The sequence below is a fragment of the Rhinoraja longicauda genome, chromosome 1 (genome assembly GCF_053455715.1).
Source record: "Rhinoraja longicauda isolate Sanriku21f chromosome 1, sRhiLon1.1, whole genome shotgun sequence".
NCBI lineage: Eukaryota > Metazoa > Chordata > Chondrichthyes > Rajiformes > Arhynchobatidae > Rhinoraja > Rhinoraja longicauda.
The window spans coordinates 68,599,552-68,737,093 of NC_135953.1; the positions used below are offsets into that span (position 1 = coordinate 68,599,552).

Genomic DNA, 137,542 nt, shown 5'->3' on the forward strand with positions numbered 1-137,542 from the left:
CATTCCATTGGCTTTCTTCACTGCCTGCTGTACCTGCATGCTTCCTTTCATTGACTGATGCACTAGGACACCCAGATCTCGTTGAACTCCCCCTCCTCCTAACTTGACACCATTCAGATAATAATCTGCCTTTCTATTCTTACTTCCAAAGTGAATAACCTCACACTTATCTACATTAAACTGCATCTGCCATGTATCCGCCCACTCACACAACCTGTCCAAGTCACCCTGCAGCCTTATTGCATCTTCCTCACAATTCACACTACCCCCCAACTTAGTATCATCTGCAAATTTGCTAATGGTACTTTTAATCCCTTCGTCTAAGTCATTAATGTATATCGTAAATAGCTGGGGTCCCAGCACCGAACCTTGCGGTACCCCACTGGTCACTGCCTGCCATTCCGAAAGGGACCCATTTATTCCCACTCTTTGCTTTCTGTCTGTCAACCAATTTTCTATCCATGTCAGTACCCTACCCCCAATACCATGTGCCCTAATTTTGCCCACTAATCTCCTATGTGGGACCTTGTCGAAGGCTTTCTGAAAGTCGAGGTACACCACATCCACTGACTCTCCCTTGTCAATTTTCCTAGTTACATCCTCAAAAAAATCCAGTAGATTTGTCAAGCATGATTTCCCCTTCGTAAATCCATGCTGACTCGGAATGATCCCGTTACTGCTATCCAAATGCTCAGCAATTTCGTCTTTTATAATTGACTCCAGCATCTTCCCCACCACTGATGTCAGACTAACTGGTCTAATCCCTTTGCGATTAGTGAGCTCATCAGTGCTCTCTTTCTTCTTAATGATGTTCCAAACAGTTGATTTTGGTAAGCCTAAGGTTTGGCTGATGTCTCTAACAGTTTTATTCTTGTTTCTCACTCTCATAATGGCTTCTTTGACTTTCATTGGCACAACCTTGGTCCTCATGTTGATAAACAACAATAAAAGTTTCCAATGGTGATGGAAAGACTGGAGGAAAGACGAGGTGCTGAGAGCTCTCTTGTACCTGCATTAAGGAGGCAATTAACACACTTGAGCAATTACAGACGCCTGTGAAGCCATGTGTCCCAAACATTACGGAGCCCTGAAATGGGGGGGGTTATGTATAAATACAGCTGTAATTTCTACATGATGAAACCAAAATGTACAAGAATGGCCTTTAATAAAATCTGACACTGTGATGTTTTAGACAATAGACAATAGACAATAGGTGCAGGAGTAGGCCATTCAGATCATGGCTGGTCACTCTCAATCAGTACCCCGTTCCTGCCTTCTCCCCATACCCCCTCACTCCGCTATCCTTAAGAGCTCTATCCAGCTCTCTCTTGAAAGCATCCAACGAACTGGCCTCCACTGCCTTCTGAGGCAGAGAATTCCACACCTTCACCACCCTCTGACTGAAAAAGTTCTTCCTCATCTCCGTTCTAAATGGCCTACCCCTTATTCTTAAACTGTGGCCCCTTGTTCTGGACTCCCCCAACATTGGGAACATGTTATCTGCCTCTAATGTGTCCAATCCCCTAATTATCTTATATGTTTCAATAAGATCCCCCCTCATCCTTCTAAATTCCAGTGTATACAAGCCCAATCCCTCCAGCCTTTCAACATACGACAGTCCCGCCATTCCGGGAATTAACCTAGTGAACCTACGCTGCACGCCCTCCATAGCAAGAATATCCTTCCTCAAATTTGGAGACCAAAACTGCACACAGTACTCCAGGTGCGGTCTCACCAGGGCCCGGTACAACTGTAGAAGGATCTCTTTGCTCCTATACTCAACTCCTCTTGTTATGAAGGCCAACATTCCATTGGCTTTCTTCACTGCCTGCTGTACCTGCATGCTTCCTTTCATTGACTGATGCACTAGGACACCCAGATCTCGTTGAACTCCCCCTCCTCCTAACTTGACACCATTCAGATAATAATCTGCCTTTCTATTCTTACTTCCAAAGTGAATAACCTCACACTTATCTACATTAAACTGCATCTGCCATGTATCCGCCCACTCACTATTTCTATTACACACGTGATTTTTGTGATATAACCACATGTGTTTTTTTCTATTACAAATATCAAATTGTGGAGGACAGAGGCAAATAAATAAATGATGGGTCGTTGTCCCACACATTATGGAGGGCACTGTACTTGCGATTGGTCCACCAAGGCCTGAGAAAAGTAATTTTACTTTCATTACAACCCAATGGTATGAACACTGAATTCTCAAATACCAAATGTTATGGCACCGCTCCTGTTTCTTTTCCATGTGCTCCCCTGCGCACACACATTTCTCCCACCGTCTCCCATCCCACCCCAAACACCTTACTCTTCCCCGTCCTCCCTACACTCATCTTCCACCCCTATCCCCCCCCTCCCCCTTTTCCCCAACCTCTTCCACTATATAATCTCCCCGGCTCAAGATACCACCCTTCATCTTCTTGCCTTATTTGACACCCTTTTGTCTCATTTTCCAGCCTTTGTCACTTATTCCGCACATCTGCCAATTACCCCCCCTCACCTATATATAGTTCATCTGTCCCTCCCGTCCCCTCCTCCTTCCCAGATCTCCCTCTATCTTCCTGTCTCCACCTATATCCTTCCTTTGTCCCGCCCCCCTGACATCAGTCTGAAGAAGGGTCTCGACCCGAAACGTCACCCATTCCTTCTCTCCTGAGATGCTGCCTGACCTGCCAAGTTACTCCAGCATTTTGTGAATAAATACCTTCGATTTGTACCAGCATCTGCAGTTATCTTCTTATACTATATATATATCGGCTATATCCACATCATTTGCCAGAATGAACTGCGGATGCTAGAATCTTGAGTAACCCAGCGGGTTAGGCAGCATCACTGCCACTGGAGGACAAGCAGAGGCAACGTTTCGGGTCGGGGCCCTTCAGACTGCCAGAATCATTGTAGTGAGGCTTTGCCCCACTCCCTGTCCTTCTTCTCCAGCTTCCTCTCCTCCACTTCTTCAGTTCTGAAGAAGGGTCTCGACCCGAAATGTCGCCTGTCCATTCCTCACACAGATGCCGCCTGACCCATTGAGTTACTCCAGCAGTTAGTGTTTTGCGACTCCCAGTGAGTCCACGTCTGCTGTGAGTTTGGTAGATGGCCCGTCAGGGGGATGGGCTGCGCTTCACTGCCCGTCACCTCATTATTATTCATTGCATGTTTTAGGTCAAAAGTCGACCATGCGCTTTGAGACACGGAAGAAGCATTCAAACTTTGAAAAGGGCAGCAACTCGGAAACTTGACAGAAGGTAAATCTTTGGTTGGTCGGAAGTGGGACGTGCGCTCTCGGTGCGGGGATGCCGGCCGGCCGGCGCGGGGCAGTCTTGGGTCTTGAGCAAAGGATACAAAGAGAACAAAGACATCTTTGGTCTTGAGTGAGTGAGTGAAGGTGAGTGAAGGTGAGTGAAGGTGAGTGAAGGTGAGTGAAGGTGAGTGAAGGTGAGTGAAGGTGAGTGAGTGAGTGGCCGAGGGTGAAGCAGCTCCCCAGCTCCACGTCTCCGCTGTTCCCACACGGGGAAACCAAGTCCCGTTGTTTCTCTGTGACTGAGCGCCCACGTTTCCGATGCGGACCTCTTTTAAAGGCAGGTCGATCCTTTTTAAGACAGCTTGTTCGTCAGTTTATTTCAAGAGTAGGAGTTTAACAAAAGTCACCCGTTGCGATTAAGTGTCTTGTTGGTTTTGGGTGCAGCGTGGCCAGATGTCTGAATTGCACCGGGAAGTTTACTCCGCACAGCAGGCCGGAGCAGTTTGGTTCCGTCCTGTTAAAACTTGCATTTTATCTTTGGCAAGTTCTTAGAATATCTGACTCCTCCACGTTTAGAAGCAAGGCTTTCCAGGGGAGGAAATGAATGGAATTCACATTAGTCAGGAAATGATGTTGGGTAAACTGTTGGGACTGAAGGCAGATAAATTCCCAGGGCCTGATGGTCTACATCCCAGAGTACTCAAGGAGGTGGCCCTATAAATCGTGGATGCATGGGTGATCATTTTCCAATGTTTTCTCGACTCTGGATCAGTTCCTATGGATTGGAGGGTAGCCAATGTAACCGCACTTTTTAAGAAAGGAGGGAGAGAGAAAACAGGGAATTATAGACCAGTTAGCCTTACATCGGTAGTGGGAAAGATGCTTGAGTCGATTAATAAAGATGTAATAGCAGCGCATTTGGAAAGTAGTGACAGGATCGGTCAAATCAGTCTGAAGAAGGGTCTCGACCCGAAACGTCACCCATTCCTTCTCTCCTGAGATGCTGCCTGACCTGCCGAGTTACTCCAGCATTTTGTAATACAGGATCGGTCAAAGTCAGCATGGATTTATGAAGGGGAAATTATGTTTGACTAATCTTCTGGAATTCTTTGAGGATGTAACAAGTAGAATGGATAAGGGAGAGCCAGTGGATGTGGTGTATCTGAACTTTCAAAAAACCTTTGTCAAGGCCCCGCACAAGAGATTAGTGTGCAAAATTAGAGCACATGGTATTGGGGGGAGGGTATTGACATGGATAGGGAACTGGTTGGCAGACAGGAAGCAAAGAGTAGGAATTAACAGGTTCTTTTCAGAATGGGAGGCAGTGACTGGTGGGGTGCCGCAAGGCTCAGTGCTGGGATCCCAGTTATTTACAATATATAAATGATTTAGAGGAGGGAATAAAATGTAACGTCTCCAAGATTGAGGATGACACAAAGCTGGGTGGTAGAATGAGCTGCGAGGAGGATGCTGAGGCTGAGGGTGACTTGGATAGGTTGGGTGAGTGGGCGGATGCATGGCAGATGCAGTATAATGTGGATAAATATGAGGTTAACCACTTTGGTGGCAAGAACATGAAGGCAGATTATTATCTGAATGGTGTCAGATTAGGAAAAAGGGAGGTGCATCGAGACTTGAGTGTCCTTATACATCACTCACTGAAAGTAAGCATGCAGGTAGAGCAGGCAGTGAAGAAAGCTAATGGCATGTTGGCCTTCATTGCGAGAGGATTTGAGTTTAGGAGCAAGGAGGTCTTACTGCAGTTGTACAGGGCCCTGTTGAGACCACACCCGGAGTATTGTGTGCAGTTTTCCTAATTTGAGGAAGGATGTTATTGCTATTGAAGGAGTACAGCATAGGTTCACCAGGTTATTTCCCGGGATGGCAGGACTGACATATGAGGAAAGAATGGGTCGACTAGGCTTGTAATCACTGGAATTTAAAAGGATGAAAGGGGATCTTATAGAAACGTATAAAATTCTTAAGGGATTGGACAGGTTAGATGTAGGAAAAATGTTCCCCATTTTGGGGGAGTGCAGATCCAGGGATCACAGTTTAAGAATAAGGGGTAAGCCATTTAGGACTGAGATGAGGAAAAACTTTTTCAACCAGAGAGTTGTGAATCTGTGGAATTCTCTGCTACAGAAGGTAGTGGAGGCCAATTAACTGGATGTTTTGAAGAGAGAGTTAGATTTAGTTCTTAGGGCTAAAGGAATCAAGGGATATGGGAAAAAAGCAGGAACAGGGTACTGATTTTCGATGATCAGCCATGATTATTTCGAATGGCAGTGCTGGCTCGACGGGCCAAATGGCCTACTCCAGCTCCTGTTTTCTATGTTTCTACGTTTTAATACAGAGAAATGTGAGATGTTGCATTTTGGGAGCACTAACATGAGCACTTTTGTGCTCATGTTAGTGCTCCCAAAATGCAACACCTCACATTTCTCTGTTGGGCTCTGGGCGGTTGGGCTCTGGGCAGTATTGTAGAACAGAGGAATATAGTAGGAGTACAGGTACATAGTTCATTGAAAGTGGCATCAATGGGTAGATAGGGTGGTCAAAAAGGCTTTTGGCACATTGGCCTTGATCAGTCAGAGCATTGCATATAGATGTTGGGAGGTCATGTTGCAGTTGTGTGACATTGGTGAGGCTGCTTTTAGAGTATTGTGCCCAGTTTTGGGCATCTTATTACAGAAAAGATGTCAAGCTGGAAAGGGTGCAGAGAAGATTTACAAGGATGTTGCCAGGACTCGAAGGCCTGCAGTATAGGTTGAGATTGAGCAGGCTAGCACTCTATTCCTTGGAGCGCAGGAGGGTGAGGGGTGATTTTATCGAGGTGTACAAAATCATGAGAAGAATAGATTGGGTAGATGCACAGAATCTTTTGCCCAGAGTGGGGGAATCGAGAACCAGGGGACATAGGTTTAAGGTGAGAGAAGAAAGATTTAATAAGAATCTGAGGGGTAATTTTTTCACACAAAGGGTGGAAAGTGTATGGAATGAGCTGCCAGAGGAGGTAGATCGGGCAGATACTATCGCAACATTTAAGAAACATTTAGATAGGTACATAGATGGGGCAGGTTTAGAGGGATATGGGCCAAACACAAGCAGGTGGGATTAGTGTAGATGGGACATGCCAGTGTGGGCAACTTGGGCCAAAGTGCCTGTTTCCATGCTGTAAAACTCTGACTCTAGGTTAAGATACCTCTTAAAAACGTCATCCATGGTAAACCTCCTCAATAAAGTTTCCAAGGAAATCAACCTACCTAAAATGTGGTGGCCAGAATTGTATACAATGTTGCTCTAGATGCCTACACAGAGATTTGCAAAGGTTAAGCTACACTTTCTAGAGGTCCGGAAGAGTACGGGTAGCCCAACCACAGTCAGCTCCCAAACTCCGGACATGGGCCCACTGACCCCACTCCAGGAGGGATACTCAATAAAAAAGGGAGTCAGGGAAGAACAAATAGGGCTGATGGCAGATGGTGGTAAAGAAAAAGCCATTGAAGACGGGCTGGGTAGAACAATGGCATTGGCAAAAAAAAGTGCTGCCATTGACTGGCGCCAGCAACCTCTCCTCGTCAAAGGGTGTATCCAAATAAAAAAGCCAATGATGCAGGCAGAGGAACCAGAAACATTACAGAGCTCAGCAAGGAAAAAGCCAGCCAACCAATAGGCACGTACAAGGGGAGAAATGTGCCTGTCACACGCCAGCTCCGGGAGAATAAGATATACGAATCTCCCAGCACATCCAAACTCCAAGAGACTGGGAGCAGTGAACTGCCCAATACACCCCAGCTTCAGGAGACCGGGAGGAGTAAAGCACTCAGCTCAGGGAGCCTGGGAACAGTAAAGTGCACAGCGCACCCCAGCTCTGGTAGACCGGGTATAGCAAAGTGCTCAGTTCCTCGAGACCTGAAGCAGTGAACTGCCCAACGGACCCCAGCTCGGGGAGATGGAGGGTGCAGAAAGGATCAAGGAGGGATCTCCACCAAGCAACACCACCAGTGTTGCCAGAGAACATTAATGACTTGGATGAAGGGATTAAAAGTAACATTAGCAAATTTGCAGATGATACAAAGCTGGGTGGTAGGGTGAACTGTGAGGAAGATGCTATGAGGTTGCAGGGTGACTTGGACAGGCTGTGTGGGTGGGCAGATGTATGGCAAATACAGTTTAATGTGGATAAGTGTGAGGTTATCCACTTTGGTTGTAAGAATAGGAAGGCAGAGTATTATCTGAATGGTGTCAAGTTAGGAACAGGGGACGTACAACGAGATCTGGGTGTCCTAGTGCATCAGTCACTAAAAGGAAGCATGCACGTACAGCAGGCAGTGAAGAAAGCCAATGGAATGTTGGCCTTCATAACAAGAGGAGTTGAGTATAGGAGCAAAGAGGTCCTTCTGCAGTTGTACAGGACCCAAGTGAGACCGCACCTGGAGTACCGTGTGCAGGTTTGGTCTCCAAATTTGAGGAAGGATATTATTTCTATTGAGGGCGTGCAGCGTAGGTTTACTAGGTTAATTCCCGGAATGGCGGGACTGTCATATGTTGAAAGACTGGAGCGACTAGGCTTGTATACACTGGAATTTAGAAGGATGAGAGAAGATCTTATCGAAACGTATAAGATTATTAAGGGGTTGAACATGTTAGAGGCAGGAAACATGTTCCCAATGTTGGGGGAGTCCAGAACAAGTGGCCACAGTTTAAGAATAAGGGGTAGGCCATTTAGAACTGAGATGAGGAAAAACTTTTTCAGTCAGAGAGTTGTGAATTTGTGGAATTCTCTGCCTCAGAGGGCAGTGGAGGCCAATTCTCTAAATGCATTCAAGAGAGAGCTAGATACTCTTAAGGATAGCGGAGTCAGGGGGTATGGGGAGAAGACAGGAACGGGGTACTGATTGAGAATGATCAGCCATGATCACATTGAATGGCGGTGCTGGCTCGAAGGGCCGAATGGCCTCCTCCTGCACCTATTGTCTATTGAGATGACTCCCTTGAGGAAGATGCTTAAGTTCACTAATGCTGTGGGCATGAAGGCTCAGGACAGTGAACTCCCAAGATTATAACGGAGGTAAAATTGGCATTTCTAAATGTATGCAGTGTAAAGAGCATTGTGAATTGTGTCAATGCTTTGCAATAGCTTGCCAACGTCAAGGCAAATGTGTGGCAGTCACACCTCCAAAGCTATTGAAGGTGGTGACAATGGTAGTAGCCCCATGACTGTCGTTATGTCAGGGGCAGGGCAATGACTGTCACGCCGCCAGCCAGGGATCCTGTTGCAGGGAGGCAACCTCGCGTCTCCTCATGGTGGATGCAGTGTACTGTATGTAACTCTGCTCTGGCTGATTGATGTGTACATCTCGCCCGTGCAGAGCGAGCGGCTGGCCGCTCTCCAGCAGCACCCATGGCTCAGGCGGTCGTTCCAGTCAATGACTTCTACTGCATCATCGATGCAGCTGCATGATCTGGTGATACTGAGAGCAGACTGGGCGGGGGCTCCTTGCTCCTGATGTACACGGTCAAAGATGCAAAGTCGTGCGATGCCCCCAGCAACCCTGCAGGCGGATCTCAGCCGCAATTCACCTGGTCAAGACTTGGCGACTCATCTCGGTCCTGGACAGACTTCCTCTTCACGTTGAAGACAGTCATGGTCAGACTGTCATGACATGGTGTTCCTCTGTGACCACTGACTCCTTTGGGCTTTTTGTTTGGTATATTTTTTCATTCTGAATAAAGTTTTTTTTGGAAAAAATGATGACCTACAATGTCAAATATCCTTATGTTTTCTGAACCTTCCATTTGAGTCTTCAATATAATTTCATTACACATTGTCTTGTCTAGACCCTCTACTCAACGCGAGGTAAGATAGACAAGAAAGCTGCTAGTCTGGACTTTAAAACTGAAATTTACTGGGAAATATTTTTTGTTACATTGGAAGTTAGACTGTAACAAAGTAGAAACAAGGAACTGCAGATGCTGGTTACTGCACAAAATGATACAAAGTGTTGGAGTAACTCAGCATCTCTGGAGAACGTCGATAGGTGAAGTTTTGGGTAGAGACTTGGTTGACTGTCAGTGAATAGTGGAGTTCCGCAGGGGTCGTTGCTGGGGCCACTACTCTTCACGTTGTATATTTTGATTTGGACGAGGGGATTGAAGGCTTTGTGGCAAAGTTTGCGGATGATACAAAAATAGATTGAACGGCAGGTAGTGTAGAGAAAGCAGGGACTCTGCAGAAGGACTTGGACAGGTTGGGAGAGTGGGCAGAGAAGTGGCAGATGGAATATAGAGTTGCAAAGTGTGGAGTCATGCATTTTGGTAGTAGGAATAAAGGCGTAGACTATTTTCTAAATGAGGAGAGTATCCGGAAATTGGAGGTGCAAAGGGACTTGGGAGTGCTGGTGCAGAATTCCCAAAAAGTTAATCTGCAAGTCGAATCAGTAGTAAAGAAAGCAAATTCAATGCTAGCATTTATTTCAAGAGGGCTTGAGTACAAAAACAGGGATGTAATGTTGAGGCTCTATAAAGCGCTGGTAAGGCCACATTTGGAATATTGTGTGCAATTGTGGGCACCTTATCTGAGGAAGGCTGGCTCTGGAGACGGTCCGGTGGAGGTTTACAAGAATTATCCCAGAAATGAGTAGGTTAACATATGATGAGTGTTTGACACCACTGGGCCTGTACATGCTGGAGTTTGGAAGAATGAGGGGGGACCTAATTGAAACATACAGAATATTGAAAGGCTTGGATAGAGTGGATGTGGAGAGGATGCTTCTATTAGTGGGAGAATCTAGAACTAGAGGTCATAGCCTCAGAATTAAAGGACTGTGGCGGTACTCGGGGATTAGGCCACTCCCTGGACCATCCCCCTCGGCACGGGTTGGACAGGGCTGGGGAAGGGACTAGTGCTATGGGGTTTGCCTGAAGGGGCTAGAGAGATAACTCGTGCTTGAGACTGAAGAGAGTGTGGATGTTCTGTTGCTGGATTAAATTACTGTTAATACTTACCTGGCAACTTGCCTGATTCCTACCGCGTCCAGACCCACTACACTGGTGACCCTCGACAGTTCCTTGCAAGTCGAGATGGACCCGAACGTTCCTCAACACGCACTACCCTGTCCTGCCGGTCAGCCGCCTTTGGACCCTGCCGGACCCCACCCCGTGGACCCTGCCGACCGCGCCGCTCTCCACACCGTAGCGTTGAAGCTGCCTCCCCTTTGGACCGATGACCCTGATTTCTGGTTTGGTCAGGCCGAGGCGCAGTTTGGTGACCGCCGATGCAACCAAGTACTTTTACGTTATCGGCGCCCTCGACCAGGCCACCGCGCGATGGGTCAGTCCTTTCCTCCGCGCCCCCCCCTCCCCGGGCGAGTGATAAGTATGAGGGCCTCAAGGCCTTTTTCCTATGGACGTTCAGTCTCAGTGAGGCCGAGCGGGCGACCCAAATCCTACAGATGACTGGCCTGGGTGACCGCCGCCTGTCGGTACTGCTGGGTGATATGTTGGCCCTGCTGGGCGACCACGAGCCCTGCTTTTTATTTAATCACGCTTACCTGCAGCAGCTGCCGTCGGATCCCCACCAGCAGCTCATCAACGACCCATTTACCGACATGTAGGCGGTGGGCGAGCGCGCTGATGAACTCTAGATGGCCCGTCAGCTGGCCCGGGACGCGCTGGACATTCCTCCGATGTCCGACGACGATCCGCAGGTCAGGACCTCGATCGCGAGCGTCTCCACTGCTCCTCGACGTCCTTCGCGGCGGGACCTGGCTGCCACGGCACACCAGGCCGCCAGTGCGTCTTTCCCGCACAGCCTGCCGTCCGTTCCTCCGCATGCCACCAGAGGTCGTTGGTGGTCAGATCAGCCCGCAGAGCCGCCCGTTTACACAGATGCCAGCAGAAGCGGCTGGTGCTACTTTCACCGGTGCTGGGGGTTCAGCCCATCAATGCCGGCAGCCCTGCTCGTTCCCGGGAAACGCAGGTGCCCGCCGTCAGTGATTGCTTCGGCGGCCGGCCAGATTCATCGCGTGTTTGCGTGGGGCTCGTTTTCTTCTGGACACAGGGGCTGAGGTGAACATTCTTCCCCCTTCAAATGATGACATCCGCTTTGGTAAATGCGGCCCCCTCCTCGCCGCCGCAAACGGGACACCAATCCGCTCATACGGGGTGCACACGATCTCCCTCAACTTCGGCAATGGCCGCTTCTCCTGGCCATTCGTCATTGCGGATGTGTCCCAGCCATTGCTGGGCGTGACTTTCTACGGGCACATTCCCTGCTCGTGGACGTTAAGCGGCAGCGTTTGGTGCACTCCGTCACCTTGCAGCCTGTTTCCCTCCGTGTGGGTGACCCGGTCGTGCTGCCTGATGGGCCCCTGTCGTCCGTGGACGTTACGTTCTCGCGCATTCTGGCCGAGTTCCCCGAAATCGTCGATCCCCAGTTCCGCTCCTCCACCCCGAAAGCACGGGGTGGAGCATCACATTCCCACCACTGGCCCACCCCTGCACGCCCGGGTGCGGCGCCTTCCACCGGACAAGCTTCGTCTCACTCGGGAGGTGTTCCGCCTTATGGAGTCACTGGGTATTGTGCGCCGCTCAGGCAGCCCGTGGGCGTCCCCGCTCCATATGGTCCCCAAGGCAGACGGTGGCTGGCTCCCTTGCGGTGACTACCATCGGATTAACGATGCTACCATCGCTGACCGGTACCCGGTCCCCCACATTCAGGACTTTAACGCACACCTGGCTGGGGCCACAGTGTTTTCCAAGGTTGATCTGGTACGTGGCTACAATCAAATTCCCGTCCACCCAGACGACGTCCCCAAGACGGCCATCGTGACACAATTTGGCCTTTTCGAATTCCTCCGTATGCCGTTTGGACTTAAGAACGCTGCGCAAGCTTTTCAGCGGCTTATGGGCTGTGTGTGCCGTGGCCTGGACTTTGTGTTCGTGTACCTCAATGACATTTTGGTGGCAAGCCGCTCGAGACAGGAACATGCTGCCCATCTCCGCCAGCTATGGCAGCGCCTTAGCGATCATGGGCTGGCCATCAACATCACCAAATGCCGTTTCGGGGTGTTGTCCATCAATTTCCTGGGCCACCACGTGACCCCGCACAGGGCGCTGCCGCTCCTGGACAAGGTGGACGCGGTGCGCGTTTCCACGCCCTACCGCCGTGAGGGGCCTCCAGGAGTTCGTTGGGATGGTGGCCTTTTACCACCGATTTGTGCCATCTGCGGCCAGGATCATGCACCCGCTGTTCCACCTCATGGCGGGCAAGCGCAAGGAGTTCGAATGGACTGACGATGCGGTGGCGGTGTTCCAACACGCCAAGGACGCCCTGGCTATGGCCACGATGCTCGTGCACCCACGGGCGGATGCACCAACCAGCCTGACGGTCGGCGCTTCATATGTGGCGGTTGGGGCGGTGCTAAAACAGCGGATTGATGGGTGTTGGAAGCCTCGCTTTCTTCAGCAGGCACGTCAGCGGTGCACAGCGGCACTACAGTGCCTTTGACCGCGAGCTCCTCACCTTTGCTTTCGCCAAGGTGTCCGACCCATGGTCAGCTCGCCAGCAGCGGCAGTTGGCTTTCGTCTTGGAGTGGCCGACGCCTTGTCTCGACCTGCGGTCCACGCCGTCCTGCAAGTGGCTACTCAGCCCTGGCGGCGGCCCAGCTGACGGACATTGAGATATCCGCCTATCGTACCGCCGTTTCGGGCCTGCCGTTGGAGGACGTTCCCTGTGGCACTGGGGGCGCAACGCTGCTGTGCGATGTATCCACCGGGCAGCCACGCCCCATCGTTCCCGTTGCCTGGCGGTGCAGAGTGTTCGAGGTGCTCCACGGGCTGGCCCACCCTTCCATTTGGGCGACGACGACCCTCGTGGCTTCCCGTTTCGTGTGACAAGGGTTACGTAAACAGGTTGGGCATTGGGCACGCACCTGTATCCCGTGCCAAACTGCCAAAGTACAGTGGCATGTGCGAACGCCGCTCCAGGAGTTCATCGTCCCTCGACAGCGAATTCGACCAGATCCACGTGGACATCGTGGGGCCGCTGTGGTCGACCGTTTCACGCGGTGGCCGGAAGCAGTTCCACTAGCGGACACATCTTCCGCTACTTGTGCCCGTACCTTGGCAGCACACTGGATTGCCAGGTTTGGGGTGCCGCTCGACATCACGTCCGACTGGGGGCCGCAATTCACCTCCGAACTGTGGTCGGCCACGGCTCAACTACTGGGGGTTAACCTGCACCGCACCACGGCGTACCATCCGCAGGCGAACGGCCTGGTGGAGCGCTTCCGCCACCAGCTCAAGGCTGCCCTGAAGGCCCGGCTCATTGACCTGGACTGGGTCGACGCGTTGCCGTGGTTGCTAGGCGTCCGCACCGCGCCCAAAGAGGACTTGGCCTCCTCCTCGGCCGAGTTGGTGTACGGGGCCCCGCTGACAGTGCCCGGTGAGTTTATTCCATCAGCCCAGGGTCAGGAGGAACAACCATCGGCCGCCCTGCAATGCCTTCGGGAGACGGTGGGCAAGCTTGCACCGGTGCCGACGTCTCGCCACTGTTCGGTTCAGTCGCATGTCCCTTCTGCTCTGCAGGACTGTCCATTTGTTTTCCTGCGCCGGAATGCACACCGGACGCCCCTTCAGCGTCCGTATGAAGGGCCATTCAAGGTGCTCGAGCGTGGCTCTGCCACCTTCGTTTTGGACTTGGGGGGTCGTCCTGAGACGGTCTCTATTGCGCGGTTGAAGCCGGCGCACGTGGACATTAGCCAGCCGGATCTACTGGTGCGGCCTCGCCCTCGGTGTTGTCCTTCGTCCCGGCCCTTACCCCCAGCGTCCCTGCGACCTTCTTCGCCTGGCAGTGTGGTTCCGGTTCCTGCGACCGCCGTGGTGTGCACACGGGCTGGTCGTCTCATATGTCCCCCTGTCCGTTTCGTGCCTCCAGGTTCTTGGGGGGGTCCTGTGGCCGTACCCGGGGATTAGGCCACTCCCTGGATCATCCCCCTCAGCACGGGTTGGACAGGGCTGGGGAAGGGACCAGTGCTACGGGGTTTGCCTGAAGGGGCTAGAGAGATAACTCATGCTTGAGACTGAAGAGAGTATGGATGTTCTGTTGCTGGATTAAATTACTGTTAATACTTGTTCGTTTAGGAAGGAGACGAGGAGAAATTTCTTTAGTCAGAGGGAGGTGAATCTGTGGAATTCTTTGCCACAGAAGGCTGGAGAGGTAGTCAGTGGATATTTTTAAGGCAGAGATGAATGTATAATCATTGTAGATAGATAGATAGATAGATTCTTGATTAGTACAGGTGTCAGAAGTTCTGGGGAGAAGGCAGGAGAATGGGGTTAGGAGGGAGAGATAGATCAGCCATGATTGAATGGCGGAGTAGACCTGATGGGCTGAATGGCCTAATTCTACTATTCCTTATGACCTGATGAAACACAAGACACAAGACAAAGTAGTTAAACTAATTGCAGCAAATTAACCCCATGGTGTAAAAGAGGCTCGTGTGGAACATAACATGGATGCGATTGATTGGATCAAATGGCCGACCTTTATGCCATGCGTCCTTTGTAAATTATATATTTATATGCTGACAAGTTGTACTGTCCAATCATAATCTTTGTTCAGAACACAGTTCAGGCAGTTTCTCTGGAGGACATGGTTAGGTGATATTTTGGGTTGGGACCTTCTTCAGACTGAATGTATAATCATTGTATCATTGTCCTTCAGTTTCATTGATAACCTAATGTAAAACAACAGAAGAATTTGTGATTACAACGGATTCGTAACTTCCCTCATATTACTAACTCTATTCTAGGTTTGCTTTCATAAAGACTGAAGGGCACAGATTAAAAGTGCAAATTTTGGTCACGTGGCCATATTACCTTGCAATCCTGGATTTGGCTATACTGTAGTATTTGATACCTTAATTAAAGATGTTCAGAATGATTGTGGGAGTGATGCACTGTGCTCAAGAGAAAATATAAGACCAGAACCTCATTTATAATAAAATATTCATGGTAATGGTGCTATCCTAAGGTGGGTCAAGAATTTCCTTGTCTATTTAATTAAAGGGCCTGTCCCACTTTAGGCGATTTTAAGGTGACTGCCGGCGACTAGTCTGTCGCCGACAGTTCGCCGGGTGTCGCGGGCATGATCGTGAGGAGTCTTCCAAGAATCGTAGTGGATCTCAGCGCCTCGCTGAGAAATCATCTGGAGTGAAATTTCTCGGCGACAGCTGGCTTGTCGCAAGGTACTGTTGCTTATTGCGGGCACTGTCGCCTGCGGTCCCCAGGTTTGCTAGGTTCTCTTAGATGCATTTAGAAGCACATTATATTAAAATAAGTAAAGTCATTTCAAAATACCATAAAATGCTTGTGTTTAACCAATTTATTTACCGTCAGGACATTTGACAGGTAGATTGGAGGTGAAGGTTTGACGGTCAGGTAAGCGTGGGAATTTTGCGATGTTTATGGCCATCAGCCATTACATTTAAAGTGGGCTCCCAACCCAGATATGCAACCCAGAAACCAGATATGCATCTCCTGTACATTTTCAAAGAATGCCCACACACCTTTCACAAAAATCCTCTTTTAAATTTTTTTTTTTAATGCTGCTATTAGTAAACTGGAAGTAAATCCAGTTTATGCCTTGTTACAGTGATGCTTGGTTTTTAAGTAACCCATACAAGATGTTATAGTTCAAAACTCTCGTACTTACCGACTTGTCAGTGATTTCAGCGAAAATTAGGACACTGGAGAAACATTGACAGCATGGGAATTTCGTGATGTTTCCGAAGACGCTGTAATCTCGACCTGACTCGGCATTGTCGTGGTCATTGTCGTCGGGTCAGTCTTTGACAGTCGCCGGCAGTCGCCTTAAAATCACTTAAAGTGGGACAGGCCTTTTAGTAGCTCACCACATACATTGGTTGAAACATAAGGTGTAAAACCTGGGAGGATAGGATATTTTCTGTCGAGTGTGGAGGGTTAATTGTGTGCCGTGTTAAAGCTGCAGTTATGAAAATTCCTCATCTCTGTGGACAAGCCAATAGTAAAAGAAATGTAAGGCACAACTGTGGGGTAAGTCAACTTATTTTTAAAAATTCTTTTGACAAGAAGAGTTACTTCGAAAGAATTCCATTATTTTAAAACTGTGGTACATGGATAGCTTGCACAATTCAGGAAGGCAATTAACATTTTCCAGGCAGATTATATAAAAGAACTAAAGTTTTCCCCATAGAAAACATAAATGAAAGTCAGCAGCTAAATTAGTCTAGATGTCTTCAGGTATACTGTAAAAGGTCCAAGAGGAGTTTATTTTCCATCCTTTATGATAGCAATGATGTGTGGTACAAGATCCTAACGAGGAAGTAGATGGTCAAAGGAGGAGGGCAAATGCCTTTGTGCATTTTAAACCTCTCTGTATTGGAAAACCACAGTTTGTTCACAGCATATTTTATGTGGTAAATGCATCCTGGTATCTACACAAAATATGGGAGGGTGGGGGGGGGGGGGGGAATTGCTTACCGTGACTTCTCAGGTGTTCACGAGACTGCCATTGGAACTCTGCTCCTTGACTTGCGTCTTGTTCCCCAATACTGAGACCTTGCTGGAGAATCAGCAAAATGATGGGGTCAAGGAAATAGCGTTGACGTCATGCCCGTTTCCACCAATCTTTCCACCACTACGCACAAGAAGAGCAAGACGCCATTGTATGCAGATGCCGAGAAGTGTGTTCAGCTCTGGCTGGACAATTTCTAATCTAGTGATGTGGACTCGATAAGAACAAAGCAAGATGACAGTGATGATGAATTTCTGATGACAGAATTTAAAAATGATCTATTTTTCATGCTGACTTTATTTTTCTGCAGCTATGTTTGAAATTAAGAAGATCTGTTGCATCGGTGCTGGATACGTCGGTGGTCCAACATGCAGTGTTATTGCGCAGATGTGTCCCGAAATTCGCATTACAGTTGTGGACGTTAACCAGGCAAGAATAGAGGCCTGGAACTCAAATACACTTCCAATTTATGAGGTGCGCCATTGAAATATGAATCCAGTGTGTTGCTTCATAACCTTTTTACTGATTGCCATTCTGATAGTATAAAATGTTACTTGCTGTTTTCTTTTTTTCCCAGCCTGGTTTGAAGGAAGTGGTAGAATTGTGCAGAGGAAAGAACCTTTTCTTCTCGACTGACATCGACAAAGCCATTCAAGAATCCGACCTCATATTTATTTCGGTAATTTTTTATCAACAGCAGCATACGTATGGCACTTTCAAAGTAGCAAAATACTCCATGCATTTCACAGGAGACTTTATCATACCATATCTTACGCCAAGGCACGCAAGGTCATAATAGAACAAACAACCTGAATCTTGGCCAAAGTGCTGGGTTTAATGTAATGTCTTATAAGAATGGGAAGAGGCAGAGATTTCAAAAGCAATTTCCAGTGCTTGGAAAATGAGGATACACTTGACAATCAGAGATTAACCTTTTTAGTTTATCATATCATATCATATCATATCATATATCTACAGCCGGAAACAGGCCTTTTCGGCCCTCCAAGTCCATGCCGCCCAGTGATCCCCGTACATTAACACTATCCTACACCCACTAGGGACAATTTTTACATTTACCCAGCCAATTAACCTACATACCTGTACGTCTTTGGAGTGTGGGAGGAAACCGAAGATCTCGGAGAAAACCCACGCAGGTCACGGGGAGAACGTACAAACTCCTTACAGTGCAGCACCCGTAGTCAGGATCGAACCTGTGTCTCCGGCGCTGCATTCGCTGTAAAGCAGCAACTCTACCGCTGCGCTACCGTGCCGCCCACGGACAGGTGTAGATATCTTGGTGAGACAAAAGGCTGCAGGAGACTGCAGAGATGGGGAGAGAGGCCATCGTGTGTAAATGTAGAAATTGCGTAAATAGGAGGCAATGCAATTCAGTAAGCACAGGGTAATATCCAAATAAACTAGGGCAAATGTTTCAATATTTAGAATGGCAAATTTACAGAGGTAGTTTGGGGAAAGCTAGCCAAGGCAAGGCAGCAGATATCAGGCTGGACTGGAACTAAGTAATGTTAAAGAGATGAAAATAGTTACACAGTTACGTGGTCAGGAACTCATCTCAGTATCACATATCACAGCAAAGTTGGGAAGGCACCGGTTTAACTTCACTGATGCGAGTGAGAGCGTTGGAATCTTACTTGCAATATCTTTGGTCTTCCTCAAATTTAAGAGGAGTAAATTTCTTCCCATCTAGTATTGAGTGTTGAACAGGTAATCAGTAAATTGAGAGACAGTGGAGTAGTCAAGAAGAGTTGGTGGAATTGGCAGTTGGATGTGTGGAAAGTGATCCAGTGCTTTTTGATGATGAGAATGTAATGCAAAATGGGAAAAGCCAAGGTGAGATGCTTGGGGAACCCCAGGGGAAACAGAAAGTGGGGAAAAACGTCATTGCAGACACTCCCATAGAGCAGAACAGAACCAGACAAGTGGACTTCCACCCAACTGAAGAGACAATGGAGGAGGTTGGTATAGTGAACTAAATTCCCACCTCTTTTCCTTTAAAGGCACTGATCCTTGCAGGTGAACGGGTAACCAGGTGATGTATACATCCATCCAGCAGGCTAGAAAGGGAATACAACTCAATCAAGTCCTACTTAAACCCAACTGTCACCACGCATGAGCTTTCTGGCTGGAGTCACAAGACAGTAATCCAGAACTGAAGCCCCAGATGGATTTTTGTTTCTTTCTCATAGTGACTTTGGGCAGTGATAATCCAGTGGAATGTATAGGGGTTGGTGGAGTGACCTTAGCCTTGGAAGAAGTTCAATATAGAAGTGCATTTGACATACAATTATATCTGATGTATCAAGTCACTGTTCTGTTTGATTTTATTATGAACTTCAGAAAAAATAATGGTGTTAGTATATGAGATGCAAATGTCGTGTCACAAAATGCTGGAGTAACTCAGCAGGTCAGGCAGCATCTTGGAGAGAAGGAATGGGTGACGTTTCGGGTCGAGACCCTGCTTCAGACTGATGCTGTGTGTACTTCGGTGACGTGTGAAGTTCTGATGATTTTCATCTCCTGGGAGATATTTCTGACTACTTGAACAATCGGATCTGGAGAGATGATTCCAGCTGGTACCCACTTAACAACCAAACTTGAGGAAGGGAACAAGGCAACTGTTGGACTGAAGAGTAAACAGGGGATTGTGCAGAAGTCCTCTATGACTGTTCAATGTTAAACTGTTGCTTGTGAACTGTGTCATGATAATGACAGCAACTGGAAAAGGTACAGTATGACCAATATCATGGCACTAGGGACAAATAATTGTCAGTGGTGGAGAACATGTATTGGATTTTAAAGCCAAGAGAGGAATAGGTGGTCACATTTCATGTTGGAAGCAATAGCTTGGAAGTGAATGGAACTGAGATCTTGCAAAGGAGCACTTGGGGAATTCAGAGATAAAGATAACAATAGACCAATACCAACACAAAATAACGAGATGTTGGAAATCTCTAATAGTACAGAACATGGTGGAAATATTGAGGTGGTCAGACAGTATTTGCAGAGGGAGAAACAAATTGGGCATTTCAGATTAATATCTCCATTAGAACTGGAAAAATAATTGAGCTTTGTAATGGATTTTAAGAGAGCAGCAAAATCAAGAGGGCGTAGCATCTGGGTGTGGGGAAGGAAACAGGTTTGTGATTAGCGAGAAGACTGAGTTTTTTTGAAGAAGTAACCAAAAAGGTTAATAAGGGCAAAGCTGTAGACGTTGTCTGTATGGCCTTCAGCAAGGCATTTGATAAGGTTCTGCATGGTAGGCTACTCTGGAAGGTTAGGTCGCATGCAATCCAGGGAGAGTTTACCGATTGGATAGAGAATTGGCTTCATGGAAGGAAGCAGAGGGTGATGGTGGAAGGTTGTTTTTTAGACTGAAAGCCTATGACTAGTGCCTCAGAAATCCATGCTAGACACATTGCTGTTTGTGCTTTATATCAATGATTTGCATGGGCGAGGCATGGTTAGTAAGTTTGCATACTAGTTGGAAGATTATTATCAAGAATTACAGCAGGATCTTGATCAGTTGGGCAAGTGGGCAGAGGAAAGGTTGATGGAGTTTGATACAGATAAATGCGAGGTGTGCATTTTGGGAAGTCAAACCAGGGCAGGAATGGCAGGGCAGGAATGCCACAGTGAATGGCTTAGCACAGAGTGTTGCAGAGCAGAGGGATCCAGCGTGCAGATACGTGGTTCCTGAAAATGGCATCATGGGTAGAAAGGGTAGTCAAGAAGGGTTTTGGTATATTGGTCAATAAGCATATTGAATATAGAAGTTTGGATGTAATGTTACAGTTGTACCAGACATTGGTGAGGTCCCACTTGGAGTATTGCGTTCAGTTATGGTCATCCTATTATAGGAAAGATATTGTTAAGCTGGAAAGAGTGCAGAGAGGATTTACGAGGATGGTGCCAGGACTTGTAGGCCTGAGCTGTAGGGAGAGGTTGGGCAGGCTAGGACTTTGTTCCTTGGAGCGCTGGAGGCTGGGATGTCATTAAAGGATTATGGAGCAATAAAACAACAGGTGTATCTGTAGGAGATGAAAATGACAAAGGCAGATTCATTGCCGGCAACATAAGTGTGAGCAATGGTTATGAGTTGAAATTGCTGTTATATAAAAGCCATATTGAAAAATATAATCATGCAGATGTTGACTTGCATTCATTATGGGACAAGTCTTAACTGAAACGTTAACATAAATGTTATCTTAAATGTTCTGCTGACTTTGTAATAGGTGAATACACCCACAAAGGTTTATGGAATGGGTAAAGGTCGCGCTGCAGACCTGAAGCATATCGAATCCTGTGCTCGAAGAATCGTGGCCGTGTCAAATGGGTACAAAATAGTCACTGAGAAAAGCACTGTGCCAGTGAGAGCTGCTGAGAGCATTCGGAGGATATTCCAGTCAAACATAAAGCCAGACCTCAATCTCCAGGTGAGACCAGGCATTGTACAGCCGGGTAATGTGCAGGTCAAAGATATGCTCGTCTGCATTGGAAAAAACCTCTAATTCATTGGAGAAAGTAATCTCCCTGCATTAGGCATAGCAACAGTGCAGATGTTAGCAAATTGCGGGTTAACAATATTACTGAATATATTAGAAAATAAAGTTTACCTCAAGAATTGAAAAGGATAGAAACGCAAGGAATTGCAGATGCTCAAATATGGAGTAAGTACAAAGTGCTGGAGGAAACTCAGCAGAATAGGTTGCATCTATGGAGAGAATGGACGGGTAACATTTTGGGTCAGGACTCTTAGACAATAGACAATAGGTGCAGGAGTAGGCCATTCGGCCCTTCTAGCCAGCACCGCCATTCAATGTGATCATGGCTGATCATTCTCAATCAGTACCCCGTTCCTGCCTTCTCCCCATACCCCCTGACTCCGCTATCCTTAAGAGCTCTATCTAGCTCTCTCTTGAATGCATTCAGAGAATTGGCCTCCACTGCCTTCTAAGGCAGAGAATTCCACAGATTCACAACTCTTTGACTAAAAAAGGTTTTTCCTCATCTCAGTTCTAAATGGCCTACCCCTTATTCTTAAACTGTGGCCCCTAGTACTGAACTACCCCAACATTGGGAACATGTTTCCTGCCTCTAACGTGTCCAACCCCTTAATAATCTTATACGTTTCGATAAGATCCCCTCTCATCCTTCTAAATTCCAGTGTATACAAGCCTAGTCGCTCCAGTCTTTCAACATATGACAGTCCCGCCATTCCGGGAATTAACCTAGTAAACCTACGCTGCATGCCCTCAATAGCAATAATATCCTTCCTCAAATTTGGAGACCAAAACTGCACACAGTACTCCAGGTGCGGTCTCACTAGGGCCCTGTACAACTGCAGAAGGACCTCTTTGCTCCTATAATCAACTCCTCTTGTTATGAAGGCCAACATTCCATTGGCTTTCTTCACTGCCTGCTGTACCTGCATGCTTCCTTTCAGTGACTGATGCACTAAGACACCCAGATCTCGTTGTATGTCCCCTGTTCCTAACTTGACACCATTCAGATAACAATCTGCCTTCCTATTCTTACCACCGAAGTGGATAACCTCACACTTATCCACATTAAACTGCATCTGCCATGCATCCGTCCACTCACACAACCTGTCTAAGTCACCCTGCAACCTCATAGCATCTTCCTCACAGCTCACACTGCCACCCAGCTTTGTATCATCTGCAAATTTGCTAATGGTACTTTTAATCCCTTCATCCAAGTCATTGATCAATATTGTAAATAGCTGCGGTCCCAGCACCGAGCCTTGCGGTACCCCACTAGTCACTGCCTGCCATTCTGAAAGGGACCCATTTATCCCCACTCTTTGCTTTCTGTCTGTCAACCAATTTTCTATCCATGTCAGTACCCTACCTCCAATACCATGCGCTCTAATTTTGCCCACCAATCTCCTATGTGGGACCTTGTCGAAGGCTTTCTGAAAGTCAAGGTACACCTCATCCACCGGCTCTCCCCTGTCAATTTTCCTAGTTACATCCTCAAAAAATTCCAGAAGATTAGTCAAGCATGATTTCCCCTACGTAAATCCATGCTGACTCGGAACGATCCTGTTACTGCTATCCAAATGCTCCGTAATTTCATCTTTCATCTCTCCAGCATCTTCCCCACCACTGATGTCAGACTAACTGGTCTATATTTTCCCGTTTTCTCTCCCCCTCCTTTCTTAAAAAGTGGGATAACATTAGCTACCGTCCAATCCACAGGAACTGACCTTGAATCTATAGAACATTGGAAAATGATCACCAATGCATCCACAATTTCTAGAGCCACCTCCTTAAGTACCCTGGGATGCAGACCATCAGGCCCTAGGGATTTATCAGCCTTCAGTCCCATCAGACTACCCAAAACTTTTTCCTGCCTTATGTGGATTTCCTCCAGTTCCTCCATCACCCTAGGATCTCTGGCCACTATAACATCTGGGAGATTGTTTGTATCTTCCTTAGTGAAGACAGATCCAAAGTACCGGTTCTACTCGTCTGCCATTTCCTTGTTCTCCATAATAAATTCCCCTGCTTCTGTCTTCAAGGGACCCACATTTGCCTTGACTATTTTTTTCCTCTTCACATACCTAAAAAAGCTTTTATTATCCTCCTTTATATTACATTAGCATTACATTTGCGACTGGATACACTGGAATTTAGAGGGATGAGAGGGGATCTTATCGAAACGTATAAGATTATTAGAGGCAGGAAACATGAGACATGTTAGAGGCAGGAAACATGTTCCCAATGTTGGGGGAGTCCAGAACCAGGGGCCACAGTTTAAGAATAAGGGGTAGGCCATTTAGAACAGAGATGAGGAAAAACTTTTTTAGTCAGAGAGTTGTGAATCTGTGGAATTCTCTGCCTCAGAGGGCAGTGGAGGCCAATTATCTGAATACATTCAAGAGAGAGCTAGATAGAGCTCTTAAGGATAGCGGAGTCAGGGGGTATGGGGAGAAAGCAGGAATGGGGTACTGATTGCGAATGATCAGCCATGATCACATTGAATGGCGGTGCTGGCTCGAAGGGCCGAATGGCCTACTCCTGCACCTATTGCCTATTGTCTATTGACATGCCAATTTTATTCTTCTTCAAAAAAGGGTAGCCAGCCCTTGTTCTGGGATCTGGCTTGCAATTGGTTGCCACACACAACTCCCACGCACTCTAACCAGGAGCCTCTGTATCGTGCAGGTACTCTCAAACCCAGAATTTCTGGCAGAAGGGACAGCTGTTAATGATCTGAAGAACCCAGACCGTGTGCTGATTGGTGGTGATGATACACCGGAAGGTCTGGAGGCGATCCAGGCACTTTGTGCCATGTATGAACATTGGGTACCAAAAAACAAAATCATCACGACTAACACATGGTCCTCGGAGCTTTCCAAGTTGGTATGCTCACTTTTATCTTTGGCGCAATTCATCATCAAATTGTGTTGGTAACATGCCTTCCTTTGAAGCAAACTTTAAAAATGCCTGATAAATCCCAAGTGTTATTTTGCTAAAATCCAATTTTCTCTGATTCCTATATAATCATATTTTGGTTTAAACTGCCATATAATCCATTTAACTGCTTATTTAATGTGGCAATTTATATACAAGAGCCTGCTGTAAATCCAAGAAATTAATTTGTCATTAATTAAATATTTCTACTCAGTTTTCAGCCGATTTTGCAATTGCCTAAAGCTAGAATGTGGTGTTGGACTTTATGAAGATCTTTAAAATTTGCTATTTTGTAGCAGTCATTTAAGTTGTATGAACTTTTCTCGCAGCTCAAAAGTGTTTGATTGCCTCTGATACATCCTGTGGCGTGCAGCGTAGGTTCACTAGGTTAATTCCCGGAATGGCGGGACTGTCGTATGTTGAAAGGCTGGAGCAATTAGGCTTGTATACACTGGAATTTAGAAGGATGAGGGGGGATCTTATTGAAACATATAAGATAATTAGGGGATTGGACACATTAGAGGCAGGAAACATGTTCCCAATGTTGGGGGAGTCCAGAACAAGGGGCCACAGTTTAAGAATAAGGGGTAGGCCATTTAGAACGGAGATGAGGAAGAACTTTTTCAGTCAGAGAGTGGTGAAGGTGTGGAATTCTCTGCCTCAGAAGGCAGTGGAGGCCAGTTCGTTGGATGCTTTCAAGAGAGAGCTGGATAGAGCTCTTAAGGATAGCGGAGTCAGGGGGTATGGGGAGAAGGCAGGAACGGGGTACTGATTGAGAATGATCAGCCATGATCGCATTGAATGGCGGTGCTGGCTCGAAGGGCTGAATGGCCTACTCCTGCACCTATTGTCTATTGTCTATTGTCTTAATTTATTTTTTAAATTATGTTTTCTTTTGATAATGAATAACCTATCCTAATCAAGTTTTTCTACATCATTCTATCTCTTAACATTGAGAATCAGTATTAGGTTCCGCATCATATTTGGCACCTGGATAACCTCCCTTTATTCCAGTAAATAGAATACTACACAGCCTTTCCGAATCACTGGACAGTTTTGCCATGTCCACTGCAACGTGACTGAATGCATGCACATAGATACTAACAAGATCAATAACTTGAATGGTATAGTGTCGATTGAAAAACATTTTAACTTGCTTCATGGGAGGGTTGTCAAACAAAAGTTGACATAAACCACTTAAGGCGATGTTAGGACAAAAAGTTAGTCAAATAGGTAGACTTTTAAAAATATCAGTGAAAGAATGGGAGGTGGCCAGAGCATAGAGAAGGAGTTCCAGAGCATTAAGACCATGGAAGCCATTGATGCAGAAACGGTACGGTAGCGGAATGGTAGAGCTACTGCCTCGCAGCTCCAGAGACCCAGGTTTGATCCTGACTATGGGTGTTTGTCTGTAGGGAGTTTGTACGTTCTCCCTGTGACCGCTTGGGTTTTCTCCGAGATCTTCGGTTTCCTCCCACACTCCAAAGATGTACAGGTTTGTAGGTTGATTGGCTTGGTATAAATGTAAAATTGACCCTAGTGTGTGTAGGGTAGTGTTAATGTGCGGGGATCGCTGATCGGCGCAGACTCGGTGGGCCGAAGGGCCTGTTTCCGTACTGTATCTCTAAACTAAAACTAAATTAAATGACATTCAAGAATGGTCCAGAATTTGAGTAATGGAGATGTTTCAGAAAATTGTAGGGATGGAGAATAGAGATAAAGAGGGAGAGAAAATCAAAACGCTGTTAAAAATTTGAATTAAAAATTTGAAATGCAGGAAGCACTCAGCAGGTCAGGTGGTATCAATGGATAGATAAAGAGTTAGATCAAAGATCCCTCATCATTTTCTCTTTCAACAGATGCTGCCTGATCTGCTGGGTGTTTCTAGTATTTTCTGCTTTCATATAGAGTGGGAAAGTTTCAAAATCAAGGTGTTGCTTACCTGGAGATCAATGTACGTCAACACCCACCCAGGAGATCGGTGAATGGACAGTGCATTTTCGGACATAGGCCGCAGAACGTTGGATCTCTTTCTGATTATTCAGAGTTAACTGAAGGAAGATAAACACAGACAAACAAGCAAGTGTGGAGGGGATAATGGTACATGTGAGATTCTTGCCAGATGGTGAGCTGAGAGATGATGCTTCAGTCAAATTTATTTTGTTTCCTTATCATTAGGCATCCAATGCATTTCTTGCTCAGCGAATAAGCAGTATTAACTCAATCAGTGCTCTGTGTGAGGCAACTGGTGCTGATGTTGAAGAGGTTGCTTGTGCTGTAGGCATGGATCACAGAATTGGAAGCAAATTTCTTAAAGCCAGTGTTGGTTAGTAATTTGTTTTTGTGATATCAAGATCCAAATCTTTTATCCCATGTGTGGTTGGGATTTGCAGATGATTTTTAATATCCAGGGCATTTGATCTATTTCAGGATTTGGAGGGAGTTGTTTCCAGAAAGATGTACTGAACCTTGTATACTTGTGTGAAGCATTAAACCTACCCGAAGTGGCTCAATATTGGCAGCAGGTAAACTGATGAAGTGTGTCAGAGAATCCTATAATCGTGATAATGAATCGTTGCTAAGCAATTTTTTCCTTTGGTATGCTTAACAATTACTGTTTAAAATTGTCTATTTAGAGCTCTTAAAGATAGCGGAGTCAGAGGGTATGGGGAGAAAGCAGGAACGGGGTACTGATTGAGAATGATCAGCCATGATCACATTGAATGGCGGTGCTGGCTCGAAGGGCCGAATGGCCTACTCCTGCACCTATTGTCTATTGTCTAAAATATGACAAATAATTAATTTATTAACAATTTTTTTGTTGGGAATTCAGCTATCAGAATAACTTTTATTCAGCATTTTGTGAGTAAAAATCAATCTTGAGACATGAAAATAATAATTTCTGACTCCACTCTGAATATTTAACTGATTATTAGCGGAGTGGCCTGTCCATTTCTTGGTGTCTGGAATACACATGCACATGCAGTTATTCCATATGTAACACTCCTATTGGAACCTTAGGTCTATTTCAAAATTTAAAGATAGCTGTTTCCAAAACAATTCTCGAATCGAAGAGTATGAGTAAACTTGAACATTAAGCACTAAGCCTACTAAACCATGCAGTGGCAACTCAAAAGACTGCAGATGCTGGAATCTTGAGCAAAACACAAACTGCTGGAGGAACACAGTGAGTCAGGCAGCATCTATGGAGGGAAATGGACAGATAACGTTTCTTCGGACTGATAGAGTAGAGGGGAGATAACTGTGGGAAAGTGGTGAGAGGAAGGGTGGAGCAAGAACTGGCAGGTAATGGGTGGATCCAGGTGAGCAGCAGTTGATTGAAAGATGAGTCAGATGGTGGAGAGAAAGGTGGAGATTGCAACTCAGGCTGGAGGTGATGAGAGGAGAAAAGGGTGCAGATGGTAGAATCTGCTAAGAAAAGTGGGGAGTGAAATGTAGAACCAAAGGGAGGGATGTTGAAATGGTGGGGAGTAGGATGGGAGGGGGAAAGAGTAACCTAGAGTGGTGAAGGGAAGGAGACAAGTGGATGAAGGAGGGGAAGGGAAGGGAACTGGGTGATGGGGCATGAGGGAGTTGAGAGAAAGATATGCACAAGTGGAAGAGTAGGGAAAGCTGCATAGATAAGGAGGGGGAGGTTAAAATGAAATTTGAGAGTTCATGCCATTGGGTTGTTGGCTGCCCAAGTAGAATATGAGGTGCTGCTCTTGTGCAATGTCTGGCCTCTGATGCCGATGACCTGATGGGTTATGGATTTGTTGGAGCTCTACCTCTGCACCAGTCTAGTAACTTAATGAGTGGTCTTGAAGTTGTAGATTATTATTCTGGATCTTGATTTCCTTATTTAGTCAGAGGGTGGTGAATCTGTGGAATTCATTGCCACAGATGGCTGTGGAGACCAAGTCTTTTTAAGGCCAAGATAGATAGATTCTTGATTAGTATGGTGTCAGAGGTTATGGGGAGAAGGCAGGAGAACGTGGTTAAGAGGGAAAGATAGATCAGCCATGATTGAATGGCGGAGATGATTTGATGGTTCAAGTGGCCTAATTTTGCTCCTATTACATGAACATTTATGTCATGGAGTAAATATATCGAAGTAATGCAAACAATATTTGCATACGTTTCCATGTCCCTTGGCCTGTAGTTAAATTTGTGTAATATGAGGCAGCTGAACGATGGTTTTATCTGTCCAGTTTTTTCCCCATTTGCCTTTCCAAGGGTTTTAATGATATACAAAGTCGTTTACGAAAATACAACATTCAAGTAATAGTGGATACATATTTCATTATAAATTTGGTATCTTTTAGGTGATTGACATGAATGATTACCAACGGAGAAGATTTGCTTCCCGAATTATCGACTGTCTCTTCAACACTGCAACAGACAAAAAGATTGCTCTTTTAGGCTTTGCTTTCAAAAAGGACACTGGGGATACTCGGTAATAATGTTGCTTTCATATCCTTCAAAATTTCCTTGCTGAATTGTAGCCACAGTCTATTTTGCTGTAACATTACGAGAGGATCATGGGAAAATATTTTTGATAACAGCATGTACTGTAAATATAGTTCATTGAGATATTCATGTGGTTGCAATTTATACGTCAATTTTTGTTTTAATAGAAATAAATAAATCAAACACTGATGAAAGAAGCACATTTCTCTGCAACAGCCAGAGTAAACCATGAAATTAAAATAGTCCATCAGCTGCCGGTGGCTTTTGCAACAAATCATTATAATTTATCCAGTAGTTAATTGTCGCTGATTTACTCATAATTAAGAGAAGCAATGTGTGTTGTTCACAAAGCTGCTTTGTATCCAGCGTTACTGAGAATCTCATCTCAGAAACAGCCCTTCTGAACAAGGAATGATTTGCATTGAAGATTTAAATACTCTACCTCGATGTAGTGAGACTCTTTGTGAGTGAATTCAAAAGTTTTAGTTTCATTCTGCAGAAACTAAAATTGACTCGCATCTTGTAACTTTCTTTTACCTTAGGGAAAGTTCCAGTATCTACATCAGCAAATATCTACTGGATGAAGGTGCAAATCTTCACATCTTTGACCCTAAAGTTCGGAAAGAACAGATCATTTGTGACCTGTCACATCCCAACATATCTCAGGATATTTCTGGCCAAGGTTTGATATGACAGAACATTTCTTCTTCACCTATCATGGGAATGTAGCAGCGTTAAAAACAGATAGTAGTGTTCCTAATACCTTTAAGTTTAATCTTCTATTGGACTGAAGTACAGATGGCACTGGCTCTCTGTGTATTACATTTGCATTCTTTCTCCACTCTGAACAATGCCCTTTTACATTAAAGGACACAAAGTGCTGGAGTAACCCAACAAGTCAAGCAGCATCTCTGGAGAACATGGAGAGGTGATATTTCAGTATGAAGAAGGGTCTTGACCCGAAATGTCACCTATCCATATTCTCCAGAGATGCTGCTTGACTTGCTGAGTTACTCAAGCACTTGGTATCCTTTAGTGTATTAACCAGCATCTGCAGTTCCAACAGATTATCTTCCTATCCAAATGTTGCAATTCCTCCTAAGAATTGTGTCTGTTTTTTTTCCGAATTAACATTTATCTAATACTGTTCATATATCCGGGTACAATACTGGCCTGAATTTTTGCAAAGTTTCAGCACTTCTTGGGAAAAAAAATTTCCCCATCAACCCATCCCACTTAATTTAAAACATAACGTGTTGAAATCTGCCAGTGACAGTAACTAAAATAAGATGTAATTGTGGATTAATTCCTTAAACTTTTGAATGATACAGGAGATTGAGGTGGAACATTTAAGACAAATAGAGTTTTTATTGCATTGAAATAGATTATTCCTAAATTTGCTGTGATAGGCACATTGCATTTGAATAATATGAGAAATTCAGTTCTGTTGAACATTGTATAAAAAACCCTACATTTACTGATTTAATGATTTTTTAAAATGATAGTCAGAAAATGTAGAACAGTACAGGGAACTTTGTCCCACAATGTTTGTGTAAACACGAAATGCCAAATTAAACAGATCTCATCAGCCTGTACCTGATCTATATCCCTTAATTCCCCTGTATCTCCTGACAACATTCCTCATTGTCTGCAAAAATCCCAGTTCTTGAAGCAAAAATTAAAAAAGATCTGAACCAAAAACAGAAATTTGCTGAACCAAAAACAGAAATTTGCTGAACCACTCAGCAGGAGGAGAGAGACAAGCAGAGTCATTATCAGTGACCTCTCATATTTTGTAGCCCTGAAAATTTGTATCACGTTTTAGGTACAAATTTGTTTTCTATTTTTCTGTGTCAGTCGTTCACTGTTTTCTAGGAGAGCTCAGTCATTTCAATTTTGGAAAATTGTGACATTCCCAGATCATTGGAATTAACACATAACTATACTCACTAAATTAGCCTTTAAATTCATTAAATTGTTAAATATATTGAACAGTAAATTTTAAAACAAGCCATTTTACCAGTAATTAGAAATGCTTACAATGCACAGAAATGCATGTTTATATCTATTTCAATTAACCAAACGAAAACTTTCCCTTGTATACAGCGTCTCGCTTGGTTACGATCTGCAATGATGCATATGAAGCCTGTGACAGAGCTCACGCCATTGTCATCTGTACCGAGTGGGATGAGTTCAAGGTAAAGGATAAAGTCTCTCCTAATCAAATCCTACTCCGAGCATTTCAAATGATCTTTTACAGGAAACATTTAAGAAACACTGGAAATCACAGAAGAGCATCAGGAACAGACGAGATACAGTTCAGAAGAATGAGATGATGGTGAAAAAAGGCTATTAAAATAGTTAATTGTTGAAAGTTAGTTCTTGTTTGTGAGTTTTCTAAATTCTTCTGAATTCACACAGCGAAGGAGGGTGGGATAGATTAGCTGTTGTTTCAGAGTTGGGATCTCTGAAAGATATGGGATATTATTTCATAAGGTGAATTAGAGAGGATTATAAACCAATGCTTTCTTCCATCTATATATGTTTAAATCCCAGACCTGGGAATAAATTCAATGGCATTGCTTTAGCCCATGAATTCCAAGTGCGAAGAGGAGCAAAGATTAGACATGGAACAAAGTGAAGTGGGAAGCTGGAAAATCTTAATTTAAATGGATGAGAATTTTTGGGCAGGAGGTCCAAATTTTTCAGAAGTGGCAAATGGCAGCACAAACTTGGAAGTTGCCTTCAGAATTGTTCACCTGATGTGTATGTATCTTCTTTGTTAACAGCTGCTGGATTATGAACTCATTCATAAGAACATGTTGAAACCAGCTTTTATTTTTGATGGCAGGCGAGTTCTGGATGAACTCCATCCAAAACTTCAGAAGTTGGGATTCCAGGTATAAAGAGCTTGAATTTCTCATACTAACAGGAAGGCAGTTTTTTTTCTTCTGATTTTAAAGATTTGTTTACAGAGCTGTATTTGAAGTTTTCTCAAATTGATTTCAGATCATCTTGAATTTCATATTTTGATTAAATGTTCTTTGAACCTGTTGCTTCCAGGTTGAGACCATTGGCAAAAAGATCACTGTTCAGAGGATTCCTTTCACACCCACAGCTGAAGTTCCTAAGTTCAGTCTTCAGGAACCTCCTCTGAAGAAAATCAAGTTGTAAATATGGATAACTAATCATTGTGTTTTTACTGTGCAATTACACTTGGATGAAAAAAAACATATTTTTAAAATGTATTTTTTAAATGAATAACCTAATTAGTTTGTAAAGACAATTGTTCTTTAGTAGTTTTACACTGATAGTAATGATATTTTCTTTCCTCTTAAGCTTTTCTTCTTCGTCCCTGAAGTTGCTAATTTGCAGCTGCTGCCTATTTTATCTGTATGCCTAGGCAGAAATGGCAAACTGATTGGATGACCTTAGAGGGCAATTTTATCTGACTTCCATACATGTGCATTTTTCAGCATCCTTGAGGTTTCTCAACTTCCTTAAAATTGAAGATAAAACTGAAAATGCTGGAAATACACAGTAGATCAGCCAGCATCAAGGGAGAGAAAACCCAAGTTAACATCCTGAAAAGAAATGCAGTGAATTAAGCAGTAATCAAAAAATAGTTGCTGGAATTGAATTTAGAACTAATAGTCGGCAGACCAAACAGCATCTCCATAGATGCTGAGCTTTCTGCTTTTATTTCAGATTCAGCTTCTGTCATTTCTTCAAGATTGCCACCTTGACTGAAATTAAATGGGTCTTCACAGACAAGGAGCCAAATGTGAGAACTTTCCAGACTAAACATAACAAGTACCAAATGAACCTATCATTTGGACATGGTGTAAAATGCAGTAATTTTTTTGACAAATACTTTATTAAATTTTGAATTTAAATGTATTTAAAAGTTGCCACCTTATCCACAGTATAAATAGAACTGGTCATATGGCTCAGAAATGCGCCCTTCTACCCAACTTGCCTAAGCTGACCAATATGCCCCATCCACACTAATGCCACCTGCCCTTTTGTTGGCTCATATCCCTCTAAATCTTTGCCATTCATGTACCTGTCCAAATGATGTCATAGTACCTGCTTCACCTGCCTCCTCTGGCTGGCTCATACCATGCACCCATCACCATCTATGTGAAAGTGATTTCCCCTCTCACTTTAAACCTATGTCTGGTTCTTGATTTCCCTACTTTGGGTAAAAGACTCTGCATTCACCCAATCTATTCTCCTCATGATCTTTACACCTCTGTCCGATCACCCCTCGGCCTCCTGTGCTCCAAGGCATATAGTCCTCGTCTAACCTCTCCCTATAGCTCAGCCCCTCAAGTGCTGGCAACATTCTCGTAAATCTTCTTTGCACTCTTTCCAGCTTAATAACATCCTCTTAATGATACTTCACGCTACCTTGGGAAAGCAGCCAATGTAATCAAAGACTATTCACACCCTGTCATTCTCTTCATTTTCCTGATAGGGAGAAGATATAAAATCCTGAAATGTATTCCACCAGATTCAAGAACAGTTGCTTCCCAATTGTTGCAAAACTCTTGAATGTATTTATTGCATGCTAGGGATGAATTACCTAGTATTTCAATCAAACTCATTGCAGCCCTTGCACTTTTGTTTTTGCACTCTAACTGTAGCATTATATTCTGCAGTTTATTTTCTCTTTTGCACTACCTGGCATACTCATATTTGGTATGGTTTGCCTGTATAAGACATCAAACAAAGTTTTTCACTGTATCTCAGTATGTGACAATAAATCAATACAAATAACACCAAGTGGAGAACCACTACTGGGTCTGGATTATTTGAGTTATAAGGAGATGTAGTGATGAAGGGAGGTAGGGGGAGGAATAGTCAACATTTTAGTTCGCACCTGGAATCTGGACCGAACAGCATGTTTTGCTCTGCTTACCTGTCTTTATTCCACAGTACTGTTTCCAGAGGGTGTGGTATCTACCAGATGAAACATTGGAGGGACCATTGGTATGCAAAGAGGTTATTCCCAATACTGCAAAGAATTCCTCCTCACAACAACTTGAGTTAGAAGTCAAACATTTCTATTAAAAATAATAGCCATTTCTCAGAAAGGGAGTAGATGATGGAACAGGGAGTTCCAAAATATAGAGTACGCCCTTGAGGACTGAAATTAGAAATTACTTCATACAAAGGACGGTGAATCTTTAGAATTCCTTACAATAGGTAGGGAGACGATGTGAAGGCTAGGTCATTGATTGCTTTAAAACTGAATGACAAATTTTGGGATATTAAGGGAATTGAGTGGTTTGGGAGATGAGGAAATTACTGTTGAGGTAGATAATCAGTCACAATCTTGTTGAGTGGCAGACTAGGCACAAGAGGCAGAACAGACTAGTTTAGCTATCTACAATCTAAGAGTTTTGAGTAAGACACCATTTTTACAAGGGTATAACATTTTTGAAATTACAGATATTCCATCCAAGAATTAATCACAGTTCAATTTTAAAATAAAGTTGTAACACTGGTCAGTGGAATGTGTCTAATGAGATATTGTTCAATGTTACGAAATGTTGTTCTCCACCATGGCAAACGTTTGGAATTTGTTGGGTCCTTTCATTCATTTTAAGTTCAAGATCTCAAGCTGATAAAGTTTTGTGAAACCATGCTACAGGGAACCTTAACATCCAAGATAGTGCTATGAAAATGATAATTGAATGTTTGACTCCTGTTCTTGGTAGGCCAGCTTCTACACTTTAGCAACTGAATTCGTAAAATCTGGTGAAATCCTAAAATATTGAATCAATGAAGCGCTGCTGTATTATAGAAATTTCAGATATAACCCATTCAGACATTAGAGAAGAGAGAACAAATATATTTAATTAATGCAGAAATGTAAGTGAATGAAGCCAGTGAAACTGTTCATCCAGGTGAAATGGGTCATATTTCCAAAAATATATTGATTCTTTTCCATGCAGCATTTTTAAGTTCAAAATGTTGTATTCAAAACAAAATTATAAATGTATGGGTCACTGAATGTAAAATCTGATCTTTGCACCATGTAGATTATTCTTGTTTTGACTTCTCAAACTGTAAACCTAATCAATTATTAAGATTATGCTGTTTGAATATTGGAACCAGCACAGAAATTAGATCTTAAAAAAAACTAATCATGAAGAGAGCATGTTAGCTTGCACATCAGTAAAATGCAAGAGTTTTCATACTTTATTCACTATGTTTAGAATTCTGCATTCACTCAAATGATTACCTTCTGAGAAGTACACCTGGCGTCTTATTCAAAAATTCAAGAATAATTGTTAGAAATAGCTTGAGAAATAATTTACTTTAATATTTTGTTTTCCACACAAAAATGAATACATGTCTGCAAACTAATTTCTGGCCATTTATTAGTTGCAATTCAAAAGTAAGTTGGACAGGTAAAAATTGAATTACTTGTGTTGTAGTTTATCATCTGCCTCACTGTCTTTTACATTTGCTGAAAAAGTACAATATGATAAAACATTGCATTACTGTACACAACAATGCATTGTTTTTATTCATAGGCATCATCAAATGTTGCACACACCCAACATATCGTGATACTCGTGCACATCTCATGACTCGGCATATATAAATCGCACTTCTGTTAATCCATTTTACGGAGGAATTTATTTCAACCTTCAGTTAAATAGTGGCAAAAGGGTTCAATCTGGTAGCATAGCTAGAAGTGAATCAAATTTAGAATAGGCTGGATACTTTAGGTAGGAACACATTTTTAATTATAGCGTTTTGAATGTCCCTAAAATCATAAAGATCAACACTTTAGACCAATGAGGCAGGAAAATAAGTCAAATTCTTATATGATTGTTCTCTTGAATGATGTACTGAATTACTAAATTGCTCAAGAAATTAATAATCATTATTGCCCAGGACACAGAAACATAGCTGTTTTGTATTCGCATTGCAAACTTTTGTGCAATGACCATCTGTGTAAAAACATCAGAAAATCAATCGATTTGTTTTGTTCAGACACGGTTGACATGTATAAAGGTGTTTTTTGTGGAATGCGCCAACATAATTACAGCCAAATTTAAATGGATTCTTGTTAAGAAAAAAAATCTAGAAGAAACTGAAATGAGATCCAGCTGGAATAAGGGTCAATAACTGATGTCAATATCAGCATTGACCACCAACACAGGTGGTTCAGGACCATCTGTCAGTTCTTCTCTGAGTAACTCTGCATAGATAACACAGTTCAAACTTGCCCATTGCCCATTAATAAATCCAAAAGCATTAAATTAGGCATGCTCGGAAGTAGAAGAAACTGTTTAACAAATAATTAATTAGACGATTGTCAGTGTCATCTAACTTGGCTCAGCCATTCGTTTATTAAGGAGCTTCTTCATGAAATATTCACCTGAATGAAAATAGAATAAGGAAAAATGTTATAAAAGATCCTATTAGCAATTTTTCAATTATTCTTTTCATTGCTTCCTACCAGCTGAGGGGTCTTGTATTTTTTATCATCTAAAATCTATCAATCCCAGACTTGAACATACTCAACAATGTGCATCCGCAGGTAAAGAGTTACAAATATTTGTAAACCCTCAGTCTGAAAAATTTTGTTTTCATCTCAGTTCTAAGTGGCCGTTCTCTCACCATATGGGGTAGACAGTCAGAACCCTTTTCACAGGTGCAAATGTCAAAGACTAGAGGGCATAGCAGTAAGGTGAGAAGGGCAAAGTTTAAAGGAAATGGGCAAGGGAAATTTAATTGTACAGAGTGGTGAATGCTTTGAATGTGCTGCCTCAGGTGGAGGGGCTGGATACGATAGTGGCATTTAAGAGACTTTTAGATATGTACATGGATATACAAGAGATGGAGGGATATGGATCCTGTGCAGACAGAGGAGATTAGTTTAACCTGGCATCATGTTCAGCACAAACATGGACTTCAGAGCCTGTTTATGCGCTGTACTGCTCTATGTTCTATGTTCACCCTTAGACAGTGCTCCCCATTTCTCAATCCCTCGTTGAACAGTGTTTATTGCATTAAAACTACTTTAATTCTTATAAACTCCAAGTACATATCAATCCAACTGCACCACTCTAATGTAAATTAGATCTTTTCTCAGCTAAGAACAACAAAATCCACACAGTTTTCTTAACGCAGTCTCACCAAATGCCTGTAACAATTCCAATAAGACTGCATTATTTTCATAACTCAACCCTCATTCAATAAAGGTTAAAAAAAACATTTGTTTTTGAGATTGCTTGCTGTGACTGAACATCAATTTTATGAGTTCAAAAACCAACATGCAAGATCTATCTGTGCATCAATATTTAATGATTTTCCACCATTTAAAAGATCTTTTCTATTCTTAAAGTAAATAATTTCACTCTTTCTCAAATGAAAGCCCACGATCAACTTTGTTAACAGTGGTTTTTATGGTTGGTATCCATTTGCATCCTCACATTTCACTTTCCTATCTAACTTGGTATCATCAGCAACCATGTGGACAGCACGGTGGCAAAATAGGTGATGTTGTTGTCCCACAGCTCCAGTAACCAATGTTTGACCCTGATGCTGTCTGTGAAGAGTTTCCATGTTCTTCTCCCTGTGAGCAGGCAAGTTTTCCATGGCTGCTCTGGTTTCTTCCCAAATCCCCAAAGACACAGTGGTTGTGGGTTAATTGTCTACTGTAAATTGCCACTTGTTTTGGTAGCTTGAAGAATCAGGATGGAGATGATGGACACGTGAGAAAGAATAGGTTATAAAGAAATAAGTGGAGGAGTGGGCCTGATCGTAAAGACTAGATGGGCCTTCAACATTACAAGCATAGAAAACGTTAGGTCCTCACCTGCTTTGTACGAAGAGCGCACCAAGGGTCCACTGGCAGTGAAAAGGAATCCAAGCTCATTACCCGCATTTTCCCAGTATTTAAACTTCTCTGGAGTTATGTACTCATCCACCTATGGAAAGTGAAACGGTTATTGATGGGAATGAATCATCAAGCGCAGAAAGACAAATATTTAATCAGTGTTAATGAACATGTATTGGCATATTAATGTCAATGAAAGTGTATTGTTAATAATGAACGTGAAACGTACAGGCTCACTGCTGGAATCAATTCCTGGAACTGCAGTAAATATAGCAGTAGAAATCTTAAATGCCTTAAAAACTAGATTTTTAGTTTCACTGAATATTCAAGCTTGTTTTCAAACCATTCACTTTAAAATCATTAGAAAATGCTGAAGGCTGTGAAAAATGTGATCTTTTTCAAAAGGAGTGTGAATGAAATCTAAGTTTGAGTACCTAAAAGAACAATTCACAACCAACAGATCAAAGGTTTTAGATATCCGATGCACAATTGTTTAATGAACAGAAATGATCACGCACACATCTGTTTGGGAGGAGTACAAGAACTCATTTAGACTTCTGCCAGCTCCTTAACTACTTGATATGAAGACTGCACCAGAGTCTGCTATGTTTGTCCAGCTAATAGAAATGGAACTACCCTCTAAGAGCTGGTCTTCTGTAGGATTTAACAAAATTGGAGATGATGTGGAGGAACATATGGAGGAAAATGAAAAATGGAACATTCAGGTCGAAATATGTTCATTGACAACTGATAAAACCACAGCAGTTCCTTATTCCTGAACAAATCTAAGAAGAATTTCAAAATTATGTAAAAGTAAACATACAAGAGTGGAATGTTATCGAAACATTTAGCCTGTAATATTAAAAACTGCTTATTGCACAGAAAGAAAGAATCCAAGCTTCTATTCAGAAATTCTTTGGTTCACAAAGTAAATCTGTAAGCTTTGTAAGCACTTGTATTTCGCAGGAAAGAGTCACTACAATTTGAAAATATAAACCAACAACAAACATTTATAAACATTATTCTTTCCTTCTCAATTGTTCAGTGCCCTCCATAATGTTTGGGACAAAGACCCACCATTTATTTGCCTCTGTTCTCCACAATTTGAGATTTGTAATAGAAAAAAATCACATGTGGTTAAAGTGCACATTGTCAGATTTTAATAAAGGCCATTTTTATACATTTTGGTTTCACCATGTAGAAATTACAGCAGTGTTTATACATAGTCCCCCCATTTCAGGGCACCACAATGTTTGGGACACAGCAATGTCATGTAAATGAAAGTAGTCATGTTTAGTATTTTGTTGCATATCCTTTGCATGCAATGACTGCTGGAAGTCTGCGATTCATGGACATCACCAGTTGCTGGGTGTCTTCTCTGGTGATGCTCTGCCAGGCCTGTATTGCAGCCATCTTTAGCTGATGCTTGTTTTGGGGACTAGTCCCCTTCAGTTTTCTCTTCAGCATATAAAAGGCATGCTCAATTGGGTTCAGATCAGGTGATTGACTTGGCCATTGAAGAATTGACAATTTTTTAGCTTTGTAAAACTCCTTTGTGCTTTAGCAGTATGCTTGGGATCATTGTCTTGCTGTAGAATGAACCACCGGCCAATGAGTTTTGAGGCATTTGTTTGAACTTGAGCAGATAGGATGTGTCTATACACTTCAGAATTCATTATGCTACTACCGGAAGTGGCGGCGCCTAACGGCAGCGGCTCACTAGCAGTCTGTTCGTCTTTTTTCCTTTTTTTTTTTGTTGTGTGTCGGTGTTGGGATGGTTTTTATATATTTTTTTGGTTGTGCGGCTCGGCTGCGGGGCCTAACATCGCCCGGTGCGGCTTGGCCGCTGGACTTTACATCGCCCGGTGCGGCTTGGCCGCTGGACTTAACAGTGCCCGGTGCAGCTCGGCCGCTGGACTTAACATCGCCCGGTGCGGCTCGGCTGCGGGACTTAACAGTGCCCGGTGCGGCTCGGCTGCGGGACTTAACATCGCCCGGTGCGGCTCGGCCGCGGGACTTTACATCGCTGGTGCGGCTCGACTGCGGGACTTAACATCGCCCGGTGCAGCTCGGCTGCGGGACTTAACATCGCCCGGTGCGGCTCGGCTGCGGGTCTTTTCATCGCTGGTGCGGCTCGACTGCGGGACTTAACATCGCCCGGTGCGGCTCGACCACGGGACTTAACATCGCCCGGTGCGGCTCGGCCACGGGACTTAACATCGCTGGTGCGGCTCGACCACGGGACTTTACATCGCCCGGTGCGGCTCGGCCACTGGACTTAGCTGCGCAAGGCTTGGTCGCGGGCCTTTCATCGCCCGGTTCGGCCGCGGGACGTTTCAGCGCCCGGTGCGGGGACTGTGCGGGTCGGTCGGGGACGAGCTGTCTGTCCGTGGGCGTGGGGAAGAGAGTGGAAGTTTTGTTGCCTCCATCACAGTGAGGGGGTGTTTGGAGTCCAAACACCCCCTCACTGTGATGGACGTTTGTGTTGGGGTTATGTGTCTTGTGTTCTTTTTTTTTCTATGACTGCTATGTAGTTTCGTTCGGTACTTCGGTGCCGAACGACAAATAAAGCTCTGTTATACCTGTTATACCATCAGTAGTTGTATCATCCTATTTTTGCGTCTAACCAGTGATTTGCATCTTGCAGTGCAGCCTCTGTATTTCTGTTCATGAAGTCTTCTGCGGACAGTGGTCAATGACAAATCCACACCCGACTCCTGAAGAGTGTTTCTGATCTGTCGGACAGGTGTTTGGGGATTTTTCTTTATTATAGAGAGAATTCTTCTGTCATCAGCTGTGGAGGTCTTCCTTGGCCTGCCAGTTCCTTTGCGATTAGTAAGCTCACCAGTGCTCTCTTTCTTCTTAATGATGATCCAAACAGTTGATTTTGGTAAGCCTAAGGTTTGGCTGATGCCTCTAACAGTTTTATTCTTGTTTCTCGGTCTCATAATGGCTTCTTTGACTTTCATTGGTACAACTTTGGTCCTCATGTTACCAAACAGCAATAAAAGTTTCCAAAGTGAATGGAAAGGCTGGAGGAAAGACTAGGTGCTGAGAGCTCTCTTGTACCTGCATTAAGGAGGCAATTAAACATACCTGAGCAATTAGAAGCACCTATGAAGCCATGTGTCCCAAACATTATGGCGCCCTGAAATGGGGGACTATGTATAAACGCAGCTGTAATTTCTACATGGTGAAACCAAAATGAATAAAAAATACCCTTTAATAAAATCTGACAATGTGCACTTTAACCACATGATTTTTTCTATTACAAATCTCAAATTGTGGAGTATAGAGGCAAATAAATAAATGATGGGTCTTTGTCCCAAACATTATGGGGGGCACTGAACACCATAATACAATTTACAAATAATGTGTTTTTTTTATTCCAGTAACCTGGTGAATGATTCAAATCTAGACTGAAGAGATGAAATATCTATCATCTAGTTGCTTGCCGTCAACCAACGATCGTTAGATTAAGAATCATGAATGTTTAATTGTTATATGCACTGGAACAATTAAATTCCAGGAAAATATCCCAAATTTGTCAATAATTAGGGATTCTGTATGCTTATGTGAAGCAAGCAATCCAGAGTATTGGTGGTTGAGTTAAGGCAGGTTTAACTCTACATCCAGTCAATAAACATGAGTTTTGATACGAATAGCAGTAAAATATAATTACTCCAAAGCACTGACATCGATCACACTGTTCATCGATCACACTGTTCAATATGTGTACTTGTACAGAAAAATGTGTTCTGGGTTGACAAGGGAAATGAACAGAGTGCCTGTGCCAGCTAACCAAAATAGTCTTGCATTATAGACAATAGGTGCAGGAGTAGGCCATTTGGCCCTTCGAGCCAGCACCCCCATTCAATGTGATCATGGCTGATCATCCACAATCAGTACCCCGTTCCTGCCCTCTCCCCATACCCCCTGACTCCGCTATCATTATGAGTTCTATCTAACTCTCTCTTGAAAGCATCCAGAGAATGGGCCTCCACTGCCTTCTGAGGCAGAGAATTCCACAGATTTACAACTCACTGAGTGAAAAAGTTTTTCCTCATCTCCGTTCTAAATGGCCTACCCCTTATTCTTAAACTGTGGCCCCTGGTTCTGGACTCCCCCAACATTGGGAACATGTTTTCTGCCTCTAATGTGTCCAATCCCTTAATAATCATATATGTTTCAATAAGATCCCCTCACATCCTTCTAAATTCCAGTGTATACAAGCCCAGTCGCTCCAGTCTTTCAACATACGACAGTCCCGCCATTCCGGGAATTAACCTAGTGAACCTACATTGCACTCCCTCAATAGCAAGAATGTCCTTCTTCAAATTTGGAGACCAAAACTGCACACAGTACTCCAGGTGCGGTCTCACTAGGGCCCCGTACAACTGAAGAAGGACCTCTTTGCTTCGTGAAGTACGTGAAGAGGAAAAAAATAGTCAAGGCAAATGTGGGTCCCTTGAAGACAGAAACAGGGGAATTTATTATGGGGAACAAAGAAATGGCAGACGAGTTAAACCGTTACTTTGGATCTGTCTTCACTGAGGAAGATACACACAATCTCCCAAATGTTCTAGGGGCCGGAGAACCTAGGGTGATGGAGGAACTGAAGGAAATCCACATTAGGCAGGAAATGGTTTTGGGTAGACTGATGGGACTGAAGGCTGATAAATCCCCAGGGCCTGATGGTCTGCATCCCAGGGTACTTAAGGAGGTGGCTCTAGAAATAGTGGAAGCATTGGAGATCATTTTTCAATGTTCTATAGATTCAGGATCAGTTCCGGTGGATTGGAGGATAGCAAATGTTACCCCACTTTTTAAGAAAGGAGGGAGAGAGAAAACGGGTAATTATAGACCAGTTAGTCTGACATCAGTGGTGGGGAAGATGCTTGAGTCAATTATAAAAGACGAAATTGCTGAGCATTTGGATAGCAGTAACGGGATCATTCCGAGTCAGCATGGATTTACGAAGGGGAAATCATGCTTGACAAATCTACTGGAATTTTTTGAGGATGTAACTAGGAAGATTGACAGGGGAGAGTCAGTGGATGTGGTGTACCTCGACTTTCAGAAAGCCTTCGACAAGGTCCCACACAGGAGATTAGTGGGCAAAATTAGGGCACATGGTATTGGGGGTAGGGTATTGACATGGATAGAAAATTGGTTGACAGACAGAAAGCAAAGAGTGGGGATAAATGGGTCCCTTTCGGAATGGGAGGCAGTGACCAGTGGGGTACCGCAAGGTTCGGTGCTGGGACCCCAGCTATTTACGATATACATTAATGAAGGGATTAAAAGTACCATTAGCAAATTTGCAGATGATACTAAGCTGGGGGGTAGTGTGAATTGTGAGGAAGATGCAATAAGGCTGCAGGGTGACTTGGACAGGTTGTGTGAGTGGGCGGATACATGGCAGATGCAGTTTAATGTAGATAAGTGTGAGGTTATTCACTTTGGAAGTAAGAATAGAAAGGCAGATTATTATCTGAATGGTGTCAAGTTAGGAGGAGGGGGAGTTCAACGAGATCTGGGTGTCCTAGTGCATCAGTCAATGAAAGGAAGCATGCAGGTACAGCAGGCAGTGAAGAAAGCCAATGGAATGTTGGCCTTCGTAACAAGAGGAGTTGAGTATAGGAGCAAAGAGGTCCTTCTACAGTTGTACCGGGCCCTGGTGAGACCGCACCTGGAGTACTGTGTGCAGTTTTGGCCTCCAAATTTGCGGAAGGATATTCTTGCTATGGAGGGCGTGCAGCGTAGGTTCACTAGGTTAATTCCCGGAATGGCGGGACTGTCGTATGTTGAAAGGCTGGAGCGATTGGGCTTGTATACACTGGAATTTAGAAGGATGAGGGGGGATCTTATTGAAACATATAAGATAATTAGGGGATTGGACACATTAGAGGCAGGAAACATGTTCCCAATGTTGGGGGAGTCCAGAACAAGGGGCCACAGTTTAAGAATAAGGGGTAGGCCATTTAGAACGGAGATGAGGAAGAACTTTTTCAGTCAGAGAGTGGTGAAGGTGTGGAATTCTCTGCCTCAGAAGGCAGTGGAGGCCAGTTCGTTGGATGCTTTCAAGAGAGAGCTGGATAGAGCTCTTAAGGATAGCGGAGTGAGGGGGTATGGGGAGAAGGCAGGAACGGGGTACTGATGGAGAGTGATCAGCCATGATCGCATTGAATGGCGGTGCTGGCTCGAAGGGCTGAATGGCCTACTCCTGCACCTATTGTCTATTGTCTATACTCAACTCCTTTTGTCATGAAGGCCAACATGCCATTAGTTTTCTTCACTGTCTGCTGTACCTGCATGCTTACTTTCAGTGACTGATGAACAAGGACACCCAGATCTCTTTGCACTTCCCCTTTTCCTAACTTGACACCATTCAGATAATAATCTGCCTTCCTGTTCTTACCACCAAAGTGGATAACCTCACACTTATCCACATTAAACTGCATCTGCCATGCATCTGCCCACTCACACAACCTGTCCAAGTCACCCTGCATCCTCCTCACAGTTCACACTGCCACCCAGCTTTGTATCATCTGCAAATTTGCTAATGTTACTTTTAATCCCTTCACCTACGTCATTAATGGATATTGTAAATAGCTGCGGTCCCAGCACCAAGCCTTGCGGTACCCCACTAGTCACTGCCTGCCATTCTGAATGGGGCCCGTTAATCCCTACCCTTTGTTTCCTGTCTGCCAACCAATTTTCTATCCCTGTTAGTACCCTACCCCCATTAACAGAACATTATTCAAATTGGACACAGGGGCATCACTACAAGAACCTTTTCCATGTGTGCAAAGATTACCTTTAGATGTCGTTTTGTGGGCTGCATGTACTGTCCTAATGTTACGCAGTCCACACCAGACTCTCGTAGTTCTATGAGATAACAAAATATAAACAGTGCATTCATTATCAGAGACAAAGGTTTTGTAGCTCGAGTGTCCCTCACCATCCACTCATTCCTCAGAGTTAACCTGAGGTGCAGGCAGAAAATAGATGGATGACCACCAGGAAGGATAAAGGGAGTTGGCAGCGTGGAGGAATCCCGTGGCCATTCCTTTGAAAACATTTATACCTTTTGCATACAGTTGGGGGACGGGGAGGGGGGAGATGACTGTTCAGTGAAATCTCCCACTAGCAGCAGCCAGGTCTGTGGCACCAAGTATGGGTCTGAGACACAGCAGGGTAGGGTGAAAACAAACAGGGCTATAGGGAGAGGACTCGCTATAGTTAGGGCGATAAGACAGGAGATTCTGTGGCCACAAACAGGACTCCAGGATGGTGTGTCGCATCCCTGTTGCCAGGGTCCAGGATTCTCAGACAGTGTGGCTGCAGAACATTCTAAAGGGGGTTGGGAGGGGGAGGATGAGCAGCCAGAGGGCATTGTAAATATCAACATGAGTGGGAAAAGGTATGGGGTCCTACGGAGTAAATGTAGAGGGTTAGGAAAGAGGTTAAAAAGCAGGACCTCGAGATTGGTAATCTCTGGATTTCTCCCCAGTGCCAAGTGAGGGAAGGAATAGAAGGGTGAGTACGAGGTTGAAAAGTCAGTGCAAGGGTTCAGGTTTGTGGATCATTGGTATCTCTACAAGAGGGACGGGTTGCACCTGAACTGGAGGGGAACCAATATAGCCTAATTCTGCTCCTATCACTTATGATCTTATGATAACAGAAACATGGCTGAGAGAAGGGCAGGTTTGGGAGCTCAATGTTCCAGGGTACAGATGCTGCAGGCGTCCTAGAGATGCAGGTAAGAAAAGGGGGGGGGGGGATGTTGCCTTTCAGATCAAGGAAAATAACTACAGTGCTTACAAAGGATATTCTTGGGGGATCGTCCAGTGAGGTTATAAGAGTAGAACTTACAAATAGGAAATGAATGATTGCTTTGATGGCATTGTAGGCCTCCCAATAGTTAGTGAATTGGAGGAGAAGGTGTGGAGGGCTATTGCAGATGCTGTAAAAATAATAGGGTAGTATTGATGGGAGATTTCAACTTCCCTGATATTGACCGGGTTACTCATAGTGCTAAGGCGTGGACAGGTGGAATTTGTTTAATCAACAGAGGGGAGAGGGTGCAACACTGGACCTCCTCTTTGGGAGCAAGGTAGATCATGTGACTGAAGTGTCTGTGGTGAAGCACTCTGGAACCAGTGATCATAATTCTATTAGTGTTAAAAAGGCTGTGGAGTAGAATAGGACTAGCCCACAAGGTCCTAAATTGGGGTAAGGCTAATTTTGGAGGTGATAACTTGCAGAGGTCAACTGGAAGAGTCTGTTTGCAGATAAGTGGGAAGTTTTCAAAAGTGAGATAACAAGTGTATATGGGCAACATGTTTCTGATTGGGGGAAGGGCAAAGATGGCATGTTTAGGGAACTCTGGTTGACGATCTGGTTCAATGGTGACAATAAAGAACCATTGAATTTAGATATTTCGTAGTTTTCATGAGGAAGAGAGGCATTTGTTAGATTTAGGCAGTCAAGTGAATCGCTCTGCAAGTATAACAAGTGTGGAAGTAGGATTAAGGTAATCAAGAAGATAATAAGAGGACATGAAATGGAGCAGGTAGGCATGGTAAAGGAAAATCTCAAGAGATTCTAGAGGTAAAGATTGTCTTTATATAGAACCACAAGAGATGAGGGAGAAATTAAATGAATACTTCTCATCCATTTGTACTGAGGAGATCATGGAGGCTAAGGAATTGATGCAAAGGAGTTGCAATGCCATAGAATTACGAACTACCACAAAGGAGGTACTGCGGTTTTAAACTGCAGTATGGTGGATAAATCCCCAGCACCTGAACCAGCACATCCTCAGATCTCATGGGAAGCTAGGAGAAATTTCTGGAGGCCCTTGCAGAGATGTTTGCATCATTTTTGGTTGCAGGTGAAATTCTAGAAACGGGAGGGTGGCTTATGTTGTATCATTATTTGAGAAGGGCAAAGAATTATCTGACATTGGTGTTGGAAAATTTATGGGAGGAGATTCTTAGGAACAGTATGGAATAGCATTTGGATAGACACGGATTGATTAGGGATAGCTTTTGCATGGAGAATAGTGTCTCACAAATCTGATCAAATTTTTTTTTGAGGTATGGCCAACCGTTTCTTGATCTCACCATCTCCATCACAAGAGATAGACTATCGACTGACATCTATTATCAACCAACTGACTCTCCCAGCTATCTAGTCCACACTTCTTCCCAACCTGCCTCCTGCAATGTCTCTATCTTCTACTCCCAATTCCTCCGTCAATGCTGCATGTGCACCCATGTTCCCAATGTTGGGGGAGTCCAGAACAAGGGGCCACAGTTTAAGAATAAGGGATAGGCCATTTAGAACTGAGATGAGGAAAAACTTTTTCAGTCAGAGAGTTGTGAATCTGTGGAATTCTCTGCCTCAGAAGGCAGTGGAGGCCAATTATCTGAATACATTCAAGAGAGAGCTAGATAGAGCTCTTAAGGATAGCGGAGTCAGGGGGGTATGGGGAGAAGGCAGGAACGGGGTACTGATTGAGAATGATCAGCCATGATCACATTGAATGGCGGTTTATTCACAAAATGCTGGAGTAACTCAGCAGGTCAGGCAGCACCTCGGGAGAGAAGGAATGGGTGACGTTTCAGGTCGAGACCCTTCTTCAGACTGATGTTATGGGGAGAAGGCAGGAGAATGGGGTTGGGAAGGAGAGATAGATCAGCCATGATTGAATGGCAGAGTAGACTTGATGGACCTGATGAACTGATGAACTGTGCTTCGATCGATTATGATCATATCTGTATCTCCTTTTCCCTGACTCTCAGTCTGAAAAAGGGTCTCGACCCAAAACATCACCCATTTCTTCTATCCAGAGTTGCTGCCTGAGCCACAGAGTTACTCCAGCATTGTGTGTCTATCTTTGGGGTAGCTTTTACTTGGTTCCTAATAGCACAAATTATTTAAGACAAATATCTAAAAGAAACTATTCATGAAGTTCAAAATACTGCAGATGCTGAAAATCTGAAAACAAAATGCTGGAAACACTCAACAGGATCTGACAAAGGGTGTACAACCCGAGGCAATAACTCTATTTTACTTTTCACAGATGGTGCCTAAACTGCCATGTATTCCAGCATTTTACCGTTTTGAGAAAGAATGGTCCTGCAATCATTAAAAATGAATCTGTTGCTGAATAATTATTTTTCATGATGCTGATAATGATACCACTCTTGAAATAATCTGGTTACAAAATAAAGTAGCTGATATGTACTAAAATGAAAATAGAACAGCTCTCACTTTCTTTAAATAGTTTTCTATTCTGTTCTCACCTTTCAATGTTGCATACACTTGTTCATCCGTCTCACCAAGACCCAACATTATGGATGTTTTTGAAAGGAGCCCAGGTTTTACTTTCTTTGCATGTTTTAACACATTCAGCGATTGGTCAAAATTTGCTCGAGGATCTCGAACAGACCTATGGTGATAAATGGAACAGTGATCACAACCATCTAATAATCAAAAACTTGAGATCATCTGATACCTCAGTATCTAACTCACATGCCCTCATCACTCCACATGCTCATTGACCTGTAATGGTACTTGATTAAAATTTAGAATTCTCGTCCTTGTTTTTGACTAGCTTGGCTCTTCCATCTCAGTAATCGCCCACAGCCTCATTAAAGACCACAATTCCAGCTTCTTCAGCAGATGGATTTAATAATTTAAACGCTGCTAGGGATGGGGGTGCACAAGTGATGGTTCAGCCCAGAGTTCCAAAATTCTCCACCAAAACCCCTCTCTCTTTTCCATCTTAAGACACTCCTTTACTGCTTTGATCATGCTTCCATTCATCAGCCTTAATATCTTTTATATGCTTTGGTATCATGTGAGCAATTTGCTTTTTTTTTTAACGTTTCCTATAAAGGAAGCAGATATCATTGGCAATAGTGGTTAACAGCATCCACAATATTCTGGCTGAGATGTGTGAACAAGAGGTCACTGAATCAATGAGTTGGCCATTCATAAGATCATAAGTAATAGGAGCAGAATTAGGCAATTCGGCCCATCGTCTACTATACCATTCAATCATGACTGATCTATCTCTCCCTCCAAACCCCATTCTCCTGCCTTCTCCCCATATCACCTGACACTGCCCACCGAGGAGATTTTTCTTCATGCAAATTCTTTGGAATACTCTAAGAGGAATGTGAAAACTCAGTTGCACAGCATCAAGACAGAGACAGATTTTCTCCCTCATTAGTTATGATTACAGCAGTCAGCATACATGGCACATTTCAACTTTAATTAATACTGTAAAAATGTAAATGCATCACTGAAGAGTGATTATTTGAAGCATCTAATATCACAGCTGCCATGTAGATTCCTCAGATTTCCTTTTTTTTTTTAAACACAAATTGTGAAATATTTTAATGAAATAAAGAACCCAATGGGTTAATTAGAAAATGTGGTCGGGGAAAAGATCAGAAATAATTTTGCATTTGAAATGAGCAAGCGTTTCAAATTATATCCCATTTTGTTGGGTGAATGTTCTTTAACTAAAAGTTTTCTTAGGTTGATTATGAAATTGCATTAAAAAATTATTTATTTGCCATAAAAGTAGCAATTACATTTCCTACTGCCATTAACCTGCTGCAGGAAATCAATAAATGTAAACATCAAAAACCAAAGGATACAGTGCCCTCCATAATGTTTGGGACAAAGACTTATCATTTATTTATTTGCCTCTGTACTCCACAATTTGAGATTTGTATTAGAAAGAAAATCACATGTGGCTAAAGTGCACGTTGTCAGGTTTTAATAAAGGCTATTTTTATACATTTTGGTTTCACCATGTAGAAATTACAGCTGTGTCTATACATAGTTCCCCCATTTCAGGGCACCATCATGTTTGGGACACATGGCTTCACAGGCGTTTGTAATTGTTCAGGTGTGTTTAATGGCCTCCTTAATGCCAGTATAAGAGAGCTCTCAGGACCTTGTCCTTCCTCCAGTCTTTCCATCACTTTTAGAAACTTTTATTGCTGTTTATCAACATGAGGACCAAAGGTGTGCCAATGAAAGTTAAAACAGCCATTATAAGAGTGAGAAACAAGAATAAAACTGTTAGAGACATCAGCCAAATCTTAGGCTTACCAAAATCAACTGTTTGGAACATCATTAAGAAGAAAGAAAGCATTGGTGAGCTTACTAATCGCAAAGGGACTGGCAGGCCAAGGAAGACCTCCACAGCTGATGACAGAAGAATTCTCTCTATAATAAACAAAAATCCCCAAACACCTGTCCGACAGATTAGAAACACTCTTCGAGAGTCAGGTGTGGATTTATCAATGACCACTGTCCGCAGAAGACTTCATGAACAGAAATACAGAGGCTACACTGCAAGATGCAAACCACTGGTTAGCCGCAAAAATAGGATGGCCAGGTTAGTTTGCCAAGAAGTACTTAAAAGAGCAATCACAGTTCCGAACAAAAGGTCTTGTGGACAGATGAGACGAAGATTAACTTATGTCAAAGTAATGGCAAGAGCATAGTATGGAGGAAAGAGGGAACTGCCCAAAGTCCAAAGCATACCACCTCATCTGTGAAACAAGGTTGGGGGGGGGGGGGTGCGTTATGGCCTGGGCATTTATGGCTGCTGAAAGTACTGGCTCATTTATCTTCATTGATGATACAACTGCTGATGGTAGTACCATTATGAATTCTGAAGTGTATAGACACATCCTATCTGCTCAAGTTCAAACAAATGCCTCAAAACCCATTGGCCAGCGGTTCATTCTACAGCAAGAATGATCCCAAACATACAGCTAAAGCAACAAAGGAGTTTTTCAAAGCTAAAAAAAATGGTAAATTCTTGAGTGGCCACGTCAATCACCCGAATTGAGCATGCCTTTTATATGCTGAAGAGAAAGCTGAAGAGGACTAGCCCCCAAAACAAGCATCAGCTAAATATGGCTGCAATACAGGCCTGGCAGAGCATCACCAGAGAAGACACCTGCGACACGGTAGCGCAGTGGTAGAGTTGCTGCCTTACAGCGAATGCAGCGCCGGAGACTCAGGTTCGATCCTGACTACAGGTGCTATACTGTACGGAGTTTGTACGTTCTCCCCTTGACCTGCGTGGGTTTCCTCCGAGATCTTCAGTTTCCTCCCACACTCCAAAGACGTACAGGTTTGTAGATTAATTGGCTGGCCAAATGTTTTTAAAAACATTGTCCCTAGTGGGTGTAGGATAGTGTTAATGTGCGGGGATCGCTGGGCGGCGCGGACCCGGTGGGCCGAAGGGCCTGTTTCTGCGCTGTATCTCTAAATCTAACAAAAATCTAAAAACTGGTGATGTCCATGAATCGCATACTTCAAGCAGTCATTGCATGCAAAGGATATGCAATAAAATACTGAACATGACTATAGATGCTCCTCGACTTACGATGAGGTTACGTTCCGATAAACCTATTGTAAATCTAAAATATTGTACGTCGAAAATGCATTTAATACACCTAACCTACCAAACTTCATAGGCACCTAACCTACCGAACATCATAGCCACCTAACCTACCGAACATCGTAGCCACCTAACCTACCGAACATCGTAGCCACCTAACCTACCGAACATCATAGCCTTACCTAGTCTAACTTAAACATGCTCAGAACACTGGCATTAGCCTACAGTTGGGCAAAATCATCTAACACGCGTGGCTGACTGGGAGCTGCGGTTCGCTGCCGTTGCCCAGCATCACGGGAGAGTATCGTACGGCATATCGCTAGCCCGGGAATAGATCAAAATTCAAAATATGAAGTACGGTTTCTACTGAATGTGTATCGCTTTTGCACATATCGTAAGTTGAAGCATCGTATGTTGAGGAGCATCTGTACTTTCATTTACATGACATTGTTATGTCCTAAACATTATTGTGCCCTGAAATGGTGGAACTATGTATAAACACTGCTGTAATTTCTACATGGTGAAACCAAAACGTATAAAAAAGGCCTTTATTAAAATCTGACAATGTGCACTTTAACCATATGTGATTTTTTTTCTATTACAAATCTCAAAATATGGAGAACAGAGGCAAATAAATAAATGATGGGTCTTTGTCTCAAATATTATGGAGGGCACTGTAGGTCATCAGAGGTTGCTAAGTTTACCGAGATGGATTCTTAGAACCAGATTTGATAAAGAGAACTCGAGGTAAAGGAACCACTTGGAGGTAGTGATCATAATATGATTAGTTTTAATCTGCAATTTGAGAAGGAGAAGGATAAATCGGAAGTGTCAGTGTTGCAGTTGAACAAAGGGGACTATGAAGGCATGAGAGAGGAGCTGGCCAAGGTACACTGGAAAGGGCTCGTAGCAGGATTGACGGTGGAACAGCAATGGCAGGAATTTCTGGGCATAATCCGGAAGACGCAGGATAATTTCATTCCAAAAAGGAAGAAAGATTCTAAGGGGAGTAGGAGGCAACCGTGGCTGATAAGGGAAGTTAGGGATGGAATAAAACTAAAAGAAAAGATGTATAACACAGCAAAGAGTAGCCGGAAGCCAGAGGATTGGAAAACTTTCATAGGACAATAGAAGGTAACAAAACGGGCAATGCGGGCTGAAAAGAAGAAGTACGAGGGGAAGCTGGCCAAGAATATAAAGAAGGACTGTAAAAGTTTCTTTAGAAATGTTAAGAGAAAAAAGCAGCAAAGTCAAATGTGGGTCCCATGAAGGCAGACACGGGTAACAATTATGGGTAACAAGGAAATGGCAGAAGAGTTGAACAGATACTTCGGATCTGTCTTCACTAAGGAAGACACAAACAATCTCCCAGATGTACTGGAGGACAGAGGATCTAGGGGGATGGAGGAACTGAAATAAATTTTCATTAGGCGAGAAATAGTATTGGGTAGAGTAATGGGACTGAAGGATGATAAATCCCCTGGGCCTGATGGTCTGCATCCCAGGGTCCTCAGGGAGGTGACTCTAGAAATAGTGGATGCATTGGTGATCATTTTCCAATGTTCAATAGATTTAGGATCAGTTCCTGTGGATTGGAGGATAGTTAATGTTATCCCACTTTTCAAGAAAGGAGCGAGAGAGAAAACGGGGAATTACAGACCAGTTAGCCTGACTTCGGTGGTGGGAAAGATGCTGGAGTCAATTATTAAAGAGGCAATAACGGTGCATTTGGATAACAGTAAAAGGATGGGTCCAAGTCAGCATGGATTTATGAAAGGGAAATGATGCTTGACTAATCTTCTGGAATTGTTTGAGGATGTGACACGTAAAATGGATGAAGGGGAGCCAGTGGATGTAGTGTATCTAGACTTTCAGAAGGCCTTTGCTAAGGTCCCGCACGGGAGATTGGTGAGCAAAATTAGAGCACATGGTATTGGGGGTAGGGTGTTGACATGGATAGAAAATTGGTTGGCAGACAGCAAGCAAAGAGTAGGAATAAACGGGTCCTTTTCAGAATGGCAGGCAGTGGAGAGTGGAATGCCGCAAGGCTCGGTGCTGGGGCTGCTGCAACTGTTTACCATATATATTAATGATTTGGAAGAGGGAATTAGAAGCAACACTAGCAAGTTTGCGGATGACACAAAGCTGGGTGGCAGTGTAAACTGTGAAGAGGATGTTAGGAGGTTGCAGGGTGACTTGGACAGGTTGAGTGAGTGGGCAGATGCGTGGCAGATGCAGTATAATATAGATAAATGTGAGGTTATCCACTTTGGCGGCAAAAACAAGGAGGCCGATTATTATCTCAATGGAGTTAGGTTAGGTAAGGGGGAGGTGCAGCGAGACCTGGGTGTCCTTGTACACCAGTCACTGAAAGTTGGCGTGCAGGTACAGCAGGCAGTGAAGAAATCTAATGGAATGTTGGCCTTCATAACAAGAGGATTTTAGTATAGGAGTAAAGAGGTTCTTCTGCAATTGTATAGGGCCCTGGTAAGACCACATCTGAAGTATTGTGCACAGTTTTGGTCTCCTAATTTGAGGAAGGGCATCCTTGTAATTGAGGCAGTGCAGCGTAGGTTCACGAGATTGATCCCTGGGATGTCGGGACTGACATATGAGGAACGATTGAAAAGACTGGGCTTGTATTCACTGGAGTTTAGAAGGATGAGAGGGGATCTTATAGAAACATATAAAATTATAAAAGGACTGGACAAGCTAGATGCAGAAAAAATGTTCCCAATGTTGGGCAAGTCCAGAACCAGGGGCACAGTCTTAGAATAAAGGGGAGGCCATTTAAAACTGAGGTAAGAAAAAACTTTTTCACCCAGAGAGTTGTGAATTTGTGGAATTCTCTGTCACAGAGGGAAGTGGAGGCCAAATCACTGGATGGATTTAAGAGAGAGTTAGATAGAGCTCTCGGGGCTGGTGGAATCAAGGGATATGGGGAGAAGGCAGGCACGGGTTATTGATTGGGGACGATCAGCCATGATCACAATGAATGGCGGTGCTGGCTCAAACGGCCGAATGGCCTCCTCCTGTACCTATTTTCTATGTTTCTATGTTAATATGCTCATTTGTTTTTCGCCTTAAGGGAGAAATGCTCACATTGCTATGTACAGACACAGAGAGTAAAGAAATTGGGAGGGGGGAGCTGTGTGGTAGAGTAGAATAGTTTGATTAAATAATACTCCATAAATCATACCTCTGCAATTCCCTGACAGTCTCCACATTGTGCGCGTATACATCAAGTCCTGAAACTGCCACTGTTTCAACAGCTTTTAGATCACCTCTGAAGTCGGGGGTCAGGCATTCTACTATGATTTTGGAATGTCTGCAGAAACATAGGCAACATTACTTCACATGGATGAAAAATAAATTACAGCAATGAATACCTATAATGGATAATCTAGTTACAACAAATTAGCATTAATACTTAAACATTAAATGTTAATTGATATATAGTTGTTAATAAAAGCATTGGCACAAGCTTTTTGTTTTGGGATTGTGAACTAACTACAAAGGCAGACTGTTAGAGAAAACTTCAGAAGATTCTAGACTTCCCGATGAAGACTTTGCCAAAACTGAACGAGTTTGACTCTACTTATTACTCAACCATAAAAACATCTGGATAAAGGAAGTTATCTTGCAGAGTTTTAAAAAACTTAAAAGTAAATGAAACAGTTTCACCTTTCTTTTAACTGCGATACTGTAGCTGCAAAATGTTTTGCTCCACCATCTGAAAGATCTGTGGAAAAGCAGCAGGGCACATAACAAAGTGTGTTTCCGGCACCATGACCTGACTTAGTGCAATAACATTTACGTTTAGTTAAGCAATGCATCAAATAAAAAGCCACTCTAAAATTCACCAGTTCTTGTCCAGCATGTTAACAGAACAATGAGGAAACATCTTGTTCACATATCCCCGGTGACAACCACCTTTGGGCATAGCTCCATTTATATATATAAACATAGCACAAAAAGTAAGGAAATTTGTGTTTGGTAGATTATTTCTTTGTTGTAACAATGCTTCTTGGCAATAAATCTTATACCGTTGGAAAGCCTGTTTATTTCCCTTTTAAATGGTGCCACATTTGTAAGGAACATGCATTTGTGGGATGAGCAGCAGAGCTGAGTATGTGGGTTGCGCCCATGAAAAATCTGCCAAATCTTCTCTGCCAATGCCAAACAGCTTATTCTGCCATTGACTCTTGTTCGGTGTTGTTTGGTGGATTGGATGATTGAAGTCTGAAGAAACAAGACATATTGGCAATTTAACAATTTATTCATTTAATAAACAGGAGCCTCAGTAGCGTGTGGAAGAACCATACACAGCCACAACAGCCTGGCACCTCCTCCTCATGCTGGTCACCAGCCTGGTCACACTGTTGTGGGATGGCATCCCATTCTTCAACCAGCATTTGTCGCAAGTCAGCCAACGTGGTTGTGTTGGTCACTCTGGCGGATCCCACAAGTGTTCAATGGGGTTGAGGTCAGGACTGCTGGCAGGCCATTCCATCCTCTCCACTCCCAAATTCTGGAGGTAGTCTCTGAGAAACCCTGCTCTGTGGGGGCGAGCATTGTCATCTTGGAGGATAGAGTTCGGTCCCAGACTGTGGAGATATGGGATTGCCACTGGTTGCAGAATCTCATCTCGATATCTCTCTGCATTGAGATTGCCTCCAATGATGACAAGCCTCGTTTTTCCAGTGAGGGAGATGCCGCCCCACACCATCACACTGCCTCCACCAAAAGATGTTACTCTATCAGTGCAGCAATCAGCATAGTGTTCTCCGCGTCTTCTCCACACTTTGACCCTATGATCCAACTGCCGTAGGCAGAATCTGGACTCATCGCTGAACATAACGTTCCTCCACATGTTCAGGTTCCAGTGCACGTGTTGCCGACACCAGCGCAAACGGGCCTGACGGTGAAGGGCGGTCATGGCAGGCCTCCTGGCAGCCCTATGAGACCGGAGATCGGCTGCGTGCAGTCTGTTCCGAATTGTCTGGGTGAGGAAACGGTCTTCTTCGGGTGTCGTCTTCTTGGGACGCCCACTTCGCGGCCTGTCTCTGACATCCCCCGTTATATGGAACTTGGCCTTCACTTTGGAGATGGTACTAGGGCTCACTCCAAATAATGCCGCAACTTGGTTTTGCGGAACACCAGCTTGAAGTTGCCCTATCGCACGGGCCCTATCCAGATCAGTCAAACGTGGCATGCCGATTCTTGGAGCAGACACCTACTGACCACTGTAGCAGGGCCCATGCTCACAGATGCTGCCAATCAGGTGCCAATCAGGTGCCAATCAGGCACCTGATTGTCAGCACCTGGGGGTACCAGAAGCTCAAAACATGAGTCAATAGCAACAGCAGAATAAGCTGTTTGGCATTGGCAGAGAAGATTTGGCATATTTTTCATGGGCGCAACCCATATACTCAGCTCTGCTGCTCATCCCACAAATGCATGTTCCTTACAAATGTGGCACCATTTAAAAGGGAAATAAACAGGCTTTCCAATGGCAGAAGATTTATTGCCAAGAAGCATTGTTACAACAAAGAAATAATCTACCAAACACAAATTTCCTTACTTTTTGTGCTATGTTTATATATAATATATATATATATATATACATATACACACACACATAATATATATATATATATTATATATAAACATAGCACAAAAAGTAAGGAAATTTGTGTTTGGTAGATTATTTCTTTGTTGTAACAATGCTTCTTGGCAATAAATCTTCTGCCATTGGAAAGCCTGTTTATATATATATATATATATATATATATATACATATATATCTATCTATTTATTTATAAACACAAATAGTTGAGCTTTCAAAAATTGGTTATCGAGCAGCACTTCAATCAATTCATGTAAATGTTCTTAACAAGTTAAGCACATTGGCCATCGGAACACAGGATAACTCACTTGCTGGTAATGTGGAAAAATGAGGATGAAGAACAAAACCCACAATAGCCTGAAAAGATCAATGGCGTCTTCAATATTTATCTAGTGTAAAATCCTCAGTGCTGGGATTTTCCATTTGAAGCATTGTGTGATGCCCTACTGCAGTTCCCGCAGGGTATAGCAGTGACTGGTTTGAATGTGAGACTAAAGCAACTGCACAGGACAAAGAATTGGCTCTATTTTATGTTTTGTTTCAGCATTCTGAGAATTTATGATGTCTCCATTTTGGCTGCTTATGTTTCCTTTTGCCCAGATCCTAACCGGATATCTAATTACACACCATGGCATTAGAAGTACTGGTGGTATCACATAAAATGACCCAAGAAACCATCACTTTTTTTTTGCAATAAAATCAAAATAAAAGAAAAAATAAACATTTTAATGTATCCCATACTCTGAGGGAGAATTTAAACCTATGAAAAAGATTCATGTAATGGCTAAAATTCTTTATTATCTCTTGCCAAATAATATTAACTGCACTCTTGTTGCTATATTTGTTTTGTTGTTCCTAAACATTGAGAAGTTCTTTGTCTTAGCAAAAGGAATAAAGTAGCATCTGTTGAAAAATCACAGTTTTAGTTTCAGTCTTGTGTAGTGTCACCAGAGGGGCCATAATTGTAAAGGCAAGAAGACACTAATTGGTGTTATCTACAGACCCCCAAATAGTAGCTCGGATGTAGGGTGTAAGTTGCAGCAGGGGTTAACACTGGCATATAAGAAAGGTAATGCCACTGTGGTGATGGGTGATTTCAATATGCAGGTAGACTGGGAAAATCAGGTTGGTTCTGGACCCCAAGAAAGAGAGTTTGTAGAGTGCTCCGAGATGGATTCTTAGAGCAGCTTGTAATGGAGCCTACCAGAGAAAAGGCAATTCTGGATTTAGTGTTATAGACAATAGACAATAGGTGCAGGAGTAGGCCATTCAGCCCTTCGAGCCAGCACCGCCATTCAATGCGATCATGGTTGATCACTCTCAATCAGTACCCCGTTCCTGCCTTCACCCCATACCCCCTCACTCCGCTATCCTTAAGAGCTCTATCCAGCTCTCTCTTGAAACCATCCAACGAACTGGCCTCCACTGCCTTCTGAGGCAGAGAATTCCACACCTTCACCACTCTCTGACTGAAAAAGTTCTTCCTCATCTCCGTTCTAAATGGCCTACCCCTTATTCTTAAACTGTGGCCCCTTGTTCTGGACTCCCCCAACATTGGGAACATGTTTCCTGCCTCTAATGTGTCCAATCCCCTAATTATCTTATATGTTTCAATAAGATCCCCCCTCATCCTTCTAAATTCCAGTGTATACAAGCCTAATTGCTCCAGCCTTTCAACATACGACAGTCCCGCCATTCCGGGAATTAACCTAGTGAACCTACACTGCACGCCCTCAATAGCAAGAATATCCAATGAACCAGATTTGATAAGAGAACTCGAGGTAAAGGAGCCTCTTGGAGGTAGTGACCATAATATGATTAGTTTTAATCTGCAATTTGAGGAGAAGGTTAAATCGGAAGTGTCAATGTTGCAGTTGAACAAAGGGGACTATGAAGGCATGAGAGAGGAGCTGGCCAAGGTCGACTGGAAAGGGATCCTAGCAGGAATGATGGTGGAACAGCAATGGCAGGAATTTCTGGGCATAATCCGGAAGACACAGGATCATTTCATTCCAAAGAGGAAGAAAGATTCTAAGGGGAGTAGGAAGCAACCGTGGCTGACAAGGGAAGTTAGGGATGGAATAAAACTAAAAGAAAAGATGTAATAACACAGCAAAGAGTACCGGGAAGCCAGAGGATTGGGAAACTTTCAAAGGACAACAGAAGGTAACAAAACGGCCAATACGGGCTGAAAAGATGAAGTATGAGGGGAAGCTGGCCAAGAATATAAAGAAGGACAGTAAAAGCTTCTTTAGATATGTTAAGAGATAAAGAGTAGCAAAGTCAAATGTGGGTCCCTTGAAGACAGACACGGTGTGAAATTATTATGGGTAACAAGGAAATGGCAGAAGAGTTGAACAGGTACTTCGGATCTGTCTTCATGAAGGAAGACACAAACAATCTCCCAGATGTACTAGAGGACAGAGGGTCTAGTGGGGTGGAGGAACTGAAAGAAATTTGCATTAGGCGAGAAATAGTATTGGATAGATTAATGGGACTGAAGAATGATAAATCCCCTGGGCCTGATGGTCCCAGGGTCCTCAGGGAGGTGGCTCTAGAAATAGTGGACGCATTGGTGATCATTTTCCAATGTTCAATAGATTCAGGATCAGTTCCTGTGGATTGGAGGATAGCTAATGTTATCCCACTTTTCAAGAAAGGAGCGAGAGAGAAAATGGGGAATTACAGACCAGTTAGCCTGACTTCGGTGGTGGGAAAGATGCTGGAGTCAATTATTAAAGAGGCAATAACGGTGCATTTGGATGTGACAAGTAAAATGGATGAAGGGGAGCCAATGGATGTAGTGTATCCAGACTTTCAGAAAGCCTTTGATAAGGTCCCACATGGGAGATTGGTGAGTAAAATTTGGTCACATGGTATTGGGGGTAGGGTGTTGACATGGATAGAAAATTGGTTGGCAGACAGGAAGCAAAGAGTAGGAGTAAACAGGTCCTTTTCAGAATGGCAGGCAGTGGCGAGTGGAATGCCGCAAGGCTCGGTGTTGTGGCCGCAACTGTTTTTCCCTGATTTCCCTGCCCACAATTTAATATTTGTCATAACATGGTATTATTGTGTAGAATAACAGCAAACCAACATCTATTCCAAATTCCCCACAATAAAAAAAATAAACAATGAACTATCAATTTTTAGGCAACTCACCATCTCTGTCCACGGAAGTCAGCACAACATAGTCAAGGCCCCACTCTGCTATTGCATTTGCTGTGTTGATGGGCTCATTGGGATCCAAAGGTGGAGGCTTGCGACTGGTTTTTACTGAACAGAACCTGCAGCCTCGTGTGCAGGTGTCACCCATTAACTATCAAGGGGAAGCAATACACAGAAAGTGGAAACATGCAACTTTCATTTTATTTATCAAAGTGGACTCTTGAAAGCTTTGAATTGCATCGCAAGTAAAGTATCAAAAGTATATTTAATTACAAATCTCTATTTACCCTGACAAATCAACACATTTTATGAACTCAGAAAATACTTTGAAATACATAAATTCAGTATATAGCTGTTGGATAGCTGTTGGATAGTTAAACACCAGAATAAATCAGCAACACATTTGCCTATTCTTTAGTAGGGCAGCATCATAAGACTACATGACTTAAACAGGATATCATTTTAAGCTCTACTAATGGTTAAAGGGGTAAGTGCAATAATAACCAATCTGTTTAGTCATCGTATTCATGGGGAGGCATGTAGGATAGAATCACAGCAGCAGGAAAGAAACCAGCCACTCAGTCCCACTAAAGTGTATTTGATATACGGGGATCTTGGAGGATCAGATTCAGCTATGTTACTATCATACTCGAAAACATCTTATTACATTGGAGTCATATGGATGAGGCAAATGAAGTGTTCAATACAAAACTATTAGCTACCACTGAGGTGAAATTATATTCAGGGGCGGCACAGTGGTGCAGCGGTAGAGTTGCTGCCTTACAGCGCCAGAGACCCGGGTCGATCCTGACTACGGGTGCTGTCTGTACGGAGTTTGTACGTTCTCCCCTTGACCGTGTAGGTTTTCTCCAGGAGCTCCAGTTTCCTCCCACACTCCAAAGATGTACATCTTTTGTAGGTTAGACATAAAACGCTGGAGTATCTCAGCGGGTCAGACAGCATCTCTGGAGAAAATGTAGAGGTGACATTTCGGGTCGAGACCCTCTAGTGTTAGTTTACAGGGTGATCACTGGTCGGCATGGATCCAGTGTGCTGAGGGGTCTGTGGTCTGTTTCCATGCAGTATCTCTAGAACTAAAATTACATATTAACGGAGGGCCCAGCAGGAAAAGAGTACAAGACAAAAACTTTCCAATATAAATCTTTTAAGAAATGTTAACAGTAGGAAACCTCTGGACAGAAACTTCAAATTAAAGGCCAGTGATTAGAGAAAACCATAATTGAAATTTGCACTCAAGTCTGTTTGATGCTTACTTAAAAAGAATGGAGAGAGAGACCATTCTCAGTGTTTGTCTAAGCTATTAACGTGATGTTGGTCTAAAATTCCTGAATTGCCTGCATAACTATTTGTTTAAATCATGTTTGTATTCCCGTCTGAAGCAAAGTATCCAATGATGAGGTATTTAAGAGATATTTCAATGGTTAAAACAGTCTGAAAGCTGGAATGGTGGAGTAGAAGACCCACAACTAAGTATGCCTCGACATTGCTTTACTACACTTTAACAGTATTAAATCAGCATTGTGCATCCTAACGCTGCTTTGACATCTCATACCATTTTTAACGAAAGCGTTGTATTGTCAGGTCTCATAACCTCAAGTTGCCAGTTTCAGCATGCACTGCTCTACTAATAATCTGCAACTCACCGTCAAATGTGCAATCTTGATAGCAAGCTTTTAAGAGAATATACAAACATTACAAACAGAACTCCATCAGCTACTGGAGAGTGCTTCTGCTTAAAGAATGAATGTTGTTCATTCTTAGATACATTATGAAGGAATGGAGGAAAATCGTCTACGTGCAGGCAGGGGATTAGTTTAATTTGGCATCATGGTCAGCAGAAATCATGAGCCAAAGGACCTGTTCCTGTGCTGTTCAAGATTCTAAAAAGGTGCCTTGATAGAGGACAGTGGTGGATCTCTTTTTTCCAAACCTTTCCAGTGAGAAGGGGAAGCAACAATTCAACTTTATTGAGCAAACACAAGATTTTCTTTCATGACAAATTAATGCATCTCACCATAATAGTGGCTGTGGCTGTGCCTTTTTCTCCTCCCCAGCATTCTCCAATATTTGGACATCTTGCCTCTTCACATACCTAAAAGCAGGAAACTGATCTAATAACATGGACAATATGCACAAGTAAATAATCACCCACTAAGGAGCTACAAACTCAAATTGCTCAAGTTTGTATCAAAAACCTGAAATAAGTTTGAAAATGAATACCAGTTAATCACTCAGTCCCAAAACTGGGTCAGTGATAATTTATTTAACAAGAGGGACAATTATTCAGATGATTGCTTTCATTCCACCCTACTATCCCCATCCAAATTTCTGAAAAGCAGTATTTGCACATCTTTGGTGATTATGTGCAAGGTTCAGGGTAACAAGAAGAGAAATTAGACAAGAACAGATCAAAATTCAATGTCTGCAAGTAGTTGAGGCAATCAGTTGGTAGGTATATGGTAATAGGGGTGAAAACAATTGTGTGGGAGTTAAATGTAGAAAGGATAAGGTTTAGCAATAGTTCCAATAGATAAACTGCTAATTGCATAGAACTATAAAGAAGTTGAAGGACACACTGGTGCAGCTTGGTTCTATTAACTAAGAAAGAAACTGGGTACATTGCTGGAGTAGAGAAAACCGTATTCTGTGGCAAAAGATCCATCTATATACTAAAACTCTCGTTTGTTATCTTGTTTGTGACTGAACTTCAGCCAAAACGGTACACGATAACGCGACAATTTTAGGCCCACCTTACTCACCGTCTTCACTTTAATGGTAAAAATGGTAGTTTTATTGAAATTGGTGTTATATTTTACGTTATTCACATTTTAAAGTTTAAATCTATCACCTAGGGAGGGAGGAAGGGGGGGAGGGGGAGGGGGGGCTGGAGGGGAGGGAGGGAGTGGGGGAGGAGGGAGGATAAGGAGGTTGAGGGGGATGGAGTTGGGGGGAGGAGAGGAGGGGGAGTGGGAGGGGGAGAGGAGGGGGAGTGGGAGGGGGAGAGGAGGGGGAGAGGAGGGAGTGCTGCACCAATGCAGGAGAGGTTTGGGCCCAACGGGTCCACTTGGTCTAGTTATTTTATAAAACTCCTGTACTTCAATTTGTAAATAATGGTGCTCTTGATTTATATATGCAGGACTCCCTAGGTTCTAGAAGACCTGACTTATGGAAATATAACTTTAAATTTATGAAACAATTTGAGTAAAGAATATTTTAATATAGGAAAGTTAATTATAGAAATACAAACTAGTTATATAATGTATTATCAACCGGATATGTTCCATGGTTTAATTATGGGTAGTGTTGGGGTGAACATAGATAATTGATGAAACAAAATTATAGAAAATTTATTCATGTGGGTAGCTACTTAAAATGAGTAACAGCACGGAGCAACACTGAAAAATAACAAAGTTGTGTATCAGGAGGCTCAACTATTTCAGGCTAATGTTGTGAAAAATATTTTGTTTCTCACTCATGAAAAAAATCAGTTTAGCCACAGCTCTCAGGAATGGAACCCTTATGTAACTCAGGGAGTGTCTGTACAAGATACATCAACACAGCCTCTAGGCAAGTACTTACAGTGTGCAGATTCAAATTCCGAAGAGTATTTTTCAATTTATTATAATTTTTCCCAAGAGGAATCTCTGTCTTTAACCATGGAGGCAATCGTAATCTAGAAATTTGAATAAAATTACAAATCACATCATTTCAATAGTTCTTTTTCTTTGAAAATGAGCTCTGCACTGTGCTGCAGAATCAAACATAGGTTCATTAGTAACTTGCAATCACTGTTCAGAGGTCTTCAATAAGGATGGAAATATCAAAGGCAAGCTACAGTACAGTCAATGTAGGGCAACAGGCTTTCAAAAGCACCTTGCATTCTTTTCTATCCACTACTGGTCACACAAACCTCTCTTCCACTTGACACCAAGAAACGACTGAGTACACTGCATATAGTGGAGGCTCTGGGGCTTCTGGATCAATACCAATTGTGCTCTAGCCTGGCTGTTCCAGCCTGGTTAAAATATTGACACCTACCCAATGTGGAATATTGTCCAGTTTGTCCCGTTTATAGCAAATAGGAAAAATCCAGCTCAGCTAGTTATTCCCCAATCAAACTTCTCCCAATCATCAGTAATGTAATGGAAGATGTCATCAACAGTGCACTCAAGCACCACTTGCATTCCAGTAACCTGCTCACAAATAATCAGTTTGCCAGCAAAACCTAAAACCTCAGACCTCATCATAACCTTGAACCAAATATGAATCAAAAATAACTCCAGAGGCAAGGCAGGAGTATCTGAAATTGATATGCAGGCAGCATTTGACAAACAGATCATGGAAGCCTGGTAAAATTGATATCAATGTACATCAAGGGGAAAGCACACCAATAGTTGGAGTCATACCCTGCGCAAAGCAAGATGACTGTGATTATTGGAGATTGATCATCCCAGCCTCACGACATTGTTGTGGGAGTTCAACAAGGGCAGTAGCTTAAGCCCAATAGGTTTTAGTTGCTTCATCAATTACCTTATTTCCATCTTAAGGACCAAAGTGGGGATGTTTACTGATGTATGCATGATTACCCAGCAAATGAAGGAGTCTATGTTATGCAGCAAGGTGTAGACACCTTTCAGGCCTGTGCTAATAAATGGCAAATGACATTGCTATCACAAAAGTGCCAGGTAATGCAACTCCACCACTTATCCTTGACACTCAGTGGCACTGCCATCTCAGAGTCCTTCACTATCTACACCTTAAAGGTCACCACTGATCAGAAACAAAATGAACAGTCATATGAATGTACAAGAGCAAGATAGACGCTGGGTTACCCTGTGGTGAGATACTCATCTTCCAATTGCCCTCAGGGCATTTCCCCCATCTATAAGTCTGGAGTGTGATGGCAAACTCTCCAACTGCCCAGCTAAATGCATTACCAAAAACTCTTAGGAAACTCAAAACCATTAAGGCCAGAACAACCCACTTGTTTCGCAATGTGTCAACTACCCAAAACATTAATTCCTTCCATCACCAATGCACAGTGGTTTCAGTGTATATCATCTATAAAATGTACTGTAGTCACTACTCTGACAACGAGGATAAGAGCTCCAGGAGCCTGGAAACACCATCAAGCCTCCTTGGTTCCCCTCCTAGTCACTGACCATCCTGGTTGGGAAATACATTGTTCGTCTTTCATCATTGCTGGGTTAAAATGCTTCACCAGAAGGACTGCAGCAGTTCAAGAAAGCAGCTGTCTACCATCTTATTAAAGACATTTAGAGATAGACCTGCCAGTATTGCCCAAAACACCCAAAAAGCAATGAGTAAAAAACATAAAATGCTTAGGATAAAAAAGATATCCACTCTCTACAGTCAAAATGGCCAATGCTTTATCTTGAGATTATTCAGGATTCTCCAGTCACAAAAGCCTCTTGGTATCAACATTGTTAATCCATCTCAAAATCTGAATGATATTACTATTAATTTAACATATTTTCATTTCATTTTTTATTTCAGCTTTTTCCAACTTGCCTTAGATTTAGTGTGTTTTAACAACAGTATCATCCCTACTAAACTCTGCTTTGTTCCTCTGCCATTCTGTCTAGAATTGCACAAATTGCTACTTTTCCTTGATCTATTCTGTCAAATCAATAGGATATTAATACATTTTTAAAAAGGGGATCAAAGTGCTTCAGAATTTAGAGGAATAATGGACAAGGTAAGGGGACAACCATAAATCCCATTGATTGGATGGTGGATTCTTGCTTATATAATCTTCAGTGGAAATTAGTTGAGGTCTAACCAAAAGATGGTCAGGCTTAAGGGACTAAACATCTACTCCAGCCTTCTCCTACATTATGTGTTCCCTCCACTCCTGTTAATTCTATTTCTAAAAGATTGGCACAGGCAATGGCTAGGATTTTACAAATACACATACACAAACTTCCTATGGGTTTTTGTCCTAAGCTTGTGTTGATTGGAAATACACTTTCACATGACACCATTCACAGAGCAACTGAGTGTTTTTAAGAGGGCAAGGAACTGTGTCTTTCGTTAAGTGATGAAACAGAAGAATTCTTAATGAGCAAAGCAATACAAACAACTAAGTTGGAAAAGTTAATTCAATGCCATAATTAAGTCCTGAAAGCCAGAGATTAAAAAAAGAGAACAAAAATGTTTTTTTAAGTATTTTAAAATCACTAACAATTAAAATTTGAGGAAATAACATTCTATATATTTAAACATATCTGCTAAGTGCCAGAGTGCTGGCAGCAATAAGAGATCAATCCATTAAAATTCATACAAGGTGAGACAAATCCCAGCATTTTTATTCTGGCAAGTTGGTTGTCATTTTGATTGAGAAATAGGACAATTTCACATTTGCAGAAACAAAGAACTGCAGATGCTGGTTTCTACCAAAGATAGACACAAAGTGCTGGGGTAATGCAACATAATGGATGCTACATGAACCACTCCGTATCTCCATAGCTTTCTACGTTTGTGTTTTTATTTAAATTGATGCTTAGACTTGTACCTTTCTCCCTTTGGGCGTTTCAGAGTGCCTTTGTATTCTTCCCATGTTTTCTTGTCCGATAATTCACCGGATATAAATTCCCGCAGATCAGGACCCTCTTCTAGAAGTTGTTTCTTTTTATTTGGCAGTGTACTGAAAGTCTTTAGCTGACTGCAGAGAAGGCGAGCATAAACCTAAAATATTTTGCACAACATCAGGGTAAAGTTCACATTGATAAAGATTTCAAAGATTGATGAAATGCAAGGAACATGACAATAGTGCACAAAGTGCATTTTATTTTACACAATACATTAATACAGAATACAGGTCCTGTAGTCTTGATGAGCTTGAGATTGGCCGCCACCCCCGGCGGCGCCATATTTTCGGGGGACGAGGGGACGGGACTTCCGGTGAGGATTTCAAGTGCACTCTCATAATTTTGTCCAGATTAAATGAGGAACCAGACCACCATTTGCCGGAAAATGAATGATGGACCTGTACTGCCATTACCCACATAATAAGAAACAACTCAGCAAAGTGCTACGCCCAACACAGTCTATCATGGAGTCAACCTAATCCATTATATTTTCTGAGAAAAGGGCCAATGAAGGCCTTCCCTGTTCATCTGGCAGAAACGAGATTGAAAAAACATCCAGTCATCACAGAAAGCAAGGTAGCAAATTTATTTCATTTATAGAGCTAATGTTTTTATGTCTGATCTTTAACTATCGAGCCAAGTCGACCCTGTGAGAAATAATCCAATAATCAGAAATGTTTGGGATTGTTCATTCAAAATTTGAGAATACTGAAGTAAATTAATTTCTGGTGAGCCATCAGACAAGTTCTGCAGGGAGTTCACACTCACTGAGATGGATGTCCAATCCGTACCTCAAAGTACCAATCACTTACAGAAATAAATATTTGAAGAGCAGTCTGGAACATCAAAGTGTTCATACTTCCACCAGATTCATCTAGTTCACTTATCATTCAGGAACAGCCCAGATATATCTACCTAGGATAAGATATTACTCAAAGAATGTTAATCAAAATGGTAGATGCTGGAAATCTGAAATATAATTAGAAAATGCCCCTATATACTGAAGGGTTAACTCTGTTCCTCTCAGCAAATATGCTGCCTGACCTAATGAGCTTTTTCTGTTTTTAATTCAGGACATTGGTGGGTGAAGACAGAATGTACGATAATGATTGAATTGCGGAGTGAACTTGATGGGTCGAATTCTGCTCCTATCACTTGTAAACTTATGATAAGGAAACGGCCTCTCTTCAGAATACAGAAAAAGCTCCCCTAAGCTGAGAAACCAAATGAACGTTGACCTCACATCCGAGCAACATTGCAAGTCTACTTTGCGTGGTACAGAAAGTGCAAAAGATTTAATTACTCCAGTCTGGTACAACACGAGGAACACCTGGATGACTGTAGCAATGAATGACTGTAGCAATCACTTCACTTGCAAGACATCAATAGCAATGTCACATTATTGTTCTGGAATGCAAGCAGTGACTGGTTCAGTGACTGTTATTGATTACTGGTACGCCAATGAAGATAAGAATAAAGATTTGGGGGGCAGAGTTGCTAAATCTCTTCACTGTCAAATGGCCCCATAGCAGAAGCGTCCACGTCGCGGGGCTGGAAACTGGAAGTGTCCTGAGTGAATTCTGCTACCACCATCGTCTACTGTACAAGTGATGGCTCCTACTGATTGTCGCCACAAGCTTGCACCCTTTTGAGGGCAGATGACGACAGTGATGTAACATTTGAAACATAGATGATGGACTCGAAAGAAGACTGTCAAATGGTCCCAATGTATTTTCATAACATTATTAGTTCTTCTACCGGCTATAAACTATGATCCTAAATTTTAAAAATCAGTCCCAACTGAATATAAACTCCTATCATATCTTGCTTTCCCTTATAGTGACTGCACATTGCTTGATGCTCCCTAATCTCCACTCTCACTCACCCTGTTCCAAATATTCCTAGTTTCTCCGTCCCCAATCTCCAGGTAATCCTGATCTCTCCCTATCCCAACATCACAGCTCCATGATCCGACTTCACTCCGGAGACGTGTTTGGGGTTTGCACACCCAAGGCGAGTCAGGTTGCTCCCGGCTACCTCCCTCTGTGGTGAAGTTCAACCCCCTGACGTCCTCCAGCCCATGCCATTCCCCCCCATCGCTGGTTTATTAACACCCCAGTGTTCCCCGACAATCCCCTCCCTCCTTCCCGTTTCTCCCATCCCGCCGTGCCCTCCTCCCGCTGCCGCCGGTCCAGCTCCCGGCTGGGGCCTCTCACCTGTGCCAGTCGCGGGCGGCCGAGCAGCAACCGCTTCATGTCCGTGGCTAGCGGAGTGACGGGGCCCTGCGGCCGGCGACACCTCCAGCGACAGCGCCGCCCTCTGCACCTCCAGCGACACACTCTGCACCTCCAGCGACAGTGCCGCCCTCTGCACCTCCAGCGACAGCGCCGCCCTCTGCACCTCCAGCGACAGCGCCGCCCTCTGCACCTCCAGCGACAGCGCCGCCCTCTGCACCTCCAGCGACAGCGCCGCCCCTGCACCTCCAGCAACAGCGCCGCCCTCTGCACCCGACAGCGACAGCGACAGCGACAGCGCCGCCCCCTGCACCTCCAGCGACAGCGCCGCCCCCCTGCACCTCCTGCGACAGCACCACCCTCTGCACCTCCAGCGACAGCGCCGCCCCCTGCACCTCCAGCGACAGCACCACCCTCTGCACCCGACAGCGACAGCGACGACAGCTCCGTCCTTTGCTGTCTCCAGCAAAGATTATCTTTGGTCTCCAGCGACAACCCTGTTCACAAGCCATCGACACACAACAAGTTGCAGGGCGATCAATGACAATGACACCCTCTGACGCTGGGGACAGCAACAGCCGGCAGGAAATTCAGGAGAGGATTAACCGGAGAAGTTCGAGATCCATGGATTGGAAGGAAGGTCCACCGAGCCTCAGAAGAAAAGAGCGCTGGCCGAGGAGCAGCCTCTTCATGTCTGCTGTCGGTGCACTGACAGGGCAAACAACCAGCGGTGCTCCTAGTATGAGAAGGTGTAGGCTGAAGACTGTGCATAGTCTGTGTAGGCACAGAAAACTCAGGAGCTTAACATGGACAGTGGATGGAAGGAGCACAGGGGGGCCCGCAACTCACTGACAGTCATTACTTCTTACAATTGTTGTAGGGTCTCCACCCAATCACAGATTTGTGCTCCTCCTCTCTTCTCTGCAACCACTGTTCAATTCACCTTTGCCCCATTGAGGACATTGGATATCGTCTAAGGAACTGTTCCGTTACAATGGTGAGAACTATATTCTGCACTCTGTATATTCCCCTTTGCTCTACCTATTATACTTCATCTATGTATGGTATATCTATAGCTTTTCACTGTATAGTTTAGTTTAGTTTATTGTCACGTGTACCGAAGTACAGTGAAGAGCTTTCTTGTTGCGTGTTATCCAGTCAGCGGAAATACTATACATGATTGCAATCAAGCGTCTACAGTGTACAGATACAGGATAAAGGGAATAATGTTTGGTGCAAAATAAAGTCCAGTAAAGTCCAATTAAAGATAGTTTGAGGGTATCCACTATACAGTATCTCAATACATGTGACAGTAACAATAAACCTCAACCCAAACCTGGTTATTCATGAGTAAATATCATTTTATGGTGCAGTTGGCAGGTCAGCTGAATCTAGAAGCTGCTTTTCCAACACTCCCAGCTCATTGCAGGTTATTTTCCTACATTTCAACAAATCCTTCATATTTTCATACACAAAAGCTTCATATTTTCTGTTGTGATGTGGACATGTCAGTTGATCTTTGGTTGAGGACAATTGACATTTAGTGATAGCAAGAAGTTGAAGTATCAAAGCTGCAGAACGATAGAAAATATATGATGCAGAAAGAGGCCATTCACTCCATCATGTTCTTACCAGTAAAAAAAGTTACCCAACATAATTCAAGAACTAAGTCAATTGCAATGCAGATCACGAGTTTTCAAGTACATATCCCAGCTTGTATTTTCCAGTCTTTGTAAACCTTTGTTACACCTTAGAATGTGATGGATTTACCTTTGATCCTCTATACCCAGCTCAATCTGTTCTGGTGGATTTAATTTAGATGGGAAACGCAATAGGGGAAGTGGGGTAGAGTGCAAATATAAATATGGCCACTTCACTATAATCAGTTTTATTTGAAAAGTTTCAGACTAGGCAGCATAACGTGTACCCTTTCACGGTAAATTCCTGCAGCAATGCCCCTCCAAAGATTGGCAAAATTGAATTCCTGCACATACCTCTACATCAAGAGAAGTGATGTATCATGCCTCTGATTCAGGAGTGGTAATAGGTTTAGTCAAGGCAAACAAGACAAATGAATGCCCGATAGAGGAAAACAAAATACTCAGAAGCAGAATGGATGAAATGGATTTGTTGTAGTTTTTTGCACCTTTGGGGCCATTGAATTTTGTTTATTATATATTATCCATGTATATTGTGTTCATGGGTCTGTTATGCTGCTGCAAGCAAGTATCGCACTGTTCCCTTGTCAGTACATACGACAGTGGGTGGGGGGTGGGTGAGACGCTCTGCGCCATGACGTCACGATGACGCTGAACGTCCCCTTCAACTGCGGGCGGAAGTGCTCGTAATTCCTTTTCCTCCATCTTGTTCGAGGTGAGGGAGCGGGTGGCGGGGAGGCCGCGGCGGAATCCTCCTCCATCGGGCGTATCCCACGGTCTCCGGACCCGGGATCGCCGCTAATGGAGAGTGTATCGCCTTCCCGTGCGGGGACGGCCGATATTGCCGCATTTGTTTTATCTGATGTGTGTTTTGCGGCGGAGCGCTGTCGCCTGTCCGGTCCAAGAGTGGTAGAGTGATACAGTGTGGAAACAGACCCTTCGGCCCAATTTGTCCACACCGGCCAACATGTCCCAGCTGTAATAGTCCCTCCTGCCTGCGCTTGGTCCATACCCCTCCAAACCTGTCCTGTCCATGAGTGTCCGGGAAGCCGCGCTGTGCGGGTGTCCCACCCGCTGGTGGGTGCAGATAACCCACCCCGGCGGCTGGGCTGTTCCCAGCCGGCTGGAAAGGCCTAAGTGCAAGTGCACTGCATATCTCCACTGCAAGTGGTCCTCACACCTTCCTCAGCCACAGCACAGTCCGGGCAAAGCTCGCAGGCGCCCTCTGTCTCCCACCTCACGGGATCTGAACTTTTCAACAGGTCCCAGTGACACTGGGGAAATCTGTGTTTCAGGAAACTTGAGATGGGGTATAATTGCTTCAAATATAAGACGATGGTTTGAAAAAATCGTGCCAGGCAGAAAGCTTATGAAGAGCCCGTCGCAATCACATTGCTGGGCCTTCCAGACAATAAAATGTTTTTTGAAATGTCATTTATAAGAAAATAGTCACCAGTTTCTTGAGTGACCTACTCCTGAATTTTGGTGATAGTGTTCATTTGGTTTTACTAAAAAAAACATTGAATCCAGATGTTAGTGATAATGTTCAATGGGTAAATACGCTTGCTCTTCCACCCCATCAATTTGGAGAAAGGTCCAACCTGAAATGTCCATTCCCTCCCCAGATGACGTACAGGTATGTAGGTTAATTGGCTGGGTAAATGTAAAAATTGTCCCTAGTGGGTGTAGGATAGTGTTAATGTACGGGGATCGCTGGGCGGCACGGACTTGGAGGGCCAAAAAGGCCTGTTTCCGGCTGTATATATATGATATGATATGATATGATATGATGCCTGATCCACTATGAAGTTGCTGCAGCACTTTTTTTCCATACGATTGTTGGTGTTTAGCTCTGAGGTTGCTAAGGTTCTCTGTGTGAAGACGTGATAATGAAATTTGGGTTAATCTTCCAGGTATTGAAGTGCTGGATTATTTTGTGCCGCCTTTCAGATCTGACATTTCAGATCTGATCTTGGATGGATATAAAAGATTCGGTGGCACTATTGTGAAGAACAGCTTTTGAGTATCTTGGCCAATATTATATTGTATGATATATTAAAACAGGTTATGTGGCTGTCAATTCATTTTTATTTGGGGCTGTGATGTATGTAAAATAGCTATATAAACTTTTAATAATAATAATAATAATACATTTTATTTATATAGCGCTTTTCATATACTCAAAGACGCTTTACAGAGATTTTGAGAACATAGGGGAAATGAATAAATAGATAAATAAATAAATTAACAGAGAAAGGAGACAGAAGGTGAGGTGACCTTCAGTGGTTGAAGGCAGTACTGAACAGGTGAGACTTCAGCGATGTTTTGAATGTGGTGAGTGGGGGAGTCTAACGGTTTGGGGTAGTGAGTTCCATAGGGTGGGAGCAGCGATGGAGAAAGCCCTGTCCCCCCAGGATCTGAGTTTAGTCCGGATGTGGGGGGATAGGAGATTGGCAGCGGCAGAGCGGAGGGGTGCAGGTGGGAGTGTGCCTGTGGAGGAGGTCGGTCAGGTAGGATGGGGCCAGGTTATGGAGGGCTTTGTAGGTTATGAGGAGGATTTTGTACTGGATTCTCTGGGGGATGGGGAGCCAGTGGAGTTTATAAAGGACGGGGGTGATATGGTCACGGATCGAGGTGTGTGTGAGTAGACGGGCAGCGGAGTTTTGAATGTATTGAAGTTTATTGATGATTTTTGAGGGTGTGCCATAGAGGAGGCTGTTGCAGTAGTCCAGACGGGAGGTGATGAAGGCGTGGATGAGGGTTTCTGCAGCTGTGGAGGAGAGGGATGGACGGAGACGGGCAATGTTTTTGAGGTGGAAGAAGGCTGTCTTTGTGATGTGTTTGATGTGTTTGTCGAAGGAGAGGGTTTGATCTAGGATGATTCCAAGATTCCGGATGTGAGGTGAGGTGGATACTGGGAGACCATCAATGTTGAGGATGAAGTTTTGGGTGGATTTGGTGAGCATTTTTGGACCAATGATGATGATTTTCCCATACTAAAACTGTTATGCTACTTAATTTTAATGAAATGTTGCCAGCTCTGAAGTTTGAGAATAGGAAGGATTAAATATCAGCGGAAGTCTTGATTTAACATTTCATCTAAACAATGGTAGTTCTGAATAATACAGCACACTAATTTAGGAGCAGGATTTGGCCATTTGACTCCTTGACCCTGCTACCAGCCATCTTTGCCTCTTGTGTCAATCATCTTTAAACCTTCCCCTCAACCTGCCACTATAGATTCTCGCTCAAGAGAAAATATTCTTTCCACATCCACCTGCCAAGACCCTTTAGAAGATAGATACAAAGTGCTGGAGTAAATCAGCAGGTCAGGCAGCATCTGGAGAAAAAGGATGGGAGGCTTTTCAGGTTGGAACCATTCTTCAGGCTCCTTCAGAATCTCATTTTAGTCTATTTATCTCCTTTCTCTCCCTTTTTGAATCCAGAACATTCCATTCAGATTTAAAGGGTTGTGACAAATACGTTTTTTTCATTTTGCTTTTTTGAGGCCCTTTTTGAGTTTACTGTTTTTGTTGCTTTTCATACCTTAATCCACGTTTTTATTGCTTTTCATACCTTAATTCAAGCTTTCTTGTTTTTTCAGAATGAAGACCATTCTCAGCAGCCAGATTGTTGATATCCCTGTCAATGGTACAGTTACTTTCATTTAACATTCTGTTACAAAAGTTTTATATAATTGCAGACACTACTTTGAAAATAACTGGCATTATCTTATTTACAGTCTCTGTGTCCTTGAAAGGCCGCACCGTCATTGTAAAGGGGCCCCGAGGAACATTGCGAAGGGAATTTAATCACATCAACTTGGAGCTCAGCCTCCTTGGTGTCAAGAAGAAGAAGGTAAGAAGCATCGTTCCCTAAAATATTTTAATGGAAGCATTGATGAGAATATATCAATCAGGAATAAATCTGCATGATTTAAGCAGATAAATCTCACGTAGCACTTTAAATGTAGATACAAGGAACAGCAGAGTGGGTGGCACGGCAGCAGTAGAGTTGCTGCCTTATAGCGAATACAGCGCCGGAGACCCGGATTCGATCCCGACTACGGGTGCTAGCTGTACGGAGTTTGTACGTTCTCCCCGTGACCTGCATGGGTTTTCTCCGAGATCTTCGGTTTCCTTCCACACTCCAAAGACGTACAGGTATGTAGGTTAATTGGCTTGGTAAATGTAAAAATTGTCCCTAGTGGGTATAGGATAGTGTTACTGTGCGGGGATCGCTGGTCGGTGCGGACTGGTGGGCCAAACGGGCCAGTTTCCGCCCTGTATCTCTAAACTAAAATAAATTAAACAGAGACTGGTTTACCAGAAATGAGAGAGCACTGGAGTAACTGCCGGGTCAGGCAGCACCACAGGAGAACGTGGATATGCGTTGTTTGGAGTTGGGATGTCGCCTATCCATGTTCTCCAGAGACACTGCCTGACTTGTTGAACTACTCCAATGCTTTGTGCCTTTTCCTTCACTTTGTTAATGTTGCTGCGGGATTATCCTGATTCATTGCATAAACCGGTTTGAGCATGTAATCTTCAATGACATTCAGTGCTTATTGCACACTTTGGGGACTCAAACCCTCAGACAATGTTAAATACCTGCTCATATTGTATTCTATATAGAGGTTTGCACATTGAAGGGCATAGATAGGGTAATATTTTATCCAGGGCAGTTGATTGAAATATTAATATGAAATTTAAATGTAAATTGGTGATGCAAACTGTGTTAAAAGGCTGGAAATTGATTTTGAGTTTTTAATGGGAATGTATTGGATACCAGTATGAAACTGAAGTACAGTTGAGGCAGAAGAGGTAGAAAATATCTCACTGTCTCGTAGGAGCTTGGTGTTGTGGACAAGGGCAATTATCCAGGCTTTCTCTAGCTGTTTAGTTTTAAATGGAAGCACCCAAAGCTTGCACTTTCATCTATAGATATTTGCGTGGCGGATAAAAGTAGTGCTGGTCTGACAGCAGCTAAAAGGTTGTTTAATTAGAGTAGATTGAATGAACATTTGTTTCCTTTTAGATCAGATGTATCCGAGAACATTGTGGGAAACTAGGGAGGAAATTACGGGAGCCCTGATTGAAATTTACGAATCATCTTTAAGTACAGGAGAGGTGCCGGAAGACTGGAGGGTGGCAAATGTGCCTCTATTCAAGAAAGGCTGTGGGAACTATAGGCCAGTGAGTTTAACATCTGTAGCTGGAAAGGATTAGACTATGCTGAGGGATAGGATATACAGGGATTTGGCTGGACATGGGCTGATTAGGGATAGTCAGCATGGTTTTGTACATGGGTAGTCGTGTCTCACAAATGTGATTAAGTATTTTTAAGACGTGACCAAAAAGGTAGATGAGGGCAGACCTGTACATGGATTTCAGGAAAGCATTCGACAAGGTTCCGTATGGTAGGCTGCTCTGGAAGGTTAGATCGCACGGGATCCGAGGAGAGATAGCTGAATGGATAGCAAATTGGCTTCATGGAAGGAAGCAGAGGGTGATGGCAGAAGGTTGCTTCTTGGACTGGAGGCCTATGACTAGTGGTGTGCCTCAGGTGCTGGGCCCGTTACTGTTTGTCATCTACATTAATGATTTGGATGAGAACATACAAGGCAAGATTAGCACGTTTGCTTATGGTATAAAAGTGGGTAGTTTTGCAGATAGTGAAGATGGTTCTAATATGAAGAAAAATTGCAATCTTGATCGATTGGCCAGGTGGGATGGTTGATGGAATTTAATACAGAGAAATGTAAGGTGTTGCATTTTGGGAAGTCGAACCTGGGCAGGACCTACACAGTGAATGGTAGGGCTCTGGGGAGTGTGGTAGAGCAGAGGGATCTAGGAGAGCAGGTGCATGTTTCTTTGAAGGTCGAGTCGTATCCACTGACTTGGCCACACAGCCTTCTGTGGCAAAGAATTCCATAGATTCACCACCCTCTGACTAAAGAAAATTCTCCTCGTCTCCTTCCTAAAAGACTGTCCTTTAATTCTGAGACCATGACCTCTCGTCCTAGACTCTCCCATTAGTGGAAACATCTTCTTCACATCTACTCTATCCAAGCCTTTCATTATTCTGTATGTTTCAATGAGGTTTCCATCCCCCCCCCTTATTATTCTAAACTCCAGCGAGTACAGGCCCAGTGCTGACAAACGCTCATCATAGGTTAACCTACTCATTCCTGGGATCATTCTTGTAAACCTCCTCAGTCTCCCTATCTTTGTAAATAACAATGTTTTAATCTGTAATTGAATCACTTAAAACTACTGTATTAATTTAAAATACAACAAAAATAAATCAATTGAATATTCATCATATGACTTTGTTTAGTTTAGAGATATGTTGGTGAGATTGCATTTAGAGTATTGTGTTCAGTTCTGGGCACCTTGTTATAAGAAAGAATTTGTCAAGTCTGAAAGGGGACAGAGAAGATTTACAAGGGTGTTGCCAGGTCTAGAAGGTGTGAGAGATTGAGTAGGCTAGGACTCTATTCCTTGGAGAGCAGGAGGATGATGGGTGATCTTATAGAGTTGTTAAGATCATGAGAGGAATAGATCGGGTAGATGCACAGTCTCTTACGCAGGTAGGTGAATCGAGGACCAGAGAACATAGGTTAAAGGTGAAGGGGAAAAGATTTATTTGGAATCTGAGGGGTAACCTTTTCACACAATGGGTTGTGGGTCTATGGAACAAGCTGCCAGAGGAGGTAGTTGAGGCTGGGACTATCCCAATGTTTAAGAAACAGTTTGAGAAACAGTACATGGATAGGACAGGTTTGGAGGGATTTGGACCAAAACGCAGATAGGTGGAACTAGTGTAGCTGGGACATGTTGGCCGGTGTGGGCAAGTTGGGCTGAAGGGCCTGTTTCCAAACTATCACTATTGAGGATTCAAGATAGTCATAAGTTTAGTTTATTATTATCTTGTGCAATGAGGTGCAGTGAAAAACTTGTATGTGCTATCCAGTCAATGAAAGACTATACATGATTGCAATCAAGCCATCCACAGTATACAGATAAAAGGTTCAACATTTAGTGCAAGATAATGTCTGATTAAAAATCGTTCGAAGGTCTTCAATAAGGTAGATGGCAGGTCTACTCTAGCTGAAGAGAGGACGGTTTGGTTGCCTAATAACAACTGGGGAAAAAACGGTTCCTGAATCTAGAGATATGCTTTTTCAAACTTCTGTACTTCTTGCCAGATTGTAGAGGGAAGAGGAGGCCATGACCGACTATTATTTTTATAAAACGTTACGGTCTCTTTATTGTCAGATCTGTGGTATCCAATTTTAAATTGCTATGGCACCATTGAGCAAGAAGAAATTAAGTTCTGTATTTTGACTCCTGGAAACGTGCCATTTCCTTTTATTGCTTGTTTTATTTTGGTGTCTTGCATCAATATTAATCGAGTCAAATTTTTTGATAATGATGGAAACCGCAATGTCTCTGTAATCTTCCATTTACCAAATTATATCAGGGCTGAAAACTTCTAGTTTATGTGACGTTTTCTGATTTTTTATGTATTTATTCTGTAAAACTGTAACCTATTACTGCCAATTCTGCAGTTTGGGAATTTGAGTATTCAGAATATCAATCTTAACGTATATTGATCTCAATATTGCATGTTGCCGAAGCATTTATTTTCAGTATTTCCGTGAAACATTTAACTAGAATGTATATTTCTGTGGTGCATTTTTTATTATCTGGGTAGTCCAAAAATCAATAAAATGTGATGCATTTACAACGTCATAAGTAAGGTGATTGTTTTTATTTTTAAGCTTCGAGTTGACAAATGGTGGGGTAACAGGAAGGAACTAGCAACAGTACGGACAATCTGCAGTCATGTCCAGAACATGATTAAGGGCGTCACTTTAGTAAGTGATCAATTAAAAATGAACAAGCTACTTCTTGTACTGAAGTTGATTCCTATGTAGTGTGCAGTTAATAATGCACTGAGTTTTCTTCTTTACCCAAATTGTAATTCAGCGGTTAATTGTGCTGCACCCACCACTGATAAAAATGGCTTTTTTCTATCTTCATTTGTTGGGCACAATTACTAATATCAATGCAACCACTGTGTGCTTTCAACAACAGTTGATGATTGGAAATTAGCATAGATAATTTGTATGGATAAATCGGTTTAAAAGTTCTGATGATGGAAACTTATTGCCTTCAATGTTTCTTACTCTAATTGTGCAGGTCACCTCCTTCAAAAAATTCAGAAATCATCTCACCAAATATTTCAGATGGGATAATATCATTATGCTGAATAGTCATTGCTTGATTAATAATTCATTAATGTTAAATTTAGACATACTTTTTTTGTTCAGCTTGTCCAATTCAAGCCATTTCATTTTATTGTTAACTTCAAATTTCAACCAAAAAATGTATTTAACTTTTATCCAATTTTCCAAAATTAGGGTTTCCGTTACAAGATGAGGTCTGTGTATGCTCATTTCCCTATCAATGTGGTTGTTCAAGAGACGGGATCTCTGGTAGAGATCCGAAACTTCTTGGGAGAGAAGTTTATTCGTAGAGTCCGTATGAAGCCCGGTGAGTTCAACATTTTAAATCTGTAAATAGACAATAGACAATAGACAATAGGTGCAGGAGTAGGCCATTCAGCCCTTCGAGCCAGCACCGCCATTCAATGCGATCATGGCTGATCACTCAATCAGTACCCCGTTCCTGCCTTCTCCCCATACCCCCTCACTCCGCTATCCTCAAGAGCTCTATCCAGCTCTCTCTTGAAAGCATCCAACGAACTGGCCTCCACTGCCTTCTGAGGCAGAGAATTCCACACCTTCACCACCCTCTGACTGAAAAAGTTCTTCCTCATCTCCGTTCTAAATGGCCTACCCCTTATTCTCAAACTGTGGCCCCTTGTTCTGGACTCCCCTAACATTGGGAACATGTTATCTGCCTCTAATGTGTCCAATCCCCTAATTATCTTATATGTTTCAATAAGATCCCCCCTCATCCTTCTAAATTCCAGTGTATACAAGCCCAATCGCTCCAGCCTTTCAACATACGACAGTCCCGCCATTCCGGGAATTAACCTAGTGAACCTACGCTGCACGCCCTCCATAGCAAGAATATCCTTCCTCAAATTTGGAGACCAAAACTGCACACAGTACTCCAGGTGCGGTCTCACCAGGGCCCGGTACAACTGTAGAAGGACCTCTTTGCTCCTATACTCAACTCCTCTTGTTACGAAGGCCAACATTCCATTGGCTTTCTTCACTGCCTGCTGTACCTGCATGCTTCCTTTCATTGACTGATGCACTAGGACACCCAGATCTCGTTGAACTCCCCCTCCTCCTAACTTGACACCATTCAGATAATAATCTGCCTTTCTATTCTTACTTCCAAAGTGAATAACCTCACACTTATCTACATTAAACTGCATCTGCCATGTATCCGCCCACTCACACAACCTGTCCAAGTCACCCTGCAGCCTTATTGCATCTTCCTCACAATTCACACTACCCCCCAACTTAGTATCATCTGCAAATTTGCTAATGGTACTTTTAATCCCTTCGTCTAAGTCATTAATGTATATCGTAAATAGCTGGGGTCCCAGCACCGAACCTTGCGGTACCCCACTGGTCACTGCCTGCCATTCCGAAAGGGACCCATTTATCCCCACTCTTTGCTTTCTGTCTGTCAACCAATTTTCTATCCATGTCAGTACCCTACCCCCAATACCATGTGCCCTAATTTTGCCCACTAATCTCCTATGTGGGACCTTGTCGAAGGCTTTCTGAAAGTCGAGGTACACCACATCCACTGACTCTCCCTTGTCAATTTTCCTAGTTACATCCTCAAAAAATTCCAGTAGATTTGTCAAGCATGATTTCCCCTTCGTAAATCCATGCTGACTCGGAATGATCCCGTTACTGCTATCCAAATGCTCAGCAATTTCGTCTTTTATAATTGACTCCAGCATCTTCCCCACCACTGATGTCAGACTAACTGGTCTATAATTCCCCGTTTTCTCTCTCCCTCCTTTCTTAAAAAGTGGGATAACATTTGCTATCCTCCAATCCACAGGAACTGATCCTGAATCTATAGAACATTGAAAAATGATCTCCAATGCTTCCACTATTTCTAGAGCCACCTCCTTAAGTACTCTGGGATGCAGACCATCAGGCCCTGGGGATTTATCAGCCTTCAGTCCCATCAGTCTACCCAAAACCATTTCCTGCCTAATGTGGATTTCCTTCAGTTCCTCCATCACCCTAGGTTCTCCGGCCCCTAGAACATTTGGGAGATTGTGTGTATCTTCCTCAGTGAAGACAGATCCAAAGTAACGGTTTAACTCGTCTGCCATTTCTTTGTTCCCCATAATAAATTCCCCTGCTTCTGTCTTCAAGGGACCCACATTTGCCTTGACTATTTTTTTCCTCTTCACGTACCTAAAAAAACTTTTGCTATCCTCCTTTATATTATTGGCTAGTTTACCCTCGTACCTCATCTTTTCTCCCCGTATTGCCTTTTTAGTTAACTTTTGTTGCTCTTTAAAAGAGTCCCAATCCTCTGTCTTCCCACTCTTCTTTGCTATGTTATACTTCCTCTCCTTAATTTTTATGCTGTCCCTGACTTCCCTCGTCAGCCACAGGTGTCTCTTACTCCCCTTAGAGTCTTTCCACCTCTTTGGAATAAATTGATCCTGCAACCTCTGCATTATTCCCAGGAATACCTGCCATTGCTGTTCTACCGTCTTCCCTGCTAGGGCCTCCTTCCAATCAATTTTGGCCAGCTCCCGCCTCATGCCTCTGTAATCCCCTTTGCTATACTGTAATACCGACACTTCCAATTTTCCCTTCTGCCTTTCCATTTGCAGAGTAAAACTTATCATGTTGTGATCACTGCCTCCTAATGGCTCTTTTACCTCTAGTCCCCTTATCAGATCAGGATCATTACACAACACTAAATCCAGAATTGCCTTCTCCCTGGTAGGCTCCAGTACAAGCTGTTCTAAGAATCCATCTCGAAGGCACTCTACAAACTCTCTTTCCTGGGGTCCATTTCCAACCTGATTTTCCCAGTCTACCTGCATGTTGAAATCTCCCATAACCACAGTAGCATTACATTTTTGACACGCCAATTTTATCTCCTGATTCAACTTGCACCCTATGTCGAGGCTACTGTTTGGGGGCCTATAGATAACTCCCATTAGGGTCTTTTTACCCTTACAATTTCTCATTTCTATCCATACTGATTCAACATCTCCTGATTCTATGTCACACCTTGCAAGGGACATGTTTAATAGGATAGAGCTTCATTGCAGCTGAATTCATTGTTCTTTCTTTCCTGTGTCAGGTGTTTCATGTATCGTTTCCCAGGCCCAGAAAGATGAGCTTGTTCTTGAGGGAAATGATATTGAACTGGTGTCAAACTCTGGTTAGTATGGTACCTTCAACTGGGGCTTGGTATGGTACCTTCAACTTTTGACTAGAATTGAAAATGTATGTCTAATTTGTACAACCATTTATAAGCTAGATATTACCGGACCTGTGCAATGTGTGCATAATTTTTCATGCATGAAAGGATGTCTGCAGTACAGGATTTATATAGAAAGCGTTTTTAAGTGATACCTTGTGCTTTATCTCTCTTGGATTTGTGGTTGTATCCGATTGTAATATTTTTTAGCCTTACAGTTAATGTTTGGAATCTTAAAAAGCTGGAAAATGTCTAGCCAAATACACCAGAGCCTCCAGTGCCTTGTTATTTTCAATCACTTTTCTGAACTTAAATGCTGGTGTAACTTCAACAAACATACTTCATCGCCATTACCTTAATAATAATAATAATAATGCATTACATTTATATAGCGCTTTTCAAACACTCTACCTTGGTCGGTAGAACTCCGTACAGTACAGTACAGCACCCGCGATCCTGACTAAGGGTGCTGTACTGTACGGAGTTTGTACGTTCTCCCCGTGACCTGCATGGGCTTTCTCCGAGATCTTCGGTTTCCTCCCACACTCCAAAGATGTACAGGTTTGTAGGTTAATTGGCTGGGCAAATGTAAAAATTGTCCCTAGTGGGTGTAGGATAGTGTTAGTGTGTGCGGGGATCGCTGGGCGGCGCGGACCCGGTGGGCAGAAGGGCCTGTTTCTGCGCTGTATCTCTAAATCTAAAAAATCTAAAGTACCATCCTTGGGTTAAGGACAGCAGTTTATTTGCCCCTCTTCAGAGTTAATCTGTTTAGTTTCTCTGCTATAACCTTTAAAAGAGAGCATGTCAGATATGATAGTGTAAGAAAATAACTGCAGATGCTGGTACAAATCAAAGGTATTTATTCACAAAATGCTGGAGTAACTCAGCAGGTCAGGCAGCATCTCAGGAGAGAAGGAATGGGTGACGTTTCAGGTCGAGACCCTTCAGTCTATTCAATCGATGTGGTTGTGTGTTTTGATGCATTCTAATCCTCATTCCTCATGAATCTAGTTTTATTACTACAGTGATTTGCATTCCTACCTTCCAGAAACCCTGTGGAACTGAATGATGTAGGTGTAACGGTGATGATTTTGCCTGGTAAACTCTGCAGCTGAAGTTGGTTTTAAAACTGGTTTTAGAACCAATAGTTTCAAAGTTGAAATATCCTGGACTTTGGCTGTCTGTACCACTTTGATCATGACTTTAGTGTAGCTTTTATCGTAGTTTGAACAGTTGTAGTCTCCTGTGCAGTCTTTTGCTGCTGTTTTGTTTCTCCAAATAGATTTGACTTTAAATCCTCCTTTGCAGTTCTTGTGATTTTCTTATATCAACCTTAGTTTTAGTTTAGGTCATTCTCTGGGAAATTCCTGTTTTAACTAATGTACCTTCCCAACCTATGAGTGACAGTGTAACTAGTTTGCATAACTCGGAGAAACATACTTATTCTTTGTCCTCCCTCCATCCAGCCCTCCTCCCAAACACTATCAGTCTGATGGAACATCAGTCAGTGCTTTGCATAGTTTCTCTTCATGCACCATAATTATTGTGTAATTTGCTTTCCCTGTCATTTCCATTAGACAGCAAATTCCATTGCATTTTGTTAATGGGATTCATATGTTGATGGAAATGGCAGGAATTAGAATTAGTTTCCTTCTTTAGTTCTGTATCCCTCCTTTCCAAACCTTTAAATCACACTAGATTTTGATTGCTGAAAGTAATATGCCACTACTTTACTATGTGAATGTTCTCTCGCTCTTTTCTGAATGTTTAATTTTCAGCAAAATTGTGAAAAATTCAAATCAGTTTAAGATTTGCTTTCGCAACTGGATTAATTTTAAAATTGCTTTAATTAGTTCAACCCTTAAGTTGCTGATCATTATAAAACCACATATGTTTTATTGGCAATTTAAGTGTTATGTGCTGCTGCAATATGATTTGACATGGTGCTTTCAGTTTCCCTTTTAGTTTCGCTATGCATGATGCCTCTTTTTGGTTAATTTTCCTGCATGAATTATTTATCTTCTAGCTGCCCTGATCCAACAGGCAACAACAGTCAAAAACAAGGATATTCGAAAGTTCTTGGATGGTATTTACGTCTCTGAGAAGGGTGCAGTTGTTGAGGCGTCATCTTATGCATAATGGATTAAAGGTTAGAAAGTGGCTTGTGTCTTCTCCACTGGAGCAGACGCATAGGGTTTGTGTGAAGCAGCTACAACAACTAAATGTCATGTATACGTGTTGGTGAGATTTTTTTCCCAGTAGTTATTGTGAAATAACAAAGCTGTGAGATACATTAAAAAGCAAATTGGTGCAAGGGGCCAGGTAGTAACAAAAGCACTTTATGAATTCTTGTTGCTTCAAAGGTTTGTATGCACGCTGTCATAACTTGATCTTGCAGTGGGGATATCAATGTGGAGTCTTGAGGGGAATTGCTAAAATTTTCACACCTTGATTTTTAGGCCAAATCAAAGCCAGTCTTTCAGAACTGACAAAAGAAAACCTTGTTCTCGACCTCCTAAATCATTTTCAGCTGGAGTGTTGTGCTATACAAATTCTTGATGAAAGTTTTTTTTTAATGCTATGAAACAGTCTTTTGCCAAAATGTATTGGAAAATTGTCACTTGCAAAAGTAAGCATTTATGAATTTCAGTTGAATGTAGTTTAGTAGTATTTCATCTGCTTTTGTACTGCTTTGTATCTAGGTAGATTCCATGGATTCTATATTATCTTTATTTGAAGCCAATAAGGAACATTTCAGTGTAAAGAATGTTCAAGGGAATTACTCTTGAAATGTGTAAGATAAATCAAAAATTAAAATAAGGGTAGGCCATTTGTCTCTTTGAGCCTTTTCTGCCATTCAGTGCCATTACAGCTGATTATCAATTCCAATAGCTGATTTTTTTTTCTCTCTCCCTAATACCTCTGCTAGAAAATTATCCATCTTAAAATACTGACAGTAGTTTAGCTTAAATGACCCTCTGACGTGAATTCTATAGATGTGTTACCCTCTCAGTGAATCTTGATTTACTATTTAAAGCATAAGGTTTTTTCTGGTCATCAAAACCCAGTACATTAAAAAATTCTCCGCTCTGATGTTGGTAGGGGACTTTATGTTGAAATATTGTATCCTTGTCCAATATTGTCTTTACAAATCATTTGTCTATTTGCAAATTGTCAACTGCAACAAAAATAGTCTTTCAACGAACACTTTTGTGATGGAAAGAACTGCAGATGCTAGTTTAAATCGAAGGTACACAAAATGCTGGAGTAACTCAGCGGGACAGGCAGCATCTGGAGAGAAGGAATGGGAGACATTTCGGGTTGAGACCCTGCCTCATACTGATGTCGGCGAGTGGGCAGGACAAAGATAGAATGTAGTCGGAGACAGTAAGACTGGTGGAAGAACTGGGAAGGGGAGGGGATACAAAGAGAGGGAAAGCAAGGGCTATTTGAAGTTAGCAAGGTCAATGTTCATACCGCTGGGGTGTAAGCAACCCAAGCGAAATATGAGGTGCTGTTCCTCCAATTTGCGCTGGGCCTCACTCTGACAATGGAGGAGGCCCAGGACAGAAAGGTCAGATTGGGAAAGGGTGTGGGAGTTGAAGTGCTGAGCAACCGGGAGATCAGGTAGGTTAAGGCGGGCTGAGCGGAGGTGTTCTGGGAAACGATCACCGAGCCTGCGTTTGGTCAAGCCGATGTACAGAAGCTGACACCTGGAACAGCAGATACAGTAGATGAGGTTGGAGGAGGTGCAAGTGAACTTCTGCCTCACCTGGAAAGACTGTCGGGGTCCTTGGATGGAGTCGAGGGGGGAGGTAAAGGCACAGGCATTGCATCTCCTGCAGTTGCAGGGGAAACTACCTGGGGAGGGGGTGGTTTGGGTGGGAAGGGACGAGTGGACCATGGAGTTGAGGAGGGAACAGTATCTGCGGAAAGCAGAAAGGGGTGGTGATGGGAAGATGTGGCCAGTAGTGGGATCCCGTTGGAGGTGGTAAAAATGTTGGAGGATTATGTGCTGAATGTGACGGCTGATGGGGTGGAAGGTGAGGACAAGGAGGACTCTATCCTTGTTGTGAATGGGGGGAGGGGAAACAAGAGCGGAGCTGCGGGATATCGAGGAGACCCTAGTGAGATCCTCATTTATAATGGAAGAGGGGAACGAACCCCCATTTCCGAAAGAATGAGGACATCGCCGATGATCTAGTGTGGAAAACTTCATCCTGGGCGCAGATGCGACGTAGACGGAGGAATTTGGAGTAGGGGATAGAGTCTTTACAGGAAGCAGGGTGGGAAGAAGTGTAGTCTGGATAGCTGTGGGAGTCAGTAGGTTTGTAGTAGTTGTCGGTCAATAGTCTGTCTCCTGTGATGGAGACGGTGAGATCCGGAAATGGTAGGGAGATGTAGATAGTCCAAGTGAATTTGAGTGCAGGTTGGAAATTAGTCGTGAAGTGGATGAAGTCAGTGAGTTCTGCATGGGTCCAGGAGGCAGCACCGACGCAGTCGTCAATATAGCGGAGGTAGAGTTCGGGGATTGGGCCAGTGTACGCCTGGAACTGTGATTCTTATGCCCCTACAAAGAGGCATAGCTGGGGCCCATGCGAGTGCCCATAACAACGCCTTGTGTTTGGAGGAAGTGGGAGGAGTCTAAGGAAAAGTTGTTGAGGGTAAGGACCAGCTCTGCTAGGCAAAGGAGAGTATTAGTGGACGGAAATTGGTTGGTTCTGCGGTCGAGAAAGAAACGGAGGGCTTTAAGACCTTCCTGGTGGGGATGGAGGTGTAGAGTGTGATCACAAAACAGTTTGCACTTTAAAGCTTCTCATGAAACGATGAGAATGGGTGAGGTGGTGTAAAAATGAGTAAAGTTGAATGTTGGCTTGATCCTCACGTAACATTAAGTGTGACAATATAGAATTCAATGGTATCAGTTGTAAATAAAGATGGGTGTGGTTAAAAATGATAGTTAAAATGTCGCTGTGCTGTTTTGCCCTGGTGCATGTAGAAGTGTAATACCTTGTTTCTGTCTTCAGCTGCACTCATTCAGCAAGCAACAACGGTAAAGAAGAAGGATATTCGTAAATTCCTGGATGGCATCTATGTGAGCGACAAAGGCACAGTTCTACCACAGAGTGAATAACACTTGATACTGAACAATTTGCAAATATAAAGGCTGGTTATAACAGTTGAATTAAATTTTAATACCTGAAGATTGTCTTGTTGCCTTTTTTGATTTGCAGCCCTTTTTCAATCTTTGACTGACTGTTTACATAACCAATGTTTGAGTGCCACCAACATCAATTGAATATGGAACGAGAGCTGTCTTTACCCCATACAAGGATCCTTCTGATCCGATTGCTAAACACTAACTCCCCCTCCCATTTCCCATACTGACATTTCTGTCCTGGGTTTCCTCCACTGTCAGAGTGAGGCCCAGTGCAAATTGGAGGAACATCACCTCATATTTCACTTGTGCTTACATCCCAGCAGTATGAATATTGACTTCTCTGCCTTCAATTAACCCTTGCTTTCCCTCCCTCTCTCCATCCCCCCCCTTCCTAGTTATCTGACCAGACTGACTGTCCCACTGATTACATTTTATCTCTGTATGCTTTGTTGTCACCTTCTCCGAGATAGCAATTCTACATTTTGCTTGATCACCATCTCCTTTGAAGTCTCGTTTTCACACCTTGCACTTTATCTCTGTGTCTCCCTCTCCCCTGACACAATTTGAAGAAGGGTCTCAACCCAAAACGTCACCTATTACTTCTGTCTGTAGATGCTGCCTATCCTGCTGAGTTACTGCAGCATTTTGTGTCTATCTTCGGTGTAAACCAACATTTGCAGTTCCTTCCTACACACTCTTTCTGTTCTTTAGCTTGTGGCTTGTCTCCCCATTTGCAGGTCAAATTCTGAATTGTTTATCCTGTATAACGCAGCTTTGATGTTATTGTCTTTATTTATAGAGAGAATTTGATTTTCTTATCTAAAACATTCCTCGGTTTACTTTTCCCTCGCATCCAAGTTCATAACTAAATTTCAAAACAACTTTGCTTTAGACTAAATCCTTGTTTTTAGTGAGCGATGGAGGAGCAGGAATTAGTGTGGGTATCAACAATTTCAGAAAGTGCTCAGGCTGATGGCAGTGGTGTGCCTCTTCATGGGTATAAAATGTTGCTCATTCTTGCACATGGCTCTGTTACATGCAGGAGGCCACAAAAATGTAAAACGGCTTGAAGAATTTAAGTAGTGTGCGCTTGGATGCTAGGATCACCCATGTGAACTGAATGCGAATAAATGTTTCACAAGTAGACAAAATGTTGGTGTAACACTCCCCGAACGTCACCCATTCCTTCTCACCAGAGATGTTGCCTATCCCGCTGCGTTACTCCAACATTCTGTGTCTATGTCTTCGATTTAAACCAGCAACTGCAGTTCTTTCCTACGCTAAATGTTTCACAAATCTGTCCCCGATCTGCGTTTCATTCTTCTGATGCAGAGAAGATGACATTTTGTGCACCAGAAGTTCAAGAATATGGCAGAGAAGGTGGGAGATAGGTCAAGGGAATGTTTGTGACAGGGCGAGGCCAGGGTTGTGGTGAGGTATTCTCAGTCCTAGATGCAGAGAACTCATTCTGGCAGATTCCACTAGACCATGCATCCTCCATGTTGACCACATTCGGCACATCTTTCGGACGCTACAGATTTGTACGCATGCCATTTGGAATAAACTCGGCTAATGAGGTGTTCCAATGCACCATGGAGCGGTTATTTGCCGGATACCCATGTGCCATCATTGTAGATGACATCCTAGTCGCTGCACAGAACGTTCGAGAGCACGACGCAAACTTAAAGCTGATTCTGGACCGTGCCAGAGCAATCAACCTCAAATTCAACCCCCAAAAATGCAGGTTCCGGGTTAATGGTGACCTATGTAGGTCACGTATTAACTAGCAATGGTCTCAAACCAGACCCCTCGAAAACCATGGCTATTAACGAGCTTCCAGTACCCACGGACATGATAGCATTACAACGGTTTCTTGGCAAGGTAAACTACTTGGGAAAGTTCATCCCAAACTTCAGTGAAATCTTAGCCCCGCTAAGGTAACTGACTCACAAAGATACAGCCTGATCCTGGAACGAACACCAGCAGAGGGCGTTTGATGCTCTCAAGCAACAGATGACCTGCGCTCCAACACTCGTTTACTTCGGTGTCAAGCTACCTGTCACTTTAACTTGCGACGCCTCCCAATACGGACTGGAAGCAGCCTGTCTCCAGAACGATGGTAAAGGCCACAGACCCATTGCTTGTGCGTCCCGCACCATGACAGATACTGATCAGTGCCATGCCCAAATTGCGAGGGAACTGCTAGCTGTGGTCTTTGCCTGCATGAAATTCAATGACTTCAATTGCGCTTGCAAATGCCAAAAGGCTACGACCAGCTGGGCGTCATTCAAGGACCTACTCCTGAGCCGCTCACTTACCTGGTCTGTGTTGATGATGGCACCTACAGACGTACCCGGCAACACCTTCGTCTGGTCAATGAGCCAGTGCCGCCTCGACACCATCCTGACTACACCACTGTGTCTCATCCACAATCCAATGGTTCTAGCCCCTCGGTCCAGATGCTTCGCCTGCTGCTTTGCCTCCCGGGCTGCTGCAGTGGTCTCGATCCCCACAAATGCAGGTTAACCCCCCAAAAATGCAGGTTCCAGGTTAACGGTGACCTATGTAGGTCACGTATTCACTAGCAATGGTCTCAAACCAGACCCCTCGAAAACCATGGCTATTAACGAGCTGCCAGTACCCACGGAAGACGGTGGAACAGCAATGGCAGGTATTCCTAGGAATAATGCAGGATCAATTTATCTCAAAGAGGAGGAAAGATTCCAAGGGGAGTAAGGCACCCGTGCACAAGGGAAGTCAAGGACAGCATAAAAATAAAAGCAGAAGTACAACAAAGCAAAGAAGAGTGGGAAGCCAGAGGATTGGGACTCTTTTAAAGAGCAACAGAAGATGACTAAGAAGGCAATACGGGGAGAAAAGATGAGGTACGAGGGTAAACTAGCCAGTAATATAAAGGAGGATAGTAAAAGCTTTTTTAAGTATGTAAAGAGGAAAAAAATAGTCAAGGCAAATGTGGGTCCCTTGAAGGCAGAAGCGGGGGAATTTATTATGGGGAACAAGGAAATGGCAGACGAGGTGAACCGGCACTTTGGATCTGTCTTCACTAAGGAAGATACAAGCAATCTCCCAGATGTTCTAGTGGCATGAGATCCTAGGGTGATGGAGGAACTGAAGGAAATCCACATTAGGCAGGAAATGGTGTTGGGTAGACTGATGGGACTGAAGGCTGATAAATCCCCAGGGCCTGATGGTCTGCATCCCAGAGTACTTAAGGAGGTGGCGCTAGAAATTGTGGACGCATTGGTGATCATTTTCTAATGTTCTATAGATTCAGGATCAGTTCCTGTGGATTGGAGGGTAGCTAATGTCCCACTTTTTAAGAAAGGAGGGAGAGAGAAAACGGGAAATTATAGACCAGTTAGTCTGACATCAGTGATGGGGAAGATGCTGGAGTCAATTATAAAAGACGAAATTGCGGAGCATTTGGATAGTAGTAACAGGATTGTTCTGAGTCAGCATGGATTTACGAAGGGGAAATCATGCTTGACTAATCTTTGGGAATTCTTTGAGGATGTAACTAGAAAAATTGACAGGGGAGAGCCGGCGGATGTGGTGTACCTTGACTTTCAGAAAGCCTTTGACAAGGTTTCACATAGGAGATTAGTGGGCAAAATTAGAGCACATGGTATTGGAGGTAGGGTACTGACATGGATAGAAAATTGGTTGACAGACAGAAAGCAAAGAGTGGGGATAAATGGGTCCCTTTCAGAATGGCAGGCAGTAACTAGTGGGGTACTGCAAGGCTCGGTGCTGGGACTGCAGCTATTTACAATATACATTAATGACTTGGATGAAGGGATTAAAAGTACCATTAGCAAATTTGCAGATGATACAAAGCTGGGTGGTAGTGTGAACTGTGAGGAAGATGCTATGAGGTTCCAGGGTGACTTGGACAGTTTGTGTGAGTGGGCGGATGCATGGCAGATTTGATGCATGGCAGATGCATGGAGGACAGTTTAATGTGGATAAGTGTGAGGTTATCTACTTTGGTGTTAAGAATAGGAAGGCAGAGTATTATCTGAATGGTGTCAAGTTAGGAACAGGGGACGTACAACGAGATCTGGGTGTCCTAGTGTATCAGTCACTGAAAGGAAGCATGCAAGTACAGCAGGTAGTGAAGAAAGCCAATGGAATGTTGGCCTTCATAACAAGAGGAGTTGAGTATAGGAGCAAAGAGGTCCTTCTGCAATTGTACAGGGCCCTAGTGAGACCGCACCTGGAGTAATGTGTTCAGTTTTGGTCTCCAAATTTGAGGACGGATATTCTTGCTATTGATGGCATGCAGCGTACGTTTACTAGGTTAATTCCCGGAATGGCGGGACTATCATATGTTGAAAGACTGGAGCGACTAGGCTTGTATACACTGGAATTTAGAAGGATGAGAGGAGATCTTATCGAAACGTATTAGATTATTAAGGGGTTGGACACGTTAGAGGCAGGAAACATGTTCCCAATGTAGGGGGAGTCCAGAACAAGGGGCCACAGTTTAAGAATAAGGGGTAGGCCATTTAGAACTGAGATGAGGAAAAACTTTTTCAGTCAGAGAGTTGTGAATCTGTGGAATTCTCTGCCTCAGAAGGCAGTGGAGGCCAATTCTCTGGATGCTTTCAAGGGAGAGCTAGATAGAGCTCTTAAGGATAGCGGAGTCAGGGGGTATGGGGAGAAGGCAGGAATGGGGTACTGATTGAGAATGATCCGCCATGATCATATTGAATGGCGGTGCTGGCTCGAATGGCCTCCTCCTGCACCTATTGTCTATTGATCCTGGCCTGCTGCTTCACCTCCCCGGCTGCTGCAGAAGTCTCCATCCTCACCCTCAACACCGGTCAGACCTGTGGTATCACTCCTTTCTCGTATTCAATCTTCGGTGAAGGGTGGTGACGGTTGGTACCGTATGCGCACAGGTCGTGTCTGCAAGCCGAATCCAAAGGACCGTGTTTGAACTGTCGGTGATCTGTGTTCTCACTTGCTGCTCTCAGCGTACAGTACGCAAAGTAAAGTGCACTCTCCTCATATTGGTATTTTCCTATATACTCCACTATATGTTTGTTTAATTGTGAGTTGCTTCTTTAAGAGGAAGGATATAGATCAACCTCTGTCAATATAACCTTCACCACATATTTTATGCACGATACACATTCCACCAGGAACTCCAGTCCGGGATTTGAATAGGACTGCAGCCACTGATAACAGCCTGCTCGTCGTCCCTGTAATTTGGTAGTCTGTCTGTAAGCTGATACCAGGAGTGCAACATTATGTATTGTTTGCTCTGCATGGGTTTCAAGAAATGCTTTGTGGTTCACCTAATACTTTGTAATGGATTGATTACAAAACAAGGAGGAGCTCAAAAATAAGTTACATTTTACATTTCATTAAAATAATTTATTTTATTTCATATAAAGAAATACGTCGGTCACACTCTGCAAGTCTCAAAATTACATTTTCCAGATACAACCTACTGCTGTGAAGATGTATGAAACTGAATTCACACGCACACGGTTTCTTTTTCACCGATTTCACAACGAGCAAAAGTTTAAGCGATTTTATTTCACTGACATCTCTACTTCACGGCCCATAATTCAGCCAAATGAGGTTAGTGAAATTAAATGACATCCGAAGTGAATCTCAGTTTCTGATTAAAGGTTCGGATATTTCGATTACTCGGCTGAATAAATCGCTTTGCTCGGCTACTGGTGGACCGATTGTTGTATGATTTAACGCGGTTTAATAATATCCGATTACTGTTTCATTATTGGCTGACTCAGATTTCTCCTTCGTCTCACATAAAACGTAAAATCTCTGCACAAAATTTTATTTGGGGCGCCAATATTGGGAATTTTATATAATTATGCCTAGGATTAGATCATTTGAAAACGTATTCGGGGATACTTCAGTGAGCCCCATGGGCGGCTGGAAACCACAACTTTGTACCGTAAGCTATGCTAATTTATTGCTTTCCATGGGTAGATGCTGGTGGTACTACCTCAACGCCATCTTTGCCGCTTTTTATCTTACTGTTCTTGAAGTAGGTCCAATTTAACCTTCATGATCGACGCATTAAAGTAACCCTGTGTATGATCATCGAAATGTGGACATCTGTGCCGGGATTGCCTTAGCCAACCCGTAAAGATAAAACACTTAAAACATCTCGGTCTGAAGAAGGGTCTCGACCAGAAACGTCAACTATTCCTTTTCTCCAGAGATGCTGTCTGACCCGCTGAGTTACTCCAGCTTTTTGTGTCTATATCTTCGGTGAAGTATTTATTGACCAATAAGTTCACATTGGGCAGAGAGTGGGGTTACATTGTCTGGTTAGATGTTCTAAATCTCCATATCTAAGTTTTCCCTTGGACCCTGTGAACCCCAAGCAAAGTTTTGTTCATAATTTATGTATTGCACATACTTGGTGCAGGTCATTGCTGGATGTGAATAGTTTACAAAAAATAATAACATTCGGATACGTATCTTGATAAAATACTTAGTTTAAACTTCCAAAGCTCCACCAAATTATGATTTGCATCGGTCCAACAAACTAAATTTATCTCCCATTCAGAAATCAGAAGCGTTGGCGTTGCACAAGGCTGGTGCGCGGCACCTCGTCTTTTATCCGTTGTCTTCTTTCTGCAGCGGTTACAATGTTACCTTTCCCGACACTTGCGATGGAAATTCAATGATAAATAGTATGGAACCAGCTAAACTTTCCACGCAATCGTATGAACTGGAAAACCGACTTGCCCGGGAATGCCTTCGTGAAGTTGAAGGCTAAAGATTCAACTGTTTTATTTTCTTCTGCGCATGATAATAATCGCACCAAACAGCACAGTGATCAGTAGGAGACATGATCCTAAAAATATAAATATTTTTTTCTCTCTTATAAACACACACACTGGACATTGGACCGGAATGTCTTTCTCGCTTGCGCAATGTTTACTGGCTGTTCCCAAAGGAAAACCATTGGCAATGATGAGTTTGTTGTAAAATTCCAATGAAGACTTTGGCTCAGAAGCATTGAGAAATCTCGAGGGCTGCTTATTTGTATGTTTATCCTTTAATGTCAAGGCAAAGTATCCTTTGACGTTGACTTGGTCCAGTAGATGTGCTGTGGACAAAAGCGAACATTTATTTACTATAGTAAATCAAAACCCCATAGTTCAAAACCACCTGGTTCTCGAGCGCCCTGTGACTGCTCGGTCATGACAATAGACAATAGGTGCAGGAGGAGGCCATTCGGCCCTTCGAGCCAGCACCGCCATTCAATGTGATCATGGCTGATCATTCTCAATCAGTACCCCGTTCCTGCTTTCTCCCCACACCCCCTGACTCCGCTATCCTTAAGAGCTCTATCTAGCTCATTCTTGAATGTATTCAGAGAATTGGCCTCCACTGCCCTCTGAGGCAGAGAATTCCACAGATTCACAACTCTCTGACTGAAAAAGTTTTTCCTCATCTCTGTTCTAAATGGCCTACCCCTTATTCTTAAACTGTGGCCCCTGGTTCTGCTTCTCTGAAATGTTCCATCAAATTATCCAGACTGAAAAAAGGTCCCGACACCAAACGTCACCTATCCATTTACTCCAGATGTGTCGCCTGACCCGCTGAGTTACTCCAGCACGTTGTGTCTTTTTTTGTAAACCAGCACTTACCGTTCCTTGTATGTCCAAGTTTTTGTGAATGCCCGTATGTAACCAGACTGATCAGAGTTCACAACAGCGAGGCTTGAATTGTCCATCGAATTATTTAAATCTTTCATAACATTTCCCCACAAGCCCTGCCTCATGAGTGCATTATCTGAAGTAATCGATGGAATGAGGTGCCGAAATAGGTTAGGAAAGGCGCGGTCTCTATAATTACCCTGCGAAGCAAACCAAACTTAGACCTTGGTTAGACCTTTTCCCGCACTCATCAGCTGCACTAGGGTTGGAAATATTCACAATCGCCGTGCTGAGTTTGGAAAGGCAGGCTCGCTCCAAACTCTTATTGCAGGGTAGATAGTGCAGTGTCGAAGATACAGCAGTGAAAAAGGCCATTCGGCCCACCGAGTCCAAACTAACCACCGATCACCCGTGCACACTAGTTCGATGTTATCCCACTTTCGCTTCCGCTCCATGCGCACGCCTTTGGGATGTGGGAGAGAACCGGGGCACCAGGGGGGAACCCACGCGGTCACAGGGAGAATGACCAAACTCCACGCAATCAGCCCCTGTAAGATTTGAGAAGTTTTCCCTCATTCTGCAAGCAACACCTAACCAAAGAGCTGCAGTTTGGACATTTTAAACGGGAGACTGGGGCTGATAGCGGAGAAAGGCTGCGGTCAGTTTACCAAGGGATGTCACAATCCGTGGGTCCTAAGATGGCCGCAGGACCTCGTGACCAGCCACAAAAGCAAAAACCTTACAGCCCAGTCTCTAGGTTTCTGCAAAGCCACGGCCAGAACAATGGATGGATATTGGCCATGCAGAAACCTGCGAAACCAGGTCGAAGTCCAGACACTGGGGCGCTGACATCAGCATACTCATAATGCCCCAAGCCGACCTACACAGTTAATCTCGTTAAGGGGGCACAATAGCCCATAGAAAACTACCTGGTAGGTAATGGGAAACCAGTTAAACCCATCACCTCGCAACGAAATACCAATTAACACCGTCTGGCCATCCCCGGTACCCCCGGACATAACGCAGGACAAAGGGAAAACTCAATACATATCTTTTAAACAAAGAGATCCCGAGATCTGGCGGGAGATAGGACGGGTCAGAATAGTATAACTGGCCATGACTTTTGGGTTTTAAACTCAAGAAGAAATACTGCAAATAAAACCTGCAAGGAACGCAAGCCAGGAGGAAGACGAAAAGACAGGCAAGAAAGACACGCTCACAGCAGGGACAGCAACGCTCGCAACGACTGGCCAGGAACGCAAGAAACGGAAGGAAGAAACTCAGGGGACAAGCACGACCCTCACGGAAAGCAGCGGAGAAGCAGCACGAACAGCCAGTAACCCCAGTAATAGCCCATGGTGAGCATGTACCCCGATCCTGCACATCCTGGACATATTTTAGTGTAGAGGGGAGGGTGGTTTGAATAAACGTGGGTGTGTAAATGAATATGTGTTGGTCAATTTTGCGATATGTCGTACGTTCCCCACCTTACAGTCAAGAATATGTCTAATGGAACTGTGTCTAAGTATTCGTGTAGTTATGCATATGTCTTTTAGAACTGCGTCAAAAGTGTTTGTGTAAGTGTGCATAGGTCTAGTAGAACTGTGTCTAAGTATTCGTGTAGTTATGCATATGTCTAATAGAACTGTATATAAGTATTCATGAAAAATAGTCCCAAGCGCTCAATAAAAGCCTTTTCCATTTAAACCCTGGTCTTCAAATCTGGTCTGGTTGAATTTTTCTGCACTATAAACGCTCCTGCATCTAAGTCCAGTGTCTAGAACCGTAGGGGGTGAGTGGGTCGAACCACTCACGGGGAACCAGTGTGCGCGGCCTGGTCAAGGGATCAGAGCAAGGCACGGGGACCTTAGGTCGGGCGAAAGCTCGGCGCAGAAACCCTTTACACCCCCGAGGCCAGGATTGAATCTGGGTCTCTGGCGATGTGAGGAAGCATCTTTACCAGCTGTGTCACTGTGTCACTGAGGAGAGGACAGGATTGTGTTTTTATAATGATGAATTTTGTCATGGAATAGCCCTGGTGATCGGGTGAAATACAAGTCCCAGCAGCGCACTACAATCTATCCGAGATGTTCAGTCTTCTTCCGATCCTAACGGCGTATCCCTTTCCTCTTATAGCAGGAATCATCGACCAACATCAGCAGTGGGAACTCTGTGAGTCTGACAGAAGCGAATAGAAGCAGAAATGAGTTGCCACATCCATCCTAGAGTTATAGAATGAACTGATAAATACTCGCTCGACCCATGGGGTCCAAGCCCACCATGAAGCAGGGCAGCACGGTGCTGCAGCGGTAGAGTTGCTGCCTCACAGCGCTTGCAGCGTCAGACCCAGGCTCGACCACGGGCGCTGTCTGTACGGAGTTTGTACGTTCTCCCCGTGACCTGCGTGGGGTTTCTCCGAGATCTTCGGTTTCCTCCCACACTCCAACGACCGACAGGTTTGTAGGTTAGTTGGCTTGGTAAATGTAAAAATTGTCCCTAATGTGTGCAGGATGGTGTTAATATGCGGGGATCGCTGGTCGGCGAGGATCCGGTGGGTCGAATGGCCTGTCTCCGCGCTGTATCTTTACACTAAACTAAAATTATACCAGCTCCTTACCAGATTCTACAGCTCACCTACAAACAACAGAGGGCAATTAACCTACCAAGCCGTGTGTACATGTGATGCTGGAGGCAGGGCCGTCTTAACGCATGGGCCTGCTGGGCACTTGCCCGGGGCCCCACGAGCATAGGGGGCCCATGCTGATCTGTGTATGTTAAGTGACTTGCAATAAATAAATATTACTTTAAAAATGTAGGTTCAATAAGTGCTTTTTTCGCAACATTTTCGGTCACTAAGTGCTTCTCACGGCGATCTGTAAGTGCTTTTCGCAACAATGTAGCACCCTAAGTCCATCGCTGTGCTTTTCGGTAAGTGCTTTTCGCCGGCACAACAGGGGGGGGGGGGGGGGCTGGTAGGGAAAGGGGGGTGGGGGAGAGTAACGGGAGGGGCCCCAGTACACTGCTTTGCCCGGGGGCCCATAATGCTGTAAAAACGGCCCTGGCTGGAGGAAACCACAGTACCCGGGGGGATGGGACCACACGGTCAGAAGGAGAATGTCTTTCCTTCCCCAGCGACTGCACCCGAGGTTCAGGGTTGAACCCAGCTCGCTGTAGTTCTGAGCTGTCAGGTCCACTAGATGTGCCTGGTCGACCGACTCGGAGTCCTTCAGCAAATGCCTGTAACAGCCAAACCACCGAGAAAACGCTCTTTAACCACTTTATTTAGTGTTCTTTTTTAAATTTCCAATTGGTTTAAATTTGTTAATGCGAGGTGTCATTCGCAGCTCCCAATGGATCTTAAATTGGTTGTTTCGTTTAGTTTCGAGATACAGCGTAGAAACACGCCCTTCGGCCCACCGAGTCCGCGCCGACCAGCAACTACCCATATACTAGTCCTATCCTACACACTAGGGAGGATTTACAGAAGGCAATTAACCTACAAACCTGCACGTCTTTGGAATGTGGGAGGAAACCGGAGGACCCGGAGAAAGCCCACGCGGTCACAGGAAGAACGTACAAATTCCGTACAGTCGGCACCCGCAGTGAGGATCTCGCCCGGGTCCCTGGCGTTGCAAGGCAGCAACTCTACCGCTGCCACACCTTGCCGCCCCAATGCGGATGGGGATGTCGTTCGCCTTCATCGCCTGTAATTTCCCAAGTACAGTATTAAAGACTCACCTTTCAACACCTCATTAATATAATGTTTATGGTAATATATTCGAAGCTCGTCGCTGATGGCGGAACTGTCCCAAACTCCATTTGCCGTGATGTAAATGTCCACATTTCCATAATGCAATTTGATCCATTTCAGAACCCTTCGTATCCCCGACGGCGTGACTGCCATCTCCGATCGATGGTGACGGCGGGAGGGGAAAGGGAAGGAAAAATGGGAGGGAGATGGGAACGTCAGCAAAGTCACATCTCTCAACAAGCTCCCGTCGTGATCCATTTCATACCTACTGCCAGTGTTTGGTTTGTGCACAAGTGGGTAAACGAGCCTTGTGGTGAAATGACTCATTGCAAAAAAGTCTGCACTTCCCCTGATCATCTCTTTCTCCTCCCCAGTGAAATGGAGCAAAAATGAGCTCGTGAGATTTTTTCTATTTTTCATGAGGATGTAATCTCTCATAGTGTGTGGATAGTCGCCAGTTTTAAAAATGGGATCTGCAAACCAGGCTATGTGGAACTGCAGAAGTCTCTGGGCAGCTTTCTGGTGTGATTCGAGGAAGGGGTTTGCCGGCTCCACCCAGTCAGCGCGCAGAGTAAGTGAGACCAGCCCACGGTCCCTACCCCTGAAGTCTCTGTTGTATGTGTGCCACGCTAGGGCATGGGCGATAATCATGTTGTGTGCTGCCCTGTACGGCTCCTGGCTTCCCTCGACGTTCATGTTCGGTTCATTCATGGTGAGCCACAATTTAACCAAATCTCCAAATTCCTGGAAGCATAATTTCGCGTAATCTTGGAAAGCCACGGCGGTCTGCTTATTAAGCCACCCTCCCTGTCTCAGCAGCGGTTCGGGTACGTCAACGTCACGGTGTGTTGGATGATACAAAGTGACTGCGGAAGCAATGTTCAGCTTTAACAGCTCGCTGATGATGCAGCGGTAGGAACTCAGAATGCTTCTGTTGATATTGGACCGGTCCCCGCGGGGCAATATCTGGGACCACTTGAAGGCGAAACTGAACTGAGTCACATTCATCTTTTTCACCAGCGCCAGGTATTGTTTGAAGTTGCTGAAATCGGTGCATTGAGCTGGACGGGGCCACTTGGTCACGCCCGAGACTTTGTAAAGTTTCTGATCTCCACTACAGTTCCAAATATAAAGGCTGTGATCAACAAACTCGGGGGAAAAGATTGCTTTATTTACCTGCAACAACAAAAAGGAAATACAGTAAACAAGAATCCGAAACATAGAGTCTGAAGAAGGGGCCCCAACCCGAAAGATCGACCATCGTTTTTCTCCAGAGATGCTGCCTGACCCGCTGAGTTACACCAGTATTTTGTGTCTATCTTTGATATGAACCAGCATCTACAATTCATTGTTTCTACATAGAGTCACAGAGCTGTACATCACGGAAACAGGCCCTTCGGCCCACCCATCCTTGCCGACCAAGTTTGCATTCTGGACTAGTCCTATTTGCCTGCATTTGGCCCATACCTCCCTAAACACTTCCTTTCCATACATCTGTCCAAATGTCTTTTGAAGTCGTAATTGTAACCGCTTCTATAGTTTTCAGTGACAGTTTATTTCCGATACCGACTTACTTACCTGAGTGAAAAAAGATGCCCCTGAGGTCCCTCTTAAATCCCTCCCCTCTCACCTTAAGCCTATGCCCTCCGGTTTTAGAATCCTTTACCCTGGAAAAATATTTATTGGTGCATTTTCAACTTCCATGCTAACCTCAAACTTCGATGCAGCGGGTCACCTGATTTGTGAAAGGGACGAAGAGCTGGAGTAAACTCAGAGTGTCAGACAGCATCTCTGCTCCAATACAAGGCAGAGAGAGCGGTTCTTACCGGCAGCGCCGACTCTGCAACTCCCCAGGAGAAGTTACACGGAAACTGTCCATGCACACGGCGGCTGTCCTCGGTCACCGGGAATCCATTTTGGTCGATGATCTGTTTGTAGAACCGAGCGGAAGATTTTGCAATCCTGGATTTGTTTTTGCTGCTGAAATCCACATAAAACAACCCTCGTGCGATGGTGTAGCCAAATTGCCACTCAAAGCCATCGAGTAGAGACCAGGCGGTGTATCCAAACACGTTGACTCCGTCAAGGCGGATAACTACCCGCAATAAAAATAACTTTAATCAATGATCAAAAGGAACTGGGAGATGAATACAGCTTGTTCACAAGACGTCTTTATTACAATGTTATTATTTTCATTTTAACCCAGTGGTAATTCTGCACAAGTAAATCTGGCACATTAGGATAATTTTTCACATTTGTTTCTAAATTATACATATTTTTTCCCCCTTGCTGAGATAAAGTATTTGATTCTTTGTGAGTGCCAGGCAATCTCCGATGGTCTCTCCAGATGACATGTGCTGTGTGACAACGGGTTGGTAAATTATGCTGGTACTCTGCCCCACAGGTTTAATTAGGGAAGAATGCCGGAGGAAACCATTAACGCCATTCAGATTTTCATTTTAATGTAAGCTTTTTCTTAACCATCTTGAATGATGTTAATTATTCACAAAGTGCTGGAGTAACTCAGCAGGTCAGGCAGCATCTCTGGAGAGCAGGAATGGGTGACGTTTCGGGTCGAGACCCTTCTTCAGACTGATGTCAGGGGGGCGGGACAAAGGAAGGATATAGGTGGAGACAGGAAGATAGAGGGAGATCTGGGAAGGAGGGGAAGAGAGGGACAGAGGAACTATCTAAAGTTGGAGAAGTCGATGTTCATACCGCTGGGCTGCAAACTGCCCAGGCGAAATATGAGGTGCTGTTCCACCAATTTCCGGTGGGCCTCAGTATGGCACTGGAGGAGGCCCATGACAGAAAGGTCAGACTGGGAATGGGAGGGGGAGTTGAAGTGCTCGGCCACCGGGAGATCAGTTTGGTCAACGCGGACCGAGCGCAGGTGTTGAGCGAAGCGATCGCCGAGCCTGCGCTTGGTTTCGCCGATGTAAATAATTTGACATCTAGAGCAGCGGATGCAATAGATTATGTTAATTTGAGCAAGTGCAAAACCAAATCCTGTGTGATTCAATCTACAAATTGCCATCCCTCCTAACTCTCATCAGTTTCAACCGTTTGATGGGACATTTTATAAGATATTAAGACCAAGTGGAAAATGGATGACGGGGACGGGTAAGGAATGGGGAGTAGTTGGTCATCATTAGGGGGGAGTGGGAGATAGTGAGAAAGGGAGTGAGAGATAGTGAGAGAGGCAGCGTGGGTGATAGTGACAGTGAGTGAGTGAGAGTGAGTGAGGGAGGCAGTGGGTGTTAATGAAAGAGGCATAGCTGACAATGAGCAAGGGAGTGAGAGATAGTGAGAGAGGGAGTGACAGCGAGAGAAGCAACGTAGATGAGAGATTGATAGTGAGCGTGGGAGTCAGTGATAGTGAGGGAGTGAGTGATCGTGAGCGAGGGAGTGGTAGCGAGAGAAGCAACGTGGATGAGTGATTGATAGTGAGGGAGTGAGTGATAGTGAGGGAGGGAGTGGGTGATAATGAGAGAGTGAGTGAGTGATGGTAAGAGGAGGGTGACTGAGGTGTGAGGAGGTAAAAATGAGAAGGAATGGGTGATAGTGAAAGAGGTGGCTGAAAGTGAGGAGGGTCATAAAGAAGAGGGTGATAGTGAGAATGAGAGGGAAGTATGTGAGTAACTGAGCAGGGACTGGCTGCTTGTGAAACACGACTGGATAATGACGATAGAGGAGTGAGTAAATGGTGAAAAGGCAGGTTAGATGGCAGTGAGAGGATGCTCGTGAAAGGGTGAGAAGGTGATAAAGGAGAGGTAGCGAGTGAGAGGGGAAGTGGTGATAGTGCAGGAGAAGTGGGTGATAACAACAAGAGAGAAAATTAGATACAAGGAGCCGCAGATACAAAAATGACACAATGTGCTGGAGTAACAGCGGGTCAGGGAACATCTTTGGAGAACATGGATAGGTGACGTTTCGGGTCAGGACCCTTCCTCAGACTGATTATAGTGGGGGAGGGTGAAAACTGGAGGAAAGTTAAGGTGGAGCAAAGTCTGGCAAGTAGTAGATGCAGAAAAGTGAAAGGGGTTTTGATTGTTAGATGTATGGAGATGAGAAAAAGACAAAAGGCTGTGAGATAAGAAGAGAAGATGCACAAAATCTGAAGCTAGAGGAAGGGTTATAGGTGGAAGTGTATGGGAGGGAGGGGAAAGTGTGGAGGGATATTGGGAGAAATTGGTGTGCATCTGGGTGGGGCGCTGGGAAGAGAGGGAAAAAAGGGAGGGGGTGTTGTGGGTTATTTATCTAAAATCAGAGAAGTCAGTGTTCATACCGTTGGGTTGTGAGCTACCCAAGTGGAATATGAAGTGCTGTTCCTCCAGATTGCATATAGCTTCCTTGCTGACTGTGGAGGAGGCCCGGGTCAGAAAGGTCAATATTGGAATGGGAAGGGAAGTTAAAATAGTTAGCAACTAGGAGATCCGGCAAATCTTGGTGGATGAGCACGTGTTCTGTGAAACAGTCGCCTAGTCTATGCTTGGGCTCGTTGATGCAAAGAAGGTTACCTCAAGAGCACTGAATGTGGTATGAGCGATAATGAAGAGTCAATGTTGGTGATGAAAGAATAGTAGATACTGAAGAGTAGATACTGAGGGAAGATGTAGTCATGGAGGCACAAGGATCTGCAGATACTGGAATCGTGAGCAAAACACAAAGTGTTGGAAGAAGCCAGCGGGTCAGGCAGCATCTGTCGAGGGAATGGCTTTGTGATATTTCAGATCAGGGCCCTTTCAGAGACTGATTCATGAAGAAGCAATCATGGTAGCAAGGGAATAGGAAGAGGGTGACAGAATGAGATTAGAATGGATGATGATAGAATGCAGAGTGAATACTGTAAAAAGGTAGTGAATGGATGAAAGTGAAGGAGTTGTGTGTGCATCATAAGTGAGAGATTCTAAAGAAGTAGCAGAAAAGGGGAAACTGAAAGAGAAAATGAAGCAAAGAATATAAAAGACAACTGATGACAATGAAAGGGGAGGTAATAGAAGAATGAAGAAAATTAGCAATCATTGAGAAAAATAATATTTGATTGAATTTATGTAGGGGCAGGCGCATCTAACATATTTCCGGGCATCCAGAACAGCTTTAGGGAAAGCAAACTGGAACCATAAAATATAATTTGCAGTCTTGGCAATTGTCTGGGAATGACCAAACATCATTCGTCGCTAAACTTGGTCTATGATATTGGAGGTACAAGGGGCAATGGTGAGGAATTCCCATGATATACATTGCCTCAGGCTCCTTTGCAACCAGACTCCAGGTGAATCTAAATGATGCAAGTGGGTCTCTCTGGAAAATTTTGAGGTCTGCTCTCCAACACTTGCGTCGGCCAACTCAAGAGTAGAAGGTAGCAGAGAGACACAAGAGCATAAGAAGTAGGAGCAGTGCTTTGCCTCTCGTGCCCGTCCCACCATTCATTAAGGTTAACATAGAAACATAGAAAATAGGTGCAGGAGGAGGCCCTTCAGACCTTCGAGCCAGCACCACCATTCATTGTGATCATGGCTGATCGTCCCCAATCAATAACCCTTGCCTGCCTTCTCCCCATATCCCTTGATTCCACTAGCCCCTAGAGCTCTATCTAACTCTCTCTTAAACCCATCCAATGATTTGGTTTCCACTGCCCTCTGTGGCAGAGAATTCCACAAATTCACAACTCTGGGTGAAAAAGATTTTTCTCACCTCAGTTATGGCTGACCTTGTAGCTCAGAGTCACTTTACTGCACTAATGACTTGATATAAGTTGATTCCAAGGGCCCTGGGGCTATGCAGTGCCACCTTTGCTAATCCCTCTTCAGCGACCCACATCAGTAATGCAGCTGGGTTGAGGGCTGCGGTCATTGGCACCTGTTATACTGCAACACCATTGCCTGAATTTAAGCGCCTTCATTGCCAGGGTCGGAAAATAATTCCCATCCATTAAAATTTCCAAAGGGGTTGCTTGTGTGAGGCTCCCTGTGATAATTCCAATTGTTTTACGAAATAAGGTACAGTTTCATAGAGACAGAGCCAATTAAAACCTAGGTTGTAGCAGTGAAGAGACAAGAGGTATCCATCAGTTTCAAACCCAAGTGCCAGAAGTGGAAGAACCGTGCAATAACAAATTCAATTACAAAACACTCATCTTCAATTCTGCTCATTGATTCAGGAATATTACTTGAGTGTGCGTGAGGGGCAAAAGTCTTTGATAAATCAGTCCCATTTCAATCCTGTTTATACAACAAAATAGTTACACCTTTAACCTAACTCGCATAATTTAGCCTCGATCATTTATCAGAACTTATCGAAACGTATAAGATTATTAAGGGGTTGGACATGTTAGAGGCAGGAAACATGTTCCCAATGTTGGGGGAGTCCAGAACCAGGGGCCACAGTTTAAGAATAAGGGGTAGGCCATTTAGAACAGAGATGAGGAAAAACTTTTTTAGTCAGAGAGTTGTGAATCTGTGGAATTCTCTGCCTCAGAGGGCAGTGGAGGCCAATTCTCTGAATACATTCAAGAGAGAGCTAGATAGAGCTCTTAAGGATAGCGGAGTCAGGGGGTATGGGGAGAAGGCAGGAACGGGGTACTGATTGAGAATGATCAGCCATGATCACATTGAATGGCGGTGCTGGCTCGAAGGGCCGAATGGCCTACTCCTGCACCTATTGTCTATTGTCTATAGAACAGAAATAACTATAACACGGTGGTCTGTTGAGTTTCTGTTATGACAATTCGAATACACTTACCTTTTAACAACTCATTTATGAATTTTTTCATGAGATAAATAGCAATTGTGTCTTCTGTTTTTACAACGTTATCAGAAAACCATCCATTCTCCGCAATGAAAATCCTTGGGTTATTGTATTCCATCTTAATCCAATTCAAGACTTGTCCAAGGTGCAGTGATAGATGATCTTTAAGTCTGAAAGTATCTTCCAATAATCGAAAGTTATATGGCCCAAATGAGAATGCAAAGAAGTCTGCAGTTCCATTGATGAAGTACTTTTCTTTATCAGTGAACACAGGCAGAGAAGGATTGGTTTGTGTTTTCAAGCTCTCTGGGTAGTCACCATCTACAAAGATTGGTTTGGCAAACCAGCCAAGCATCATGTCCATGGACCTCTGGAAATTCTTGTAGTTGTAGTTCTCATTCTTTGGTTTAATCCAATGGGATCCCAACACGATGGACACAAAACCTTTCTGAGACTTGCGAAATTGCTCTTCATATGTGTGCCAGACTTTTGCATGTGCCTGCAAGAAGACAACAATGGAACACTAAACTGTTAGTAGATTCAAAACCTCATCTGAATTCCACACACACCCTCCCCATCACAACCATCACCACCCTCCTCTTGTTCCCTTCCACCTATACCCCTGCTTTACTTTTCACTTATCTTATTTCTTTATTTGATACCCTTTTGACTCCTTTTCATCTCTAGCCTTTGTCCACCCATCTGACAATCAAAAACCCTTCACCTGTATCCACAAAGTGAGGCTTTGTCCCACCCCCACCTCTATTTCAGCTTCCCCCTCCCAACCCCCCCAACCCCCCACCACCATTACAATTTGTCTGAAGAAGGATCCTAACCAGAAACATTGTCTATCCTTTCCCTCCACAGATTCTGCCTGAACCGCTGAGTTACTCCAGCACTTTGTGTTTTCCTTGAGATCTCAGCATCATCTGCAGTTCCTTGTGTCTCTCATCTAAATGTATTATTTTATTTCTTCACAAATACATGACATAGTGTAAATATCTTCCCTGAAGGAATATAGAGAGGGTTGTCTGACAGGCAATAGAAATTCCAGGAATTATGTTCTTCATTCCAGTGGTCTCTTTAAACACTACACTTCATGGCAGATTGAATTCCAGGATCACTCCTTTTATGTGTTAATACAGTACATAAATGCAGGTTGTATTTAAAATGTAACTTCAGAGAGCTTTGCTAATAGATAATAATAATAATAATAATACATTTTATTTATATAGCGCTTTTCATATACTCAAAGACGCTTTACAGAGATTTTGAGAACATAGGGAAATGAATAAATAGATAAATAAGTAAATAAATAAATGAACAGAGAAAGGAGACAGAAGGTGAGGTGACCTTCAGTGGTTGAAGGCAGTACTGAACAGGTGAGACTTCAGCGATGTTTTGAATGTGGTGAGTGTGGGGGAGTCTCTAACGGTTTGGGGTAGTGAGTTCCATAGGGTGGGAGCAGCGATGGAGAAAGCCCTGTCCCCCCAGGATCTGAGTTTAGTCCGGATGTGGGGGGATAGGAGATTGGCAGCGGCAGAGCGGAGGGTGCAGGTGGGAGTGTGCCTGTGGAGGAGGTCGGTCAGGTAGGATGGGGCCAGGTTATGGAGGGCTTTGTAGGTTATGAGGAGGATTTTGTACTGGATTCTCTGGGGGATGGGGAGCCAGTGGAGTTTATAAAGGACGGGGGTGATATGGTCACGGATCGAGGTGTGTGTGAGTAGACGTTACCTCCCTGAATACTTTCCCTTCAAAATCCAAGCATGTTTTCTGGATTATGTGACTGAAGGCAGAGTACAGATAGTCAAGCATGGAGAGAACAAGGAGGAAATTAGAGAAAAAATATAAATATAAAAACAACAATAGGCAGGGCTCTGTTGTTCTCAGGTTGTACACTAGGTCTTACTTGCTGTCTGAATCTTCCTCTGAAGAAGTTTGGAAGATTTAATTTGGAGTTAGCTTGCTACCTTTCTAGCTGTAGATCAGTACCAAACAGTCCAAAATACAGTGCATTGAGAAAGCATTCAGACTCTTCACTTTTTCCACATTTTGTTATGTTACAGCCTTATTTTAAGATGGATTAAATTATTTTTTTTATCATCAATCTACACACAATACCCCATAATAAAAAAGTGAAAACAGGTGTTTAGAATTTTTTTTGCAGTATTTAAAAAGAAATAACTCAAATGTCACATTTACATGTTTCCAAATACACAGGACAAGATATTAGAAATCCAGTGCCAAATGTCAACTTGCTCCCGGTGGTGATGGGAGGCTTATGCACTCACCTATGCTCCTCCGATGTTGAGAAAGGCTAGGCAGACACGTCATTGGGGTTATCAAGTGGGCACCTACTTTCATCGATGTTTCGCTGATTGGACCCACGACGTCTCCAGTAGGCTCAGCAGTGCATTCTGGCGTCCCAGAACCACCCCCCTCTGCATCTGCCTAGCCGGCTTAATTGGGAGCCAGATGGGGTCTTTCCTCTTCAGCCAGAGCCACTGGCTACTCCGCTCTGCCACTTGTGATGTTTCCTTGATAGCTTGGTGTAGGGCTTGTCCGCTGATCCCCAGCTCCTTCATCAGTCTTACGGTAGATGTTGCCCCAAATCCTCGACATCCAACTTCTACCGGGCAGATCTTTGCTCTCCAGCCCTGCTGTTCTGCCTCCACTGCAAGCTCTGTGTAGCGCAGTTTCTTTCTTTCAAAGGCTTCCTGCACAGTATCCTCCCAAGGAACAGTGAGCTCCACAAAATACACCATGCGCTGAGAGTTGGACCAGAGGACAAGATCAGGCCTCAAGTTGGTGATGGCTATCTCTGATGGAACTGTAAGCCATTGGTCCACATCCACCAGCATCTGCCAATCCCGGGCTGCCTCCAGCTGTCCAAACCTTGTCCTTGGTGGAATTTTCCGTTGCTTTTGTTCCCCCTCCCGAACAAAGGCAATTGGCATAACTGGGTTGGTTGTTCTGGGCGGCAGGGCATTGTTGGTTGTTCTCCTGCTTTCCAGAGTCGCTGCCAGGTATTTGAGCACTTGATAATGTCTCCAGGTGTACCGTCCTTGGGAGAGGCTTACTTTACACCCAGTGAGGATGTGCTTAAACGTGGCTGGTGTTGAACACAGGGGGCATGATGGATCTTCGCCCAGCCATTGGTTGAGATTTTTTGGGCTAGGAAGGACATCATAGGTTGCCCGAATGAGGAAGCTTATCCTGCTCGCCTCCATCTCCCACATGTCCTTCCAGCTGATCTTCCGCTTTTCCACACTCTCCCATCTCATCCACTGGCCCTGTTTAGCTTGCGACACAGCCTTGGCACACCTACTCGACTCCTCCTGTCGGCGGACTTCGGCCGTGACCAACTTCTGGCGCTCCAGTGAGGATGCCCTGTTCCAGCAAGGTCGCTTTCCGCCAAGCCCCAAGCCACTTCGTCCGTGTTGGACTTGCCCAATCATGTCGCCTTGGTGGAGAGCAGATTTTGCCTGCTGTGTCGCATTCTTAGCCGTCCACTTCCTTCCTGTTGCCAGGGTTGGGGCAGCAGCTCGGATGACAGTGTCCCTCGATTCTGCCAGGGTCATCTCTAGTCTGACTTTAGTGCACTTGAACTCCTCTGTGAGGCTAGAGAGAAGCAGCTGAAGTACCCCCTGACCGTACAGGCGTACGCTGCTCAGGCATCGAGGAACACCTAACCACTTTCTCACAAAAGAGCTGATTGTTCTTTCCATCTTCTCAACTCTTGTGAGGGTGATGTCATACATGGTTAGTGGCCACATAAGGCGAGGTAGTAACCCAAACTGCAGGCACCAGATTGTCAGCTTTCCAGGCAACATGGATCGGTCGATGTTCACTAGACCTTTGATGATTTCTTGCCTAAGCTCATTCGCCTGATCAGTGTCCTTCAGTTTAGAGTCATACCATCTCCCTTTACTCAATGCTTTGTTGAGACCCTTCAGACCCTTTACTCAATGCTTTGTTGAGGCACCTTTGGCAGCGATTACAGTCTCGCGTCTTCTTGGGTACGATGCTACAAGCTTGGCACACCTGTATTTGGGTAATTTCTCCCATTCTTCTCTGCAGATCCTCTCAAGCTCTGTCAGGTTGGATGGGGAGCATCGATGCACAGCTATTTTCAGGTCCCTCCAGAGACGTTCGATCGGGTTCGTCCGGGCTCTTGCTGGGCCACTCAAGGACATTCACAGACTTGTCACGAAGCCACTCCTGCATTGACTTGGCCAATCTCATTTACCAGCACTTGGTCCATGACCTTCTATGCCCTGGTGATTCAAGCTCTTATCTCGATACTTATTAAATGTTGCAACATTCTCCGCCTCCACCTACCACCCACTTGGAAATGCATTCCAGATTACAATCGTCCTCTGGATACAAAAGATTCTCTCGAAAACCTCTTACACCATACCTAAGCCTATGTACTGCAGTTTTATATACCTCTGCCAATGTCCCTCATTTGCATCTGTCAGATCTCCCCTCAGCTTCCTCTGCTCCAAAGAAAACAAATCAAGCCTTCCCCGTCTCTCCTCACAACTAAAATGCTCCTCCCCAGAGAATCTCTTGCTGAATATCATTTGCAGCCTCTCCAGTGCAATCATTTCCTTCCTCCCATGTGGTAATCAGAACTGTACACAGTACTCCTGCTGTCATCTAACTGAAAGTGTACCAGCACCCTCCACTCATATCTTCCATATCATGGCCAATATTACGGTCACATTTTTCAACACCGTATCTACTATGCTGCCATTTTCAGGGATCCTGAAACACACATTGAGTCTTTTCTGTTCCTCAATACCCCCTAGGCTCCTACCATTCATTGCATCTGTCCTACAGTTATCAGTCCTCCCAAGTGCATCACCTCACATTTCTGAAGATTAAATGCCATCTGCCATTGTTTTGTCCTTCTTACAATATCATCCTGCAGACTAAGAGCATCCTCCTCACTATCAACAGCACCATTGATTTTCATAACTTCTGAAAAATTAGTTATGGTACCTGCTATCACAGAAATCATTAATGTATAGTGCGATTCCCTGTAGTGCACCACCGGAAATTGATTTCCAGTCACAAAACCATTACTTCACCATGTTCCTCTGCCTTTTATCACCAAACTCATTTATAGACAATAGACAATAGACAATAGGTGCAGGAGTAGGCCATTCAGCCCTTCGAGCCAGCACCGCCATTCAATGCGATCATGGCTGATCACTCTCAATCAGTACCCCGTTCCTGCCTTCTCCCCATACCCCCTCACTCCGCTATCCTTAAGAGCTCTATCCAGCTCTCTCTTGAAAGCATCCAACGAACTGGCCTCCACTGCCTTCTGAGGCAGAGAATTCCACACCTTCACCACTCTCTGACTGAAAAAGTTCTTCCTCATCTCCGTTCTAAATGGCCTACCCCTTATTCTTAAACTGTGGCCCCTTGTTCTGGACTCCCCCAACATTGGGAACATGTTTCCTGCCTCTAATGTGTCCAATCCCCTAATTATCTTGTATGTTTCAATAAGATCCCCCCTCATCCTTCTAAATTCCAGTGTATACAAGCCTAATTGCTCCAGCCTTTCAACATACGACAGTCCCACCATTCCGGGAATTAACCTAGTGAACCTACGCTGCACGCCCTCAATAGCAAGAATATCCTTCCTCAAATTTGGAGACCAAAACTGCACACAGTACTCCAGGTGGTGTCTCACCAGGGCCCGGTACAACTGTAGAAGGACCTCTTTGCTCCTATACTCAACACCTCTTGTTATGAAGGCCAACATTCCATTGGCTTTCTTCACTGCCTGCTGTACCTGCATGCTTCCTTTCAGTGACTGATGCACTAGGACACCCAGATCTCGTTGAACATCCCCTCCTCCTAACTTGACACCATTCAGATAATAATCTGCCTTTCTATTCTTACTTCCAAAGTGAATAACCTCACACTTATCTACATTAAACTGCATCTGCCATGTATCCGCCCACTCACACAACCTGTCCAAGTCACCCTGCAGCCTTATTGCATCTTCATCACAATTCACACTACCCCCCAGCTTAGTATCATCTAACTTGCCCTGGATCCCATGGAATCTTGTCAAGGGGCTTAATGAAGTTCATGCAGACTATATTAACCATATTGCCCTCACCAGAACGTTTTGTGTCTTATTTGAGAAATGCAATCAAATTAGTCAGACAGCATCCCTCCCATGTTATCTTTGATTAATCCCTGCCTTTCTAAGTGCAGATTAATCCTATCCCTCACAATCTTCTCCTATCACATTTGCTACCACTGACTTTAGACTCACAGGCCTGCAGTTATTTAAATTATTTCTGCTGCCCTTCTTGAATAAAGACACCGCAATAGCTCTCCTTCGCTCACCCAGTTCCTCACCTCTGACCACCAACAATTTAAAAATCTCTCTCCCCCCTTGCTTGCCAGGCAGATTGGGATACATTTCATTACGCCCTGGGGAAATATCCTCTAAGACCACAAAATTATCAAACACCTTCCCATTTTAAAATCTAGAACTCGTGTGACGCGCAGGATTACCTACATCCGCTGCTCTGCAATTTTTTGCCGTCTTGGGCAGAGCTGTTGCCAAACCATGCTGTGAAGCACTTGATAGGATGCTTTCTACAGCGCATCTGCAGAAATTAGCTAAAGCCATTCGAGTCATGCCGAACGTCCCCTGTCCTCTGTAATCATTAAATATGATTTTAACGTAATTGTCCTTGTTATCCCGATATTCCAGTTATGAGATGGCAACTGACATGGACCTGTTGCAAGAAGCCAACATAATTAATGACCATTTACATCCCGGTCGTCCCCTCTCCCATTAGGCAGTAGATACCAAAGCTTGAAAGCACATATCACAAATTCTGGAATAGCTTCTTCTCCACTATTATCAGACTATTAAACAGTCCTCTCGTAAGATAAAAACGTGATCCCGATCTTACAATCTATGCATTTCAAATCTGCACGTTAAAAAAAAATTGCCCTTTGTAACAGTAATACTATAATGCCGTAACACTATGTTCTGCACTCTGGTATTTTTCTCTTTGCAACACCTGTTGTATGTGTGTAATGGTTTGACTGTACCCATGTATAGTATTTTACTGGATAGCATCCAAACAAAGTTTTTCACCATATCTCAGTGCAGTGATATTGAAATTAGCCTTATCCCAATTCAGGACCTTAATTTCAATATCAAACTTATCCCTTTCCATAACAACCTTAAAACCTACAGATGTTCACTATCTCCAAAGTGCTCATCCACTGAGAAATCAGCCACCTGCCCAGCTACATTCACTAGGATTAGGACTAGTTTTTCCATTTCTCTTTTTGGACTATCTTCCTTCCGGCTGAAAAGCACATCTTAATGGACTTTTACAATTCTGCACTCTCCATGGTTTTCACACCAAAGCGATCTAGTTAATTTCCTTCTGCGATACCCCTACTACACTTACATTTATATAGAACCTTTAAACTAAAAAATATCCGTGTATGTTTCACAAAATGGAAGAAAAGTGAAGGCCATGGTAGATTTGGACAGGGAAGGAGGACAAAATTGCCAGAGGTCAGTGAATAAATCAAATGCAACATAACCACATAAATACACTGTAATCTAATCGCAAGGGTAAAATAATCTTTCAAGTGTGAGAGAGCCTGCCATTCTCCTTAGTTAGTAATGCATTCTCGTTTCTAAACATTATGCATCCAGATTGGACGTTCCTTTACTTACAAAGCAGGTGGTTTATTTGGGAGCAAAATACCTTTGATAGACAACGAGAGAATATATATTTAAGGACTCCAAAATAATTGAAGTAATTTCTGTTTAGATTTTTACCTTAATCATGTTGTGCCCCACAATGTACATGGCTGCAAGATTATCTCTCTGTCCTGGGGGATAGTTTCCTGTTTTATACCCATGCCAGGCGATCAGAAAAGGATTGTGGATTGTGATCCAGAATTGAACACGATCCCCAAATGTCTGAAAGCAGAATTTAGCGTATTCGTTAAATATGTCAACCATAGCCTCGCTGGTCCAGCCTCCGTGTTGTTCTTGCAATGCGAAAGGCAGGTCCCAGTGGTAGAGGGTGACAATGGGAGTAATTTTCCTCAGGATCAGGGAGTCAATGAGTGTATTGTAGTACTGGAGGCCCTTGACGTTGACAGATTCTACTTCTCCATTTGGAAACAAGCGGGGCCACGAGATGGAGAAAAGATAAGAGGAGACACCCAGGAATTCAAGGGCCTCCAAGTCCTTCTCCAAGAAGGTGTAGCTGCTGCTGGAGATATCCGCGGTGGTGTTGTTGAATCTGGAAATCTCGTTGTGAGTGAAGAGATCCCAGACAGAGGGTCCTTTCCCATCCTTCTTCCAGCCTCCCTCAATCTGAAAGGCAGAGCTCCCCACGCCCCAGAGAAAGTTTGCCGGGAAGGAGTCGTACAGAAAACGCTTGCTGTTCTTCATATAGTCGTGGTTCCATTTCTCCCAGATTACTTTCCCCGCCCCTGGCTCGCCTTGGACAGTGGCGCTTCCTCCAAGCAAGAGTAGGGTTAGGAGAAGCCTCCTTGAGCCACACTTGCTCATCGTGTGCAGGTAGGTCCCGGTCAGTTCATTGTGCTATAAACATCACCGAACCCCACGGGCACTGTTCCGAGAATGAGCCAAGCGCCAGTTTAACTTCGTGGTTATATCTGGTCTCTGTCAATGATTAGCTTCGCCTGGACTTCCAGCTATGGGCTGTTTAATCATCATTGCCGAGGCAGCAGAGCGATAGGTCCGTGTCAGAATTCATCATTTGCGAAGATGCAACCTTACTGGAAAATTAGTCGCACAAGGCACGAATAATGAATTATTATCAACGCATCTTTTATTTACCGATCCCTCAGTACAATGATCTGTCCTTGATTGATCGGGGCGCAGTACCACGTATGGCATTGTACACTATCTGTGAAACTTCTCCCCACACACGCAAGAATGATGCGATATATTTGCGCAAACAAAATCAGATCGCATGTTCTCTCTTTGTTTATTTCCTGAAACTGTTTTGGTGTATTATCCTATTTTTTTGTTGTTGCTTTCTTCTCGTCTTACTTCAAGCTCCGAAAAATGAGGTTAACTGACGATCGCCTCTGCCGTTATCCTCTCGCAATAAACGTACCTGGTTGCAGAAGCGGGTGGGATTTCGCACAGTGATGCCTGCCTGTCTCAAGCACATCGAAGAGTAACATCGAAACAGAAACATAGACAATAGGGGCAGGAGGAGGCCATTCGGCCCTTCGATCCAGTACCGCCATTCATTGTGTTCATGGCTGATCATCCACAATCAATAACCCGTGCCTGCCTTCTCCCCATATCCCTTGATTCCGCTAGCCCCCAGAGCTCTATCTAATTCTCTTTTAAATCCATCCAGTGAATTGGCCTCCACTGCCTTCTGTGCCAGAGAATTCCACAAATTCACAACTCTGGGCGAAAAAGTTTTTTATCATCTCAGTTTTAAATGGCCTCCCATTTATTCTTAGACTGTGGCCCCTAGTTCTGGACTCCCCCAACATTGGGAACAATTCCCCCTGCATTTAGCTTGTCCAATCCTTTTATAATTTTATATGTTTCTATAAGATCATATAAATCACAGCACAGGAGCGGGCCTTTCGGGCCACAATGTATCTCGAAAAGGTGGAGATGCGGAAAGAAAGATGAGGCAAGTTCTGAGCCCGAGGATGCCTCTTGACTTGCGACTTCTGTTAAGAGTTGACAAGCTGTGTTGAACAAGTTGGACCAGAACCTATGAAGATACTTCAAGAGTCACACCAATGCAGAAGAGGCAAACAAGCACAGTTATGAATTGTTCAATAACAAAAATATCTCTAAATCTAAAATCTAAAAAATCTAAAACGTTGGAAATATCCAGTAAACCAATGTAGCTTTGATTGAGACACAGTTTGAATTTCAAGCCAATGGCCATCAGAAGATATAGATTGGGATTAGAGTATTTAGAGGGAGCTGAAGCAGTTAATTTATCTGGTTGTAACATAATTCCGAAGCTCTGAAACTTCAGGGAACATGTGTTGGCTGACTTATGCAGCCAGAAAGAACCTTAAAATAGCACTTGTATTTACACACATCTCTAAAATGTACGCACGCTAACCGCCGACGCCAATTGAAAGGGAGAACAAAGTAGCAATAAAAAAGAAGCACCAAATAGTTCACTTTAGTTTTGTTTATTGTCATGTGTACCGAGGTATAGTGAAAAGCGTTTGTTGCGTGCTAACCAGTCAGCAGAAAGACAAAACATGATTGCAATCGAGCCATTTGCAGTGTATGTTTACATGATAAGTAAATAAGGTTTAGTGCAAGGTAAAGTTATTAACTTGTAACTCTAAACTGTTTTTGTCCATCCACTGAGGCAGCCTGATTTGCTGAGTGTTTAAAATTGCCGTTGTTATTCTAGCAAACAAAACAGTTTCTTTCTAACATATATCATATCGTTGTATATTTTAGAAGCTGAATGTTCCTGACAAAGGAGGGTTCCGAGAGAAGAGAACAGAGGGCAAGTGAAGAACAGTAACAGGCTGAGAGACATTCTCCGAGAGATACTATTACGATTGAGAGAAATAAAAGGTGAGTTAGAGCAACATAAGTCGGAGAAGGGGGTTTACATGGATTGGTTGAGGAGGAAAGAAGAAGGGGCAGTCATGGGAATAGATAAGTGGTTGGAAGAGCAAAGAATCTGGAGGACTTGAAAAACTATTGGATGCCATTGGAGAAAGGAATACAAGTAAGCACAAGATAATCGTGAGGAAGATGTTATTGAAAGATACAGCATGGAAACAGGTTACAGAGTCCACGCCGACCATTGATCACCGTTCACATTGGTTCTATGTTATCCTACTGTCTCACCCACTCCCTACACACAGTTTAAGATGGTCAACTAACATACCAATCAACATATCTATGGAATGTAAACTGGAACCCCTGCATGGAGAGAACATGGAAACTCTAGACAGACCGGACCAGAGGTCAGGATCGAACCCACGTCTCTGGTGCTGTGACCCAGCCGCTCGACTAACTACAAAGGGGATCAATGGTGACACATCTCATACAGGCACCAGGAACTTGCTGATAATTGTTGGTGATGATTGATGATTGGTGCTCCTATGCTCCAGGCACGTACTGCTAAAAAAAACAATCTCTCAAGGACAGAGAAGCCAGAGTTAAATAAAGAATTGTGTAAGAAGGTAAGAGTTAAATGAAGACATTCTGAGAGTGAATATCCTTGACATCAATGTGGCATTTAAGCTGCCCCAGTAAAATTAAAGTCAATGGGCATCATAGAGAAAATACTTCAATGGTTGTACAGAGGAAGATAGACACAGTGCTGGAGTAACAAAATACTACATTGTACAGAGGAAGATAGACACTCAGTGCTGGAGTAACTCAGCAGGTCAGGCAGCATCTCTGGAGAAAATAATATGGGTGATATTTCAGGTCGGGACCGTTCTTCAGACTCCAGAACTCGTGGTGGAGAGAGGAAGATAACTTCTTCAAAGTATGCATACCTTGAGGAGATTTCACAGTGGAGCTGACAAAAGTACAAACAAGGAACTACACATTTAACTGGGGAAGCTGGTGGTGTTGTTGGAGGACAATCATCCCAGATCCAGGACATCACTGTACAAGTTTCTCAAAAGTATGACAAACCACAGTGTCACTTCAATGATGCTGAGTTTAATTCCTGGAATTTTTTGCCCTACAGACTTGCCCAACCGTGCCCAACTGTGGGAGTACTTTCACCAGAGGACTGCAACAGTTTAAAAAGGCAGCTTACAACATTTGTCAAGGTCACTTAGGAGAGAGTAATGAATGCCTACATGGCCAACAGTGCCCAGTTCCCAGAAATCAAATGATAAAATGGAAAAGAGTGACCATATTCTCCTGTGTGAAATAAACACCAAGGGTCAATCTCCAGGACCTAGAGAGTAAACAAATCTATTACTTCTAGCAAAATTATCCAAAATATAAACTGATTAACTGGCACACAATCCTATCGTCTTTCAGATTGCGTATCAGAGTGATCAGTAACCAAACTATTTAACAAGTGTTAATCATATCAGAATGGTCACTATAGCAGCTATTACAACACAACATCGCTGATGCATTGAGGTTTTATTAAAGAGAGAACTGTGCTGTATTGAGAGGGTTTTGCTTTATGCTCCAAAGTGTCATTCTTAACTCTGCCTGAGGGAAAGCAGATAGCATAATAGGCTAACTCATTCCGCTCTCAAATTAGAATGTCTCAAATTCATGTGGACCTGCATTTGCAACATCGGCCACTCAGTCCTGAAGCTGCGATCCTTCAACACCGGTTGCATCAGGTACTGGACTGAAATCCCCACTCGTTTGAGTGGGGTTCTCAATCTGTAATTAGGATGGAAAAGTTTAGTTATTTATTTTTTATTGATTATGTTTTAATGTAATTTTAATCACTTTAATATTTTTAATTCAGAAAATATTTTAACTTATTTATGGCAATCTGTGGATATTTTAAATGTCCCTGAATCTGAAAGATTTTTAAAAGCTGCTAAGTGCCACTCTCAGGTTTACCTCCTGCCAATAATGTGAGGGTGAGAAGTTAGAATGGACTATTGGGGAATAGGGTTTACCCATTGATTTTGGCAGAAGGACTAAAAGGAGGGCTCTGTGGTCTATTTTGCTGCCATGTAACATGGAATTCACTATTATGCTGTGAAAGATAAAAGCCGATTCCAGCTTGCTAACTCCTGACTTTTCTCTGCCTCAACCTACCCAGGGAACTTTTTGCTGGGAGGCCATGATCAGCTTGAAAGGTGCACCAGTCCATGACCAACTTCCCTCATATATCATGAACTGTCTTTTCCTTAATGGTGGATGGAGCAGCTGAGAATCAGGAATCAGCAGGTGCAACTTAAAATGGGCAGGTGATGGAAGATGCATGACAATTGCAATCGTGTAAGGAATGGAGGGATATGGATTATGTGTGGGCAGATGAGTTGTCCTTGGCATCATGTTCAGCAAGATATTCTGGGCAGAAGGGCCTGTTCTAAACTAAACTAAACTAAACTACATACAAGAACAAGATTCAACCTCTTCATACAACTCCATCCAATAAAGCAGTGAGTGCAAAAAATACTGTATTGGCCATCCAATGTTCTTAAAGTGAGCAAAGTTTTGAAATATAAGGGGTTAATTTGGATCCACCAGGCTCGGTGATAATGGGGCTCTCCTAGAATGAAATTCACCTATTGTTCCATGGCATGCCACCATCCTTTACCTGGTCAGTTACTTTGGGAGGAGACCAGAGGGAGAGCTGACTTCAACCAGGAGCCTAATTCTACATGAATAGAGGAGGGAGTTTCAATCATCGATTAAACCTCTTGGAACAACTGTGCTCAGGTAGGACCCATCAAGGAAAAAGAGGATTTTCAGGGACTGAGCTGAGGGAACTGATAAAGACACAGCATTGATATCCAGAATGGTAGAATGGTCCACCGAAACATGGTGCCAAAAGTGGTCACTTGGGCTGAGGATCATAGCACCACAGAACACACTTCTCAAGAGTTAAAGTCTACAGGAATGTGATCTAATAAAATATTCATGGAAGCATGCAATTGGAGCAATTTGGAAATTAAAATTAAAAAATAAGTCTGATAATGATTACAGTTTACAGTTACAGTGGATTACAATTTTTGTTTTTGCAGTTTTTATTTTTGCAGTTCTGTCCTTTGTCAAAATTAAATCTCAGTTTGCAATGAGGGAACTTGCTGAACATTGTGGATAATAATTCTGTCATCTCCCTGTTTGTTTTTACAGTTATGGTTATTTACTACATAGTAGGGGAATGATTTTCTCTCACTTATTTAAAAACAAGGTAATGAAAGCAAGATTTACAAAGGAGCCAAGGACACTCTCCCTGTTTTAAAAAAATCCCGCACTTTGAACTGCGCTGCAATCACTAGCTATTCTACAAGCACTAAAATCCTAAGGTCATTGGCTCCTCAAGGACCTTTTCACTCAGAGTAGGAGGGACGGATCAGCACTACTGTCTATAGTTCAAGGATCATAAACAATTTAAAAAGAGAAACCAAAATATAAGCTCTGAAGGACAACTCAGTAAATATTCCAGGTACTCAGAATAAGAACGGGAATATCAATGAAAATGATAGAATTGAAGCAAATGTCATAACCAAAATTGGGGTTTGTGAATAGACAATAGACAATAGACAATAGGTGCAGGAGGAGGCCATTCGGCCCTTTGAGCCAGCACCACCATTCAATGTGATCATGGCTGATCATTCTCAATCAGTACCCCGTTCCTGCCTTCTCCCCATAACCCCTGACTCCACGATCCCTAAGAGCTCTATCTAGCTCTCTCTTGAATGTATTCAGAGAATTGGCCTCCGCTGCCTTCTGAGGCAGAGAATTCCACAGATTCACAACTCTGATTGAAAAAGTTTTTCCTCATCTCAGTTCTAAATGGCCTACCCCTTATTCTTAAACTGTGGCGCCTCGTTCTGGACTCCCCCAACATTGGGAACATGTTTTTTGCCTCTAATGTGTCCAACCCCTTAAGAAGGGTCTCGACGCGAAACGTCACCCATTCCTTCTCTCCCGAGATGCTGCCCGACCTGCTGAGTTACTCCAGCACTCTGTGAATAAATACCTTCGATTTGTACCAGCATCTGCAGTTATTTTCTTATACCCCTTAATATTCTTATACGTTTCGATAAGATCTCCTCTCATCCTTCTAAATTCCAGTGTAAACATGCCTAGTCGCTCCAGTCTTTCAACATATGACAGTCCCGCCATTCCGGGAATTAACCTAGTAAACCTACGCTGCACGCCCTCAATAGCAAGAATATCCAAACCTCAAATTTGGAGACCTAAACTGCACACAGTACTCCAGGTGCGGTCTCACTACAGCCCTGTACAACTGCAGAAGGACCTCTTTGCTCCTATACTCAACTCCTCTTGTTATGAAGGCCAACATTCCATTGGCTTTCTTCACTGCCTGCTGTACCTGCATGCTTCCTTTCAGTGACTGATGCACTAGGACACCCAGATCTCGTTGTACGTCCCCTTTTCCTAACTTGACACCATTCAGATCATACTCTGCCTTCCTATTCTTACCATCCAAGTCATTAATGTATATTGTAAATAGCTGCGGTCCCAGCACCGAGCCTTGCGGTACCCCACTAGTTACTGCCTGCCATTCTGAAAGGGACCCATTTATCCCCACTATTTGCTTTCTGTCTGTCAACCAATTTTCTATCCATGTGAGCACCCTACCTCCAATACCATGTGCTCTAATTTTGCCCACTAATCTCCTATGTGGAACCTTGTCAAAGGCTTTCTGAAAGTCAAGGTACACCACATCCACCGGCTCTCCCCTGTCAATTTTCCAAGTTACATCCTCAAAGAATTCCAGAAGATTAGTCAAGCATGATTTACCCTTCGTAAATCCATGCTGACTCGGAACAATCCTGTTACTACTATCCAAATGCTCCGCAATTTTGTCTTTTATAATTGACTCCAGCATCTTCCCCACCACTGATGTCAGACTAACTGGTCTATAATTTCCCGTTTTCTCTCTCCCTCCTTTCTTAAAAAGTGGGACAACATTAGCTACCCTCCAATCCACAGGAACTGATCCTGAATCTATAGAACATTAGAAAATGATCACCAATGCGTCCACATTTTCTAGCGCCACCTCCTTAAGTACTCTGGGATGCAGACCATCAGGCCCTGGGGATTTATCAGCCTTCAAGTCCCATCAGTCTACCCAACACCATTTCCTACCTAATGTGGATTTCCTTCAGTTCCTCCACCTTTCTAAGAGTTCAAAATGCATTATTTTCATTTTTCCCCGAGGATCTGCTATTGGCGCATGTTACTACTTGGTTTTCGGGTTTGCAATAAGTTACTGAGATATTTGGCAGGCAGAGATAGTCTGTGTTTAAGAGGGTGTTTTGAGGAATGCCTGAGGAATGAAAACCCCAGAACCTGTGAGCTGACCCAACCATGGGGAAGGGGCATGGTCATCAGAAAGGGAGATGGCCATCTCGTTGTATCTCGTCTAGGACAAGGAGAAGTCTGACAAGTTCTATAAAACAAACATGCATGCTTATCACTATGGCAACGATTCTGTTAAGAACCTGTTTCTCTTGCACAGACAATTTTGTCTAATGGGTAAACGTAGCCATTTGTTTGGGAGTCGCTGTAGGATGAATGAGACACATCAAAGTTGTGGCGACAAGAACAGAATTTTATACTCTCTCCAGGTTAAGGATTTATGAAACATCACTCTCCTGAATGGATGCAGCTGCAAAAAGAGACTCATGAGGTCATCCAAAAAAAAAGGAGCATTTAGCTTGATTCTGTCTGCGGCAGAATTCATGAGGCAAGTTTTCATCCTGCTGCATTGTAGGTACATTCTGGACTACCTTCAAGATGCATTGACATATCTTACCATCTCACCATCACAGCACTCTGGATGAATAATTAAAAAGACATTATCTACATGGCTAGAGACGGAGAGTTTGGAACCAACCTAAATAGTTTTATTCTTAAACATCATAAATGCCACAATTGATTATTTTTAAAATATTTATCCGCACTACCCTTCTTACCAGAGTTAAGAGCCAAAAGTGTTTAACAGTCATATGCAAACTTACTAATCATGCCTTCATTCTCATCCAAATTGTTGATATAAACAATTAATGGGCCCAGCACCGATCACCAAGGCACAGCACTAGTCACAGGCCTCTAGTCTGAAAATCAACCTGCCACCATCACTCTCTGCTTCCTTCCATGAAGCCAATTCTCTATCCAGTTGGTTATTTCTCCCTGGATACCATGCAATCTAACCTTCCAGAGCAGTCAACATTTTGATTATTTCTTTAAAAAACTCAATCAGATTTGTAACATGCCATCTCCGACGTACAAAAGCATGCTGACAATCCCTCATCAGCTCGTGTCTATTGAAGTGCGTATATGTGTATCACTCAGAATCCCTTCCAGTAACCTACCCACCACAGATGTTATGCTCACAGGTCTATAATTCCCAGTCTTTTCCTTGCAGCCCTTCTAAAAATAGAATGGCAGGACATTAGCATGATATTGGGACATGTCTGCAATATGTCTTCAGTGACTGATGCACTAGGACACCCAGATCTCGTTGTACGTCCCCTGTTCCTAACTTGACACCATTCAGATAATACTCTGCCTTCCTATTCTTACCACCAAAGTGGATAACCTCACACTTATCCACATTAAACTGCATCTGCCATGCATCCGCCCACTCACACAAACTGTCCAAGTCACCCTGCAATCTCATAGCATCTTCCTCACAGTTCACAACCACCCAGCTTTGTATCATCTGCAAATTTGCTAATGGTACTTTTAATCCCTTCATCCAAGTCATTAATGTATATTGTAAATAGCTGCGGTCCCAGCACTGAGCCTTGCAGTACCCCACTAGTTACTGCCTGGCATTCTGAAAGGGACCCATTTATCCCCACTCTTTGCTTTCTGTCTGTCAACCAATGGCAGGACATTAGCATGATAAGGGACATGTCTGCAATACATAGTTGGACACATAGGCACAACATTAGCCACCCTCCAGTCTTCCGGCACCTCACTCGTATCTAATAAATCTATATACTAAAACTCTCGTTTGTTTGTTTATTTGTGATCGAACCACAGCCAAAACGGTACACAATAGCGTTTAGGCCCACCTTACTTACCGTCATCGCTTTAATGGTAAAGCAAGTAGTTTTATTGAAATCGGTGTTATATTTTTAGTTATTCACATTTTAAAGTTAAAATCTATCTCCTAGAGAGGGAGGGAGGGGGGGTGGGGTGGGGGGAGGAGGGTGGATAAGGGGGGTTGAGGAGAATGGAGAGGGGGAAGGGGAAGTGGGGAGGGGAGGGGGAGGGGAGGGAGGAGGGTAGGAGAGGGTGCTGCACCAATGCAGGAGGGTCCACTTGGTCTAGTACCTACTAAACACAGATTTGCACATCAAGGAGAGCGAAGGAAAAAAACCTCAAAAGAGTGTCAAATCCACCTGGAGTTTATTTATTTCCAAGAGTGCTGAGGTCACGTGCATGATAACCTCTCTTAGGCTCCTTCTCAGAAAGTGAGTTTGTTGTTTTTCATTTTTGTATTTAAGTCTTAATACACCATGTGTTGTAGAATAAGGGAACTGGAAAACTACCGTCCTAATTTAACCGTCGAATCACCCGCCGTTGATTTAATTTGATTTATGTTTGTTTGCAATCAATTGTCACATGGTTTCATGGTGCTTGCCGCTGTTTGCTTAAGACATTGACTAAGAGCTCTTTATTTTCAGCAAGCTCATAAATTCCATATTTTCCCATGATTTTTTATCAGAAGTGCTTTCATGTATAATCTGTACTCTGCACTGTGCTGAAAGAGAAAATATTAATTTAAAAGCAAATGTTAAGTAAAACAAACTAATGGAGCCTAGTTTCCCAGCAACAACTGTCTTAATTTCCAAATAAAGAGGCTACTCGCTGTGTCCTGCACAATGGAAAATTAGAAATCATATTTACTCTTTAAATGAAGCAGTTGATTACTATATAGCCGGTTTTGGAGACATGTTTGGTAATAAACACAAAAATGATTCTTTCCGGCAGCATTTAACATAACAGTCTCTTCCTTGCAGATTATCTCTGAAACTCCAAAGATGTGGGCATACATTTTGTTTGTTGTGTTATCTATTGAGTCCTGAGCTTGTAAACCTGTTGTGCTGCTGCTGCAAGTAAGAATTTCATTATTCTATTTCGACACAACACATGTAGGAAGGAACTGCAGATGAAACAGTGAAACAAGCGGGACATCTAGGGTGGGGGACCTACCCTACCATAGTTGTCCTACTAGTTTCACTGTCATCCTGCTTAATTCCACTGTCTGCATCCACATGTTATCTCTTTCTCCGCAGACAAGAATGGACCATTGTGGCCTCCACCTTTCCTTGCTCATCGATGCTGGCTTTGATTTGTTCATTTGCATACCTTTCATTCACTTGTTCTTTGTACCTTTTCATATCTCTAGTTTTCCTTTCCCCTGATGCTCATACTGAAGAAGGGTCTTGACCCGAAATGTCACCTATTCCTTTTCTCCAGAGATGTTGCCTGACCCGCTGAGTTACTCCAGCATTTTGTGTCTATTTTTGGCAATAAAAACACTCTTGACTCTCTTGAGTTTTGAGCATTAAAATGGCCCCAATTTGAAAACTTCTTGTAAAGGAGTATTGGGCACAGGTTACTGATTGTGGATGATCAGCCATGATCACAATGAATGGCGGTGCTGACTCGAAGGGCCAAATGGCCTCCTCCTGCACCTATTTTCTATGAAAAACGTTTTCACCCAGAGAGTTGTGAATCTGTGGAATTCTCTGCCTCAGAAGGCAGTGGAGGCCGATTCTCTGGATGCTTTCAAGAGAGAGTTAGATAGAGCTCCAAAAGATAGCAGAGTCAAGGAATATGGGGAGAAGGCCTGAAAGGGGTACTGATTGTGGAAGATCGGCCATGATCACAGTGAATGGCGGTGCTGGCTCGAAGGGCCGAATGGCCTACTCCTGCACCTATTGTCTATTAAGGTGCAAATGAGCAGCTTAATACTGTGCAGCCTGTGCGCCCCCAACTCTGGAGTTAACACGACCCACCAAGTGAAAACAGGATAGGTAGTCACTTTGATTTCCCTGGCTACTTACTGAGGAAGAAGAGACTGGAAGATAACAGGGTTCATGTTTAACTTCTGCCCCTGGTCAGGCAGCAAGATCGGCCCAAAACCGGCAAGACATTAGCATGGAACAGGGACCTGTCTGCAATAGTTGGACAAATAGGCAGGAAAATACAGTCAGTTTGTTCCCATGCCTACTCACCATGTGACTGGATCAGACCCAAAAAAGCTCACGCGGCCAACATGGACAAATTGTGGACACAAAAGGAACTGCAGATGCTGGAACCTTGAGCAAATCTCCAAGTGCTGGAGTAAGTCAGTGAGTCGAGCAGCATCTGTGGAGGCAGAGCAGCGGCTCGGGCAGCATTCCCTCCACAGATGCTGCCTGACCCGCTGAGTTACTCGGGTGCTTTGTGTTTTGTATAAATTATGTCTTTATAGGAGCAGGAGGAGCAGGAGACTTCTCTGTGGCCGCACAAGCAGATTGTGAGCCTCCGATGCTTCCTTCCGGCTCCAGTCCTGGCTGCAGGCCCAGCGCAGGTCCTGCAGAAGCAGACTTAACTGCAGCTTCAGGTTTTAGTTTTTTTAGTTTAAGTTAGTTTAGAGATACAGGGTGGAAACAGGCCATTCGGCCCAATGAGTCCATGCCAATTTGCGATCCCCATACACTATCTTACACACTAGGGAGAATTTACAATCTTTACTGAAGCCAATTAACCTACAAACCTGCACGTCTTTGGAATGTGGGAGGAAACCGGAGCACCCAGAGAAAACCCACGGGGTCACTTCGTACAGAGAGCACCCGTAGTCAGGATCTAACCCGTGTCTCTAGTGCTGTACGGCAGCAACTCTACCGCTACACCATGGTGCCATCCAGTCCTGCGACCTGGTGCTGCTTTACTCTTGAGTGGAAAGTCCGCAACTAGTACTTAAAGAAAGCTAAAGGTTAAAATAGCCAGGGTCTCTTCTCTCCTAAAGGGGCCACTTTTGAACTGAAATGAAACCCCACTCACCAAAAACGAACTCTTCTCTTGCTCTTGTGACCTCATGAGTTACTCCAGCACTTTGTGTCTTTTTTTTGTTGGAAACCCAGCATCTGCAGTTCCTTGCGTCTTCTCTCGCTGCATTAAATTGATGGCGATAATTTGAGCTGGAACTTTATTCAACCACATTTAACCTTCTGTTTAGTTCTAGGGCTGGTTCTATTTCACATGGGCCTTGCAATCTGATTAGTCGCTGCCCAAGTAAGACCATGTTAATCGATAACAACATAGGTTCGAATTGGAGGACAAAGTGCTGACGTATCACAAGTCAAGGCCAGGGTCCTCAAACAGGGCAAGGCTGACTATACTTAGTTATCTGGCCTTGCTTTCTGCACCGAACTTGTTAAATCTAGGATTTTATAGCTTTACACGGTTAATCAGCAGGTACATACGCCAATCAGTGTGGTTCAGCATGCATCCTTGGTCTGTGCTGAATTAACATCGCAGTTGTCAGAATTCAGCACAAATACTTATGCTCTATGGAGAGGAAAATAATCACCCCGAATTAGCACAGTGAAGATTTCTGCTGAAAAGTCCAGGCCTATGGATTCCAATGAATACAGGTTCCCATTTAGTTTTAGCATTGCCCACAAATGAAAGCCCTGTTAAATGCAATACTGCCAAATCAAAAATGCCACAGTACCTGGTGCACAATTTTTTTTGTCAGCATAGAAACAAATTCCAAGGATATTCATGTCTATGATCTCTTCCCAGTTCATCATCTCCAATCAGCTTTGGAACCATCTAAGTTAAAAAACTTTTTCTTCTACTTTGTCTAAAAATCCCCTACATTCAATGCTACATTATTCATCTCTATTTTAGACTGCTTTAGACCTGGATAGAATGAATGTATAGAGGATGTTTCCACTATTGAGAGAGTGTAGGATCAGAGGCCATACCCTCAGAATAAAAGGGCGTACCTTTAGAAAGGAGATGAGGAGGAATTTCTTTAGCCAGAGTGTGGTGAATCAGTGAAATTCATTGCCGCGGACGGCAGTGGAGATCGCCAATGGATATTTTTAAGGTGGAGATTGATAAATTCTTGATTGGTAAGGGTGTCAGGGGTTATGCGGCAAAGGCAGGAGAATGGGGTTAAGAGGGAAAAATAGATCAGCCATGATTGAATGATGGCGTAGACTTGATGGGCCGAATAGCCAACTTCTGCTCCCAGAACTTATGACCTCACCATAGAATCAGAGAATAATACAGCACTGCAAGAGGCCATGTGTAAAGCCATCCAATTAAACTTATCCTCAGCTCTTTTGCTAGAATTCTGACAATTTCCTTTCCTTCAAATAATCATCTAATTCTTTGTTGAATTATGCCACTAAATCTGTTCACCAAATCCTTTTCAGCCAACGCATTTCAGATCACTAAAACTAGTAAATCTTGTTAAAACATCATTCCCATAGCGTTTTGCCATTCACATTGATTCTATGTCTTCCGCAATATATAGAAAACACTGGAAATACTCAGCAGGTCAGGCAGCATCTGTGGAAAGAAAAGCAGAGTTAGTAGTTCAGATTACTGTTACCAGTAGCAGAGTTAAACTCTGTCAGAACTGGGAATGAGAGAAAATTGATTGATTTTAAGTTGCAGAGAAGAGAAGCGGGGGAGGGATGGATAGGACACAGGGGATAACTCTCACAGGGATATCTTAGTCCCCTGCTGAGATATGTGACCTCCATGGATTCCCAACGTCTCGACAAGTGCATTTGCAGAGTGTGTAAACAAATACACGTTACTTAGAGCTCAAAACCAATTGGATTAATTTACAGCTGATATTATGTTTAAACAATACATACTGTAAAAGTGTTTTGCATAAGTCTTGAATATGGATTCGTCTCAATTCACCTGAAAGCAGCAATAATTTTCCATTTATATCTGTTGCTTGTGATGATGTTGTCAATGTCGGCATTGCTCATTTATTGCTTACCAACACATATTTGGATAAAAAGGTGGTGACTCAAGACTTTTATTGTTAACTCGCATTTCAACATGTGCATCCTGCATGAATTAAACTGGAATCACTAGGACAAAGGCATTCTCCCACCTTTGTCACTTTAAAATATTAAACATGTCATTGCTGGCAGCCCTGAGCATAGATCAAAACATTCATGCAATGGTATCTTCAATATACAGATGGCTAATGGTGGCCCAAGACTGCTGTTGCCTGCGTTGGGTTCGCAGGTGGGTGGGATTAAAATACCACCCATGTGTCAGGTGTTTGCAGAACTAGATACCCTTAACCTCAATACCCAACTCCCCAGTTGCAGTCTGAATGAACCTTAACACAACAGTGGTGACTACCTCTCTCAGAATCATTTTAAATTTGAGAACGGAGACAGTATTTAACAGAGCCACTATTAGTGGCAGAGAATTCCACAGATTCACAACCCTCTGGGTGAAAAGGTTTTTCCTCATCTCAGTCCTAAATGGCCTAGCTCTTATTCTTAAACTGTAACCCCTAGTCCTGGACTCCCCCAACATCGGGAACATTTTTCCTACATCTAGCCTGTCCAATCCTTGTGAATTTGATATGTTCTCCAGAGACGCTGCCTGACCTGTTGAGTTACTCCAGCACTTTGGGTCCTTTAGTGTATTAACCAGTATCTGCAGTTCCTTGTTTCTACAATTCATTACTGGGATTCTCTTGCAACTTGCTTCAAAATTAGATTTTACATGGATCACAATTTCTGCCCTTTTGGGCATGTTATCTGGCTCAATATGTTTTAATTTAATTTACAAGATAAGATGCATTTAACAGATCGAATTAAAAGTTCAGTTATTTTCAAAGAAAGTTAATTTTAAAGTATACAAACTTCTGACGCAAGGGAGGATTATGGTTATCTAGGAACAGTGCTTTGTCAATACACATTAAACGAGTTTAGGTGAACTACGACCTAGAGCTGTCCAATACAATGATTATGTTAGAATCGTTACCCTCTGTGTGGCTTGGAAATAAATTGCTGTGCCTTTAATGTGATAGGATCCAAACGCTGGAACGCTCTCCTAATCGCACTGTGGGAGCATCTTCACCAGAAGGACACAAAGTATCTCAGCAGGTCAAGCAATATCCTAGAACATGGATAGGTGACATTTCGGGTCGAGACAATTCACCAGAAGGATTGCAGTGGCTCAAGAAGGTGGCTCACCATCAGCTTCGTGGGGGCATTTTAGAAGTAGGCAATAAATTCTGGCTTTGCTGTTGAAGCTCAGATTCCTAAACTGAAGGTAAAAAAAAAAATGGTGGAAGCTTTTGGTACAGCAACACTGTTATTCACAATACATGTTATAGCACAATGACTTTTACACTTGTTCCCCTGCTGGAAGCAGGAGTTTTATCTAACTGTGTGAAGAGAAAATGTGGAGGGATGAGTTTTATTTGGTTCTATAAAGTATCTGTGGAGCCGTTCATATTATTCATTGAATCTGTTGATTCTCACAGGTTTACTTTTGATTAGCTGCACACAACAGGGAGAAAAACCAGCAGCCTTTGTACAGTGTGAGTATCTAACATTTCAAGGCCGGGCAGATACAGGTAACCAAGTTCATCAATCGATCATTGAAACATTTTATCTAAGTTCATTGTATAGAACTGAAAGGTAACACTGCAATAATCATTTACTATCTCCCCTCAAAACTTCAAACATCCGTACTCAGTTTAAATATTTGGTTAATTTACTTCAAAAAAATCAGAACGAATTACTTAATTTAAATCAACCTTTACATTTCAGTTTTTAATAAGTGACAGATTGTGTGGATCAATCTTCTTGACAATCCTGGCTTTATTATTGTCCCTTCCAGACACGAATGATGACTTATTCTCAAGATATTGGAATAATTAAAACAGAAAATGTTGGAAACTAACAGCTGGGTGTTCAGCTCCTGAAGAATGGAAGAGCAAGGCTACTACTAGTCCAATCTTGGCAAAAAGTAATTGAATTTAATTAATTATTCCTCTTTCTTCACTGGTTTACCTTCTCCCCAAAATCTATAAACAGAACTACCCTGGCAGACCCATTGTTTTGCCTGCTCCCAATGAATTCATTTCTACATACCTCAACTCCATTCTATCCCCCCTGGTCTAATCCATCCCAACCTATGTCCAATCCATCTCACACACCCTTTGTCTCTTCAATGACTTCCATTTTCCAGGCCCCCACTCCCTCATCTTTACTAGGCTGCCATGCGCTGGCACCATAAGATATCTCCTCAGTTTCCTTCACTGGGTTTATCAATATTCAGCTTACAAAAGGGATTCATTAAAGTTTACCTTCTCCATGATGCTTGGAGGCTTTCCTCCAGGACTCAGGCCTTTCTGCTCGACTTGTCCATACAAACCAATACGTTAGAACCATTTGTCTATGTTAGGCTCATATTCCTCTAAACCTCTCCGACCCATGCGCTGGTCCAAATGTCTTTTAAATGTCGTGGTTATACCAGGGTCACTTTTAAATCTTTGCTCTCTCACTTTGAACGTATGGCCTCTACTTTTTGATTCCCCTTTCCTGGGAAAATGAGTGGATTCACCTTATCTGTGCCCCTCATGATTTTATACACCTCTATAAGGACACAGTCTCCTACGGTCCAAGGAATAAAGTCCTAAACTGTCCAACCTTTCGTTGCCCAGGCCCTCGCATCCTGGCAACATCATGGTTCATCGTACTCTGACCCATAAGATTTAATTTTGCCCAAACTCTACGATGATCCTTTGGAAGAAACAGGGGATACTTACTTCTGATGATATTTGAAATCTATGCTGAACATGGTAGGAAATTATTCCAGAAGCATTAAGTAAATATTAGTGAGAGCAGGCATGATAAACCTGTATGATTCACACTTTGTGATCTTTGTTCAGAGATTCCAGAACAGTAAAGAAAAAAGCCTTAAACTGATATGTCTGCCACTATAACCTACAGTTGTGCAATGTCTCATCTTTGTTCCTTTTACCGCTGTTAGGGAGATGTTTACTTATTGTAAGATTTTGACCTTGATTCATGTAATTATCTTTTTTTAAAGGGTAGATAAGATTGGAGCTCAGCGTATAGATGTTTATAGACTAGCATTGCACAACGTGTCAAAGTTAAACTTTGCCACAATAAAGATGATTATATCTCCAGGAAATGCTGGAAAATCTCAGCATATCAGGCAGCATCTGTGGTAAGAAACAGTTAATATTTGAGGTTGAATACTCTTTGCCAGAACTGGGAAAGAGAGAAAGTAAGTTAGTTTTAAGTTGCAGAGAGAGCATGGAAGGATGAATAAGACAAAGGGAATAATTCTGATGGAATGGGGTTGTGTTGGCATAGAGATAAGCCGTTGATGGGGTTAGAGCGAGCACTATGAAACATATAAAAGCAATGAAATAAGGATCTATGCGCAAACGCCTTGCCAATCAGTTCATGTCGGGAGAGTGATATATACTGAGATAATATTGGAGATGGGTGAGAATAACTTGTTCCTCTGGTCATCACTGATATAAACATATAAACATAGAAATATAGAAAATAGGTGCAGGGGTAGGCCATTCGGCCCTTCGAGCCTGCACCGCCATCCAATATGATCATGGCTGATCATCCAGCTCAGTAATCTGTACCTGCCTTCTCTCCATACCCCCTGATCCCTTTAGCCACAAGGGCCACATCTAACTCCCTCTTAAATATAGCCAATGAACTGGCCTCAACTACCTTCTGTGGCAGAGAATTCCACAGACTCACCACTCTCTGTGTGAAGAAATGTTTTCTCATCTCGGTCCTAAAAGACTTCCCCCTTATCCTTAAGCTGTGACCCCTGGTTCTGGAATTTCCCAGCATCGGGAACAATCTTCCCGCATCTAGCCTCTCCAACCCCTTAAGAATTTTATATATTTCTATAAGATCCCCCCTCAGTCTTCTAAATTCCAGCGAGTATAAGCCTAGTCTATCCAGTCTTTCTTCATATGAAAGTCCTGCCATCCCAGGGATCAATCTGGTGAACCTTCTCTGTACTCCCTCTAAGGCTAGAATGTCTTTCCTCAGATTAGGAGACCAAAATTGTACACAATACTCCAGGTGCGATCTCACCAAGGCCCTGTACAACTGCAGCAGAACCTCCCTGCTCCTATACTCAAATCCTCTTGCTATGAATGGTAACATACCATTCGCTTTCTTCACTGCCTGCTGCACCTGCACGCTAGCTTTCAATGACTGGGTCACCATGACACCCAGGTCACGTTGCATCTCCCCTTTTCCTAATTGGCCACCATTCAGGTAATACTCTGTTTTCCTGTTCTTGCCGCCAAAGTGGATAACCTCACATTTATCCACATTATATTGCATCTGCCATGCATTTGCCCACTCGCCTAATCTATCCAAGTCACTCTGCAGCCTCCTAGCATCCTCCTCGCAGCTAACACTGCCACCCAGCTTCGTGTCATCCGTAAACTTAGAGATGTTGCATTCAATTCCCTCGTACAAATCATTAATATATATTGTAAATAACTGGGGTCCCAGCACTGAGCCTTGCAGTACCCCACTAGTCACTGCCTGCCATTCCGAAAAGGACTCGTTTATTCCTACTCTTTGCTTCCTGTCCGCCAACCAATTCTCTATCCACCTCAACACTGAACCCCCAATACCGTGTGCTTTAAGTTTGTACACCAATCTCCTATGTGGGACCTTGTCGAAGGCCTTCTGAAAGTCCAGATATAACACATCGACTGGTTCTCCCTTATCCACTCTACTAGTTACATCCTCGAAAAATTCTATAAGATTCGTCAGACATGATAGAGTTTCCTATCAAACAGGGATAGAGTTAATTGATGTTGTTGGATTTGATATTGTGTGCAGAAGGCTGTAATGTTACCTGATGGGAGATGCTCCTCATCTCACCCAGCTAGACACACTGGCCTTCTCTGGTGCAGGAACAGCTCCATCCAAGACTGCATGAAATTTAAGAGAATTGTGGACGCAGCCCAGACCATCACACAAACCTATCTCCCTATTATTGACTCCATTTACACTTCACGCAGCCTCAGCAAGGCTACCAGCATAATCAAGGACGAGTCTCACTCCCTCTTCTCCCCTTTCCAATCGGGCAAGAGGTACAGAAGTGTGAAAACGCACATCTCCAGATTCAGGGACAGTTTCTTCCCAGCTGTTATCAGATAATTGAACCATTCTATCAAAATCTAGAGAGTGGTCCTGATCTGCCTACCTCATTAGAATCCCCCAGTCTATCTCTAATAGGACATTACTGTACATTATCTTGCACTAAACATTATTCCCTTTATCATGTATGTGTTGATGGCTCGATTGTAATCACGTATTGTCTTTCCACTGATTGGATAGCACGCAACAAAAGCTTTTCACTGTACCTTGTACACATGTCAATAAACTAAACTAAACTAAACTAAACTTAATATTGAATTCAGCGCTTTCAGATAACTTGCTTCCTGCTGAGTGTTTCCAGCATTTTCTGTATTTTTATTTCAGGTTTCCAGAATCTGTGATTTTGATTTTCTCTTGATTATATATCTCTGAAGCTTATCTATTTGCTAGTATCAATTACACTATGACTCTATGTTGTAACTGGGCATAAAAAAAATCTGACTCAGGTGCCAGGATGAGTCACTGAGGCTGAATGGAGAAACCAGGGCCATCCCAAATAAAGGACCCTGGGATAAAGGACATCTTATCCAACAAATCAGTGGGCTGCAGGAGATCAGTGCTTCAATACAATAGTGTAAGAAGGAACTGCAGACGCTGGTTTAAACCGAAGATAGACACAAAAAGCTGGAGTAACTCAGCGGGACAGGCAGCATCTCCGGAATTTCAGGTCGAGACCCAAGGGTCTCAAGAATCAAGAATCTATCTATTTCTGCCTTAGAAATATCCACTGACGGCCTCCACAGCCTTCTGTGGCAAAGAATTCCACAATTCACCACCCTCTTGACTAAAGAAATTCCTCCTCATCTCCTTCCTAAAAGAACATCCTTTAATTCTGAGGCTTTGACCTCTAGTCCTAGACTCTCCCACTAGTGGAAACATCCTCACCACATCCACTCTATCCAAACCTAGGGCACCAACAAAGTTACAAGTATTCCATTTTAACACAAACAATTTTGAACACAATCCATTTGTGGTCCCTCTTAGTTCTCGACGGTTCCCCAATCTGGGTCCTCCTTGTTTTCCCTTGACCTCGTCCTTGCATGTTAGTCAGGGTTTTGTGAACCAAATTGCCATTCATTTCATTTAAGATAGATCATAGAACAGTACAGCTCAGGAATAGGACTTTTGGCCCACAATATCTGCGCCAAGTTAGACTAATCTTCTCAGCCTCATCTGCTTTAGCATGTAGGAGGACAAATAATGGTGCAATTTCAGAAATGGAAAGACATAGTGTCTGTTACACATAGAAACATAGAAAATAGGTGCAGGAGGAAGCCATTAGGCCCTTCGAGCCAGCACCACCATTCATTTAATCACGGCTGATCGTCCACAATCAGTAACCCGTGCCTGCCTTCTCCCCATATCCCTTGTTTCCACTAGCCCCTAGAGCTCCATCTAACTCTCTTTTAAATTCATCCAGTGAATTGGCCTCTACTGCCTTCTGTGGAGGAGAATTCTACAAATTCACAACTCTCTGGGTGAAAAGGTTTCTTCTCACCTCAGTTTTAAATGGCCTCCCCTTTATTCTTAGACTGTGGCCCCTGGTTCTGGACTCCAACATTGGGAACATTTTTCCTGCATCTATCTTGTCCAGTCCTTTTATAATTTTATACGTCTCTATAAGATCCCCTCTCATCCTTCTAAACTCCAGTGAATACAAGCCCAGTCTTTCCAATCTTTCCTCATATGACAGTCCCGCCATCCCAGGAATTAACTTCGTGAACCTACGCTGCACTGCCTCAATACCAAGATGTCCTTCCTCAAATTAGGAGACCAAAGCTGCACACAATACTCCAGATGTGGTCTCACCAGGGCCCTATATAACTGCAGAAGGACCTCTTTGCTCCTATACTCAAATCGTCTCGTTATGAAGACCAACATGCCATTAGCTTTCTTCACTGCCTGCTGTACCTGCACGCTTACTTTCAGTGACTGGTGAACAAGGATACCTATGTCTCGTTGCACTTCCCCTTCACCTAATCTGATACCATTGAGATAATAATCTGCCTCTTTGTTTTTGCCGCCAAAGTGAATAACCTCACATTTATCTACATTATACTACATCTGCCAAGCATCTGCCCACTCAGTCAACCTGTCCAAGTCACCCTGCAACCTCCTAACATCTTCTTTGTAGTTCACACTACCACCCAGCTGTGTGTCATCTGCAAACTTACTAGTGTTACTTCTAATTCCATCATCCAAATCATTAATATATATTGTAAATAGTTGCGGCCCCAGCACCGAGCCTTGCGGCACTCCACTTGCCACTGGCTGCCTTTCTGAAAAGGACCCGTTTATTCCTACTCTTAGCTTCCTGTCTGCCAACCAATTCTCTATCCATGTCAATACCCTTCCCCCAATACCATGTGCTCTAATTTTGCTCACCAATCTCCCGTGTGGGACCTTATCAAAGGCTTTCTGAAAGTCTAGATACACTACATCCACTGGCTCTCCTTCATCCATTTTACTTGTCACATCCTCAAAGAATTCTAGAAGATTAGTCAAGCAAAATTTTCCCTTCATAAATCCATGCTGACTTGGACCAATACTTTTACTGCTATCCAAATGTGCCGTTATTACCTCTTTAATAATTGACTCCAGCATCTTCCCCATCACTGATGTCAGGCTAACTGGTCTATAATTCGCCGTTTTCTCTCTCGCTCCTTTCTTGAAAAGTGGGATAACATTAGCTACCCTCCAATCCACAGGAACTGATCCCAAATCTATTGAAAATGATTTATAGAGCCGAGCCACCTCTTTTAGTACCCTGGGATGCAGACCATCACGCCCTGGGGATTTATCACCCTTCAGTCCCATCAGTCTACCCAATACTATTTCACGCCTAATGCAAATTTCTTTCAGTTCCTCTGTCTCCCTAGATCATCCGTCCTCTAGTACCTCTGGGAGATTGTTTGTGTCTTCCTCAGAGATAAATTATGGACAAATCAGACACTGATCCCCCTACACCTTTTCAACCAAAATCCTCTCAGCTTTGCATTTCACACCTCTTCTTCTCTCCTTGTCTGACACCCTTTTGTCTTTTTTTCATCCTTAGCTGTTGTCATTTACTGCACCTATCTGCCAATCATTTCCTCACTTACTTGCCAGACTTTGTCTCATCCCTATATCTTTTTATCAGCTTTTTCCCCTTTACCCCATCAGTCTGAAGGAGAATCCTGACCTGCAATGTCGTTTGTCCATCCCCTCCACAGATGCTGCCTTGCTAGCTGAATTCCTCCAGCATTTTTTTTATTGCTGAAGATTCCAGCATCTGCATTTCTTGTGTCTCCAGAGACTGATCACTTGTTTTGAAAAATTAACTAATTTTATCTCTTGTGAGGAAAATTGAGAGAAGAGATGAAATGGGAGGCAGTCTCTGTGCTCAGTAATGGTTTTCATCTTAATTATGAGGTGAAAATCAGATTATAGATTTAAGGGGCAGAGCAGGATTAACAGGATTAACTAGAGAGTATCGACCAATTCTGTGGAAAATTGGCACAACAGCAGAGATTTGAAAAAATATATCGATATTATTTTACATGTGAACAATATGCCATTGAATACTGTTCAAATACAAGCTTATCTAAACAAATTGCCTGTTGATATAGACTAAGTCTTGGTCAGCTTGAGCACATGTTCAAGCCACACATTGAAGAGGTAGATTCTCTTTCTTTTTGTCACATTCCATTAACACAGCTATAAGTTAAAACCATTTAACCTTTGTGTATCACTATCACTTATCTAGATCTTGAGCAAGTAATGACAAACTTTGCATTACACAATATGTTGTTTACTGATGCCAGTAGCACAGAGCTTAAGTATAAGATATGTATGACAAAACCAAAAATGGTATGATGATCTTTCCACTTTACTCATTGAATGGATAAACTAACAAATGTCAATAACTTTAAAAGTAAGCTTATTTTTCTGAATATCTTTTACATAGAGTACAATAGACTGGACTATGCTTTATTGAGGATCCCAGGTGCATAGTCAGTGGGGAATGATCATGGACACAACATAAACTAATTCCTGCAGCAATTTCCATTACTGATTAAAGGTCATCTACCCCGAAACACCAACTCTGTTTCGCTCTCCAAAGATGCCTTTTCATCTGCTAACAATTTCTGGGATTTTTTGTTTTTCGTTTTATATCAGAAACTTTTCGGGTCATGTCTTCAAGATATGGTTCCTTTTCATAGAAACATGGAAACATAGAAAATAGGTGCAGGAGGAGGCCATTCGGCCCTTTGAGCCAGCACCGCCATTCATTGTGATCATGGCTGATCGTTCCCAATCAATAACCCGTGCCTGCCTTCTCCCCATATCCCTTGATTCCACTAGCCCCTAGAGCTCTATCTAACTCTCTCTTAAATCCATCCAGTGATTTGGCTTCCACTGCCCTCTGTGGCAGAGAATTCCACAGAATTTCTGGGC

General features: G+C 43.5%; 4 protein-coding genes across 5 annotated transcripts; 2 read left to right on the plus strand and 2 right to left on the minus strand.

The window, feature by feature from the left end:
* Nucleotides 1–3,205: 3,205 nt before the first annotated feature.
* Nucleotides 3,206–35,433, plus strand: ugdh (UDP-glucose 6-dehydrogenase). The gene is made up of 12 exons (XM_078399682.1): nt 3,206–3,263; nt 17,134–17,297; nt 17,401–17,502; nt 21,077–21,277; nt 24,032–24,229; nt 26,459–26,606; nt 26,711–26,805; nt 28,606–28,736; nt 29,293–29,432; nt 30,857–30,948; nt 31,540–31,650; nt 31,814–35,433. Exons 2-12 carry the CDS (start codon nt 17,136–17,138, stop codon nt 31,922–31,924), a joined length of 1,491 nt encoding a protein of 496 aa, XP_078255808.1. The 5' UTR covers nt 3,206–3,263; nt 17,134–17,135; the 3' UTR covers nt 31,925–35,433.
* lias (lipoic acid synthetase) lies at nt 34,595–68,847 on the minus strand. Its single transcript, XM_078399693.1, has 11 exons — nt 68,706–68,847; nt 66,414–66,586; nt 63,458–63,551; nt 61,893–61,970; nt 59,852–60,008; nt 54,748–54,805; nt 54,263–54,391; nt 47,933–48,078; nt 44,437–44,507; nt 37,596–37,707; nt 34,595–36,152 (listed from the first exon to the last, which is right to left on the minus strand). The coding sequence occupies exons 1-11, from the start codon at nt 68,742–68,744 to the stop codon at nt 36,100–36,102; spliced, it is 1,110 nt and encodes a 369-aa protein (XP_078255819.1). The 5' UTR covers nt 68,745–68,847; the 3' UTR covers nt 34,595–36,099.
* A 2,201-nt stretch (nt 68,848–71,048) lies between these two features.
* rpl9 (ribosomal protein L9) lies at nt 71,049–87,038 on the plus strand. Of its 2 annotated transcripts, XM_078399777.1 has the most exons (8): nt 71,074–71,096; nt 73,986–74,032; nt 74,124–74,239; nt 78,168–78,263; nt 78,810–78,942; nt 81,715–81,795; nt 83,861–83,983; nt 86,862–87,038. In XM_078399777.1, exons 2-7 carry the CDS (start codon nt 73,987–73,989, stop codon nt 83,971–83,973), a joined length of 585 nt encoding a protein of 194 aa, XP_078255903.1. In that variant the 5' UTR covers nt 71,074–71,096; nt 73,986; the 3' UTR covers nt 83,974–83,983; nt 86,862–87,038. The 2 variants fall into 2 exon arrangements, with proteins under 2 accessions (XP_078255913.1, XP_078255903.1); XM_078399787.1 differs by lacking the exon at nt 83,861–83,983 and having other exon boundaries at nt 71,049–71,096.
* A 5,391-nt stretch (nt 87,039–92,429) lies between these two features.
* LOC144593750 (beta-klotho-like) lies at nt 92,430–113,812 on the minus strand. Its single transcript, XM_078399801.1, has 5 exons — nt 113,013–113,812; nt 105,164–105,668; nt 100,246–100,514; nt 98,407–99,595; nt 92,430–94,115 (listed from the first exon to the last, which is right to left on the minus strand). Exons 1-5 carry the CDS (start codon nt 113,754–113,756, stop codon nt 93,796–93,798), a joined length of 3,027 nt encoding a protein of 1,008 aa, XP_078255927.1. The 5' UTR covers nt 113,757–113,812; the 3' UTR covers nt 92,430–93,795.
* Between the last annotated feature and the right edge of the window lie 23,730 nt (nt 113,813–137,542).

Bases quoted from the DNA above. Each gene is read 5' to 3' on its own strand.
- lias (XM_078399693.1), bottom strand. From the start codon at position 68,744: ATGAAGCGGTTGCTGCTCGGCCGCCCGCGACTGGCACAG. The intron at 60,009-61,892 runs GTGAGATGCATT...TCCCCTTGATAG, and splicing joins CAGCCACAGCCACTATTATG to TTAATGGGTGACACCTGCAC. The intron at 48,079-54,262 runs GTATGATTTATG...TTATCACCATAG, and splicing joins ACTGTCAGGGAATTGCAGAG to GTCTGTTCGAGATCCTCGAG.
- ugdh (XM_078399682.1), top strand. From the start codon at position 17,136: ATGTTTGAAATTAAGAAGATCTGTTGCATCGGTGCTGGATACGTCGGT. The intron at 17,298-17,400 runs GTGCGCCATTGA...TTTTTTTCCCAG, and splicing joins ATACACTTCCAATTTATGAG to CCTGGTTTGAAGGAAGTGGT. The intron at 30,949-31,539 runs GTAAAGGATAAA...CTTTGTTAACAG, and splicing joins CCGAGTGGGATGAGTTCAAG to CTGCTGGATTATGAACTCAT.
- rpl9 (XM_078399777.1), top strand. From the start codon at position 73,987: ATGAAGACCATTCTCAGCAGCCAGATTGTTGATATCCCTGTCAATG. The intron at 74,033-74,123 runs GTACAGTTACTT...TCTTATTTACAG, and splicing joins TGTTGATATCCCTGTCAATG to TCTCTGTGTCCTTGAAAGGC. The intron at 78,943-81,714 runs GTGAGTTCAACA...TTCCTGTGTCAG, and splicing joins TAGAGTCCGTATGAAGCCCG to GTGTTTCATGTATCGTTTCC.
- LOC144593750 (XM_078399801.1), bottom strand. From the start codon at position 113,756: ATGAGCAAGTGTGGCTCAAGGAGGCTTCTCCTAACCCTACTCTTGCTT. The intron at 105,669-113,012 runs GTAAAAATCTAA...GTCTTCTTGCAG, and splicing joins TGGGGCACAACATGATTAAG to GCACATGCAAAAGTCTGGCA. The intron at 94,116-98,406 runs GTGAGTCTTTAA...TTTTGTCCACAG, and splicing joins TATTAATGAGGTGTTGAAAG to CACATCTACTGGACCAAGTC.